Consider the following 144179-nt stretch of genomic DNA (forward strand, 5'->3'; position numbering starts at 1 on the left):
TGAAGCATGAAAATGCCATTGGGTCTGCCGTGGTGGTTTACAGTTATCAATTCTTTTCAAATTTATTTTTTAGAAAAATAAAAAGTGCATGCAAACCAGTAAACAAATTAAAAGAAACAAGTATTGTTGAGAAACTATAATACAAAAATTACAATTAAAATTCTCAACAACAAAAACAACTGGTGAATATATAACTAATATGTAAACAACTTAACAATCCCCCAAAGTCACATCACATGACAGTGTAACATCTAAACACAAGAGGGGGGAGGAGGAGCAAAGTCTGACTGCTCTTCGCTGACACGGGAGCAGCGAGTCCGCCGACCTGGCTGTTTGGTCTTTGCCGAATGCACAGCATTGCAAACAAGAGCAGAAATTAAAGTAAAGAATCGATCTCACCAGGCTAGAATCGATCCGATACCGACACCGACTTGGTATCAAATCTATACCAAGTCGGTATCGATTAATAACGCGATGAATAATGCGATATTGATTCATTAAATCCTGAATCGATTTCTAAATCTAAATGTATTTTGCCAGAAACGCAGGGAGGTCACAAAACTATTTCAATGACCACCAAACAGCTAAAACAATAAATGAGAGCAGGTGAACAGATTCCACACAAAGACGTGAACACGCGGACCCGATGCATCAGTGACATGTCGTCTTTCTCACCTGACGGCACGAACACGGACACGCCGTCGGGGCAGAAAGTCAACATCTCACTGATTCTGAGCTGCAGCTTTTGTTCCTCTCCGACCAAAAGAAAGCTTCATTTTTGCTGTTTAATAATTTTTTTTAAATTATGCCAAATTGAAAAATGCTTAGCTTGCTGTTTTTCTGTGTTTTATCCTCAGTTACTTTGACACAGTTACTGAGTCAAAATTGAATTTAATCAAATCGATTATAGAAATCAGTGACAATACCCAGCCCTAGTGAGTAGCCTAAGCCCAACAGAAGTGGATGTAGCTGTGGGTAATGAGAAAAGATGAAAATGCACTTGTATGGTGTCTCTCCTGTGTGGATTCACTTATGCTTTTTCATTGAGCTCATGTGCAGTGGTGAAGGATGACCCACACTGGTCACAGATGTGCTTTTTGACCCCACTGTGGAAGAGTTCATGTATTTTTAATGTACTTGGTGTGTGGAAGCCTCTCCCACATTCTTTGCAGTAGTTCATTTTGTCTCCAGTGTGTCGACGTTGATGTGGTTTTTTGGTCCCGTTGATGGTTAAAATTACAAGATAAAAAACTAAATACATACCTCACAGTAACTGCACTTATAGAGTTACTTTCTGGTGTGGATCTGTTGGTGTCTTTTCAGGTGATGTGGAGCTTTAAAAGTCTTCTCACACAGGTCACATTTGTAAGGTCTCTCCTCAGTGTGGCTAAACATGTGTCGTTGTAACTGTGCATCTGTTGCAAACAGTTTCCCACACTGATCACAGCAGTAAACATCATTTCCAGTGTGAATCCGTAGGTGAATATTTCGGTAGTGTTTGTTGCTGAAACTTTTTCCACAAAAGTCGCAGCTGTACGCCTTAATTCCAGAGTGGCTAACTAGATGCCCCTGTAAGTCGCTATTTAGAGCAAAAGTCTTACCACACAACTCACAGCTGTGTGCTTTAACTCCACTGTGGATGAGTTGGTGTTTTTTTAAGTGTCCAGCCAGGGTAAAAGACTTTCCACACAAGTCACAGCTGTAAGGTTTAACTCCACTGTGGATGAGTTGGTGTGTTTTTAAGTCTCCAGCCTGGGTAAAAGACTTTCCACACAAGTCACAGCTGTAAGGCTTAACTCCACTGTGGAAGAGATGGTGTCTTTTTAGGCTTTGAGCCAGGGTAAAAGACTTTCCACACAACTCACAGTTGTACGCTTTAACTCCACTGTGGATGAGTTGGTGTGTTTTTAAGTCTCCAGCCCGGGTAAAAGACTTTCCACACAAGTCACAGCTGTAAGCTTTAACTCCACTGTGGATGAGTTGGTGAGTTTTTAAGTGTCCAGCCAGGGTAAAAGACTTTCCACACAAGTCACAGCTGTAAGGTTTAACTCCACTGTGGCTGAGTTGGTGAGTTTTTAAGGTTTCAGCCCGGGTAAAAGACTTTCCACACAAGTCACAGCTGTAAGGTTTAACTCCACTGTGGATGAGTTGGTGTCTTTTTAAGTGTCCAGCCTGGGTATAATCCTTCCCACACTCATCACAGCTGTAGGTTTTCTCTCCCTTTCTTCTGTGAGGTTTGTCGGCCTCCTGAGAGCGCTGACTTCTCGCTCCATGTTGGTCCTGCAGTGACAGAGATACAAACAGAGGCAGTGAGTGAAATGCAGTCGTGGAACAAACTGAAACTCCCTCCATCAGTGGAATCAAACATGTCAACAAAAACACATTATAGGTGTGTTACCACCACCTTCTGGTGATAGTATCACATTACAATGATGTGCTACAATGAGAGTTGTAATGAAAATGACATTATTGAAGAAATATTGATCAGTAGAGAAACTCTTTTACTTCAGAAAAATCTTTGACTTCAACTGATGATATTGTTGTTTCAATGTGTGTAGAGAAAATATGATCTTTGTATTTTCTTGTAACTTCTGTGGTTTTTGGTTGTGAATGTAGATTCTGTATATATGGAGGAGCCCAGGATGGAAAAGATAAAGCTGCTGTTAACATGTTTTTAAAAACCAACCAGCTGTACACACAGTTTCAATAACAGTGTAACTGTGATGTTTTTCTCACCTTTTGTGTTGAAGTCATTGTTTCCTCTGTAGTGGCTGAGCTGAGTCCAAATGGCTGAAATTGTTCCTCTGCTGCACCACCAGACTCTTCTCCTCCTGTTACTCAGCTGGGACACAAAAAGTATATATATGTATTTTATCCCTGACAAAAAGAAGCAGAGCAAATAAACATGACTAAACTCCTCAGTGACAACAATACCTATGAAGCTTCAAGGTGAAACCCCAGAAGCAACTACAAATAGAAAGTCATCAGTTGCCTACAAGAACTTGAAAGGAAAAAACCACTGACCCCCTGCATGTCATCGCCTTTACCCAGGGGATGCTACACCCTGTATATATGGACTTCCATAGATCCACAAAGACGGAGTCCCGATCAGTCTCAATGGTAGCAGTATAAACTCAGCCACCTACAACATTTCAAACACCTCATTACCATCCTAGCTCCCCTAGGATGGTAATGAGGTTTTTAAAAAACATTTTGAAACTCACTTTGTTAATGTGGAATTCTAAAATTATTTTACAAATGGAGAATTTATTCCACAATTCATCATCTAAGCATCTAAGAATTCTGTATTTTGATGTGTGTGGCTCCATATGGTGGTACAAATAGAGGACATAGAGGAAGTGGCACACATCACGAGGGGGTACATGTTAAAGGTGTTAACAACACACAGTGTGGTTAGCTAGGTTAACTCACAAGCAGAATTTAGCTGTGCCTGACTACAATAGAGACTTTCTTCTTTAGACGTTTCTGAAACAAGAAGGTGTAGTAAACAGATTTGTTTGAGAAAAAGGGGAAAGTAGTTAAAACGACATACATAAGCACAGAATGTTTTAATCCTACTAACACATACACACACATGCAATGAAGCTCATGAATACCAGATGGTATTTTAAGCCTGTGTTTCTGATTTTATCATCTTGTTCGGTTCACTTAGTGAGATGAGAAGCGATATATGAACTAGTGGACTAATATTATATTAGGAAAGATGATTGAATGATAGCAGGGGTGAACAGAATGCAGCAGAGGGTTTAAATGAGTGAGACTAACAGATTCTTAGTTTCTTATTCCTGATGATCAGATAAATGATAAGTTTAAAATCCAGTTAAGGAACGAAGAAATAAAGAAGGTCAAAGATTTTAAGTTTTTAGGAATAATTTTTGATTTACGTCTTAAATTTGACAAGCATGTAAAGAAGATTGCTAAGACGGTCAAGGCTAATCTGAATTGTTTTGAGTTAATTCAGCACCATATACCTGCTTCAGCAGCTCAGTTATTTATGCACTTGTCACGTTCCTGGGTCTTTTGAACCAGTGTTTTGAGTTCTAGTTCATTTTTGATTTTTATGCTTTATGTTTAAGTTCTTTAGGTCAGCGAAGTTCATTTGGTTATTAGATTCCTCTTGTATTTTCTTCCCCATATTTAAGTTTCCCTCACCCTTTGTGTTTCATGCTGCGTGTCTTATGTTATCAAGTTTGTAATGTCATGTCTGCGTCTCATGTTTCCTGTTTTATTTTGAAGGTCTGTGTCCTATGTCAGTGTAGTCAGCTTTGCTTCCTTTGTCTCGTTATGTCAGACTAGTGTCAGGTGTTTCCCCATGTGTTTCCACTTCCCCTAATCACCCTTGTGTGTATTTAGTCTGTGTTTCTGGTCATTCTTTGTCAGGTCGTCTGTTGTTCACGCCATGTTTTCCATACCATGTTTCTAGAGTTCATGTCCAAGTTTTTCATGTTGTTTGTTTAGTTCTTCCAGTTTAGGTTAATGTTAGTTTTACTTCAGTTTGCCTTGCCCTTTGTTTTGCCTTTTTTTAACCAACCTCATTAAACGGCTCGCTTTTTGTTAATTCAAGTTTTGTTCCACGTTCCATATTGTCTGCATTTTGGGTCCTCTACCTCACTCCATACAGTCTGCCTCTGCCAGACTGTGACAGCATTCCATGATATTCTCATTTTTCATATTAGACAGTTTGGACCCAAGCAGCAGCACCTACAATTCAGCCTGTGGTATCCTTATATAACCAATCTTTAAAAATAATGGATAAAAAATCTGTTTGATGGCATCATTTAGGGCTGCACAATTAAACACTAGAAAATCGCGATCTCAATTCATACTTATGTGCGATCTCATTTTCAAATGACAACGATGTAAAAAAAAGAAAGAAAAAAAAGGGGAAAAAAAAGATGACGATTGTACTGCATTTTGATCCGGGACATAATCTGCATGAAAACAAGCGCTCACTCTTCCTGCTCAACAAATGACAAGGGCGGAGCCTTATACCACGTCATACAGAAGCCAGCTGGCAGGGAAAAAACAACGGCGAGCACGTGAGAGAAACTGGCGGAGGGGAGAAAACACAATGAGTGCAGAGGAAAAGCTCGCTGATGGTGGTGAGAATGACAACCCCACTGTAACATTAATTCCAAGAAAAGGTTCTCGTTCCTCTGTGTGGAAGTTTTTTGGTTTCAAAGAAGATGATGAGAGTCAAAAAGATATCATTTGCAAGCTGTGTTTTGCCATAGTAGCAGCACCGCAAGCTAACACTACGAATTTGTATAACCAGCTTAAACGTCACCATAAAGTGCAATATGACGAAGCTGTAAAGGCCAAGAAAGTGACAGGAGAAAATCAGTCCCGGTCAACCACCCAAACATCAATAACGGGAACCTTATACAGCGCTTCCCCATACACGTCAAACTCCCGCAGGCACAAAGAAATTACGGAGGCTATTACTTATCACCTGGCTTAAGATATGGCTCCCATCAACACTGTGCAAAACGAGGGATTTAGGAAAATGATCAACACCCTAGACAAACGCTACACAGTGCCGTCCTGCAACTATTTTTCAAATGTTGCACTACTTGTTCTATACACGCAGTGTCGGACAAGGGTGGAGACGGAATTACAAGCAGTACAACATTTCACGGCAATGACAGACTTATGGTCCAGCCGAACTCAGCGTTATATTTTGTAATAATTGTGGTTTACATTTTAAGAAACATACCTATTACCTACCTCTCTCATCACCTTACACACGGAAAGAATACTGTTCAAAATGGTATTGTTAGAAGTATTTTAAGGTTTTGTACGTAGGAGTAGACAAGTGAGACATTGATTGTTTTTATGTTCAGACTCAACTGTTAGGAAGTTGATGTGCAGTTAATAAGTGCAATAAATATTTATATTGGAAAAGAAAATCGTGAGAGAATCGTGATCTCAATTCTAAGTAAAGAAAATCGAGATTTTCATTTTATGCAAAATCGTGCAGCCCTGGCATCATTGTCACATTTTAGAGAAATATAATCTACTTAGTTTTAGGAGATTTAATCATTTGTGTTTTCTTAAATTAGTCTTTAAATGTATAAATAGGATGGCCCCAGAGTGTCTTAATAGATACATCCAGAGACAAGATAGTAATCGTATTACTAGAAGCATGGTGAACGGAAACTGCAAGATATCATATCGCAGATCTAAATTTGGTCAGTCGGCATTTTCCATAAAGGCTTGCAATCTGTGGAACACACGTCCAACCAAAATCAAATTGATTACAGACATCAGATCCTTTCCATTGAAGGTTAAAGTTTGGTTAAAGGGAAATCAGAGATGTAGTCATTTTAACTAATGATTTTATTTTTATTGTCTATTAATTGTAGTTGTATTTACGATGTATTTTGGCTTTATGAAAATGTATGTATGGTAAAATGTATTTATTTTGATTGTAAACCCAACAAGGGACAATTGTTGAAAATTAGCAATAGCGATAAACTTATGTGCATTAAATCAGTTTCATGTTTTGTACTTGGACTATGTCAAACTGCACTGTCCCTTTTAAATAAATTTAAATTCAAATGTGTGGGGGAGGCTTTACCATGACATACACCTGGTTACATGGGAAGAAACTTATTATCTAATAGGACATTAGGGTTGTGTGAAATGTGTGTGGCTGGTGGATGAATGTTTTGGGGATTTATTTGGCGGCTACATTTTTTTTTTACCAAGTGGAACCTGTCAATAAGTTTTGGTTTGATTTATCAGTTTAAGGAGACGAGTATGCTTTGGCAAGTCCTAAAACTAGACTTTCGTATTTTTATATTTTGTAGTATTTTCTTTTTTTCTTTTCATGTTTGAGGAGTGCACTAAGACTGGACTGATAATGGGGACAAATGGTTCACTGAATTGACACTGATACGCAGATTGCACCTACTCCAAGCAGACAAGGAAAGGGTGGATGTATGTATGTTTTTCCAGGAGCAGGAAGATGACAGCGACATCCTAGGGTCGCATGAGCTTGTGGGCCATGCAGACTTAATCTTGTAGTTGTTCATTTCTGTGTGTATTCACCAGTGCTGTGTTATTCATGTTGTAGTGCCACATTTCTTTTTTTATAAATCATAACACATTAGTAATAGTAATATTATTTCCTCACTTTAGTGTTCACCAGTTGTATACATGCATGTAGAATGTTATCACAAGTGGGCCCCATGTTATTGCACCTTCACAGTGGACCCATCGTAGACTGGAAGACATCCTGCTTTAAGGGAGGTGACAGCGAAAATCGTTTTTAAATACTGAAGCTAGCCCTCCACCTCTACCATTGGTCTGGGGAGAGCTGAAAAATGAACAATCGGGGGGAAGGAGTTCCGAGAAAGAAGAAAACTCACCGCGTCCAAGCCAAGTTTCCATCAGGAATATAAAATCCAGTCCCGACGAGATATAAAAGTTATCTAGGATGAAAGTCAGCCGAGAAGCTGATCATTGATCAGTTTCATGATTGAAGTAGCAACAGGAGATCCTCACAGATGCTGTCTTTACAAAAGATAAAAATAAAAACTAGGCCATTGTTTATTGGCAGACCAAGACTGTGATGATAAAAGGCTTGATTTTCGACTTAGTGTTTTTAGTGATGACATTTCTGGCAATATGACGTTTTTGTTTATTTGCCGAACATATCTCCAAAAATGCACGTCATTGTTGAGAAACTGCACAGCACAGCACACTGGTTTTGCATGCGTGAGGTCGGGTCCAGGATCCAAGACTACGACAGAAAAGCCAATCAGCTGATCATTGATCAGGTGATTGAGGGGGAGAGAAGAAGAGGCAGTTGCTCCATATATCGGTTGTTAAGCTTAGTGTGGGAATGCTTTCTTGATTTCTCTGGGACAGCTTTCTCGGAGATGAAATGCTGGTTTCGTAGCGATGCTCCAAATGCTCCACCAGAACACCGACAGCTCTCTTACGCCACAGCCGCTCTATCACGTGACGCATGCTGCTCCGACGTGCTATGGTTATGAGCTGGGTTACGCTATGCCGCAAGTTTTTGTGAAGTGCTTTTGTGATATTTAAAAGATCGGATTAAATTTTGAATTTCTTTTGGATAACCGATCGAGTAATTTAGGAGAGTATTGGACCAATACGTAATATCGGATCTGTCCGTCTCAAATCTCAACTGCAGGGGCAGAATAATCCCCTAGTCTGCGGAAAAACATCTCAGGGCAGTCTACCCCTGAGATTGAAGCAAGAAGAGGAGGAAGAACGCAGAGAATCACCCAACACGGAAGACACTGAGTGTTAAATTACAACAGAGGTTCTAGTTTTAGTACAGAGAGAAGAAAGAGACACAAGTGAAGATGGTTTTGTGGGAGAGCAAAACACACTTAGCCAGATTAGTGTGTTTAGTATGGGACTGACACTGTAGAGCATATTTTAATGGAATAGACGTGGACTACATTGAAGTGGAAACACCAGCTGAATAGTGTGAGTGTAGCCTGAGGCTATGTCCACACTAACGCGTTTTTGTTTGAAAATGCACCGTTTTCTCTTCATTTTGGCATCCGGTCCACACTGAGACGGCGTTTTCGCTGATGGAAAGCGCAGTGGTTTGAAAACGCTCTTGAAAACAAATACAGGGAGTGCAGAATTATTAGGCAAGTTGTATTTTTGAGGAATAATTTTATTATTGAACAACAACCATGTTCTCAATGAACCCAAAAAACTCATTAACATCAAAGCTGAATGTTTTTGGAAGTAAGTTTTAGTTTGTTTTTAGTTTTAGCTATTTTAGGGGGATATCTGTGTGTGCAGGTGACTATTACTGTGCATAATTATTAGGCAACTTAACAAAAACCAAATATATACCCATTTCAATTATTTATTTTTACCAGTGAAACCAATATAACATCTCCACATTCACAAATATACATTTCTGACATTCAAAAACAAAACAAAAACAAATCAGCGACCAATATAGCCACCTTTCTTTGCAAGGACACTCAAAAGCCTGCCATCCATGGATTCTGTCAGTGTTTTGATCTGTTCACCATCAACATTGCGTGCAGCAGCAACCACAGCCTCCCAGACACTGTTCAGAGAGGTGTACTGTTTTCCCTCCTTGTAAATCTCACATTTGATGATGGACCACAGGTTCTCAATGGGGTTCAGATCAGGTGAACAAGGAGGCCATGTCATTAGTTTTTCTTCTTTTATACCCTTTCTTGCCAGCCACGCTGTGGAGTACTTGGACGCGTGTGATGGAGCATTGTCCTGCATGAAAATCATGTTTTTCTTGAAGGATGCAGACTTCTTCCTGTACCACTGCTTGAAGAAGGTGTCTTCCAGAAACTGGCAGTAGGACTGGGAGTTGAGCTTGACTCCATCCTCAACCCGAAAAGGCCCCACAAGCTCATCTTTGATGATACCAGCCCAAACCAGTACTCCACCTCCACCTTGCTGGCGTCTGAGTCGGACTGGAGCTCTCTGGCCTTTACCAATCCAGCCACGGGCCCATCCATCTGGCCCATCAAGACTCACTCTCATTTCATCAGTCCATAAAACCTTAGAAAAATCAGTCTTGAGATATTTCTTGGCCCAGTCTTGACGTTTCAGCTTGTGTGTCTTGTTCAGTGGTGGTCGTCTTTCAGCCTTTCTTACCTTGGCCATGTCTCTGAGTATTGCACACCTTGTGCTTTTGGGCACTCCAGTGATGTTGCAGCTCTGAAATATGGCCAAACTGGTGGCAAGTGGCATCTTGGCAGCTGCACGCTTGACTTTTCTCAGTTCATGGGCAGTTATTTTGCGCCTTGGTTTTTCCACACGCTTCTTGCGACCCTGTTGACTATTTTGAATGAAACGCTTGATTGTTCGATGATCACGCTTCAGAAGCTTTGCAATTTTAAGACTGCTGCATCCCTCTGCAAGATATCTCACTATTTTTGACTTTTCTGAGCCTGTCAAGTCCTTCTTTTGACCCATTTTGCCAAAGGAAAGGAAGTTGCCTAATAATTATGCACACCTGATATAGGGTGTTGATGTCATTAGACCACACCCCTTCTCATTACAGAGATGCACATCACCTAATATGCTTAATTGGTAGTAGGCTTTCGAGCCTATACAGCAGGGGTCCCCAATCTCAGTCCACGAGGGCCGGTGTCCCTGCAGGTTTTAGATCTCACCCTGGGTCAACACACCTGAATCACATGATTAGCTCATTACCAGGCCTCTGGAGAACTTCAAGACATGTTGAGAAGGTAATTTATCCATTTAAATCAGCTGTGATGGATCAAGGACACATCTAAAACCTGCAGGGACACCGGCCCTCGTGGACTGAGATTGGGGACCCCTGCTATACAGCTTGGAGTAAGACAACATGCATGAAGAGGATGATGTGGACTAAATACTCATTTGCCTAATGATTCTGCACTCCCTGTACATCTGAAAACGGTGGATTTGCGTTGCAGTGTGGACAGCGAAAACTTTCTAAAACGATGACGCATGTTAACTTTATGAGTTAGTTGTTTTGTTTGCTCTCAATTTTGACAGTCCTATTAAAGATTAATATCAGTCTGTACATGCTCCAGATTTCTTGAAATTATTTAACTCTCAATCACTTTTGCAACTTTTTACTTTTGTGTTACTCACCGCAACAAGTCCACCTCATTGTTAGTCCATTTAAAAAACTCTGTGCTTTTCCTCAACATTTTGCTGCCACGTTTCAAAGAGCCGGTGTTCTGGGAATCCATCCTACCTGACATACCATCCTATCCGTTGTTTCTGCACATGCGCCAAACCATCCTACCTTTGTTAACCCTTTAAGACCTACCATAGAACCAAGTCCGCCAGAGCTTATATTATATTTTTACATGCTGTAGTGCCAATTTTGGGAGCATTTCAAGTTGATATACATCAATACAACCAATAAAGCCCAAATTTTAATAATATGTATGCATTAAGTGCATAGTAATTACATAAATTGCAAAAAAGTGCAATAAACTACAAAAAAAGTGAAAATCGTTTTTGTTTTTTTAACATATATTTCTAGTTAGAGAAATTTAAGAGGCTTATCCCTCAAAACTGTAAATACAAAAAAGTTGCACAAACTAGTTTCCCACCACAGGAAATTTATTTGAAGTGTCTTCATAGTTTTACTTTTGAAATACACCAATTTTTATATACTGCAGGAAAAACGAAAATAAATATTATAGTGCAAATTTGCAAAAAAGCAGCATATGCATCAAAATAAACTATTTCCAGCAGTGCAATTCGAGTTCTAAGCATCCCAGAAACGACACAGAAAGTCATAAAGTCAAAGATAACTTTTAAAAACACCAGTATAGGCTCTGAGGCCCTGATAGTAAAAAAAACTACATTTCCGCGAAAATGACGTCACTTCCGGTTTCGGGCAGGTAATGGCGGACATGCGAAAGTTTGCGCTGACGTCTATTCCAACGTAGGAAGTGTTATGAACAGCTGATCGGATCGGCAAAACGTCTTTCTGGAATATTGTTTTTGTTGCTGCAAGCGCTTTTTATGCAGTTTTTGCAAAGCTATATGTGGAAGAAAACCGTGACCTAGGACAAGCTGATGGCATAAGATGCAAGTACAACTTCTCCGGTTTCATATGTAAAAAAAATTATTGCTCTAGCTTACGTGGTTGCAGAGCTACCGGGATTTAAAAATAGTTACGCAAAACGGAGCGTGCCCGCTCCGACTGGTTTTAAATGGTTAATCTGAGCTACAAGCATACTTTAACAGCTAAAATTCAGTGGCGAACCATCCTACTTTTGTCAATAACAGCCAGAAACACACTCTGATGGGTAAAATTAAGTGCCAAACCATGATACCTTTGTGAATGTTACCTACAAGCATACTTTAACGGGTAAAATTAAGTGGCAAACTGTCCTGGCTTTTTGAACAACATTTAAGGATGCAGGGACTGACAGAGACAGGTTTACCTTGCCTGGTTGGGCAGCTCTCTGGGTGCTCAGCACCCCCAAAGCTCTGATCCTAGAATCGCCCCTGGCTGGGAGTAAATAAAATACAGACGCATCTGGAGATCATCCTATGAAGTCCTATTCTAAAGGCTGATCTGAGGAGCATTCCTCACACACACCTTTATAGCGTAAGGGGGGACGAGCGGCGGGGGTAGCCCTTTGGCACCCCTGCTCAGTAGGCTTCCACTACTCTCTCTCTCTCTCTATAGAGATTGAAAATGTGACGTCATTCAGGGGTAAAACCGCAAAGAGTTCTGGGAACTCGTGGTAAGAGGTACTAGCGCACGCAGGCTTTCAATTGAAATCAGTTACACAGCGATAAAAAGAAACACAAAAAATGGCAAGAAGCTGTTGTATTATTAACCGCAATAGCCGGTCGCATGACAGCCACGGGAAGCCGACGGGTAAAGAGATCGGTTGTTATCGGATTATGTCGTTGAAGAGAACAGGCGACAGATGGCCTGGATTGCAGCCATTCAAAGACCAAATATAACGTCCCAGAACACTCCAGCTCACATGTTAGTCTGCTCCAAGCATTCCCACAAAGGTCAGTGTTTTGTAGTAGTTAATATGTCATTTTTCATAACATAATTGGTGATATAGGTTACAAGCAAGTCTGGTGCTGAACAGAAATTGTCGCTCTATGCTCCTTTGTTTATTGTGCATAAATAGTGAATTGTCCTAACACAATATTGCATTTCGCTGCTGTTATTACCACGGTACATTGACAAAAACATATACTTTTATTCACAGGATAAAACAGTTTTTTTGTATCACTAATTGCCCAGTACGATTACAGCGTACAATATTATTGTCACTGCTACATTTCTGTAATGTGTACCAGAAATTATTTCCACTACTAATTAATTACCGTTGAGCTCAAAGGTCCTATTAATAAACGGTTAACGAATGTGTATTTATGAAGACGATTTGTGAGACCGGTAAACTTATGATATGTACGATGGTCTTTCGTTCTACACGGTGCATTTCAAGGTCCTGTACCCATCCGTCGGTAAACTGTACCTGGGCTTGTTGCAGTGACCTGAAGTTACTAAACTTCATGAGTGTATGCACTCATGAAGTTTAGTAACTTCAGGTCACATTGTTCTCCTTCGTTTTGTACATACCTTTTTTGGCGGGCAAAGAAAAAGTAAGAATTTATTGGAACCAGAGAATGAACGTTTTGCGGTGCTACAAATGCTTGCATTTGGATTGTTTTGCCACGAGTTCCCGGCATGCAATGCGCGAAAGTCACGTGGTCTGTTAATCTCTATTATTCACCCTGGGGTTGCCCTCCCCCACGCTTGTACCTGTGGCTTCCTGTCCTGGGGGTGGGGGTTGGCTGTTCTCCTGCCCTGCAGCCCATCCTTTTGTTCATATTCCAAGACTATTTTTCTATATGTATTCTTACCCCATAGCAACCGCCATTTCATAATGTTGCAAGCAATCACGAACTCTACAGTCTGTCTAACTCCAGTGTATACCAAGCAATCTATTATTCTCAACAGAGCTAAACTCAACATAAACTGAACCCACATTAAAGTTAGCTCGGTGCTTACCTTTAGATGAGCCCACAAACCGAGAGAAACTCCGCGATGAAGCTGGAAGTCTTTCCAAAAAGGAAACAGATCAGGGAGCAGAGACCCACGTGGTTCACGCTGATCTCAGCTACAATCCAGGAGACAAGGGTGTGCAGATCGATGCAGATATCGATCCAAACGTTGGTAGTGGTATTTGTTCCTGTAAGTTCACTACTTTCCTCCCGTTTCATGAAAAAGCAGCTCTCTCTGCTCGACTCCTCTCCTGCACACACACTTTGCTCCGCCCCCTTTTACCGGCTCTGCTGTGATTTGTGGCTGTGCGGTCACGTGACTCATCTACACAACGTAACCACGTGGGAGTGTTATTTCAAAATTAGCGCCAATCTCCTTTCTAATGATGGTAAATTTGATTCTTTTTACTGAATCGAGTTTTAATGAGTCACTCACCAAAGCGAATCGAATTTTTTGAGTCATTTGATTCACTTTGTCAGTTGACCAGAGAGTGCAAAAATGTACATTTTCACTCAAACATAATTTGTTTCTCTTTTCATGTAAATCCTACTGCTAAGATGAGTGATTCTAAAAGAAAGAAGCTATTTTATAGAGAAAAAACATTTCTAAAATTAAGCAATTTCCTATCAAAATTTCTTAATAAACATTTATTTTGTTTATTTTTATTTTATTAGTATTTTCCTTAAATGTGTAAAATATATATTTTCTCATCTAAATGTCCACTGAGCTGTGAGCCAGGGGGCGGTAATGCGCCTTAACATTGGTTGCCAACCAAGAAGAAGAAAAAGCTGTGACGCAGGAGGGAGGGGGTGAGTGAGTGAGTGTCCACTGTGAGCGACCATCTTTGAACAGAGGCGGCGGTTTACAACACCAACTGTCTGCCATCTATAATCCATTTTTGAGATCCCTCCCCAGGCGCCTTAACGCCCACTCACGTCCTGGGCCATCTGACCTGGCAAACACACCTTCAGACTGAGCGGGATCAACACCCAGAAGACTAAGAAGCACTAAGAGCACGGGTGTCAAACTCGAGGGCCGGTGTCCCGAAACTTTTCCATGTTTCCCTGCTGCAACACACCTGAATAAAATTAGTAGGTTATCAGTAAAACTCTAGCACTTGACTGCATGCTGAGGTGCCAAATCAGCAATTCATGTTACAGCAGCTCATGAGTGAATGAACATGCTGCAATAAAAGTATTTTAGAGGTACATTTTTTTCAAACACTTACATTTATTTAACTTGGGTAGGGTAAGGGGCTCCACCTCTGCATGCAGTCAAGTTCTGTGCATGGCCTCTGCACCTGTCCCTCCTGCACTTTCCTGCTCAGCCTGTCAGATGTTTAGTTACTCCTCAGCATCTTTAGCAATAGAGATACTTTTAATAAATCTAGCCTATTTGCAGCTCTGAACTGAGGACTTCTGATCTGCAACACGTGAAGCTAGAGACACCAGTAACCATAGTCTTCCAGGGGCCATAGTGTGGCGGGCCAGGAGTGCCAAAATCAATTGATTTATTCTGCCATTAAATAATTAATTAAATGTTTCATTTATTAATTAAAATTGGAATTAATTAATTGAATAAACATTACAATATTTAATGAAATAGCCATTCATTTTATTTGAAATGTTTGATAAATTATTCATTCATTTCCAATTTTAATAAATTATTGACACATTTACTTATTTAATCTTAGTTTTAGTTCAAAATTAATGCTTAACAAAGTCTAACACATATGAACACCAGATAATAAAGAAAAGCGAGTGGTTCAGTCTAACATGTGCTCCAGTGAGACATTAAACTTCAGTAAAACTATGCAGTTATTAAACTTGACTTTAATCTGAGCCAAACTGATTTGCTCAGTTGTAAATAAAACGGTGAAGTAAACATGACCTGACAGACAGAAGCTGAGTGAATTAAGTCCAGTGTTGGGTTCATGGTTCAAGTGCTCTGTAGTTTTCTCAGTGTCCATCTCCTCTTTTTAAATCACGTTTGTCATCTTTAACACAGGTCAGTCACTCTGAATGAAACACAAGCTCCAGCAGCTCTGCGCTCAGGAAACAAAGCAGGTTTTCTTGTGCACAATATTGCGCAGACATTACGTTATACCAAGCTGCAGCTGCCCACGTTAAACTGTGACTATCACCAGGTAACATGGGCATTTCCTGAATCAGCAGCAAATGAGAATCTGCAGATGCAACATCTTGAACACAAAAATCTAACTGGCTAACGTAAAAAACAGTTAAAAACAGCTCGGTACACTCTGTCAGCTAACTGTTAGCAGATCTAATGACATCTCCAAAAACATCGGAGCACTTTTGCAAACATGTTCTATGTTGACAACCTGACCAGACATGTAAAGATTACAGTACTACATTTGCAGCTAAAACATTATTAAAAGTATAGTTTGTGACAGAAAAACTGGGTATTTCAAAACTTTATTTACAGTTTAGAGCATCACCACCATTGCTGCTTGTGATCTGAAATGCACTCTGGGATACCTGGCTGCCTCAAGTCCACACTACCACCAGTTCATAGCAATCTAATATCTAGGATCGACTTGACAGAGACTTGACAGTCTCATGTGCTGTGTTAGTGTTTTCAGTTTTGCTTCCTCCTGTCTCCTTGTATGTGATTTCTCCCAGCTCAGCTCTCCCCCTGTGTCTCATTCCCTCGTTATCCCTCTGTGTATTTAAGCCCTTTGTCTTCTTCTTTGGTTGCTGGATTGTCTGCGTGTTATTCACTGCATTTCCTGTGTTTAGGTTTTGATGATGCATGGTCCACATCTCAGGTCTTTATTTTCTTTATTCTTGTTTTTCAGTTTTTCCCAGTTTAGGTTTTAGTTGTTTAGTCTTTCTCTCCTTTTGGTTTTGTTTGCATTTTGCTTTTCAGTTTAAATCCATCATTATCAACAGTGTGTCAAGAAGATGATTTTCTACATGCACATGTAAAAACATGCATATGTGAGTTGGAATCAGACCTGTATGAGTCTTATGTTTCTTGGCCTCTGGAGGGCGCTGACATGTCAGCTAACATAGTGGATTTTAAAAAGTGGTCATGACAGTGTAGATTTCTGGATTTTACACTTACTGGGCTACATATTTATTTATTATACAGGCTACACAATACATAGAATCAAAATTCTGTCTAACTGAAATCTTTTATTATCTGGGTTAAAGAAAATAAAGTTATAGACTATATTTATATGAAATGTGTATACTTACTGCATTTGAATCGTTTTAACCATGCATTATAATAGATATTACAGATGTAACACTTTCATATGTGTAAACAACAATGGCTTTGCCACTTAAAGAAAAATCTCACAATCCACCCCTGAACACATTTTCACTTCTCAATTGAAATTATTATAAAATATTATAAAATATTATAAAAGAGAAGTTCCAGGTATTTAACCCTAAACAGAGCTGCTTCTGTACTTTTGCTAAATCAGCAGCAGGTGTTAAACAGCAGCAGAAAGAACAGGATGTAAGCAGCTCAGCAGCTCGGTGATGTCCAAGGAAAATGTTGGGTTGTGATTTCTGTCACAGAAACTCACAGGTTTGAGTCCAGCCGGAGATTGTATGGTTATCTGTAGACAACATCTGGATCACATCTGTATGTCTAACCAGATCCAAGCAGTCCTGTAAAAAAGCAGTTACCCTGGTAACAGTAAACAGTGGTGAAAGTGTGAGTCTTTGAATGTGCGCAGCAGTGTTGTGACTCGCTGAAAAAGCCACAGACGGAGCAGTGAGCAGACTCTGTCCATGAATGTGCTGCAGCAGCTTTCAGCACAACAACAAGATGTATGTCTGTATTTCTACTGATGCATGAAAGCCTCTATAGTATACTGATGACGAGCAAACACTCCTGTTGTCAACTTTACTGCTGAAAACACACTCAACCACGGACTGACGTCAGCAGCTGATCGGAATGGTTGTTGAGTGCACCACAAACCGCAGAGTCTGTGGTTTGTCAAAGCAGAGTTTCAGCTTTATTTCAAGCTTAAATCTAATCTGATGTAGTCAGTATTTCAAGTCAGGCTCTGTTCTTGACTGAAAACAGCGACAGACTCAGACATTTAGAACAAACTAAGAGTCGGATCAGCACAAATACTGACACAGAGATGTCTGCTGGCTCTGCGCTGCTCTGCTCCACTTTGCTGTTTGTCCATGTCTTCGTCTCTGCAGGTGAGATTGAACTAAACTGAGTTTAACAACAAGTACAGGAGGATTATTTTCATCTGAAGTCAGTTTGTCTGTGTGTGTGTGAAGGAGACACGAGGCTGGGTGGAAACATCTGTAATCCAGCTGTGACAGAGACAAAGAAGTGTAATGTGTGTGTCAGTATGATGTGTTGTAGTGTCAGGAGTCAGTATACAGCTACAAAGCTTTTTGTTCAGTGTCTTATAATGAGAGGCTGCTTTCTCTCACACATTATGTTCACTTATTATCAGCACATGTTGTTGTTCTGTGGAAGCTAACATCTTGTAGTTTCTGACACTTTGCATGTTTAGCATGAGGCTAAAATTCCCCCTCAGTGGGTCACTGGTGACCTGCTGGATGTTCAGAGGTTCATTAAATCCAACATGACTAAAAACTCAAATGTCAAAGGAAATAAACAAAATATTTAAAGTCAATCATTCTGATCATAATTGTATTTTGACCTTTAACCTCTCTGCTCTGTGTTGTTTCCTCTTTCAGACCAGAAAAACATCACAGCTGAGTCTGGACAGGACGTCACTCTGACATGTCGAGCTCCAAACAACAAAATCATAGTTGTACAGTGGAGCAGAGCTGACCTGGTAGATAAACATGTGCTTTTGTACCAGGATGGTCACTTTGTTACAGACGACCAGCATCCATCTTTTAAGAACCGGGTGGATCTGCAGGACAGACAGATGAAGGATGGAGACGTGTCTTTGATTCTGAAGGATGTGACGATTAATGACACTGGAACATACGAGTGTGGTGTTTTCATGAATGAAACTCGCTCATGGAAGAACAGCATCCTCATCATGGCTTTTGTTGTCCCTCCAGGTGAGTGAGTAGAGTTGAGTGTGTGTGTGATCAGAGGTGAAGCTGCTTCCTGCTTGTTGATGTGTGTTTGTTGTATGGATGAGCTGGTGGATGTCAGAGGTAGACAGATGTTTCTCCAGCTGTTGTCTTTGTGGCTGGTAGTCTAGAGTTGTAGAGCAGCATTGTTTGGGTAAGGTTAGAGCAGAAACATTTATTAATCTTCTTGTTTCATTCTCAATCATCAAGGTAAATTAATTTCCAAAGATTGATTCTGTTATCTGTACATTTGAGCGGAGTCAAGGAGGTCATTTACATGAAAAGGGACCTTCTCTGAATTGAGGTGGGGGCCTAAGGGTACATCTTTTCACTATCTTACAATGCTGTGATTGAGGCCATTTCCAAACTCTCTGTGAATGTTACTCACTTACTAAGGAACTGACCTCACAGCCCATTGTTCCTTCAGTGGGCTGGTTTCAGTCATTATGCAAAGGTACTGTTTATAAGGTTTGGAGAAACCTGCAGTCAGCTGAGACTGAAGAAGTCACTTGGATGAGTGACGAAACGTTTCTCCCACAAAACGCTACGTCCAGATGAACAGAATCAACTTTTGGAGATATTTATGAATCAGTCTCTTCTTCTCTTGCTCTCTAACTCGTCTGTAAACATGTATGGGGAAACTCAATGTTAAAGGCTACAGCTGGAGGGGGAGGGGAGGGGTGAAGCTGGTGGTTGTGAGTCTGTGAAAGTGAATCCTGCCGGTGCCATAGCTGCTGAAAACGTACTTAGTGCAGACACAAAACGTCCATCAGCTTCAAAGTGTGTCAGAAAAATGTCCACATGATGACTGATGGATGAGAGAGGTCCCATTTTTGTTGTTGTGCACAAATCATTGAACAACACAAACACTTAGAGCTCCTTTCAGTGCTGCCTGTTTTGTTACTGCACACATTTCTGATGGTCCTACAGTCCAACGTAGCAAACATCTCCCTGAAGCCTCTTCATAGAGACCAAAGGTTGGATCAGAGCAGCTGAAAGGACACATCTATGAATGCAGGCAGAGACTTTCTCACAACCTCACACTTCATCTGATCAGGTTTAGACTCAGGGTCTCTGTTAGTCACTGAGATTACAGACTCACACATTTATAATAATGTAGATCAGCAGTAATAATAACACACAAACGTCTGCAGTAACTGTGTCAGTCTGCTCCACTTTGCTGTTTGTCTCTCCAGGTCAGATGAAGCTGTTAGAAACCAGAAGTTCAGAAGAATTATTTTCATATTGATTCAGTTTGTCTGTGTGTGTGAAGGCATCATTAGGGTAGATGGAGTCTGTGTGGGCTCAATGTCTCTCACTGTAATCTAGAGCTGGGTGATGAAATGATAAAGATCATTATTGCAAAATAACTTTTCCTCAGTAGAAACATGAAACACACTCAATAGAAAGTCAATAGAATTTATTCCCTCTTTGTTTTGACAGGTAACACAACAATGAAAATAGCATCAGGTTGAACCAATCACATGGCAGGAACAGAGTTAGTCACATCAGGTTAGAGTCTAACCTTCCCAAAGTGTGGGGCCCGCCCCCTAGGGGGGGCGCAGAGCCATTGCAGGGGGGCGCGGCATGAAAAGGGAAAAAAACAAACAAAAAACAACGCTTGGACACTGCTAGCACAGGGCGCCTACACAAACACAAAGCAGGAGATGAAGCATAGCTGAATATGTTTCCAAACCAACTTCATTCTAAGCCAAAGACTAGAAAATATGGTGAAGCATACAGTATCTTCCCTTTGGTTTCACCTGCACAAGTGCCAAGGTAGGTCTCCCCTGCAGAACTGGTTTTCCCTGCGTCGGGAGCAGCGCTGGGCTGTTCAAATCACGGACAAACAGTATCCCACATTCTTGATTTTTAGTTCACAAACACTTGTTATAATGACTAATGTTACGAAAAGCAGTTTTACCCCGGTTCTTTTATTCGTCGAGGGATCCAGAAAATGGCACCGGAACTCAGTAGTCATTTTTACAAAATCTTTATTCATCTTCATTTAAGCATGCACTTCTAGAAGGGAAGACGAGGCCGGTGTCCCTCTGAAACAATCTTCACCCCTTTGTTAGTTCCAGGCAGCTTTATAGAGGCGACCCCATCATAAATCCCCCACAGTGTGCTCCAAACTCTGTGTCTGTGTCTATGTGCACGAGCACGTGAGTGCCTGTGTGTGCGCATACCCGCGTGTCTATGTGAGTGCTCGTGAGTGACTGTGTGTGCATACCTGGTATGTGCGTGCACGTGAATGAGTGTGCATATAGGCGTGGGAGTATATCAGTTAAAACACTGTGGGTATGTGTCTCTTCCTAGGGGCCATAAATACCATCTCCCCTCCAGACCACAGTTATCCACTTACAAATCTACTTTTAACTCATGACACAATCAGGCCTTTATTTATATCCAGGGCAGTGTCAGTGTCTCTACCATAATTCTACATTCTATCTTAACACATTTCTAAACTCTAAAGCAAACTAAACATTCCTACATGTCTAAACTCTAAAATAAGCTAAACATTTCTACAAATCCCCCTTTTTATCTGCCCTATGGCAGATAAAACTACACTAAATCTTTCACCATAATGTTTTCATACTGTGACTCCCCATTTCCCAAAAGTGGTCTCCTGGTGTTGGACTTTGTAATCAGATTCTCCCACAGCACGATTTATGAGTCTTACGAACAAGGCTCTGATACAAGGCACACAACAACACCCACACGTTGCTAATATTGCAGTAAAAACAGACAAAGAAACCATAATTGACATAATGAAACCTTTCCATTGCCCAGAGACAGAGGTCATCCACGCTTCCAGCAGGTTATCCACTCCTGAATGCTCATACATCATGGTGGACAACGTCTTTAGGCCTTCCAGAGGTCGGGTCACAGAGCTATCTGGAGCTGTGTTATTTGGAATAAAAGTACAATACATATCCCCAAACATAGCGCAAACGCCCCCTTTTTCTCCCAACAACATATCTAACGCCATCCGATTTTGTACTGCCATTAAAGATGTTGGACCCAACTGTTCAGCAGGCCCTTCAACTGCGTCCCTGGTAAGGTTCGCCAGTCTCAGGACATTATAGTGCACATAATTAATACGATCCACCTTCTTATTTGGAATTACTGAAAAAAAATGCAGAAATCATTGGACAATTTTCAAATCCTCCAGCAATTTGGTCCGCTACCTTAAATTCATTTAGGCACACCCCTAGGAACCCCAGTAGCATCTATGTATGTTGGTGATCCTATTGTAAGGTCAAACGATCCTGGTGACCGTTTGGCCAACACATGGCGTCTCCGCCTGGCTGTCAATTGAGCGGTGCCGGGGTTAGCCAGCCGCACCCCCTTTTCACCTACTAAAACAAGAGGTGCACCTAAACGTACCATGGCACAGAGACCAGAAGTCCCACTAGGAATTCTAACATACAATCTGTACCCACCACAATAATAATACAAACCAGCACATGCCCACAGGCCTATTTCGGTGCCGGTGTCTCTTGATAACTTTCCTCTGGCCAGGTACGTCACAGTGCACCAATCGGCGTTAATCTCCCCGGCCTCATGCTCATGTCTGTCAGGTAAAGATACAGTAAAGTTAAAACACGTGTAGTTGGCTCTTCTTGGCGTGAAGGGACCAAGTACAGCATCATTACCTATTGGTGGAAACAAACTTGCTAATGTAGTACAATTACCTTCAGAAGCCGCTTCTCTGGTGAGTCTGAGCATGCACTCAAATCCCCACTGGTCTTCGGGATATAAAGGAGCTGAACATTCTGTTCCCTAGCATTTTGGATGAGCCAATCTAGCCATAAATTGCTCTCACGGTAGCCAGTGGCCATTGAAATGAGCTGTTTAGGTTCGAGTCTCGTATAATCTACCTCAAGTATTTGTGGGCCCGATTCTGAAAGTGACAATGGTGGGGGAGGTGTTAATACAATTATTTCAGCCACATCAGGTACAAAATCTCTAAAATTAATTTTAACCAGACCGTATGGGTCCTTCCCTGAGACGTCTACTCCTATGAATAAGTACACCACGGATCGAGCGGGCCACACAGTGTCATGCCAACAATTCAGTGAGAGGGTCAACGGGTTCTGCCCAGCTGAGAAGTCCCGCTGAAACCCAAGTTTCTGCCACGCAGTGTCCTTGTACGGGCGCCACGTGCCAGAATACTCCACTATGGTAGACCAGTACTCACACAGGCCCTTCCAATAAGTGTGATAGGGGTAGCCAAGCTTCTGATTATTACACTCTATATCTACCATTGGATTGTAACCTACCCAGACATCATATCCCCGCCATGAACGGTTTAAACCTTTACATTTAATGACAGCACAGAGGTCGAATGTATACGAGGCTGTGGACCCTTTAACGTTGTCCAACTCTATACCACCATAATAATCAAAACACTCATCTGATTTACCTGTTTCACTACGTTTGGTTCGCTTCGCCGTGACCTGTGATGGTGGAGTCGCTGGAGTGGATTCGGGTCTGTCTCTGGGCAATTCACTTATAAGAAAAATCACAGTTACAATAACAACAGTTATCACACCTAACACTACCGTTTCGCTCCAATTTCCTCCTCAACCAGTCTAAAGAAGTTGATGTCATGATACGAGTGAACAGTTGTTGTTTAAGGTGCAGTTCATGTGGAAGCCACCGGAGGGTGGTGTGGGGATATAATAAAAAGTGATGGCTAGAAGCTAAGACGGTGTCATGTCTGCTCCCTGAAGCAATATTATAACATGGTGTCAGAAGTGAACTGCTAAGGCTATACAAGAGTGTCGCACACATGGAAGGGCTTAAGCCACCGGTTGGACTTGATTTGCTGCAGGGGAACCTCTCGGAAAATTGGAGACGGTTTCGGCAACGGTTCGAGCTGTATCTCGCGGCTACAGGAGGTGCTAGCAAGCCACCCAAGGTACAGTCTTCACTATTTCTTCACGTTGCTGGAGAGGAGGCGGTTGAAGTGTACAATACCTTCACGTTTGCGGAAAATGGTGATGAGAATAAGCTGACGAAAATAATGGAGAAATTTGAGGAATACTGTAACCCAAAGAAGAACATAACCTATGAAAGGTACAAGTTTTTCACGTGTGTGCAAGGGGATATGCCAATTAGCCAGTACATCACGGAGCTAAAGCTAAGGGCCAAGTCATGTGAATTTGGACAACTGCAAGAATCCCTCATCAGAGATCGCGTAGTGTGTGGAATTACATCAGATGCAATGAGAGAAAGGCTGTTAAGAGAAGATGACATTACTCTCGAAAAAGTAGTTCAGCTTTGCATTGCAGCTGAGACCACAAAAGCTCAAATCAAGCAAATGCATGAGGAGGATCACAATGCTCAAGTCTCTGCACGTGAAAGTAAAGACGTAGATGCAGTGAGACATAAGCAGACATGCAAAAAAGACAGACAAAGTAAGATGAAACCGAACGACAAAGACCAAGCAAGCACATTTAATTGCAAACGATGTGGAACTAAGCATGCATCACGTCAATGCCCTGCTTATGGCAAACAGTGCAAGAACTGCGGGAAAATGAATCACTTTGCCAGAATGTGTAGATCGAGAAAAGTGCACACTGTCGCAGATGAAGCCACGGATCAGCAGGCAAGTCTGTTCATTGGGGCTGTAAATGCAAAAACACAGACACGAACAGATGAATGGACTGTAGAAATAAAAGTTGGCCACAAACCTGTGAAATTCAAACTTGATACTGGTGCACAAGCTAATGTGGTTCCCTACAGTCTACTACGAAGAATAGGAAATAAGCAAATGCTTAGACCCACAAATGTCAGGTTGTCAACATACACCGGAGACAAAATAGCAGTTAAAGGAAAGTGCACTTGGGCAGTGAAATACAAAAAGAAAAGTTTTGTTTTGGAGTTCATTGTCGTAAAATCAGAAACCAAGCCAATTCTGGGAATTCAAACTTGTGAAGAAATGGGACTCATCAAGAGAGTGATGGCACTGAATAAAAGTGATGAAATGGACATCTTCAAAGAATTTGCTGATGTGTTTGAGGGCCTAGGTTGCCTTGAGGGAGAACACACCATTCAAATTAATGAGAGTGTGTCACCAAAAGTTCATCCACCGAGAAAAATCCCTGTCACTTTGAGAGAAAAACTCAAAGTAGAACTGGACAGAATGGAAAAAATGGAGGTGATTACAAAAATTGAAGAGCCTACCCAGTGGGTGAATCCAATCGTCATTGTGGAAAAGGCTACTGGACGACTGAGAGTCTGCCTAGATCCACGTGATCTCAATACAGCAGTCATGAGAGAGCACTACCAGTTGCCAACAGTTGAAGAGATAACGAGCCAACTGGCAAAGGCCAAATACTTCACTGTGCTGGACGCAAGCTCAGGATTTTGGCAACTTAAATTGGATGAAGCCAGCTCTCGTCTCTGTACATTCAACACACCTTTTGGTCGTTACAGATTCCTTCGCCTGCCTTTTGGAATTAATTCAGCTCCAGAAGTATTCCACAGGACGGTGAGGCAGCTGTTTGAGGGGATTGATGGCGTCGAGACATACATAGACGACCTTTTGATCTGGGGAGAGACTAAAGTACAGCATGATGACAGACTGAGGCAAGTGCTTGAGAGAGCAAGAGCAAAAAATTTCAAGCTGAACAAGGACAAATGCAAGGTAGGCCTGGAGGAAATTAAATACCTTGGCCACATCTTCTCGGCAGATGGTTTGAAACCAGATCAGAGCAAGATAGAGGCAGTAAAGAAAATGCCTACACCAGAGTGCAAAAAAGATTGTTGGGTCTAACTCAGACCCCGCTGTATCCAGGACTTATTCCCATGAAAGAAAAACAAGGCAACAGTGTTCGATCGATTACTTGCGCAAGGGAGGCCTCTCATCTGTGTCCAGCACGACAATGAAACCCCGATGATGGCCTCCTCTCGCTGCCTTTTATTGACAAACTTCAAACAATAGTTCACAAAACACCTCCCCTTGCAACCCCCTTTGGTTACAAAGACAAGGCACTGTATGTAAATGTATACACAAGAGTATGTGTGTGTGTGTGTGTGTGTAGGTGTGTGTGTGTGTGTAGGTGCCCTCCTGCTGATCAAAGGGTCATAAACCCTAAAAGCAGGGGGAACATCCTTGGTCATAAAGAGGGTAGTCTCCCCCACACCCAATGTATGGTTTACCATAGGTAACACAGTGAAACCATACAAAGGGCAGGAAATTCTACCAAACATCAAACAGACCTTCAAAAGGATGTTCCTGTGATAAAACACTTCAACCTCGCACCCAGAACCTCGAGAATCTGGGGATGGGAGGAAAGAAAGAATTCCTTTCACAGAGCTAAAACAATGGACAAATGGTAAACATAAAAATGACAAATGTTTAACTATTCACTCTAACAAAGATGTGGAGCGATTTCTGGGTATGGTGACATACCTAGCAAAGTTCATTCCAAACATGTCACAACACACAGAGCCATTACGTGGCCTTACCAGAGATGATGTTGCATGGCAGTGGGAAGGTGAGCACCAGCACGCGTTCAACAAATTGAAAACATTTCTGACTGAAGCTCCTGTGCTCAGATACTATGATGTACAGCTTCCAGTCACACTATCTGTCGATGCTTCGAAAAGTGGACTCGGTGCTGTCTTACTGCAAGAGGGCAAGCCAGTTGCTTATGCATCACGCTCATTAACAGAGACTGAACAGCGTTATGCACAAATAGAAAAGGAGATGTTGGCGATTGTGTTTGGTGCAGAGCGTTTCCATCAGTATGTGTATGGAAGAGAAGTGAACGTGGAGTCAGATCACAAACCACTAGAAGTGATAATGAAAAAGCCGTTGAGCAGTGCTCCAGCAAGAATACAGAGACTCCTAATGAGACTGCAGAAATATCAGGTACAAGTACAGTACAAGCCAGGAAGTGAAATGTACATCGCGGACACATTATCCAGAGCATATTTGCCAGTGACCAGCTCATCTGATAATGACATAGAAGACCAGGTGCACATGGTAATTTCCAACTTGCCTGTGACAAGTGCAAAACTAGAGGAATTCAGAAAGGAAACAAGGAATGATGTGACACTGATGAAACTTACAGAGACAGTTCTGGATGGATGGCCAGAAGCAAGAAACCAGGCTGCAACAGAAATCCAAGCGTATTGGAATTACAGGGAACAAATTTCAGTAGTGGATGGAGTTCTGTTCAAAGGAGAGCAGCTTATCGTTCCTGCAGCACTGAGAGCAGAAATGCTAAAGCGCATTCACGAGGGTCACTTGGGTATTGAAAGCTGCAGACGCAGAGCGAGAGAAGTACTCTTTTGGCCTGGAATGTCACAGAGTATCACAGAGATGGTGAACTGCTGTGATGTGTGCAGTACTTACCAGAAACGACAGAACAAAGAGCCACTACATCCACATAGTGTTCCAGAAAGACCCTGGCAGAAGATAGGTGTGGACCTATTTACCTTTGACCAGCAGGAATATCTCCTCTTAGTGGATTACTATTCCAAGTTCATTGAGGTTGAGTGGCTGAAGTCAGACACGAGAAGTGCAACAGTTATCACTCATCTTAAGTCACAATTTGCCAGACACGGAATTCCTGAAACAGTGATTTCAGACAACGGACCACAGTTCAGCTCCCATGAATTCCAAGACTTTGCAAAAGAGTGGGAGTTTTGTCACAACACTACGAGCCCCCACCATGCACAGTCAAACGGAATGGCAGAGAGAGGAGTACAAACAGTGAAACTCTTGTTAAAAAAGGCAAAAGCCGAGGGGAATGACCCGTATCGATCATTAATGAATCTGAGGAGTACACCGTTGGAGGACATTGGAGCGTCACCAGCCCAGCTGCTAATGGGTCGGCGCATAAGGACAAGACTTCCAACGACATCACAAAGATTGCAACCCCAAATGGTCACTAAGACGGTGCAGCAGTTGTTAGAAACAAGACAACAGAAACAGAGAGAATACTTTAACCAAGGCACCAAAGCACTTCAGCAACTGCAGGTTGGTGACACTGTCAGAATGTGGCAACAGGGTGTATGGAATCCAGCCAAGGTGACAGGTTTATCTGAACATCCAAGATCTTATGTCGTTCAGATGCCTGATGGACAGACATATAGAAGGAACAGAAAGTTTCTAAGGCAGTCAAGGGACAATCAAAACGTGACACAGCAAAATGAGTGTGATAAAATACAGGGACAAAGCGAGATGGACATGCAAAGTAAAAATGTCACTCCCACAGAGTTTCCAAGTTCCCCACCCAAAACAGCGAGTGGACGTATTGTTTCCAAGCCCAGAAGGCTTATTGAGGAATAAAATGAACATTATGGTTTGAGTATATGCTTTGACAAAAAAAAAAAAAAACATGGGAAGAAAAACAAATATGTTCACTAAAGAGAAATGTGAGTATGCAAAGATGCATTTTTTTTTTTCTCCCTTTCTTTTTTCTACTGGTCATGGGCCTAGAGTCGTGTTGTGAGTTGCTTTGTTGTTTGCCCCTGTTGTAAAAAAAAAAAAAAAAAAAAAAGGGGGATGTCATGATACGAGTGAACAGTTGTTGTTTAAGGTGCAGTTCATGTGGAAGCCACCGGAGGGTGGTGTGGGGATATAATAAAAAGTGATGGCTAGAAGCTAAGACGGTGTCATGTCTGCTCCCTGAAGCAATATTATAACAGTTGACATGATGTAAATGCAGATGAAAGACATGTCTGTTTACATCTTTTCCCACCAGTGTTGGGTAAGTTACTTTAAATTAGTAACTTAGTTACATTACTAGTTACTTCTCTAAAAAAGTAACTCAGTTACTTCAAGTTACTCGTTACTTTCAAAGTAACTAGTTACTAGGGAAAGTAACTTTGGTTTTACTCAGAATTCTCTTGTTAATGTGTTGCTTCCGTAACTGGATACCCAGCAAGACTGCCAGTCTTCTAGCTTGCTTACTTGCCACAAGTGCACTGTGCCACCTACCAATAGAAAGGAAAAAATAATGTGCACATTTCCACGAGAGAAATCCCACGCCTGGACCGTCATTGACCGCCGCCATGATTCTAGCCTGCTTTTTACATCCAACACAAAAACTGCAGTCGTGGTGCTTTTGATTGTACTCAGAACTTGGAAATTCTGCCTTCTGAATAGGAAGATGTAGGTAACACCAGACTGCAGATGAGCTGCATACAGAGCTGGACTGGGACAAAAAAATCATCCTGGGCATTTTGACTAGAGACCGGCCCACCATTATAGGAAAAATCATAAAGCCTTTGAATGAAAATAAACACTGTTGTGACAGTGATGTACACTGTTCTGATGGTATATATGTATCAATCTATCAACTGTTTGTTGTAAGACTCAGATAATTATTTTTTTAAAAGCGAGACATTTTAAATGAGAATAATAAAGAAAACTATTTCCTTGTGCCCCCCTTTCCCTGTTAATGCCCTACATGGACCCCTGACAACACTTTGCTAGACCCGCCCCTGCACAGTTACCAGCTGTCAGCTACATAGAAAAGGATCCTGGTGTTATTTGTCTCTCAGAAACAGCTCATAACTTCCCTTCAACTCATTCATGTCACCTAAAAGGTAAACCTGTTTCTCCATCACCTGTTCAGCTCTGATGATTCAGTAAGGACATCTCCTGGTTTCATCTCCATGTTTCCCTCTCACCAGATAACCAAACCGATATCATGACCAGCAGCTTAACAGCTGTGGCTCCAGCAAACATCAGCTGATACTAGAAATTAATATTAAATAAATTCTAACAACAGCTGATCAAGCTTAAACGTGCTCCTGTTGTTTAACGCGACATCCGCTGGTTTCCTCTTTCTGGCGCAAAGTGGGCGATAAATAAACAAGAGAGAAAAGCTGATCAGCTGATCATTGATCAGTTTTGTGATTGAAGTAGAAACGGGAGAGGAGAGAATGAGAGAAGAAGAGGCAGCTGTGCAGCTTCAGCTTTGTGTCTTTTTCATTGTAGCTGAAGTCCGGGACAAACTGTGTTCCTTTTCACCTCAGTACGAAACGCGTAATATTTTCTCTGAATACGAGACGATTCTGTTTTTTAGGGGACGGTTGGCAACTCTAATAATTAACCGTATGAACAAAATAAAGTTCAACATCAGTAACATAGCACCCACCCAGCTGTATAGAAACTCCGTCATGCTAGCTAGCACGCAGTACGAAAATGTCAGCATACCGAAAATAAACTCCACCTAAACTTGGTTTGTATCTGACTCAGATAGACTGCAGGTCATAACTTCTTACCTGAAGTTCAGTTCACCTGACACTCGGACCGGCGGCCGCTTCGGGTCTCTCCTCTTGCCTCCCTTTTCCTTCATCCACCTGCTGGCTTCCACCACTTGCTAATGTTATTGAATCTGTGGAAGCTCCGCGATATCCACCACACGAAGTAACGAGTAACGAGCCTATCTAAATCCCAGTAACGAGTAACGCGTTCCTGGTTTTGGCATAATAACTAGTTACCGTGCTCATTACCACAATAATAACGTAGTTACTGTAACGCGTTACTTAATAACGCGTTAGTCCCAACACTGTTTCCCACACAGAAGGCTTCTCTGCAGAGCATCAAATCATTTGTGCTGTTCACAGAATCACAATTCCATCGCTGGACTTCCTCTGCGCTGTCACTTTTGGAGCTTGGCACGCTCTCTCCATCCCTCGATTCTCACGTTCCAACGCTGCTGAAGATTTTAAGGCAGAGCACGTCGTACATCTTAGTTGTCTTCCTCAACGTCAACGTCAACACTCTTTCATTTTATTTAAGATTTTGCTGTGCAGAGTCTCCTCATGACGATCTCCTGTGCGATGTCTGCTGTGCTGAAGGTGATCTCTGATCCTCCTGAAGACTCTTTCCTGGCCTCAGCTCCCATCTTGTAGACGATCTCCTCAGTCACTCCTTCTCGTCATGGCACCTCACGACATCTACAGATTTAAAAATAACAATCCTCTCCCCACATGGCTTTCACCATGTGTCAACTCCCCAATGAGACATAGAATGTTGCACGGTCTCCCTAAAACAATCTCCAGGGTTTCCCACTTGGAGCAGCCATACTCCAACCTGTAACCCTGTGTAAAAACATCAGTCAGCAATTAAATGTTTAGTTTGTCCAACTCCCAGCTCCACCTGGAGCCTGTATCCTGGAAGACAATGTCTGTTAAATCAAACTTCACATTTTCAACCAACTATAGATCATAAGAGTAATAAAGTATTCAGCATAAAAGACAAGCATCGTGTGCAGCTTTTCTCAAATCATCAAATCACTATTATTGCCATAATTTGTCCCAAATCATGAATCATCCCAATTTGTTCCACAATTTAATCGGTGACTTTCCTTAAGCAATGTCACTCCACTCATTTTATCACTGTGAGCTCAATAGTGGCCAGCTAATGAGCCCCATATTCAACTATTCCATAAACACTGCATCTCTTATTTGTTTTCTCATGTCACTTGTCTGTTTTCTGCTGAATCCTCTACATGCACTCTTAGAAAAAACAAACATTAACAAAACAGATGGACAATCCTGGAGGTCAGGCGCAGGTCGACAAGTTCCAGAGGTGCCGTAAAAAGACCATAAAGTTAAGCCTGCTGTAAAAGGAATGACACTGGTTTCAACACAGGATGTGTTTCACATTATTTTCACTTCTCCCCTGTAATAGTCAACATTTTCCCAAGAACACAGTGTAATAGCATAATCAACATATAGCCTGTAAACACAGTTCCCTTCACTCATAAACCCAGTAATCCTGTAGTAGAAAGAACATTAACCATTAGTGTGTCCTGCTGTAACTCACATAATCAAACACATAATTAACTCTCTGCTGTAGAAAAGAAATGTAAATGTTAACGCTGCGCACAAGCCCATGAATAACACACCCCTGATAGATTGACAAACACAGAAAATGGCATTTCAAAGGTTAAATCGTCACACAACCTAGGATGCTGCTGTCATCTTCCTGCTCCTGTAAAAAGAAACACACATAAATTCATCCACCGTTTTGTCCTGTCTAGGTGGAGGTTAACCTTGAGTAGTGGTCAAGTCTTGTCAGCTTTTACCAGTCAGTCAGTTTTTTCTCTCACTCATTCATTCATTCATTCATTCTTTCTTTGCTGATAGTGGAAATTATCGTCGCATTTTCATTTCCACCCACAGCAAAATGATGTCATTTCAAAAAAGAAAAAGAAGAACTTTAGATCGGATTATCTCGCTGAATCCTTTTTGGGCAGGGAATCTCATTTTCTAATTGTCCCAAATAAGCGGCTTTCTCCAGAGCCCATTGTAATTTTTGGAGAAACTCACTTGCAACGGTTTTCTCGACATGTTGTATAGTGCTTTTAATTCCCGTCGTGCAGATCTGCTTAAAGAAAAGAAATTCACAAACACAAGTCAGTGCACTGTTCAAAACAAAAAATAAAATAAAAATAACAAACAAAACTGTCAAACAAAACTCCCAGTGCACTGTCCAAAAACAAAATAAAAATAAAAATAAAAATAACAGATCAAAATGAAAAACAAAATTAAATAAAAATACAGAAGCCCGGTCTTAGGACTTGTCCCAGAATATTATTTTTCTAATGAGTGAAAACACACCAAATCTAAAACTTGGTGCCATGGTACAACCTTCCCCATACATTAGAAACAAAAACAAAACAAAACAAAAAACAAAAAATCTGCTAGTTTTATTCATTTAAACAATGGATTCTAGTATCATTCAATCATGTTCCCCAAAGTGATACTAATTCAGTCGTCTATGTATCACTTCTCAACCCACTCAATAAACCAGACAGGATGATGGTAACAGTATTGCCTACTTAAAATTGTGTTTGGTCCTAACGAGCTTCATTGCGTGTGTGTGTGTGTGTGTGTGTGTGTGTTAGTCGGGTTAATACATTTTCTATCTCTGTGTGTCCTTTTATGTACCTTCCCCCTTTTTTCTGAAACAAAACTCCGTTCACTCCAAATTTTGTTTCAGAAACATCTAAATGAAAATCTCTGTCACAGTCCGGCACAGCTAAACCCCAAATGCTTGCAGGTTACCATCGGCAACCACGCTGTGTGTTATTAACCCCTTCTACAATTACCGTCTTTTGATGTGTAACACTTTATGTATGATTTTGTATTCTCTGTAGTGCATATCACGTGCATGTGTGGTGTTGTCTGTCCATTTTCTCTAAGAGTACTCTTGAATACCTCAGTGCTTGTCTTCCTCCCCCTTTTGTGGTGGTCTGGACACTTTGTCAATCCTCCACTTCAAGGCAGTCGTTTGTCTCCCCAGATTCCTTAACCCAATTTGATTCCCCACACTAAAACAGCATTCCTCTGTCCTCACCTGCTCCTCTCTCTCCGTTCTCCTCTCCCACTTTGCAGTCCAATCGCAGTCAGTTCTCTTCAGTGTCTTTCATTGCCATCTTGCTCCAAACACGGCAAATGTCAAACTCCAGCAATCTTCTCAAAAGTCCTTCACACACAGTGAAGTTGCAGCTTGCTGGAAACGCATCTCCATTCATCCAATCAAGATGACGGATCTTCTCTTTCTGATGCCGTTTGCCCATAGTGCTGCTGGACCTCTCTGCTCAGGTCTCTGGTATTGTCTCTCGGACTGCTGTCCACTCTTGATGTTCATGCTTGTGCTTCTGGAACTGCACTCTGTGTCTTCAGGGAGAGATTAGCTTCTTTGGAGCTTGCTTTTTCAGGATGAGGACGGGAAGCTGCAAAACAATTCAGCCAAAAATTCTGGCTGGGGTTTCTATTTTTGTTTTTTTTTTTGTTTTTAATTTCTAATGATCTTAACCTATAATTTTCTTCCGACTGCTGCCCGTGGAGAATTGATCCAGGTCTGTTCCTCACCTGTAATCGACAGACTGAGAGACTTTCATTATTCAGTGTGACTGCAGATATTTTCATCACTCCTAAAGCAACACATCTCCGCTTATTTTGTTTTGAACTCTGACTTTAAACCCCGAAAATAAAATTTTTATTTGGTCTTAACCGCAAACACAAAAAATCTTCTTGATGTTGTTGTTAATTATTTTCACCCACAATACTCCAAATTATGTTTTCTTTTGTGTCCAGCAGGGGAAGATGATGACCTGTAGTGTCACTGCTTTCCCCAGTTGGAGACAATTTCCCATTCACACTTCCACACTTTTTATTTTTCTTTGTTGTCACTATTTTCTTTCTCTCTCTTTTTTTTTAACACCCACACATTAACCTGTAAACTCACTCCTCCAAGCTCATTTTCCTTTCACCCCAACAGCTCTCATACAGTCAGCAATCAAATTCTCCATTCATCCTTGAGTACTTGGTCACCTTTAAATGTCACTGTTAATTTTATCAATTTATTTATCATTACCTTAACGCTAATCCACTGTTTAGGTTTCTTTATTTATTTTAGTTCTCTTTTGCCTATTTGATCACTTTGATTTCTTAACTATCATTATTTCACAGGAAATCAACTAATGTACTTTTTTCTCCCTCTTTTGTCATCAAGGAATTCACACACACACAGAGCCTGGTCACTCGCCCCCACCTTTCTTTCTCTCTCTCTCTCACTCACACACACACATTTTACTCCTCCTTTGTTCCACCTGTGACCCCGCCCCTCGAGGCTGGCTCACACACACCTCATGCTTCTCGCAGTCCCATTCAAACTTTCTGCGAGACACCTTCTCTGCTGATACAGGACAACGCCCTGATCAGCATAAAGAGTGGGTGCCGTCCGCTCTTGTACACCTCAACCTAACTAGGACAATTAGGCTCACGATCTTCAGATCGCGCCACATTTGCCTCACGAATTATTCAAACTGCGCCACGGACTGGATACCGCAGTTTCTCTTTCCCATAAAAAATAAAACCAAATTAAACCCCCCAATTGACTTCACAGTTTGCAACAATTCGCGACACGGCCTCCTGCTGCGATTTCTGCACACCACAAACACACACTTTTAGACCCAAATTCTTTTTGTTACTTTGACTCCCATACTTCACACGAGACGCCGACTCTAACGGCGCTTTCCACACACACAACGTAATTTACTAACGCTGCAGTCAGTGGGGTGGGCCAAGCCGTCGTGCTTTCACTAACGAAGCAACTTGCCCCCAATCTCATGCAGGTTATCAACTATCCAACACCTAGCTTTAGTTATTTAAGGCGTCCCCGGTGCCCTAGGTAACCAGCCTGGATCTCCTGTCCCACAGGTCCTATCCCCGCGTCCGAGAATAGGTGGAGCAACCAAGCCCGGAACACACACAGCCCTGAGCTGGCGACGAGGCCTTTCAGCCCCGCTTTCTAACTAATAGTAACACATGTTTCCTGCTTTAACGCACGGAGGACGGATCACACACCGCCACCTTTTCCTAATAACTAAGACGGATCACACACCGCCACTAAAACGGATCACACACCGTTTCTTTAACATACTGAGTGAATTTACACTGAGATACGCTCAACTTAGCGAACAGATAATTTAGGCTTTAAACAATATGCACGGTTCGAAAATAAACAGGTCGTGCTTACCTTTTAATCATGTGAGCCAGCTCTCTGTTCGCCTCGTTTCACGATCTCAGCTCTGCCAATTCATCCTCTCTGGGCCTCGAGCGAATCCCAGGGTTTCGGCACCAAAACTGTTACGAAAAGCAGTTTTACCCCAGTTCTTTTATTCGTCGAGGGATCCAGAAAACGGCACCGGAACTCAGTAGTTATTTTTACAAAATCTTTATTCATCTTTATTCATCTTCATTTAAGCATGCACTTCTAGAAGGGAAGACGAGGCCGGTGTCCCTCTGAAACAATCTTCACCCCTTTGTTAGTTCCAGGCAGCTTTATCATAAATCCCCCACAATGTGCTGCAAACTCTGTGTCTGTGTCTATGTGCACGAGCACGTGAGTGCCTGTGTGTGCGCATATCCGCGTGTCTATGTGAGTGCTCGTGAGTGACTGTGTGTGCATACCTGGTATGTGCGTGCACGTGAGTGAGTGTGCATATAGGCGTGGGAGTCTACTTCTAAACTCATGACACAATCAGGCCTTTATTTATATCCAGGGCAGTGTCAGTGTCTCTACCATAATTCTACATTCTATCTTAACACATTTCTAAACTCTAAAGCAAACTAAACATTCCTACATGTCTAAACTCTAAAATAAGCTAAACATTTCTACACTAACTACTCCTGACATGTTGGAGATGTTAGCTCTTTATACAGTAAAGTTACAGCGGGATACAAATAACATCAGGCTAATCCTGCCATGATTTGTTCCCCCTGTTCAAATCACGGACAAACAGCATCCAACAGTTGTTTATGTTTTTGAACCCATTTTGCAGAGGGATTGAAAAATGTATTGATAGCAATGTTGAATATTGTAGCGGGCCAGGGCTGTTCGGGGTTTGTTTTGTTATTACAGTTTTGTTTTGTTGTCATGTTGTCATGGTGACAGGTGACGCGCTCTCTCGGCGACTGTGTTTTCCGATGAGAGAGCGCCTTTTTTGTTGTTGTTGTGCTGTTGCCGCGCTGAGCAGTTGGCTAGCGGCAGTGTTCTCGCGCAGAGATTAATAAACAGCTGTGCTCCAAAGGAACCTCTGTCTCCTCCGTGTCTGAGCTCGCCACATTGGTGTCAGAAGTGGGATTGCTCACCCTCGCCATAATGGAGAGAGACACTCAGAGACTGGAGCAAGCGAGCAGCCATGTAAGTCCCCCGACGGGTCCCGATGGCGCGAGTGCACCGCGGCGGCGGCCCATCGCGACAGACGCTGGGACAGTTCTTCATGGGCTGCCTTTGTCGACCGACACGCCGGGCCCCCGACAGCGAGCAGTGATGCCTGCAACGCCAGCTAAGGTACCGAAATACAACGGGCTAACCCCGCTAGAGCCCTACCTCTCACAAGTACGGCTAGCCGCGAGGCATAATGGCTGGAGCGACGAAGAGGCTGCTACACACCTAGCGCTAGCATTGGAAGGAGATGCACTGCAGGTACTCCATGACCTAGCCCCGTCAGAGCAGCATGAGCTCCAGGCCCTCACCATAGCACTCGAGAGGCGATTTGGGCGGCGGCACTCCACTGATCAGAGCAGGGAGCAGCTGACCAACCGGAGCCGTAGGCCGGGGGAGAGCCTGGGCACCTTTGCAGCGGATGTGTTGTTGTATGCTCGTCGTGGCTACCCAGAGTTCCCAGCAGCAGCCCGTGAGGAGCTTAGCCTGCATGCTTTCCTGCGAGGACTTTTTCCAGACCGACTACGCCAACACGTCCGCCTGGCCATGCCTCAAACTCTCCGTGAGGCACTCCTTGAGGCTGAAAGGGCCGAGCTGGTGCTCACCTCACCACCTAACCAGCAGGTGCCCCCCCCAAACTACCCTCAAATCAGAGCTGACTACGACAGGGAGGGGGAGGCCCCGGAGGTATGCCAGCTGCAGCCTTCGGTGCCCTGGAGGCGTCCCCGTCGACCGACCGACCGCTGCTACCCGTGCGATAAGCCTGGCCACGTGGCGCGTGACTGCCTGGCGCCCGCCCCAAAGGCCAGAACTATGTGGCCTCAGGGGGATGAGAGGGGGAGCGGTACAGCGAGGGGACCACTGCTCCAGCTTCCTGCCCCCCTCCAAGAACGATGCACGGTGGTGGGCCTAGTCGGGCATCTCAAGGGACTCTACCTGAGCTGCTGTGTTGAGGACCAGCCCTGCCAGGCTCTGGTGGACACGGGGTCCACCATTTCCCTAATACGACCTGGTGTGTTTTGTGGAACATCCGGGCCGCTTGTGATGGGTTGGTCACCCACCGACACCCAGCTGATGACAGTGACAGGGGAGAGAACTGACATGTGGGGGAAGAAACCATTGCGGATCCGAGTGAAGGATCTGGAGCTGGTGCACGACTTCTGGCTTGACATCCAAGCTCGCCACAATATTATTACACAGTGGAAACAAACAACTACATGTAAAACAATCACACCGTGACTCCTTTGCCTTTCTAAATGGAGGGACAGTAACTGCCAGGGTTTTAATAGTTTCGCAATTTTCATTAGTTTTTATTTTTATTTCGTTTTGACTTCAGATTTTCAATTTTATATTAGTTTTAATTAGTTTTTACCAATTGTTTGCTAGTTTAGTTTAGTTTTTATTTTTTTGAAAATCCTTAGTTTCAGTTCAGTTTTGATTAGTTTCAGTTATAGTTTTAGTTGTGTTTGCAATAAAGTGTAACAAAATCCCAGTTTCATCATATCAGTCATTCTCTTCTGCTTATCCTTGGGTATGTTGCTATTCCAGCTACCATACCCTGCACCCTGGACAGGTCGCCTGTCTGTCGCAGGGCTAACACGCAGAGACAGACAACTCACATTCCCACCTATGGGTTCTTTAAATAAATAAATAAAGGCAGATGAACAACCATTGATACCAGGCAACTATAAAATGTATATCTTGGCCCCAATGAGACTATTAACTCTTGCAGCACCGGGTGTTAAGGCAATTGACTCACACAGTTGTGTAGATATCCCAGTCCTGTTGTCTCGGGATGCATCACGCTGCCTTGCCTGGGGTTAGCTTCTGTTTCTGGGGATGAGGGTTGGGCGTGCTCCCTTACCTTCTCCAGGTAAGCTAGGTTAGCCTTCTTGTGTGAGCTTTTCAAGTGCACTTTAAGGTTTGTGGGATTTTTTTCCCTTTAGAAATGTTCCTCATAATTTGTCTCTTTCCACTAGACACTTGCTTTATCCAAAACACAGTCATATTCAAAGTAATCCCAAATTGAACTCTGGCGCTTTCTCCAGACTTTTCCTGACATGATTCTGCGCGTGGACGGAGCAGCAACACAGACGACTCGACTAACGTACTGCCACCTGCTGGCATAATGAGACACAGCAAGAAAAAAACCTGGAAACTAAACTTCATTTTCACCCTTGACTATTGTATGACACGCACACATCAACGAAAACTAAACACATTTTTGCTATAAATTCAGTTAATTTTAGTTAATTTTGTGAACACTCATTACAGTTTTAGTTAGTTTTCCTTTTTTTGTTTTTATTTTTATTTCCGTTAACAAAAATGTTTTTTCACTTCTAGTTTTCATTATTTCGTTAGTTTTCGTTAACGATAATAACCTTGGTAACTGCGTGTGTGTGTAAGCGTGTAAAACCTGAAGATAGTCAGATTAACAGTATTTTGTCTCTATCTGCTATTTTGCAATTCATCTCATGTAAACAATAACGTGGCGCACAGCGTGACGTGAAAAAAGGCACATACCTTTGACGTTGCGTGACGAACTCTGTGGGCGTTTCTCAATATGCGTACTTGTGCGTACTTGCGTTCTCGTGTACTCGTGATACGTCATCAGTCGGAGACCAAGTACTGTTCCAATTCGAAGTACGCATCAAGCCGAGAACGCGAAAAGTCCCGGATGTGTTCTCGCTCCGCCCGTTTTATCGAGCATGCATCGGTGTGGACTTGGTACAGCTAAATATCCCAGAATGCATTTCGTCCAAAACTCCCGGACTCCCGGCACATCGTTTTCAACCCCCCCCCGCACCGCTCGCGGACTTCTCACTACTCAGGTTAAAGAAACTCCAGCAGCTGTCTATAGTATTGAGTGTCCACTAAAATAGAAATAAAAGCGTTCTAACATCTCACCTGCTTGTTTTTATTAAGGTCTGTACATGTATGTACATGTACACTATTTTTATTAATAGAGGTTTCACTACTGAGGTTAAAAATGATATATAAGTCACTTAGATCACTTCTAAATGTTAATGTTTGGTTTATTTCAGTGTTGTATTTGTTCCTGAGTAAACCGGTTTGGCTGTGATTAAAGTTAAGCTTCATAACATGTTACTCACAGTTAAATTAGGAGGGGACGGCAGTAAAAACTCCGGACCTGTGACATCATCACGTACGCAGGTGTTCCAATTGTACATATCGCGAGTCCGTGCTCGCGTTCTCGGCGGGTACGTACTCCCGTGCGTTCTCGGCGAGTACGTACTCGCCGAGAACGCGAGTACGTACTCGCGTACTTGAGAATTGAGAAACGGCCTGTATTCCTCGTCCACACGTAAACGCAAAAAAGGAGTTTAAAAAATCTCCGTTCTCGGTGATTCCAAACGCCGTTTCCGTGTGGCCGAAACAGCTGCATTTTCAAAAATACCCGTGTAGGTGTGGACGTAGCGTAAAAGAGTTGGTAGTTTATTTTCTTACTACCTGTAATTTATTGCAGATTACTTGTATTTGCTTAATTGTTTACTAAATGTTTGAAGTGTGAAATAAACCGCAATGGAGCATGTTACGTCCCTCTGCAGCCCCTAATCATCTCAATGTGTTCAGCTGGTGCTAATTGGCCACACCTAGTCAGGTGTGGATAAAAGCATACCTGAGGCAAGCCTCCAAGGAGCTCACTTGTCTTTGCCTTGGTGGCATTTTAGCCATCCTGGTAGTCCATTTTAAGATAAAACCTCTTCTCACCTACACTCTGCTATTCGTCTCCTTTTTTATGTTGCGGCGTTTGAGCCGGGTCGTAACAGAGCAAAATATGGGTGTGTGTGGTTGGAGGATGAGAGGGGGGGGGGCGCGAGCATTTTTCTTGTAAAACAAGGGGGGCCCAGCAAAAAAAGTTTGGGAACCACTGGGTTAGACTGAAGCTGAGTGTAGGAGGCGCAGCCGACAGCTGCACATGTGCAGATGCTGCTGTAGTCACATACACCAGTGTGACAGGAGTGTGAGAGAGATTAAAGAGAAAGAGACAACAGAACATGTTCAACTATGAAAACTTTAAATCATTTAAAGAGCTGCTGGATGTTCAGAGGTTCATTAAATCCAACATGACTAAAAACTCAAATGTCAAAGGAAATAAACAAAATATTTAAAGTCAATCATTCTGATCATAATTGTACTTTGACCTTTAACCTCTCTGCTCTGTGTTGTTTCCTCTTTCAGACCAGAAAAACATCACAGCTGAGTCTGGACAGAACGTCACTCTGACATGTCGAGCTCCAAACAACAACATCATAGTTGCAGAGTGGAGCAGAGCTGACCTGGGGACAGATTATGTGCTTATTTACCGGGATGGTCACTTTCACTCAGACAAACAGCATCCATCTTTTAAGAACCGGGTGGATCTGCAGGACAGACAGATGAAGGATGGAGACGTGTCTTTGATTCTGAAGGATGTGACGATTAATGACACTGGAACATACGTGTGTCATATCTACATGGAAGAAATGCACTCATTGAAGATTCTCAGCATCATCTACCTGAGTGTTGTTTTTCCTCCAGGTGAGTGAGTAGAGCTGAGTGTGTGTGTGATCAGAGGTGAAGCTGCTTCCTGGTTGTTGATGTTTGTTTGTTGTATGGATGAGCTGGTGGATGTCAGAGGTAGACAGATGTTTCTCCAGCTGTTGTCTTTGTGGCTGGTAGTCTAGAGTTGCAGAGCAGCATTGTTTGGGTAAGGTTAGAGCAGAAACAAAGACATTTATGAATCAGTCTCTTCTTCTCTTGCTCTCTAACTCGTCTGTAAACATGTGTGGGGAAACTCAATGTTAAAGCCTACAGCTGGAGGGGGAGGGGAGGGGTGAAGCTGGTGGTTGTGAGTCTGTGAAAGTGAATCCTGCCGGTGCCATAGCTGCTGAAAACGTACTTAGTGCAGACACAAAACGTCCATCAGCTTCAAAGTGTGTCAGAAAAATGTCCACATGATGACTGATGGATGAGAGAGGTCCCATTTTTGTTGTTGTGCACAAATCATTGAACAACACAAACACTTAGAGCTCCTTTCAGTGCTGCCTGTTTTGTTACTGCACACATTTCTGATGGTCCTACAGTCCAACGTAGCAAACATCTCCCTGAAGCCTCTTCATAGAGACCAAAGGTTGGATCAGAGCAGCTGAAAGGACACATCTATGAATGCAGTCAGAGACTTTCTCACAACCTCACACTTCATCTGATCAGGTTTACACTCAGGTTCTCTGTTAGTCACTGAAAATAGAAACAGACTCACACCAGTTCTCAAAAGAAATCATTATTAAAATGAATATTTGATCAGATCCTCATTAGCATCAATGTGGACACCAACATGTCATCTTTGGCTCCTCCAGCTGAGACACACCCTCACAGACACACAGCCCCTCCCCTCACTAACAGCTGGATCACTGTCACAGGTGACACACTCACCTGTCTGTGTTTCTGCAGCTTTCAACATCACAATGTGATGACAACTTAATGACTGTGTTTGCTTTATTTTAGACAAACACACCACCACCACACCTCCACCTACATCCACACCTCCACCTACATCCACTCTTCCACCTACATCGAGCAGCTCACCTCCACCTACATCCACTCCTCCACCTACATCGAGCAGCTCACCTCCACCTACATCCACACCTGCTGGTTCTACCTCCATCACTCTTCCTCCTGTTCTCTTTGTGCTGTTGCCTGTTGGGTCAGTCTATGTTGTGGTTCTACTGGTGTTACTGATTCTGCTGGTGAGACGATGTGTTCACAGGAAACTTGAAGGTTTGTACATATTCGTTTTTATTCATTGTGGTATTTTGTTTCCATTCTGTGGTCATAATTTAGATTCTTAAATCATAAAAGTGTTTACTTTAACTCACTTCAGCAGATGGAGAAGATGACATCACCAGTAGCATCACATACATTGTTGTGAAAGCATCAAATCATCAACAACCTCCAGTCAAAGAAACCAGAGAGAGAGGTTTGTGTGTTCACCCAGGTGTCATCCACATACCTGAACCAATGACTTGGTGGTGTTTCAGCGTACGATAGCAAACCCCTCTTTTCCACGTCTTCCATATGCAAGTTACCCACAATGGGTGAAACTGGGGAGCCCACGGCACACCCATGTTCCTGCCTGTAGAACTGACCCTTGTATGTGAAACAGGTGGAATTAAGACACAGTTTCAAAAGCAAACACACCTGGTCCAACAGCCTTGTCTTGTTCTAACTGCTTCAGACAGTCTGTCACCCTCGTCCTGTGACCACTTCCTGGGTCTCTTTCAGTCTTCAAATCTAAAGTTTTTACAGCTTATAGATTTTAAGTTCTGCTCCAATCATTTGGGTAAACATAATAAATACACAGGTCAAAGGTCAGAGTCACAGGAAGTAGGAAACAGTTCAGTTTCTTCCATTTGAAATGTTTCAGCTTCTTTGCTTGATCAGTTCACATTTCTCTCTGTGAACGACTTCAGTGCTTCGTCCATGACCTCCTGAAGGTAAAGGGCTCAAAGAGCCAATCAGCAGCTCTGAAACAGGAAATATGACTCGTGTTGAAGTTCACAACAGTTTCAGCTGCTTATCACAGTAAAGACGCAGTAAATTGTAGTCATTGATTATTTGATTGATTTGATTTGATTCATTAGCATTCAAATATCTCAGTGAATACAGAATAAAGATTACCACAAAGCAAGAAACCATGAGACAAGGCTAATCAAAAGGTATTGGCTGAAGCATTTGCTTATTACGCCAAGCCTTTTAACACTCATCAGTCTCCATGGTGGAGGCAGAGTGACAGTATTGTAGATGCTGCATTTTGAAGCCTTAGTGTTCATATTTTTGTTCACAGCCATGTAGACAGAGAGGCAGAGAGAGACAGTGTCACTGAGCTACATATATCAGAGCTCAGACGAGGCCCACACATGTGTGTTATCTGGTGTTGGTACACACACAGTTAAGATATGGAACGTGTGAACATGAGACATATGAAGAGACTGAACAGATAAAATGTCCTTTACATCCATCAGTGACTTTTTATTCTTTTAAACTTGATCTGCATGTAAAACACAGCAGCTTCTTTTTGACTCGAGTTGGTCTGACACTGATGGAGCTTCTTGCTGCAGTGTGTTCTGATTTGGCTGATAACAGTGGTCATGCATGTTTGCTCTGTGGTAAACGTGCATCAGTGTGCAGCTCTGTGGTCGCCCTTCTTCCTTTTCTCAGAAACATCCTGAATTCTTTGTGCTCAGTCTGTTTCACAGCAGAGGTGTTAAGATTAAAAAACTGTGAAAAGCTGTTGCAGTTTATGAAAAGACAAAATTGAATGTTTTTAAAAAGCATAAAAAAACAGAATGAAATGTCTCAATGACTGTAGTGTAATAATATCACAGCACTGTTGTAGTAATTTTACTGTGTTTATTGCACAGAGACTGATTCAGCTGTGATCTACTCAGCAGTGAGAACTGAAGACGTCAGTTATGGACAAGCAACCATCAGAACAAGGAGGCCCAGGTACAGCTGTTCTTTATCTGTGACTGTGGACAGAGACAAGCTCGCTGCTCACCCTGTTTACAGACATCATGCTAAGCTAAGATAATCTGCCATGACAGTAGGAGAAAAAATGACAAACTGAGACTGAGCAGAGGCTTAAAGCTTTACTTTATCTTGAAAGAGGAGCAACAGTGTACACAGAATCTGTGAAGAGCAAAGGACAGCCTTTGCTCTTTATACATTTACCCCCCCCCCCCACACACACACACACCTCCATTACGCAACGTAAGGCATTTGGTTTTGGTTGGTTAAACCAGAGATGGTTAAACACAGTGTTGGAGAATGTGCTTGCGACAGGTGTTTGCTATGTTTAGCTTGCTCATCATGTATGCTACAGCATGACAGACTTACTGAAAATCAACTATTGCATAATTCTTCTAGCATTTTTCCATCAACCAAGGAGATCATTGTGGACTTCCGAAGGAAGGGTCACAGCAACCATCTGCCTCTTTTTATTGGCGATAGGGAGGTGGAGAGGGTGAGCAGTTTTAAATTCTTGGGGGTAACGGTGACCGAGGACCTGTCCTGGGGTAACCATACTACCTTAGCTGCACGGAAGGCCCAACAGCGCCTCTACTACCTGAGGAGACTGCGGAGTGCACACATTCCCAGACCTCTGATGCTGAACTTTTATAATTGTGCCATTAGCAGCGTTCTGATGTATGGATTGCTAGTGTGGTTCCCCTGCTGCACCAAGGCCGATCAGCAAGCACTACAGCGGGTGGTGAAAGAAGCTGGCAGAATTATTGGAACAACTCTGCCAGAGATTAGTAATATCTTCCGCACTCGCTGTTTGAGGAGGGTGCACAGTATCCTGCGGGACCAATATCATCCTGCGCGCCACCTTTTCCATCTGCTGCCCTTAGGGAGAAGGTACAGGTCCATACAGGCCAGAACATCCAGATTGGCCAACAGCCTGTATCCACAGGCTGTGAGGCTTCTGAACTCTTTGTCCCCTCTCTCTCACGGACAATAACCATATCCAACTTCTAAATATTACTTGTCATGTTGTATGTTGTTGCTAAGGACTGTTTTATTGCACTGGAGTCATATTTACACTTATTATTATTTTATTCACGGGTGTATGGAAGCTCCAAACGCAATTTCATTGTTTTTCTGAGAATGACAATAAATATTTGAATTGATTGAATTGAATTGAATTGATTGAAATACTTAAACTCAGGGCTCAGACTTGTGAAAGATATTAAACTTCTCATCCTTATATCAGGGGAAAAAAAAGTTTCTTTTACAGTTGACCTGCTCCTTTAAAGAGATATGCAACAGAAGGTCAGGTATAGCGTGGTCTTCCTACTTATCTGGACACAATGCTTAAAGTCAGCAGATTTTATTCAACTGAATTCTTTCATCTCACTTTTCCCAATTCAAGTGCACAATCTTAGATAGTTAATAAGCAGAGAAAGTTGTAAATCAGTTTCAACAGATGCACTTTAGAGACAACAGTAGGAAAACCCTTAAAACAGGAATGGTTTTACAGCTGGAGGCTACTGACATGTTTCCTTTCTTGTGTTTTCTGACTTTTATTTTTCACTAGTTTTGCATTTGGCTTTCTGATTCTGACACTACAGTTGGCAGGTCCACCTCTGTCACCCTGCTTGAGAGCAGGTTCACTCTGAGCACAGGTCTAATGAGACGTGGAGAACTTTATGCTGCCTTTAGAATAATTCAGTTTGACTAGTTTAGTGGTGGGTCAGTGATGGTAACTGACCCATAACCATGGAGGTAAGCACAGACCTCTCCAGGCTTGGCAACAACAGTGCCATTAGGATTCAGAATGAAATCCTCGACCTGTTATCAGACACTACTCTGGTGCAGTGGATCCTGGGTTCCTCCTGATGCACGACAATGCCAGGCCTCATGTGGCAACACTAAATCTAAGAGAATGAAGGAATCGACACCACTGACCGGCCCACATTGCTCAGCTGACCTAAATCCAACAGACCACCTCTGGATATTATATTTATAGAATCATTTATAGAAAACCCAGTCGATTTTCTAATTAAAGCACCAGTGCAGGCAAAACTCTGAACTCTGAATCACACCTGATGAGATTTCAACATACAGTTACAGTGTGAGCAGCGTGGAAGCTCTGTGATTTGTATCTGAGCTGGTTCCCAGTAAAGTCTGAACTGGGACTGTGTGTGATGCAGAGAGGTGGAGATTGGAGGTCTTGATTGAACTACAAAGCTTGTAATCATGTTTCCTGTTGTTTGAACTGTGTGTGTTTGTGTTCAGACTTTAAACCAGAGCCAGACTCTTCACTGAAGTAGTCCACCAGTCCAACCACTGACGTCCAGCTGCTGGTCTCTAACTGGTCCCCCCAGCACCTCAGACCAGAGGACATCCACATGTTACAGATTTATGATGACTCTGATGACCCAGAACTACTTACTGGAAGTCAGTTCATTGACTTGATGTTTGTTGGCTTTTGTTCCCACAGCAGTTTCTCTGCAGGATTAATAAACTTTTAGTCTCAGATGTTTTCCTCATGTGGTTCTGTGGGTTTCACAAAGACGTCTGATGGAGAATTTGACTTGTTCTGGTTTGGTTGTGGCGAACAGTCAGACACGTGCCTTCATAGCAGAAACAAACATTAAACCACAACCACAGACTATAAACAGCACGACCATCATTGTGTGTGTGTGTGTGTGTGTAAGACAGAGAGATGCCACAGAATAATGGGAACCTCCAGAGGGTGAGTACTAAGGAATCATCATGGAAGGACAGGTTCCTGCACGGTTTGTAACACCAGCAGATACAAGAAGTGGCTGACATCAAGCCATCCTACCAGTTGCCGGACAAAGCTGGACTGAAAGACAGCACAGAGGCGCTAATCATGGCAGCACAGGAACAATTAATCGTCACATCCTTTAGAATCAAAGACACGTCTCCATCCTTCATCTGTCTGTCCTGAAGATCCAACCCGGTGTTCTGGGAATCCATACTACCTCACAAACCATCCTACCTGTTGTTTCTGCGCATGCGCACAACACAAAACCCAAATTTACTTGGTTTTTTTAACCCACTGTCAATATTTGTTATGGTTAGGGGTAGGTTCAGTCAGAAGTCACTGTTAAATTATAATACGGGTAGGACGATTTGCCAAAGTACGACGGTTTCTCAGAACACCGCTTCTTAAAAGATGGATGCTGCCCTTCCAGATCAAAGTGCTCATCCCAGTAAACAAGAACATGTTCATCTCCCAGGTCAGCTCCGCTCCACTCTGAAATGATGATGTTGAGCAGCGAGGTTTAAGGTCAAAGTACAACTGTTCACTTCTACAGCAGCTTCATAGCGTTGTGTCCTGTAATGTTGTTACATAATTGCGAGAGTGGCGTCATAAAAAAGTGGAGAAAAATGCTGTCGAGAAAAATAGAGTGAAGATAGTTTAGTTGGCGAACCTGCTACATCCACTGTACCTTTATGTGCTGCATTCATTAAAGAGGCACTTGTTTATTACTGACCACCATTACACATAGTGAGAACACACATGCACTAAATGTGTGTGTGTGTAACAAGCACAAGCAGCCTCTCATTATAAGACACTGTGAGTCTCTGCATGCTGCCTTTATGGAGCTACAGCTGTTTGTATACACTGAACAAAAAGCTTTGTAGCTGTATACTGACTCCTGACACTACAACACATCACACTGACACACACGTTACACTTCTTTGTCTCTGTCACAGCTGGATTATAGATGTTAAGTGTCCACACAGCCTCGTGTCTCACATAAAATCCTGTTCACATTTACAGAAAATCGTTACATCTTTGTGTGCAAAGACACCAACAAACATCGAAGTTGAGCAGAGTGATGCAGTTAAAGCAGACATTTCTGTGTTGTTCTTACGGCTGATCCGACACAAACCCGACTTATTAGCCAGAGGACCTGTTTTATATACGCGCGGAATAGTTTTCTATATGAGATCGCTGCAAAGATTGCAGCCTTACCTAATGTCCACACTACTGTTACTCATTTTATATTAAGATTTAAAAATCTAGTTGGTATTGGTATGGCGAGTAGCCTTCAGTAACAGTAATAAATTACACAGCAGTAGTACATTCATGTAGTTGTAAACAGCATAATAATATATTAAGTAATCCAAAGTATTCAGAATACATTCCTCTCATTGAGTAACGTAACGGAATACGTTACAAAATACATTTAGGGGCATGTATTCTGAAATCTGTAGTGGAATACATTTTAAAAGTAACCTTCCCAACACTGTCCATTTCTATAAAACAACATTAAAGTTTTTCTTTTGTGAAATATGACACCAAATGTACAACAGGATCAAGCACAGAGATAAGACACTGCCAAGAAAGAAAGCATAAAAATAAAAATATTTCATCAACATTAGTAATCAGGATGTGTGTGTGTGTTCAACATGCAAGGATGTCCTGTTTAGCTGTATGAATATGCAAAATGTGGATGTGTGAGGGTCTTTTGAGTCCAGAAAAATTAAGAGAGGAGATATGAAACTGTCATGGTCTATAGCAGGAAGTCCAGGGTTCCCAAAAGTCCAAGGGGGAAGCTCTCTCGCACTCGTTCTCGTCTCCACATCCATACTCACACACGTCCATACAGCAGGAAGGTCACAGGTCCGGGGAGGGAAACTATCATACAGGAGAGGGAAATTACTCAAAGTCACCAAAAATACACAAGCAAAGGTTTCACAGGAGCTGAGAGAATCACTAACGTGTCTTGCATAATCATCCAGCAATGAGAAGGTCTGCGACCCGGCCTTAAGAAGTGGACAGGTAATGACAACTAATCGCGAACAGGTGTGTGGCCAAGAGCGCTCCGCCCAGGTAGAGCGGTGAAGGAGAGAGAGAGAGAACACAAAACACATGTAGCCAGCCTACCAGCTGGGTAGACACGGGGGCCAGGACAGAAACAGTATTAACATGATTCCTTCTTCCTTTGTCTCTATTGCACTCCACACGCCACACGCTGCTCTATGGACAACCCCCAATCCTTAATCCACAATCCTCAATCCTTAATCTCAGGAATTCTGCTCATGCCCATACAAGCTGCTACACTGGTCACTTTAAATCACTTCAAGGTCATTTTAAGCATCTTACTTTACATTTTTAAATTTTAATTTGTTATTGAGCCCTTTACCCCTACTCCTAAAGTGTATATTTGTTTTCCTACTCTTCTTATATTTATTGTTTGGGGTTTTTTTTGCTCTGATGTAACAGGAGCCTCTTCGTCTCATCTCCCTGTACTGTGTATATCAGAGATGACAATAAAGTTTACTTTGACTTGACTGCCACCATGTGGCGCAGGAATACTGTATATTAAACAAGTGTTTAAGGTGGAGTGATCATTGCCAGTTTTCTTGGTGATAGGCTCAGCTTAAACAGTTTTCTCTGTGTTTTATGAGCTGTTTTATACTGTTTATACTTGTAAGTTTGCATTATTTGTCATTTAGAAGTCAGAGATGGGGTACAGCTGAGCCTTTTCCCCACTTTTCTATCTGTAGTTTTGTTCTTATTATATTATTTAAATGAACTTATAAAGTTTAGAGGTTATGTTTCTGGCAGGTGTGGTTTTCATTATTTCAGCTAATCTAGAGGAAGGCAGTGGACTGTTATTATGTTGATCTTTGATCTAATTATAGACTTTAATTATTGTTGCTGGAGGAACTGTTCTTCCCCAAACTCACACTGTCCTCCTGGACTACAGGACATGACTTCATTAGTCTAGAAAAAATGATCTTGATCTGTTCCCACTGAACCCACAGGCTTATTGTACATTTTGAATTCTGGGTTATGCAAAACTGGTCATCATCATCATTTTCTTTACATGGAGATTTTTTTCCTTTGCTTTCCACCACTGACACACTGTCAGAGTTTTGCAATAGGAATGGTTTTATTTCCAAAGAAAAGAATGTCCACATTCTCACTGCTAACACAAATTCAAAGCACTTGTTAAAATGAAGAAAAAGGATTGAAGCACAAATACAAACTGGGACTTTGTATTATGGGGCTATGTGCTGATCAGAGGTGGCCCATACTAAGGTTTCAGCAGTTGTAATGAATAAGGTTTATTGACATTAGTAACATATTAGGAGAAGATAAACACAGAAAGAAAGATACCACTGTTGATCACAGTTGGATTTACTCTATTGTGTGTTTTGTCTGGGGGGTTTTCGTGAATGAACTGAATGAATTATGGAGGTGAAGAGGAAGCTCTCTGTTCAAAAAGAACAATGACAGTTTTTACAGGATGTGTTTGTTCTAAACATTTCATTTTGCTGTTTCATTGTGAAATAATTTAACTTTCATAGTTAGCAGCAGTAAATAGACTCGTGAGCTCAGCAGAGTGAGCTCAGGTTTTCAAATTAAAATATTCATATAAAAATTAGCACAAAAAAATAGAGACTTGCTCTCAGTCCAGGATGTCCTTTGTTGTCTTCATCCTTCTCTTGTCCTCCTGTCTGACCTGCAGGTGAGAAACAGGTGTGAGGTGTCAGCTGTCAGGTAGGTGATGAGTGAAGAACAGAACAGAATCCATTTCCTCTTCAAACTGCTGTCAGACATTATCTACTGCACTCTGATCACATCACTCAGACCAGCTGCTTTCTACAAAGTCTCATTGATGGGTCTGTCTAGCAGACCAGTCCAGATACTAAACCAGATAGAGAGTAGGTGTCCGCCACTCTCCTGCTTCAGTTTCCGGGCCCGCTGGTCTCTGCACCTGTATCAGCATATCAATGATGGGGAGTCCCACTGGGGGACTCTCACTGGGTTTAAATCTGGCACTCTCCACCATTTGATTCTCAGAACTGAAGAAGCTTCTCGGATGAGAGGTGAAATGTCTTCAAGCAACTCAAAGAAGTCCAGACGCTTTTCTTTCCAAGCTCCTTAAACCACAGTAACAAAAATAATGATGCAAGCTTTTCAGATGATGTTTTATTTTATTTGTTAACAGCAATGAAAGATAATGGATACTACTATGCTGGCCAGATCATGGCAATGTCAATTGCCATGATCTGGCCTTAACCTGCCACAAGAAGGAGCCATAACCTGCCACAGTGTGTGTGGCAGGTTATGGCTCTGTTGGTCAATGCCCAAGAAACTCCAAGTTTCAGTTTTCAGAATGTAATGATTGGACTTGTTTTCCAGCTTAATAACTTAATACCTCAGCCTCCTGATGGGTTATTAGGTTTCATAGGGTTGACGTACTAATTAAACACTGAAGCTACTAGTTTTGTATGTTCTACTAAATAGTAGAGTCAAATAATTCATTTTTTAATTTCCTCATATTGTTTTTAGATCGTACAGGCCGAGAATGATCTACAGCTGCAAGATGCAGTTGCACAGGCAGCCAGCTTGATCAGTCTTGCTGGTCACAATGTTTGCATAACACTTCAAAACAAACAAGAAACTGCTTTGGATCTGGCTCACTGGTATGTCCTTCAACGGACCCGTGCACCTTTTGAAAGGTATGTCTAAACACGTAATGGTAAAAAATTAAGCCTTTCAAACTAAAATCCCTGCGTATCATATTTCAACTCAGTTGTTCCAAGCTGGATTATAGTACAGTTCATAACAAAATAGATATCGTTCATTCATGAAATTAAAATTCACATAAAACGTTGTAGATTAAAATTGAGTAGCATTTGGGTTGACTGTAGACTGACAGAAAGGTTATGCCAATGGAACAAGAGACCAGATGTATTTGAAAGCAATTTGTCACTTTTACTCCAATTCATGACAGGTCCCTGTGTATCATATTTCAGCTCAGTTGTTCCATGTAGAGGCATTCTTTATCTGTATCTAAGACAGTCTGGCCCTGTCAGGGAAAACAATGTTCTTCATCCCTGCTACAGCAGTCCACAGGAAAGTCAAGTTCAGAAATGTCTCTTAATAAAACCTCAAAACCTCTTGTTATGATACAGGTTCCAAATCCCATCAAATACAAATATAATAATAATAATAATACTAATAATAATAATGATAATAATAATAATAATAATAGTATAAAATACACTTTAATTTTGTTTTATTTTGGCTAGGTTCAGAGATGGCTTGAGGTCTCTAGGTGTCCTAGATGCTCTACAGACATACCCTCTTCAGATGAAGTGCCTTTTCGAGAAAGCTGGAATGGCTCTGAGGGCAACTGATATGGAGAATCTATTCCAGATCATTCACTCTGAACGAGGGAGTAATGCATTTCAAGACGAGTGCCGGACCGTGGTTTTCTAGCAAGACTATCTTCAGGAGGCAGAATGTGAGTTCACTATTTGGCACAGTGTTTGACCATGAATTCTCACTTTTGTGCAGCAGCATCATGAAATTACAGACACAGACGCCATAACAAAAAAGATAGATAGATGCAAGTGCTGGATTTACAAAGAACATTGTATCCAAATGTGATTTCAGTTTGACTTCAGTGTATTAACAGGATAAATAAATAACAAGCTAAATAGGAGGATAACTAAATAAATTATTACCAATCCTGTATACTGAGTACAAATAATAGGCTATTTCTGCATCCACGTACGCTTAATATGTTGTGGTCTCCACTAACTTCCTTTTTTGACATTGCGGTTTCACTGTATAGCCTAAATTAGCTTCATGTGTGTCTTTCAAAGTACAGCTTAATTTTAAAAATATACGTTTCACTTTTGCTTTAATCCTTTGGTAATTTAATGTATCTGTACAACAACAGTCTTAGTCAGAATCTCATTACCATTTTGTATTTTTCTCTTATAGTTGAAAGTGATGTCTCTTTGGAAGATATTCTTGTTTTCTGCACTGGATGTGACCGCATACCAGCCCTGGGTTTTTCTCCAAAGCCAAGCCTTGAGTTTGTCACCAACTCCAGTGGCCAATACTTGTGAAAATATCCTTCGTATACCAGTTCATGCAATGTACACTACTTTCAAATCAGATATGGATTTTTCAATACGGAATTCACCAGGATTTGGAAGAGCATGATGTGTTTTCTGAAAGGATTGTTGACATGATGAGGATTTGTTTTTGTTTTTCTATTTTGCATATGCATTTTTTAAAATTTTTTTTTTGCCTCTCGCCCCACGGTAGCTGAATAGGCGCCAACCCCACAGCAACCCAGTTAAAGATAAGAAGAGAATGGATGGAATAATTTTGTTTCAGTTTATACATATGAGGCATTTTTGTTTTTTGATTGTAGTTAATTTGTTTTCCTGCTTATATGGCATGTTTTGTCTCTGATATGACAAATAGTAACATTAGATTATTTAGCACCCCTGCAGTAAGCAAAACAATATCCCACAATCTCGTTGTTATATAGAATTCTCAAATGCTTCCTGTGTTCAACCATTCCACACAATTTGAATTTTCAAATGAGATGAGTTAAGCTTTATTTCATTGTCTCATTTGAACATTTATGCTTTACACAGAACTTTGTATTAATATCATTTAACTTTTAACTTAACTCACAGGTTTAAAAAAAATGTTTTTATTAGGTTTTGAAAAGTATTACAGTAACCCTACATACTGAAAGGTGGAAAGACAGTATCTCCAACACTGCCAGCAAAGTTGTCTATAAATGTGACAGACATTGGTTTGGTCAAACCTGGTTATGTTACAGGTTGAAATATGAACATTATATCGCACTACATGACATTACAATCTTATCAACTTATTATATGTTATCAAAGTATATAAACATATAAACAATAATAATAATGATAATAAGCATAACCTGGTTTGCAGGGAGTTTTTTTAAGGATTTTGTTTGCATATTTTACTATACTACTTGATAACACAGGCTCATTGTAGATTGTTTGGGTTTTTTTCTCTTTCCTTTTTTTTGTTAAGACCAGCCCTATTACTGCAGAATATTATTTCCTTCCTCTGGGTACTGGAAATACACAAAGTGTTCTGTGTTCTTACTTTTTATGTACTTTGTGTCTTTAAAAAAGTAAAAAAGAGTTTAAAACATATTGTATTTAATGAATGTATCATAATTCTTGTTTATTAACAGATAAATTAGTACATAATACAATCATATGTAACATTTACTGTAACATTTTGTACTGTGACAAGTATGGTTTGTCATGAAAGAAAAGTGTAGTCTAAAAGCTTTATTTGTCTACTTTTATGATTTAAATGGCACAAGTGAATATGAAGATAAAACCAGTCTTTTTACCTTACCTTACTTTTACCTAAAATAATAGCCTTGGACCTTTTTCAGTATCATGATATTTCACAGTTTTTAATGTCTGGCACTCAAATACATTTTATAATTAACACAAATTTACTAATAACTTAACTGAAGCATGCGGCATGCTGTCAAAAAAACTTCTATCCCATGATTTCCATCGTCACTCAAGGGGTCGATCTGCCTCAAGTCAGCCGTCAACTGCTGGTGATGGTAAGAACGATGTCTGAAGTGCACTTGACTGAGCGGTCTGTGATGCTGAGGAAGTTGCAACATTCCAACAGTCCACAGCTGCAGCGGGGAGTTATTTTCCATTGTCCTTAAGCTGTGATGGTTCCACTGATTTACAAATTCATCCACAGATCTGTTAATTCTTGGAAGACATACATGGTGAAGAGCCCTGATATGAAATGGGTCAGTGCTATCTAAAATCCCAACATTTTCCATAAAGAGGAAAAGGTCTTTAAAGTATGCTGACACAACTCTGTTTAGTTCACCCCACAATCTTTCAATTCTTTGATTATGCACAATTCGTCCAACCATAAAGCTTCTTCTGTTTGGCCCTCGATGTTCAATCATAAACCGTGCAATATCAATATTCTCACTGCCAGCATCACCCCTGACACGTTGTGGGAGGCCAAAGAGATCAACGGCACTCTGGAAAAGTTGCATAGCAGTTGATGCTCTGTTATCTGTGCAGCATCTCATGTAGGTAATGCAGCGACTATAGCCGTCAACTCCTCCATGAAACACAAACCCCCAAGGATTTAACTTGTGGTTTGTGTCAATATGCCTGGAATAAGAAGAAATATACTATTATTATGACACTAGATGTACTTTACAATAAAGGTCTATGACTTTGACATTGTACTTCTGTCATGTAACCTATTTCTGGAGATAAACAATATTTTAAACCCAGACATTATACAACATTGTTCATTAAAACACAAACAAAATATTATATTACTGCAATGCAGGAAGTAATAATTAACTTTAATCAAATTTAAAAAGTGAAAAAAGGCATACCACACTTGATTTGGGACAGTGACATTGTAGACCCTCCGCTGAATTGCTCTCCGTCCTCTCAAAGCTCTTCCCACTGGATCAACTATTCTTAAACGTTCTCGCACTCGCCACCACTGAACTCTGATTCCTCTTCCTCTCAAACTGCCACTAATGTAGGATTCTCCTAAGCCAGGGGTATGTGTAAGAATCTCAGTAATGAGATGATCAAGATCCACATTTGAAATATTATTAAAAGTTCCATAGTCCACAAAGCCTAGTTGTATCCTGTGGTTGTACAGTGTTCGAACATTTACTGACAACATTTGAGATATGGCCATCCAACTAAACCCCAAGTCTCGCATGTCAGTCAGCTGAGTAGCTGGTATGTTGTACCTAAAAGAGTTAGAAACAAAATAACAAATATTTTAACGTCTTTCTTATTTCTTGCATTCATTATCTAGTTTGCCATCTCTTGACTCTTTCAAATGCCATACACATTATGAATAAATTTCTTCCATTTTTATCACTTACCTTGGCCTTCCTCTTTGACATATAGAATGGTATAATGAGCCCATAACATGTGCTTCAGCTTCTGCTCGAAGTGTTAGCTCAGTTGACATCTCCATCAGTGATTGATAAATTCCCTCAAGAAGCGTGCATAATCTTCTCCCAGAAACGTTTTGTTGAACATCATTCATGAGAACTAGAAATGTTGCAATAATGAAAACGTGTTCTTCAAGGTGACGTAGTATAAATTCCAAATTATTTCTACCATTTGCAGTTTGAACAGCTGTCGCAAAACAGTTGAAATAGCTCAGCTGATGCCATTTTGTAAAGGCAGAGAATTCAGAAAAACCTAATCTCTAAACATGACGTTCATAGATTCTATATATTCAAGTTTCATTCAATATATACACATATATATGTGCACTCTGGAATATATATATATATATAAACACCCAGCACGCCCCTGCGGGCGGTTTATCCTTCAAGCTCGGGTCCTCTACCAGAGGCCTGGGAGCTTGAGGGTCCTGCGCAGTATCTTAGCTGTTCCCAGGACTGCGCTCTTCTGGACAGAGATCTCCGATGTTGTTCCCGGGATCTGCTGGAGCCACTCGCCTAGCTTGGGAGTCACCGCACCTAGTGCTCCGATTACCACGGGGACCACCGTTACCTTCACCCTCCACATCCTCTCGAGCTCTTCTCTGAGCCCTTGGTATTTCTCCAGCTTCTCGTGTTCCTTCTTCCTGATATTGCTGTCATTCGGAACCGCTACATCGATCACTACAGCCGTCTTCTTCTGTTTGTCTACCACCACTATGTCCGGTTGGTTAGCCACCACCATTTTGTCCGTCTGCATCTGGAAGTCCCACAGGATCTTAGCTCGGTCATTCTCCATCACCCTTGGGGGCATCTCCCATTTTGACCTCGGGACTTCCAGGTTATACTCGGCACAGATGTTCCTGTACACTATGCCGGCCACTTGGTTATGGCGTTCCATGTATGCCTTGCCTGCTAGCATATATATATATATATAGAAGAGACAGGGAATTTCACAATATGGGAAGTTACAGCACAATTTCTCTAAATGTGTACTTCTTTTCGGTAAGGGTGCTTTACAGCATCCACATTAGCTCAGATAATAAAATACAATCATGACACAGACAGGAAGTGACTTTAACATTCAAGGTTCTGTTCCCAGCCTTCCTTAGATGATGTGAACCATGTCATGGACCTTCTTTGTTGTATTATGCATCCACCTTTTTGCAAATCACTTGTACTTTTTTTTGAACAAATGTAGGGAGAAACAGATCTTTTTTTAGCTTGTGTGATGAATTTAGTTGTTAAACTAGATGTTAGGGTTGTCAAAGGTTAACACGTCTCATGTTACCATCTTGTATTTCGAAAAACCCAACTTCAATGTTTGCCCTACAGAGTCTCACATGGAAACACCAATGAGTCTAGACATTCACAAATTTCATCAGGGCATCTTTAACGTTGTTGAGGTTTAAATTTATAATCCTAAATGCTTATATGCTGATTATATTGCTTTATAAGAAAGGCCCAACTCTGAGTACACTTTGTGCCAAAGTGACAGGAAACAACATGCTTTTGCAAAAGCGTGGTAACTGCATACTTTTGCAGATCATAGGACCAGAAAGTGAAACCAACTAGGCTGTTTGATCGAAACTTAAAGTGTGATGTGACGTAGAGAGCGAGTATATAAGTAACTAGGCTTCCGTTTGTGTTTCAGACCTGGGGTTGTGTGTGTTGTGTTCAGGTCTCCATATCCGGATGTGTAAAATTAAAGATCATTGTTTGAGTTTGACCACTTTGAGCCCTGTGTCGTTTTTGGCAGTAAAGAATCGAAAGAACTGGGATTTAATACTTGGTGCCAGTGACCAGGATTCTTGTGTGGCTGAGGGGACTAATTTGGACCTTAAGGTACGATCTGATATGAGGTGGACAACAGACCGGTCTAAAAGAGTAAAGGTAAGCGCACAACCCTGTTGAAAATTGTGCACAGTGGTTGAATTCTAAATTAGTTGTTCACCAAATTGATGATTGTTACCGTTAAATTGGCTCAGTAGTGGAAGGGTGACATGTCCATGATAATTTTGGGAAACTAGAAATAAATAAAAGGAAAGTTTGGGGATAGTTGAGAAAATGTATTGTGATTAATGGTGGAAGAAAAGAGATATTAGGTTAGGATATTTGGTTAAAGGATGTATCTCTGTATTGATAAGTGGCCGATAATTCGGCTGTGGAATCCAAGCTTTTGTTGTTTTTATGTTATAAAATAAAACTTCAACATTTGATATTTTTAAATTAAAGCACAGTGACATCAGGAGATGCACACGCCTACAGTACAGCCAGGGCTAATCTAAAGAAGGGCATCAAAAAAGCCAAACACCATTACAAAAAGAAGGTAGAAGAACACTTCTCCAACTCCAACCCCCAACGCATGTGGCAAGGACTCCAGAACATCACAGACTACAGGACCACCAAACCCTCCCCCACATCCTCTGATGCCTCCTTCCTCAACGAGCTCAACAACTTTTATGCTCGTTTTGAGCGAGGGAACCCCACAACCACAACCAAAACAGACATGACGCCAGACCACCAACCTCTGACTCTCTCCCCCACCGATGTAGGAGCGGTGCTGAGCAGGATCAGTGTCCACAAGGCTGCAGGTCCTGATGGCATCCCCGGGCGTGTTCTCAGAGCGTGTTCTGGGGAGCTTGCAGGAGTGCTCACAGACATATTCAACCTGTCCTTGGCCCACGCTGTGGTACCGGCCTGCTTCAAATCCACCTCCATCGTCCTGATACCCAAAAAGTCCAACCCATCTAGCCTCAATGACTACCGCCCAGTAGCACTCACCCCCATCATCACTAAGTGCTTAGAGCAGCTGGTCTTAGCACACTTCAAATCCTGTCTCCCCCCCACCCTGGACCCCCACCAATTCGCATACCGCCAGAACAGGAGCACAGAAGCAGTCTCCATCGCACTGCACTCTGTCCTCTCACACCTGGACAACAACAACACCTACGCCAGAATGTTGTTTATAGACTTCAGTTCAGCATTCAATACAATCCACCCCTCACAACTCATCAGGAAACTGACAGACCTGGGCATCAGTTCTCTCATCTGCAAATGGTTACTGGACTTCCTGACCAATCGCCCTCAACATGTCCGACTGGATAACCGCTGCTCATCAACAATCACAATGAACACCGGGGTACCACAAGGCTGTGTGATGAGCCCTTTCCTCTACTCCCTCTTCACCCACGACTGCAGACCTGCTGATGGTTTCAACACCATCATTAAGTTTGCAGATGACACCACGGTGATTGGCCTCATCAGTGACAACGATGAGACCGCCTACAGGGAGGAGGTGGATCGTCTGGCTGAGTGGTGCGACACAAACAACCTGCTGCTTAACACCGAGAAGACCAAGGAGCTCATCGTGGACTACAGGAGGAATGCTGACCCACATCCACCCATCCACATTAAGGGGACGGCTGTGGAGTGTGTGAGCAGCTTCAAGTTCCTGGGAGTCCACATCTCCGAGGATCTCATCTGGACGACCAACTGCTCCAAGCTGGTCAAGAAGGCTCACCAGCGCCTCTTCTTCTTGAGGACTCTGAGGAAGAACCACCTGTCCTCAGACATCCTGGTGAACTTCTATCGCTGCACCATCGAGAGCATCCTGACCAACTGAATAACAGTCTGGTACGGGAACTGCTCTGCCTCGGACCGGAAGGCGTTGCAGAGGGTCATGAAAACTGCCCAACGCATCGCTGGAGCACCACTTCCTGCCATAAAGGACATCTACAGGAAGCGGTGTCTGAAAGGGGCTGGGAAAATCATCAAAGACCCCAGTCACCCATCACATGGACTCTTCACCCTCCTGCCCTCTGGGAGGCGCTACAGGAGCCTCCGGACTAAGACCACCAGGTACCGGAACAGCTTCTTCCCCACAGCTGTCAGACTCCTGAACTCTGCCTCCTGACATCTGACCCACGTTAAACTCATGGACTGAACATACACACACCCACAACCACCTACACACACACACAAACAATGGACAACTGTACCCTCATACACACAATAATAACATAGACTGAACCACCACTCACAACCACTAGCACTTTATATAGCCTCTGTAGAAATTATCCACATATCTCACTTATCTTAACTGCACTACTGTATAGTTCTGTGTAAATAATCATTCTGTACATACAATAATTTTTAATCCTACAACTGTTTATAACTTGCATAGTTCACATTTCTGTATAACTGTATATCTCAGATTTCTGTATAGTTTTTTATTTCATATTCTGTATAGTTTTCATATTTATATCCTGTTCATAGCCTGTACATAGCTTGTACTCACTACAGCCTGTACATATTTATAGCATATTCATAACATACTTCATACCGTGTACATTATAACATACCATAATAGACCCATTTCTGTAATATACTTACATATCTATATTATTGCTAATATATATTGTAATATATCTATATCATGGCTAAAGCACTTCTGGATGGATGCAAACTGCATTTCGTTGCCCTGTACCTGTGACATGTGCAATGACAATAAAGTTGAATTCTATTCTATTCTATATTTTTCTTTAATAATGTTGCTGCAGCAGTTTCAAATACTAAGTATTAGGATGTTATGGTCAAACCACGTAAATTTTCCAAATATGTGTAGAGTAAAATGACCTTTCTCTGATGATGCAAATGCCGTGACCAATAATCAATCAAGATTTGCAACACATTTTTATGGATGAAGTGATTTTCAGTAGTACAAACATCATCTAACTTTTCTTTGCATTCCAGTATAATTGCAGGAAAATGCAGGCTTTATTAAAACTGTGACAATTTAACTTTCAAAAACAGACTTGACATGTTTCCATGAAGACTGCTTCATATATCAACAGCTCTGAAAATCCATTAAAAAAACAGTAATGTAGAACATAATTGCTCTGTTCTCACTCTCTGTGTCTCTAAAAAACCCAGCAAACTGTTAATCACTTCAACAAAATGGGCATAGTTAATGGCTCTTTATCAGCTGCAACACCATGTAGCACCTGGATCCCCAACCTGCAGGCCCTAGGTGTCTGACCTCCAAGCCTTGTTGCCATATGTCCCTCTGAGGTCCTTGTGCAGTAGCAGTACCTGTACTAGTAGTACAAGAAGTAGTGGCAGTAAGAGTACTAGTATTGTGCAACAACCAGGCTTCAAGAGCAGTCACTCTTCTGGCTTACTAATGGTGAAAACATGTCATATGCAGCTGCCACAATCTTAACTGTAAATCAGAAATTTTGATAAGTAAATTGGAAAAGCAGTTTAAAATTCTGGTTTGGCATAGAGTCAGACTTTAGTAATCCTACACTGGGGAAATTCACATGTTACAGCAGCACAAGGGTCAGCAAGAAAAAGTGAAACAGAGATATATTAGAAAAATACACAAATAAATAAGTAGTGCAAAAATTTTAAACAAGGAAAAAACCTATGCAAGAGTAATTACTACTGCAAACTGCTAACTGGTTGTTAGAGACAGTAAATTCACTCAGAGAATATTAGCATGTCAGTATAAAGATGACTGTATCTCCACTTTCAAAACCTTAGATGTCCAATCCATGACCCCAACATGGGGTCATTACACACAGGCTAGAAGTGCAAGTCACTCTTTACTGACACATTGTAAATACGTTTAATGCTGGATTGTGGAAGTTTTTGTACAATGGTTTATCCACAGGCATAATCTCCACTTCTGGATAAAGATCACTCTATCTTCATGCTTCTTAACAAATTAAGCATGTAATGTCTTTATTAAGTTGTTATTTATTAATGCATACATAATAATGTGCTCAGTGACATTAAGGTCCCCTTTCAAGAGTTTGTGTGCTACAAAGTTTTTTTTTCTTTGTTTTAGTTTTTTGGTTTTGCCATCTTCTATTCACAAACCAGTGTTTAAAATGTTAATAATCTTAGGACCAACCCTCCAGCTTGTGATGAATCGATTCAAAAGTGAACCATGTGGTGGCCTTAATACTTTATACAGGCTAAATATTTCCAGAATACTGTTTCTCAATGTAAAACTGTAAATAATCTTTACACAGGATACAACATTTTGTAAACAGCCACCTCAGAACCTGTTGAGTCTCTCCTGTACTGTTAGATGGATGTAAGTCCAGATCTTCATAAGCCGTTCCTCATTACTCCTACTTAAGTAACCAAACAAATAAATTTACTCTTGCAAATTATAAACATTCCAATTGTTCCTTCCAAAAGTAACAAAAACAAAAAACAACAAATGACTCAGCAATGATAAGCAGAGCTACACTGGTGTCCAGTTTGTTTTTATCCTTCATTAGTTGTTAGTGTCAGCAGTAGCATTTGATAAGTATGTCTAAAATATAAATATAAAATCTCTATAAAAGGATTGACTCCTTAAACCTATTCAGCAGTAATATTTAATATGCTTATTTAATAATGTTCTACAAAGAGGTCGATGTGTTTGGGATCTTATTAGATCGCTCAGAAAAGCTGTCACAGCAAAACGTTTTTTTCTTTAATGTTAAGCCACTGAGTCCATCTAAAACATGCTTGTGCATACATCAGGACCGACCTGATACACAGAGTTCTGCTGGAGGATGTTGCTTAGTGGCAAAACATTAGTCTGATTGAGCTTTTTGGTTGTTCAGAACTCACTCAGCCTTTGGAGTTAGTTTTTAGGACATCCTGATAATAATGAATTACATTAGTCCAGCCTAGAAGCAATAATAATATTACTTAAAGATAATAATAACAATAATATTTCAGGTGAATACCTCATGAAGTTCATCAAGAGAATGCAAAGCAGTAATCAAAGCAAAGGGTGATTTTGAAAAATATAACATAAACATAACAAACATATTCGAGTTATTTGATTCTTTTTTGTTTACTACAAAATTACTTATGTGTTAATTTACAGTTTTGGTGCCTTCAGTGACAATCTACAAAATAAAGAAGAACCATTAAATGAAAAGGTGTGTCCAAACTGTTTGTGTGTATTATGTAGAAACGTACCTCTCCACTAGTTTCACATAAGCATGACCTCACAAAATAATTTTTTAATCTAACACACCTAACATTATTTTGTCACTCCAAAACGTACATATCTAAAACACAACAAAATCATCCTGATTCCTGACAGGATTGTGGCATAATATCAGACAGAATCTGACACCTCAGCTCTATAGAGTGGGCAGTCACATTTAAGCAGTTCATTTCAAGTTGCAGATTCAAGCTGCTCTTCATTTCTTTGGCAACCAGATGCCACCAAAGAGGATTGTGTTTAAAAGGTTTGTTTTGCCATCACGCAAAAAAACCCCAACCTCATAACTAGAACTCACTTAAATACAAAGCAAAGCTGGGCTGGAGCCAAAAATTTTGAATTTGAATATTTGAATTCCTAGAAAAACCAAAAAAACCAACAAAAAAAAGGAGCAGCAGTTATTACTAACTTTTAAGTTAAGTCATCTTGCTTTTGAGGATTTTTCTGTCTGTGTGCATCTCTTTAATGCTTCTTTGAGAGCCTGTGGAAACTAGAGGCTGGAGCATAGTTGCCATCAACCAAGCTAGGTCAACCATAAAACTTTGCATATTTTGAATGTGGTTTGGTTAACTTGAATGGCTGAGTGCCTTGTGGATAAGTCACTAAGCAAATTTAATCCATCCATCTTCCTCTGCTCATCCAGGGACTGTCACTAACCAAATTTTTAAGCAGGAGAAAAAAAATCACTTGTAAGGACATGAAATGCTTTATTGACAAAAACAAGACACGCTGCCCCTGTAATCTTTTATTTACAATATTGTATTTGGTTAAAATGTTCTGATGGTTCAAATATTTTATTTTCTTTAGTTGTTGCAAAATAATGTGTGCGCCAGTCTCCAATGAGACATTTACAAGTGTGCAACAATATACTATGTCTACATATTTGCAGGTAAAGAGATAAAAAACAGTAAATAGTTTGACCTTGGTCTAAAGATAAGTCCACACGGTTGCAGGGAATGTGCGAAAGTTGGCTGTTAATTCCCATTATGTGTGGTTAGTGCATATTACTGGTAGTGATGTAGATTAGCCATGATGCTACCGATTAGCAGCTAGAGCTAATTTGCCAGTTCGTGTGGAAACCTCGTGGTGCTGTGGTGGATCTCTACCTGTACTGGGCTGTAATCACAGTGAATTCAGACCTGGGAATCACATCTTCTGTTTATGTTTATTTCATTTATGCTACTGTAAGAAGTATCGGTGTTTTGAGTTTGAAACAAGCCAGGCCACTCACCATAATGCAGTGCGCCTAAGAAAAGCTGTGTGAGACTGTGTACAAGTGTATAAAAATGTACTATGTTTTTATATATTCTAGAAGATACAGATACAGACTCACAAAGCTATGCTGCTTGATTCTTTTTAATCAAAGTGTGTAACATATGACAAGGATTGCATTTTAAAGAATTCTTCATGTGGACATTATCCATGTTTTATTTGTGTAACACAAAGTCACTCATAATGTGATCTCTGTGTTAAATATAGTTGTGTAGTTTGCATCTGCAAACTACACAACAAACTAAGGCTTCATGGGGTCCATACTGCAGTGCTTTCTAGGTCTCGATACTTAAATACATACTAATTGGAAATCTCCACAATTAAAGAAGAATAACAACCGTGTTGCATTATTCTTTTAATCCTGATCTTGCTGAGGGACTGTGTTAAAACTTCTTTAAAGAACTGAATTGTTGTCTTATTAATTGCGTTCATTTGATTGATATTTCAGTTTCATTAAAATTTCTCTCTTGGCTCTTGGCAGAGGTGGAAACATCTTTTTTCCCTCTCCCTTCCGTATTTTCCCTGCTTGGCTTGTACTGTACGTATAATTATGTACACATGTTGTCAGTATTGTGCAACTGGAACCAGATGATGTTTGAAGATTTGTAATTATCTTGCTGATCTTTTTCCAGAATTGAATGATTGTACAACATATATCTTTAGATTCTTAAAAGAACAAGACTTGGGTGCACAGGTACAAATTTATTTGAGATTTTCTCTAATCCACAAGGCACAAAAAATTCTTCAGGCTTAAATATCTACATAGACTCACTTAAATCTTTTAAGAAGTGATGCTAAAGCTTCTACAGAGCCAAGATCAGCTAAAACAGTTGCATGTAAGTACAGGTTATTCTGATGTGTCACCAAGACTGAAGCTGTCACATTCAAATGAACATTGACTGCCTCATCACATCATCTACATCACTACATCTACATCATCAATGTGTGTGTCATTCATAGAAGCTGCTGGGAGAGTTCAAGTAACATAATAATGAGTATACACACTTACTACTTACGTACTTTTTTTTCATTTTAACCTTCGAGTATCAGTTCAAAATGTTTCAGAAATGTTAAAGAAAACAGAAATGTATAAAGAACTTAAAAATAAATCAAAGGAGCAAATTTTAAAATATTTGAGGAAGGATAAAAAGTAAAGACTGTTATTTGTGAAACTTTATATTTTCATCAAACTCTTGGTAAATAAGTGGTTTAAAGAAAAACTGGGCTGTGCTTTTTCCCCCATCAGCTAAGAGAAAAAGACCAAAGAGATCAGCGGGGTCACAAAAAGCAGGAGGTGGGCCGTTGTACTGCTGGCACTGTTGCAGAGGTCACCCTGGCAGCAGCTGATTTCTCCTCCAATGACTGCTGAGAGCTGTGCAGTTTGTGGTTTTGAACAAATCATCTTGGAGGCACAGCCCTTTACTTTAGTAGTTGCTCCTCCTCCTGCGTTCACTGAGAAATCAAAAATTATTCTGCTACAAGTTTGAAAAAAGAATCACTGAATGTTCCTCTAAGCAGAAAAGAACAAACATGCAGAAACGTAATGCTGTAGGCCCATTACCTGCTGCTGAGATGCAGTAGTCCTCAGTTCCATTGCAGGTTAGAGTTTTGGTGCAGTCCTTTTCATCACATTGGAAGCACTTTTTCCCATTTGGAGAGGAGATGCTCCAATCTATAAAGCACAAACATATATGTCATATTTCTTTCATTGATTATTTTATCAACTGCCAAAAAACATCAGATATGCAAATACTGGATTCTTTCTCACTCATCAAGTGAACTTGGTGAGTGAAAAGATAAACAGTCTTAAACCTCATTTTGTAACTTTTTTTACATAATTAATAAAATTTATTTATTTATCACAACAGGAAATACCATTCCACAATACCAAGAATCATGGTGTAAATTACCAGGGACATCCTGAGAGTTGCAAAGATCAGAGGTGCAACACATGATGTTAATTACAGCTTGGGAAAATCCAAGGTTGACTGAGCCATTGAAGCACTGATCAGGTGGAAAACAAGTTCTCCATATACGTTTATATTCCAAACCACCTGAAACCAAAGAGGAACCACTGTAAACTCAGTAAGGTAAAAAAAGAATAGAAGAAGAACTATAAAATAAAATTTTACCCATTTTTGAATTCATTCTGGCTGAACCACACTGAGTATAGGACGAAGGACAATCTATTTTTGTCTCAATGCAGCCTCCAGATGGTCCAGGTATGCAATTATAGCATTTCAATGGGCAGGCTGATAAACCACAAAATATGTTTTTTAAAAAGAGAGTTAAATCAAGTTTTCTTGCATTAACTGTATGGACAAATTATGAAACACTCACTAAAATAAATAGATTCAAACAAAGAGGGCTAACAGTACAATAAATAGTACAATCATTTACAGGAAGTAGACACATTTTTGCTGGGTTGTACATGTTGTAAAAGCAATTTAAAAAAGTTTTATTGAATATTACAGAACTTTCTTTAAAAGCACAGATAACTGAACAAAAACTTGCCTTTAGGGAGCAGCACAATCCCAAGGATCAGCACAAGGACCTGCATCGTGTGATGGTCAGACAGACGTGAATTTTAGTTTAATTTTTGTTCAGGTTATAAGTAATTCCTATTGGAGGGAGTGGTCTCCTCTCTCTGACCACTCCTTAACTTTTCCTTTGACAGTGAAGGAGCCTGACTATCAAAAATGTTTATGTGCACAGCAAATATTAGCCTTTGTTCAATTTGTAAATTATCAATCGTATTGGTAAACATGTTATTTGAAAAGATTTTTGAACTTTTAGATATGCTTCTGAGATCCTATGAAAGCTCGTAAATAATCAGTTTCTAGTTCAAAAGGATGGCTAGTCAAACAATAACACTTTGCATAATTTGAATATGATTTGGTTAACTTCAATGACTAACTAGCTTTGGGAAAAGCCACTAATGAAATGTAATCAGTTAAAATCCAGGTACAAAACTAACTACAAAAATACTGTACAAATATTACTAGTCTACTAGTGGACTAGTTGCATTAAAGGTTGCACTTACTGCTGTCGCTCCTGCATAAAAGTAAATGGGAGGACAGAGACCCCTTCCTCTACACTGGAAATTTTGCACTTGTTCCACAGTTACGACCTGGCTCAAAAGCCACAAAATAAATATGGAAACTAACACCAGAGTTTGACAGGGAAGAGGGTGAAACACACTGGGATTAGCAATGGTTTATGTGGGAGCTCAATGTTTAAAGACGTTTATGATGTCTTTGTAAGCAAACCTATTTCAAAGGTTGATGAGATGCTGAAAGAACTTTATTTCTACATTCATGTTGGTTGTCCTGTTTTTTTTAAATTCATAGATTTTGAATGGTAGCATATGAATAAATTGGCCTAATCAGTTATTCTAAATGTGAATAGAAGTTTATAATGTTTACCAGTTTTTCTCAGTGAGAATAGTGACAGCTGACAGCGGCATGGTCAGTATTTGGCTGGAGCTTTGAAACCATGGTGGAGAGTGCAGGGTGTCCTCTATAGCCGGGGAGCAGAGAGAACAGTGGGTATGTTCCTGACCCTAAACAACATGCAAAAACAATTTACTTTTCACACAATACACGAGAACCGACTTTAGTTTTACCTTATGAGAAAAAGCATTTCTGTAACCTGCTGTGGCCAAATTATCCTCACCAACATACTGACCTCGGTTGTCAGATAGTCCTGCCTCAGGACTGGAAAAATATAGTTTTTAACATGTTTAAATTCTTTGTATCTCGCTCTTTTTAATCTGAACAGGCCCCTAAAATGAGGCAGTGATCATTGTCGGCCTCTCTTGGTCTTTGTTGCCACCGTTCATTTTGAAGCTCAGTTTTTAAAACTTTATGATGTAACTACAGCCAACACATGCAGCAGTAAATTAAAGACTAGACTCGTCGTATTGTGGCTGGATTATCTCAACTGTCCTCGTGATTTAAGTTTGGTCCATTTACAGCACCTGCCATGTGATTCCATTTGTCCCTGACCATCGGGAACCCTCACGTTAACTTACAAAGCTTCGAAGATGTTTGGAGGGTGTGAGTGCAGATCTGTGTCAGTGTACATGCGTATGTGTGTGTGTGTGTGTGTGTGTGTGTGTGTGTGTGTGTGTGTGTGTGTGTGTTCTGTGCACAATCAAGAGACAGTGTCCCTTCACCCAGTTAAGCAAAAGTCAACAATCTTTGATCAACGCGGGTGGCCTTGAATGAGGGGAAAGAGAGTCACAACAAACAGTCTTATTATCTAAAGGACGTGATAGCAGAGCTGTACTCAGAAATCCCTCAATCAGAGCATTGTATATTATTTAATCTTAAAAAAAGGTTAAAAACCCAAATATATTTGCATATATTATAGAGGCCGACAATAGTACTGAAGAGTGACCGTAGAAAACATGGACGACCTAACAGATGTAGCAGCTGCAGTCACGGAGAAACTTTCTTATCTCTAAAATGGCCAAAACAGTTCCTATTTTTATGGCCTGACAGTGTGAAGCCTCCACCTACATCACTGAACTGCTCCACCCTGTTTGACTTCTGTACTCTTCACTCTGTGGCATCTTTAAACAGCTTGGTTCATGTGTGTCCACTGTGCCTTCATCAGCACTGTTTTTGTGTGTCTGTAAATAAGAGTTTTGGGTTGTTGTTGTTGTTTTTTTAAGAAAAAAAACAATGGTAATGAGTGAATTCCTTCTGTGAATGAATGAAACATGAGCAGTATGTAAGTTTTAATAAAGATTTACATGTAAATGCTCTTTACTTCTGTGCCTGTAAACAAACAGTGAATGGATCTGATTATGAAATTATGAACCTGTATCTGCTGTGTGGACAGACTGATCACTGGAGTTGAAGTTTTGTCTCCTGAATCCTACATTTAGGCTCCGTCTCCTACCTGCCAGCCAATCTTTGACAAAAACTTGACTGGATTAGTGAGAACCAGAGAGTCACTGAATGCAACACAGCAGGTGTTCAGCAGATTCCTGTAAATCACATGAGTAGTACAGGAGAGTGACTGAGTACACTTCCTCTTTGTGATGGAGGTGATTTTCTTCTTTATATTGTGTCAGATAAAGTCTGACAGCTTTTCTTGAATTCATTTCATATGATGTCTTTTCACAGATGAAACCAGACAACAGTAAATCAGATGCTTTACACTACCTTCACATGACCTTCATCTGTAACCATTAATCACTTCCTGTTATTCCCAAAGGATCTCTGAAATCCTCAGATACTTTGAATCCATCTCCCAGTTTTCAGGTCAAAGCAGCTTTGAGCAGTAATCAGCAGGATTTTTCTGCTCTTGGCTCTTGAGAGGCTGTCACACTTTCTCCCTCTACCTTATCTTTTCTGCTTGGCTTCTCATGTCTTTGTATAGTCTCGCTTATTCTCTAACCCTAAGAGAGTCTCCCAGACTTGTTCTCTAAAAACCTGAAGAAGAATTATAGATTTGATCAACTGGTCCCTTAACGAAACCGACACCCTCCTGAGCTTGGGAGATCCCGTCCTTGTCCTGCAGAGACGTTTGCTGCCGGATACTCGTCGGTCGCATCGCATGTCTGGCAACAATCTCGATGGAGGACATTGAATGACATCTACCAATTTGGAACCACGATAACAGAGTTCTGGCTGATTGGAGGTGGCTCGGACCTGGCTTATCGAAGAACAAGAAGCAGCTACAGCTGTTCAAAATCCCACAAGGCTGGCTGACATGATAGACAATGGGCAGGGCTGTGAGCACTCAGACTGTGTTTATTGAACACTATATGGATAAGATGTTGGAGAAGAACAATGGGAATTGAGAGACCTGGTGACCAGTGACAGACATTAGACCAACTGTAAAACTGGATGCAGTTTGTTCGCACTAACCAGAACAACAACCATCTTCATCTCATGCAGCCCACCTGGTGCCAGCTGGATGCTCAAGGCAAAAGCTGATGGGAATAACAAATTCCCCCTTAGATAATAAGACTGTTTGTTGTGACTTTCTTTCCCCTCATTCAAAGGCCACCATCAGGAGCTCACAGTCAGCCATGAGTGAAGGTGTCCTCATGGTTCAGCTGTGTTCACAGTAACAGTCCATGAATCCTCTGATGATCACACTTAACCTGTCAGCCCGTCACAAATAATCTAGTTATTGTTATTCTGTGTGACTGATAACACAGATTTAATTTACAGCTCTGAACACAATAAATAAACAGATAAACCGCAACCAGCATCTGTCTCTGCAGCCTCTGCTGTGCTGCACTAAACACACTGTGGACAGGATTTTGGTGTTTTCATAGTTGAAAATGATAAAAACTGCTGACCTGTCGGACCAGCTGGAGTCTGAGCTGGAGTCAGTCACAAACAGGTTGAACAGGATGTGTTCTGTGCAGCACTTGCATGTAAAACAGAAGCAAAGCTGTTCCTGTGAAATGAAACTGAAAGCCTCTCTGAGCGTCTCCGTGTAGAAAATGGAGGCTGAGCTCAGTCAGATCACTCAGCCTGCAGACAAATGGAGGAGTGTTTGAGACGTGCAGATAAACAGTCACAGCTTTGTGTCGGCCTCTGAGGGCTCAGGGATCAAGTGCATGACGCCTCTCTGCACACACTTTGAGTCCTTATTCATATTTTCTATAAGTCCTCATCTCTGTGGACCTGAGGGATTACCCACAGTTCATAGTGCTGTGATGTTCAAAGCATTAAGAACAAGGACGGAAATAAATAAATAACCAAACTGAAGGTTCAGAGGAATGTAGCTCATCTAAAAATCTGTAAAAAGGTTTTTGTTAATGAACAGAAAATGTATTTTCTTTTATTTCTATAAACATTGAAAAACAGGAATTTTCTGTCATTTAATTGTTTTTCTGTTACTTCATTCATTTGGTTTTGTATGAGTGGTCATGGCAGAGAAGTTCCTCCTTCACATTCTGCAAAAACTTCCATTTGGCCGATGTGGATTCTTTGCTGGGCCGATTCTGGGCCCCGGGCCTTATGTTTGACACTCCTGCACTCAACCGTTTACAGGTTTGGAAACTAATTACAGAAAAGACAAAAGAATCGAACTCTGAAAATGAAGCGAATGACATCAATTTTAAATGTGAGCATAATTTCACCTAAAAGGCTTTTTATGTCTCATTTTCAGGCTCTGGTTGTTTGAGGCTGTTTGAGGCTCAGTTATAGACGATGATGCTTGAATTCAAACAGGCAGACAACATGAAAGATGAGGAAATCCCTGAGCACTGTGCAGAGGACTCTGAGGATCCTCAGCCGTCACTGTGACACGTGGCTGTATGTGCACATCTTTACTTTTAATAAGATGTTTCAACATTCAGACATGAATCTAACACAGTAACAGCTGCCTTTGTTTCAGATCCAGCAGAGAAGAAGCTCATCCCAGTTCACTGACAGAGACAAAGTTTTGGTGCTGTGATAACGACTCTGAGCCGATGACTCACTCTGATAACTCTGATAACATCTCCCTCCAAGTAATAACCTCCCAGCAGCAACTGCCACAGGCAAATGGGCATGAGGCAGGATAGTTTCACTTCCTGCAGTTACAGTGAAACAGTCTTTGTAATTCACATCTGTGTGACTCGTTTAAGTTTTTTGTCCTGACAGTGAAACTCTTACAGATACACATGTGATGCTGCTGCACATGTTAGTAAATCTGTCTCTAAATCTTCTTTAAAATTTCAGCCTTTGTAGTGAACACATGTTTCTCAAACACCAGGGTCAGAACACACTGTGGAAAAGTAAGATGCACATTTTGTAGTCCATCTTCTGGTCATTGTCGTTTTTACCCTGTGGATATCCAGCATCACGTTGTTAATGAGAGAGAGTGTAAGCTCATTCTCAGCACACGGCTCTGTTACTTTCCTAACTCCTTATCAGTTCCCCTAGCAACCTTTCCTTCACTGGACTTTCGGACTGTTTATTAAAAAAGGTTGAAGGTTTGATTATAGCTGTTCAAACTGATTTCCTGTTCCTTGTATATTTGTCACACTTACATGTTTCAGATCAGGAACATGTAGGTTTGGATTTGTTCCCTTAATAACAAACTCCTCCATTTACAAACTTCAGTTTGTATTTTCTTTGTCTAATATTTTAATGTGTTTGATCTGAAACATTTAAGTGTGACAAACATACAAAAACCAGGAAACCAGGAAGTAAACAAACACTGTTTCACCTCTGTATGTGTTTGTTTCCATCTTATGTTCTATTATGTTGTTTGTTTGAAACTTGTGATCAGTATTTTAAAGCTGTTAAACTGAAATCAAACACATAAACTACAAACTGGTCAGACATTAGAAAGGAATTGTTCCTCTGAGTATTTAAACCTGCTGTTGTGTTGCTTTTGTGCGCTGGTGTCACTGATGGCTGCTGCTGCTGTGACAACAGACACACAAATAGTTTGATGTCATCAGATATCACTCTGGATACACTGAGAGAAAAGCTGATTTACTTTAACACTCCAACACTGTTATTATGTCCTACAGTCTGAGTGTGTAACAGCACTGCCCCCGTGTGGTCAAACTGGGGCATTGCACATGATAATTCTAATCCACCAACATTTTTAGACCTCCACACACATCTGACCCTGATTCAGTGGAGACTTTAGAAACTTCCATGTTTCTATAGAAACTTCAGTGTTTCCAAAGTCTATTTCCTTTCTTATGATAATTTTAATTACTATTATTTGTTTTTGTTATTTTATGTGTCATAATCTTTTATTTTGTAGTTGTTTCAAAATGTTTTTTCTTTGTATCTGTACTTTGTAAACTAATGAGGGATCAAAAATGCTGTAAAAATGAATAAAAAGCTCAAACATAGACCCTCCTGTATGTACTCAGGTCTGTAAAGCCCAGCAATGACACCTGGTGGCAGAGAGGTTAACTGCAGTCACGTGACCGTCCTCCTTTTGCTGTTCAGTATGGTGTTATTTTTGTTCCACTATTCTGAGGGCACAGGAAAAAAAACATTTGAGTGCATGTAAAAAAAAAAAAAAATATGTGTTGCATTTTGAGGAGAGATTTATTTTGAGCGAAGAAAATTCATTGCTGCGTGCAAAAAATGTATTTCAGTGTTTGCTATTATCCATATACACACACAATAACAGCCCACATCGCTCAGTTTTTGCATTTGCTCTTGCTCAGATCTCTGCGGACCTGCTCGCAATGTGTTGCTTGCACTCTCAGCAGCTGTGTCCCAAAACGTCGGCTGCATCCACCGGAGGCTGCATTTGAAGGCCGATTAAGTTACAGTCAGGCGACGAAGGCTGTCCCAATTCATCGACTCCTTCAAATGCGTCCTTCACTTCCCTGAAATTGAAGGATGGGTCGGGTGTGTCCTTCGTGGCCCACCATATCCCAGAATTCATAGCGCGGCCCAGCCAAATTTCAGCTGCCAACACTGGCGGCCGCTACTAAGTTTTAAAATTACTCTTATTAATCTTTCTGGGTCACAAAATAAACTTCTGACATATTTTCAGGCAAGAAAGTAGCCGTGTAAATTTCAAATATCTGGTTTATCGAGACATCACATATTTACAAAAGTGCGCTGATGTTTTCGGAGACATCTGTTACCCACCAGCTCGATAGGGCTTTAGAGCGTGATGTCACAGGAGGGGGTGTGGTCACGATTTTTAGTCGAGCTGCCATGTTAGTAGGCCAAGCAAAGGGCTACAGGAGCGAAAGCAGATGGAAACATCAGCTATGGCTTGTACTTGCTGTGTTGTCGATTGCAGTGTTAGTTCGCACGATAGGGAAAGGAATAAGCTGGATAATGGGCTCTATTTTTACCACTTCCCCTCCTGGAAGCAACGTGAGGGATCTCATGTATCTGATGTTACCAAACGAAGATGTCAGGCTTGGGGAGCAGCGGTGAGACGAGCTGATATCAAGTTCTCTGTCATCATTTTTTGTTGGTGTGCTCTCCACATTTTCATTCCGATAAGTTCTAAAGAAATTCGTATTGCTCTTTAAAGGCTTTTAGTTTTATTTTCAATGCGCTGAGGTCATAGAAAATTAGAACAAACAGCCTATCGTCTCTTGGCATCCAGGCGCAATCGGTCTCGATACAGCCCTTTGTCTTTTGTGCTGATTTTAAGCGTGGTTCTGGCAGACCTGCTTCCAACACAGTGTGTTTGTTTTGATTTGTGGCTTTCTAACATGGCGTTCTCACCTGCTTGTTTTTATTAAGACATACATGTACACTATTTTTATTAATAGAGATTTCGCTACTGAGGTTAAAAATGATATATAAGTCACTTAGATCCCTTCTAAATGTTAATGTTTGGTTTATTTCAGTGTTTTATTTGTTCCTGAGTAAATCGGTTTGGCTGTGATTAAAGTTAAGCTTCATAACATATTACTCACAGTTAAATTAAGAGGGGACGGCAGTAAAACTCCGGACATGTGACATCATCAAGTACGCAGGTGTTCCAAATGTAGAAATCGTGAGTCTGTGCTTGCAGTCTCGGCAAGTCCGTACTCCCGTGCGTTCTCGGCAAGTCCGGTCTCGCCGAGAACGTGAGTACGTACTCGCGTACTTAGAATTGAGAAAGGGCCATAGTCTCCCCAGCGACTATGTCATAGGTGTCCAACACTTTTTCTATGTTTGAACTTAATGTGACCACTAGAGGGAGGTGTGTGCCTGTTAGTGTCATAAACCAGCTGTGTGCAGCAGGCAGGATTGGACCCAAAGACTGTAGACTGGCAGATGAAACTGAAGTTAAATACAGCTTTATTACTGAATCACCAAACATTTAAGATTAAGGAAATCACAGTAAGGAAATCTCTGAGAAACACAAAACTAAACACAAGGAGGAACTCACTGCCATGAGGGAGGACGCAACGCTGGGCAGAGGAAAACAGAGGGTTTAAATACATAAAGAAAGATGAGGAAAAAGGAGCTGGGACTAATGGGACCTGATGAGACAGGGAGGAAAGCAAACTGAAAACACTAACCCAGGACACAGACTGTCAAACTAAAACAGGAAACATGGTGAGATGTAGACTGTGACAACCGGACATGGAACATGTAGACATGAAACATACGAACAACTGGGGAGACTGGGTGGAACATGAGAAGAGGGACACAGGAACAGGAAAGGGGGACAGAACACAGAGACCTCTATGAGGACAAAGGAGAGCGAGAGGGGAACACAAGAGCAAGGGAAAGAACAAGGGAGCATGAGAGGGAGAGATGACGTGATGGGGGAACATAGATAAACATGATAGGTGGGGAAAACAGAATGAAACACAAGGAGGGAAACAAGAAACAAACACACATAAACAGACACACGGATCGACACAGAGACAAAGACACAAGGGAAACCTACCAAGGAGCTAAACTGATCACAAGTAAACTCAGAGAGGTAATAAGAATGAACTCAAAATTAAACAATAAACTACAATAATAATAATAATAATAATACATTAGACACCAAAACACAAGAAAGCGCTGAGTCAAAAGAACCCAGAACCATGACAGCTGTATGTAGAACAAGCGTGAGCACCTGTGTTCTCATTATGCTATAAACCAAAACCTGATACATGAATGAATAAATCATTTAATTATAAAACAAAGGTTTTATTGAAGTGACGTGTGGAGGAGCTCAGCATCTTCACTCAGCCTTCCAGATAATGTGGTGAAGTTATTTCAGTGTAAAACAGGAAGTGGTTCAAACAGAGAACAGAGTTCTTCCTCTTCAGCTGAAAGCTCTGAATAGAAACTTAAATGACAGCAAACAGCTGCTCTCTGGATTTGTATACTGTGGGTTCAGTCCCAGTGGAAACCCTGTTTGCTTAGTGTGGGCGACACACAGCCCACAATAGGGGCTCCTCACAGGGGCACATCTGGAGCCCACAGTATGAGTAACGTATGTGTCCTGCTTTTCACATCAGTACTGGGCCCACTGTGGGCTGTGTCAGTCTGCATCTGCTCACAGTGGCTCCACATGAGGCCCAAAAGCGCAGGAGGCCACACAGCAAGCTGGAACATAAACTGGTCATATCGCATAATCCAACTCAGCAGTGGAGAAATACTTTTACTTTGAAGGATTTTACACTTTTCTCTTAGATATCATCAATCCCACCTTCCAAGATTAGGTACCAAACCCCAAGAGCACCTGATGCGTTGAAGGTGTGGAAGATGAGAGCAGCTGACCTGAAAGAGAAGATAATGGCTGAGCTGGAAACCTGGACCCTCTGTATAAAACTACCCAGACTACATGAAGTACCCTCTGAAAGTCTACTAGATGATGTGAATGAAGCATCACTGACAATACATGCTGTGACCATCACTGAAACCCACCAGCTGATCTACACTATGGCAGCAGTGATCAGTGAGATGCTTGGCTACAAGATGAACAGCCACAAGGAGCAGTACCCTCCATGGAGAAGGAGACTAGAGGCCAAGATCAAGGTAGCACGGAGGGAAGGTAGACAAGTATCAGAGCTGCAGAAAGGTGTGAAGAAGTACAGCAAGTTGTCCATACCTGAGGCCTTGGAAACTGCTACTCACAGCCTTGGACAGTCACCAAGAGGTATACCACAGAGAGAGAAACCAGGAGAATAAACCAGCTGTACTCTGTCATGTAATTAATATCCTTAGTATCCTTATTTTCTTATTATATTGTTTTATGTACTTTAATAATGAAGGCTTGTAGAGCAAGGCCACTTTTGACTCACAAACTGAGCTCAGTAAGTAAGCCTGCAGTGCGAGAGTGAAGAGTGAAGATCAATTCAATTCAATCAAACCTTTATTTATCACATGCAATATTTACACCTGCAGCGAAATTGGATTTCGGACAATACAGACATGACATAGGAAGACAGGCCGGAGACGGGTAGTAATTTGGAAAAAACAATGAAATGTACAATACAATGGGCAAGTGGAGGAGGAAAAAAAAAGCGACCTCTACTCATGCTGGGCTCCTTGTGGGAGGTCAGCATGAGAAGAGAAAACAAAAAAACTCCTCTGCACAGAGAGCACACATATTTACATCACAACAGCATAAACCACATGACAAGCAACGAGGAACAAGTAACAAGGAACTGTCGAAACACAGTCTGTAATCAGGGTGAGAATTTGTTATGTTCAGCTCCAGCCTTGAGGCCACAGCTGGCGCCGAAATGATGGTGGTTTTCCTTTAGTGCGAGCAACTGCATGTCAATTTCACACTTGGTACAACAGTCTGTGACTGGTCTCTCAATTGGAGAGCTGTGAGCTTCTCCGAGTTGGTATCAATTTTGCACTCAAAGATCTTAGTCTGAGTGCTCACGACAGCCTCGAGCTTCTCCAAGATCCGTGCTGTGTTCAATGAGCCCATTTTGAGAAGTTTTAATCCCAGTGGGCAGCCTTGTGGGGGTTTGAACAGCCGACTCCACTTTCTTTAATCTTCGACAAGCCAGGGCCAAGTCAGCTCCGATCAGCAAGAACCCTGTTATCATGGTTCTGAACAGGTAGATGTCTTCAATGTCCTCGATTGACAGTCCCGCCAGGCACACGACCCTCCAGTTCCACCCATCCATCATGTACCGGCAGGGAATGTCCTTCCAGGACACTCAGGCTCACCTGAGCCCAGGCTTCTTGTTGAGAAGAGGGTGTCAATTGCATTCAGGGACAAGTTCATCAAATTCATAATTCCTCTTTAGGTTTTAGAGAACAGACTGTGAGAGAGTTCCAGGGAAAGAGTAGAAAAGTAGAAAAGTAGACGAGACTAGACAAGGACACTGAGAAGCCAAGCAGGAAACTAACTCTCTGGATCAATAATCAAGTTGATGAAGCTGTTCGCTCATTTTCTCTGACTCGCTGTTTGGAGCTCAACATGTCAGAGTGACGTCCTGTCCAGACTCTGCTGGGATGGTTTTCTGGACTGAAACAAGAAACAACACAGAGCAGAGAGGTTAAAGGTCAAAGTACAACTGTTCACTTCTACAGCAGCCAATCAGAAACACACAATAAAAGATTGTCTTCTGTTATTAGATGATGATCTTTGATTGTGTCTCTTCTTGTGTCAGCTGCTCCCTTCAGGCGTCACCACAGCGAGTCTTCTCCTCCTCCTCACCTGATCCCGAGCATCTTCATCAGGGCTGATTTGTGACAGAAGGACAGCAGCAAGAGTGAAAGGGAAGGTTTAAAGATGGCAGTGAGCTGCTGTGATGTTTGCTTTGGAGACTCTGACACAAAGACAGGAGGCCGAGCTGAACATGTTCAGATTTTCATTGAGAGCAGAAAGGACGAGATTATGAACGAGTTGATCAGAGGGAAGCTCAGGCTGAGAGGTTTGGAGACAAAGTTCATGAGAAAGACTGAGATGGATGAAAAACATCATCTGAAACCATTTTGTGAACAAACAAAAACAAATCTTTAGTTTTAGAATCTGTTAGTTTGATCAAATGTTGTTGATGGACGAGTTCATTGAGACTCTGGACGTCTGTCAGACTGAGTCACTGCTTTTATTGGAACAGCTGTACTGATGCTCCTAAATCTGGCCTCTGACACAAACCTCCAAACAGTAAGAATGAAAAAAGAATAAAACCATTAAAAACTCTTCAAGCAATAAATAATCAAACCTGAAAAAGAAGAAAATCATCTGGAAACTAAACTGAACTAAACACAAAAAGTCCAAATGGAATAAAAACTAATGAGAAAATACAAAACTACAATAACTCTGTTGCACAAACAACAACATGTGCTGATAATAAGTGAACATAATGTGTGAGAGAAAGCAGCCTCTCATTATAAGACACTGTGAGTCTCTGCATGCTGCCTTTATGGAGCTACAGCTGTTTGTATACACTGAACAAAAAGCTTTGTAGCTGTATACTGACTCCTGACACTACAACACATCACACTGACACACACATTACACTTCTTTGTGTCTGTGCTGCAAACTGCACCAACACACACAGACTCCACCCAGCTTTGTGTCGATCGCAACACTGAACGAATCAGAAACTAATTCTTAGAGAAATATTATCAGCATGTAAACCAGACTGAGACTCTTTATCTCAGAAATAAACTCAGTTTAGTTTCTAACAGTTAAATCTGACCTGCAGAGACGAACAGGACAAACATCAGCGTGGAGCAGAGCGACGCAGTTACAGCAGACATGTCCGTGTTCTCTGTTTCTGCTGATCTGACTCTTAGTTTGTTCTAAATGTCTGAGTCTGTTGGTGTTTTCACTCAATAACTGAACCTGAGTTTAAACCTGAACACATCAGATCAAATTTAAGGTTTAAATAAAGATCAAAATCTTTTTTTCGGCCGTTCGGTCAATCTCAAAATGTCCGACTCATCTGTTAAGGAAGTTGAGCCACGTTACATTGTGACGTGTTACATTGTGACGTGTTATGTTGGACTGTAGAATGATCATAAAGTGGGTCAGAAAATATACTCATATATATATGTATATACTCATTTAGTGTATATAAAGTTCTCTGTGTTTTGCACAGTCAAGGAGCGTATCAGGTCACATTCCACTGCGTGTTATATCTGTATAACCATGCATGTGACAAATAAAGAATCTTGAATCTTGAAAAAAGAGGTGAAAAAATTATTTACAAAATATAAAATATATGAAATCTAAAGCAGGTCTGAGTGTTTAACAGGTTCAGTTGTTGATGGATCTCAACAGAACAACACAAACATAACCTATCTCATCATCATAATCAGCTACACACTAAAGACCATCATCAGCCAAAGGACTTCAAAAAGAGTTCACTGTATAAAAATGTATATTGTACTATGGAGGTGGCAACATTTAGCTGTAGCCTCCATAAAACCACAGCTGTTCCTGAGAACTTTCACCACCTTTGTGAGGAACAAAGAAGCAGCAGAACGAACAGCATCAAATATTTTCAGAAGAGTAGAGGAGAGTAACTGAGTACACTTCTCCTTGTGATGGAGGTGATTTTCTTCTTTATATCGTGTCAGATAAAGTCTGACAGCTTTTGAACTGTTTTATCACAATGAAATGTAAACAGATGAATAAGAAACTAATTCTTAGAGAAATATTATCAGCATGTAAACCAGACTGAGACTCTTTATCTCAGAAATAAACTCAGTTTAGTTTCTAACAGTTAAATCTGACCTGCAGAGACGAACAGGACAAACATCAGCGTGGAGCAGAGTGACGCAGTTACAGCAGACATGTCCGTGTTCTCTGTTTCTGCTCATCTGACTCTTAGTTTGTTCTAAATGTCTGAGTCTGTTGGTGTTTTCACTCAATAACTGAACCTGAGTTTAAACCTGAACACATCAGATTAATTTAAGGTTTAAATAAAGCTAAAAGTCACTGAGTGTTAGAACAGATCTGGGAGTTGCGTTGGAGTGACGTTTGATACTTGACATTTTTGTGAGAAATTGTTAACCGAACTGTAACCATGACAACTGAAGCTTTTTACCTAAATGACTGAAAATGATTTTAGAAAAAGACAGCAAACACTTACTGTTGTTCTTAAGAGATCTGTTAAATCCTCAACACTCGTGTGATCATCAGGATGGAACAAAAATCCATATAAAGATAAAAACTGTGAGGCTGGTGTAATCCACCTGCTTTCTCTGTAGGTCAGAAGGAAACTGCTTACGGTTTATTCAACACAAGCAATATTTAAAAAGCAAACGATTCAAAGATAAAAGAAAAAATGTAACAAATCTCTGGGTGGACTCCACTCTGTACCAAAAAACTGAACAAACATACTAACAGTTCCCCTTTGACATCCTATTACAGGCACACATTTTGACATACCAATTAACACATCTCTCAGATGTGTTAAAGTACAAGGAACTGAACATGTAGAGACAACCTACACTCTGTCTCACTGAAGTGAGATAAACTTGTTCTAATGAATAAAGTCAAAGGTCATGACCTCCTGTGTGGCTGTTCTGGAGAACTTTGTCCACCTTTGATTGTGTTTAAGTTGTGTTGGAGCCACAGAGAGCAAATCTTTGTTCTTTATGAAGAAGCAGTGAGGCTGTTTGGACTTTCCTATGAAACATCAGTGCAGTAATCTCTCAGTACATCTGTTTACAGTGAGGGACAAAGAAGCAGCACAAACAGAGAAAACATGGAAAAGACGAGCAGCAGCAAATAGTCTGCAGGGAGAGAGAGCATGCAGCTGCTGCAGCACTTCCTGGAAATCACATGACTTTATAGTCTTCAGTTATTGATCTGATTATTTGTTCTTTTGTGATTTTGAGGATTTTGTGTAGGTCTGTAGGTCCAAAAGAAACTACTGAAGGTTCCTTAAGTACACAAGCATTTTTTTTTTTAAAAGTAAACAATTCAAAGATAAAAGAAAAAATGTAAGTTCATCTGTGGGAGAACTCCACTCTGTACCAAACAGCGGAACAAAGTACTAATATTTCCCCTTTTACTTCTTCTTTCAACAGACACACCTATGACATGTGTAGAGACAAATGTCCACTCTGTCTCAGTGAACTGAGGTAATCTTGGTCTAATGAATAAAGTCAAAGGTCATGACCTCCAGTACAGCTGTTCTGGAGAACTTTGTCCACCTTTGATTAACTTAACATTAATAATCTATTATTTACTGAATAATATGTAGAATATAAAGCAGAAGCTGTGGGATGACTTACTGTAGTCAGGAGTTCAGGAGAATCCTCAGAGTTTCTGCTCCTCATCATGATGGAAACATGAAAACATGTTGATGCTCTTTGAGCTGGAATCAGTCCAAAGCAGCCGTGAGTGTGAACCAACAGACATCATTATAATAACTCTGACATGAATCCTGATAGAAATCCTGCTCACTGACCTCTCTGACTGCAACTCTGTCACTGACACATCTGCCAACATCTGTTCCTGTAACAGCTCAGAGGAGTTCAGCACTTTCTCTCTGATTATTATCAGAAAAGTCAACATGACTGTGAATGTTTCTTAACAGAGCAATAAACCAATCAGTTTAAAGTGATATAATATGATATACAACTATCACTGAAACAGCAAACTTTGTAAATAAACAAACAACACTTCTCATTCTCTAAACGTTTGGCCACAGCTGTAGATTACACTATCAGTGCTTGTTCACTCTTGACAATAATTACATTTCTAAATTCTCTTTGTGCATTTACAGGTAGACAATATGTAACATTTTATCTAAATGACTGCTTTGTCTTTGAAAAGGTGAAGAGCTTGAGGCCAGTGACAGTCCAGTTCTACTCCAAGTACATCCTTACGGTGGCTCACAGGACAAGGCCACATTCCTGTCCTGCCAGAAGAGAAGAGTAACTTCATAGTCTTCAGTTCAACCACACCTGTCATATTCCATATGACAGGGACCTCAAACTCCAGTCCTCGAGTGCTGGTGTCATGCAACTTTTCCATGTGTCCCTGGTGCAACACACCTGAATACAATTAGTAGGCCATTAGCAAGAGTATAGAACTTGACTGCATGCTGAGGTGGCAACCTCTAACCCTACTCAAGTAAATTTAAGTAAATGTATGTATTTGGAAACATATACTTCTAAAATACTTTTATTGCACCATGTTCATTCACTCATGAGCTGCTGTAACATGAATATAATGGCTGAATTGCCAACTCAGCATGCAGTCAAGTTCTATAGTCTTGCTAATGACCTACTAGGTGTGTTGCAACAGGGACACATGGAAAAGTTGCAGGACAGCGGCCCTCGAGGACTGGAGTTTGAGACCCCTGCCGTATGGTGTTCATGCAGTTTTCTACCCCACAGTTACAGCATGTCTGACTGCCTGTTCAGCATATGCAAAAATATATGATGAGTTTAAGCATGTGATGACTAAGGCCTTCCATTATGGTGTTTGTCATCACATGTCACAGACATCTGGATGATCATTTGGAATAAACTAAAAACTTGTTACTTCATCTTTTATCTTTATTATTATTATTGTTCTTATTTTACATTTTTCATTGTTAGGCATTGGGTTTATTTATAGTAGTCCTTTCCAACTTCTTTCCCTCTTCCATGTTACTGTGTCAGCATCTATTTGGGGTTGGGAGTGGAACAGGAAGTAAGGAACAGAAAGTGCCATTAAAACCAGGAGAGGTTCTTATATTTCAGAAGAAGGGATTAATTCAAAAGAAATGACCTCAATGCCATATTTTATTTAGGAACCCTAGAGAGCACTTTGCAAAATAACACATTCTTATAATTTCACCCTCAGATGAGCCAAGCTACGACTGTCAGGGAAGGTGATGTAGGTACAGAGCATGTGAGAGTGGTTAAGTTAATGTCTCTTGTCTAGATGAAGGCACAAGAGGGATCAATGGCACGGCGTAGAGATTCAGTATCTTCAGTCTTCAGTGGACACTCCATTTCTGGCACAAAACACCTGTAAAAGACGGTCGATTTAGGAGGTGACCCGACAACTTCAGCCTGTCAAACATAGCAATGGAGCAGTATGTTTAAAAAACAACAACAACTAATTAAGCATGCACTCAGTACCCTAAGAATTATTATGATAGTTAAACACAGTGATAGTCACATATTATATCACTTCAAACAGAGGTGATCCAGTAATGCTGCACTAATGAATTAGACTAACTACTCACTTTAGCTAAAGTTATTAAGTTAGCTAAAGAGTTGGGATGCTGTGTAAGACATAAATAAAGCTAAAATACAAAGGTTTGGACACTGTTTTGCCTGTTTCCCTACTGTAGGGGTCTCTGCAAGCATACAGGGCTCTGACAGGGTACAAGATGACAACTTTGGAATTCTACTAGAAACAGTCGATCATATTTGTCAAAGCTGAATCCAGGGCAAACTACGCTAAATTAGCGTTTTTAGCTAACAGCTACAATAAGCATAAAGGTTACTGTACGGCTATCAATTGTTAACATGACGCTTGTTCTTATACATGTAATACATTTATTACCAACCTGAGAGTTTATCCGCTGGTCATTCGACATGACGAATGACTTCTGAAGTCTTAATTCAGCTCAAGACGCTGTAGATTCCCGTCAGTAAACACGTTCGGTCTGCTAGTAAAACGTAGTTCTATTAATCTGCGCTTGAACCGGAACCGGATGTAAGTCCCAAAAAAGTGAATTTTGGAACTGAAATTGAATTGTAGAACTGAAACTGAATGGTGAGAAGTGAATCTGAAATTATTCGAGAGCTGAATTTTTAAAGGATAAAATGCAGTTTCAAAGCAAATCAATTCATTTTCAAACCATAAATTCAATTTCAAATGAGACTAATTCAAATTCAGTTTTCAAAAGCCTTCATTCAAGTTACAATTCAGATTCAATCCGAGTAATTCAAATTCAAATTTAACTTATTCAAATTCAGTTTCTGATGGCACAGATTTCTGCCCATACACCTGTAACATTCAGTAGTCGCCTCATTGTTCTGACACACACAACAAAACTATTGACTACACACTAACTACACAAGATTTGCGCTAAACGTCGCAAATCTCTTACATCTCAAAACACCGCCATCACTCCTAAAACTTCCTTCCATTTCTTAACAACTAAATGCCACGTTGCTATATAATTTTTGATTGGTCAACATGGTACATTTTTCGACCAATAGGAAAGGGTGGAGGGTTTTTTTTGTTTTTGTTTTTGCTTAAAGGCGGAGAGTGTTTCGAGCGTTTTGGTCATATTTGGCGATGCTTCATCTCTTGTTTTGCGTTTGTTTGGGAGCCCCGTCAAAAACCTGTCCATTATGGTAGCAGTGTCCAAGCTTTCTTTTTTTTTCATACCGCGCTCCCCCTGCAATGACTCTGCACCCCCCCTAGGGGGCAGGCCCCACACTTTGGGAACCTCTGACTTAATGAATGAATGCCTAAGTTGGGCTTTAATATGCCTTAGACTTACTGACCTTCTTTGAATCAGCATCACTATAGTCCGAAGGGCAAGTTACACAAAAATAGTATTCTCTGCCAACAGGTTTAGAAGACACAAATATGTTGAAGCATAACAGAAGCAAAGAAAGCAACATGTACGAGCAGGTGGCAAACACAAGTTCATGATGTATTTGTACAACACATGTCTCCGCAAGAGCTTCAGTGTTTACTGGAATGGATTCTGAAACACTAACAGAGCTTTTATCTATCTGTTACGTCAGTCAAATTTACCCAGATAGTCTTGGTTGAGATCTGGTGACTGTGAAAGCCATGGTATATGATCACACCATTTTCATAATCAACTATTCAGTGACCCCTCTTCAAATACTTTGTCACAGGACAAACATAATCTCTCATGGCAACTTTGTAATCATTTTGCGACTCTTTTGCCTTTCACATGTGGACCCTAACATGGTAGCAAAGTGCAACAATGTCTCTCTGTAGGGGGTCAAGAGTTTAGGGTATGCCTTTAATTTTTTCCCTGTCTGTAAATGACAGTACAATGGCATTAATAATCCTTCACATTTTACCAGTATAAATGTAAAACAATTACATGGGGGCAACATAAAAGACTCCTCTTATGACTAGTCAGTCTGCCCCAGGGCAGCTATGGCTACAACTGTAGCTTGTCTCCACCAGTGTGTGATGTGAGAGTGAATGAATAGTGAAATTGAACAGCGCTTTGAGGGCCCCGAAAAGCGCTATATAAATGCAGTCCATTATAGTCATTACACATCATAATAACGCAGAAGAAAAGAAAGCAATTCATTCTCAATTGCTGTTGATTTCGGGGGATTTTCCGACCTGTTTTGGTTCAAAAGAGCCAAAGGAAAATCATCATCAATGTTGGAGTAAAAACTAGATGCTTTTATAATTCAGACTCAACAGAAATCTGCTGCGTTACCCACATGAACTCTCCAAGCCCCAGGAACCACCCCTCCTCTTTTCACACCGGATGCGATTAGTCACACATATGGAATCCATTAGACACTTCCGGAGTACCCCCCTCCCCTCACCGGATGCGATTCGTCGCGCTTATGGATCATATTACACACATCTGGATTCGATTAGACACTTCCGGAGTACTTCCGGTAGGGTCAAAAGGTCAAGGCTGGGGCCATCAATCAAATTTTGACACAAGCCGTATGGGATATCTCTCTTATGTTTATTTTAAGCAGTACTAGCATGTACCCTGAAAGTTACAGTCATTTGGATGCATTAATAGTAACTTCATTCACCAGTAGCATTTTGCATTTAGCATGAGAATGATGTTTGTTTTATAAGTGAAAAGTTAATGCTGTTATATTTTATTGCTGTTGTTGGTTAGGAAATAATCGCTCTCATCTCTTAGTTACCATAAGGAAGTAAAAAAAAATACACTGCCACTATACGATCACATTCTTGGGTTCAACCAGAACCTTTAAAGAAAGATTTTGACAATTGTAGAAATGTATGTTAGTCTTTTGTTAAGTCTTATGTTCACAAAAAAGAAAATAATCCCAAGCTGTAGAATTAAATGACGACCTTCTTCTGTTGGACATGTGCACATCAGTTATATGCATCAACCCAGGGCTGCTTCACAAGTACACACACACAACAATCAGTGCAAGAGCTCGACTACAGAAACTAGTTATGATCTATGTAGAAAAGTATAATACAGATAAAGTACATGATATATGACACAGTGATGCTATCAAACAACAACACAAAAACAATACAAAGAGCCCAGATGAGCAAACAGTCACTGCTCAGTGTGACCAGGATCGTCTGAGCTCCGTCCTGAACCTGAACAGCTGTTCACCAGAATCCTGCTGATTGCTGCTCAAAGCTGCTTTCAGAGAAAGTGAAGCTGTGATCAGTGTCAGTGTGTTACTTTGTTACAAAACACTAAAATGTTACTTTGTGTCTCTGAGGGTTTCTGTCACATGTGAGTGTGTTCTCACAGCAGATCATTGAGTCGGCCTCAGATCTTCTTGAATCTGTAAAAACTGGAATCACAGGCTGTAGAATCACAGAGCAGCTGACTGGTGTCTTCTAAAAGTTTCACCTACAACATTCAGTCAAAGAGGAAAAACTCTGATCTGTGCTGACATCACTTCCTGAGTTGAGCAATGGTTTAACCAATTTTCCATCAAAGGGATGCCGGATTTAAACCGAACCTAGGATGTAAGTTAAGGAAATATAAGTTTGACTATGGAGCACATCTCCTTCAGCGTTCACGATAATGGACTGCATTTCTCTCAGTCAACTGACTGTTTAGGGGGGGAAAAGCAGCTAATAGTTAGTGGGCTCTGTGGTTGTTGTTTTTTACATCACACTAGGAGTGAACAAAAGCAGAAAAAAAAACCCTGTAAAGATGCAGACTGTGAAAGTCTGGTTTATCCCATAAATCTTACCAGATGTAACTGGGGTTTTTTGTGTTTTCAGTCATAAGCATGTGTCAAGACTTCTGTCTCCCATTGCTGATGCGATCCTCCTTTTTTTCTTCCCTATTAATGATCTATGGTAATTTGTCCCCATAAATTACTAAGGCTTTAATGAAATCGTTGTGATACAGAGATTTGATTTCTTGTGCATGGATTGGATAAAGAGTAATTTTGTCAGGACTGAATGTAGTTTACCGACTGCTCCTCAGTCCAAACTGACTTTATGGTTCATACGTGTCAACTCAGGGAACTCCTGCCGTGACCTCCCCTCTGTGAGCACACACACACACACACACACACACACACACACACACACACACGCAGAAGGAGAGAAACAGAAAGATCATTAATGCAGAGGCTTGCAGCATCTCTTGGATTTTCACTATCTGTCGGATTTCAGAAGAACGGTCACATAAATTTCATTACAAATGTTTTGTCTTTGCTTCAATGTGTCTTTAAATCCTTTCTCGTTCAAATTGTTTATTCACATAGTAAAGCAGTAGCTCGGGAACTCAGTAAGTAGGAACAGCGATAGTTTAAAGACATTTTCTACCATAATTTCATCATCCACAGTTTGTGAAAACTGCGGTTAAAAAAAATAAATCTGTAAATTCACAAATGATGGACTCTTTTCAGAGGTACGCTTCATGTACTGATTAACATACAGTTCAAAGATGTGCATTAGGGTGCACACTGGTTATGCCATTACGGATTTTGCTCAAGAGTCTGTTTAAGCTAAAAACTTGAAATATATATATCTGTATATTTTAACATAGACAAAATGTTTTTGGAGTCACAATTTAAACACTGTTTGAATAATCAAAGAGATATTTATAAAGGGCAGGCTACAACAGACATGCTTACCGGGAGCTGTTTTGTCTCTTTTGCATGAGACACACCAGAAAAGCTCTGTGCGGATAGCAAAGTCTGCGCTGTGGGAGTGTCTGGACCCTCCACGCCACACAAACCCGCACTGGTCCCCAGGGGCACGGCAAACTTGTAAGGCCTAGTCCCGGCTCCCGAAAAAAAAAGATGCTTGAGTTGTTCTTGTGTCCAACAAAAATAAATGAGTTCTAATATGTTTTATTTTTTATGTTACTGCGTTAGCACAATTTAAAATCAAAAAATTATTAGTCTATTAAATGAATGGCATCTTGTTAGACCGGGGACTAAAAAAAACTGATACATTGTTTTACATCTTGTGCACACTTCAATGAAACTCGAAAAGTGGGACACACAATATGGAGATGATGACTCGGCAATTGTTAGGGAGGAGTGTAAGTATAGAGAGGAGGAATTCCCATTCATGTACTCTGCAATGTGCATTGTGTCCTTGTAACATGTTTACTTTTTTCAAAATAAATAGCTGTGAAAAACCCATCAAAGTTGAGGTAAGTATTCACCACAGTATCGTGTTTTTTATTACGGTCAAATTTCTTTTTGTGTAAAAATTAAGCCAACATCCAAGTGTCGAAGGTCAGTTCTAAAAAACAAGTCAGTCCCTGAAGCTTATTTGTGCCACAGATGCTAATTCAGTGACTGTGTGTAAGGAATGTTTTGGGACCTGTCTGATCTTTAAAACAAACTAACTTTGTTGTTACATTACAGCAATATTGAGGAAAGATTTATCGGCTGATCATGGAGCAGGATGAAGGTCAAAGGGAAAGTCCCTGCCACGCTTCCGGTTATGCTTCCATCCGGCGTAGTCATCCAGCCGGTCCGTGCTCTCTAAAATAATGATTTCTCTGGGGGTTTTTTCATATACGCTTATGGTTATCGACGGAGGAAGCATCCCGAGCTCTCGGAGGTAATTGACCGGGATGAACCGACGGAACTTATTCAAGTTCTCAATATGTGCGCTGTGCTTTTTTCACTAAGGGTTATTTTACACGTACAGGGAGATGTGGCCTGTATGAAATTCATTGCTTGGCTGGAGGCATTAAGAAATACTAATAACGATTAGAGGGGTTGTTGACTCCTCCTCGATGCGCGTAAAACGTTTTCTTTTAGAGTTTCTGTGTGTAGACAGTTTTCTGCTAATGAGAAAACCTGTTGTAAAAGTAGCTCAAAAAATGAAGAAAAACTCTCTACTTTGGTCTGAGAAGGAGCGGCTGCACAAAACCAAAATACCTCATATAGGTGTTTTAATAAAATTAATTAGGGCCGATTTCCAAATACGGGCACGGCGCTTTTTTTCCATGAAGGCTTACTTTACACATACGAGGTGGGCGCACTGTAGGTTATAAGCATTAAGCAATACTAATATTGATTAGATGGGGTTGTTGACTCCTTCGTGACCCGCGATGTGTGTGTAAAACAAGACCATTTTCTTTTTAGGGATTCCGTCTATTTTCTGCTAATGAGAAAACCTGATGTAAAAGGAGCTCAAACATGAAGAAAAACTCTTTACTTTGGTCTGAGAAGGAGTGGCTGCACAAAACCAAAATACCTCATCCGAGGGTGTTTTAATTGTTTAAGTAAGACCCAGTTCTGAATATGTGCGCGGCGCTTTTCTCACTAAGGGATATTTTTTAGATATGGGCAGTCTATAGGTTACAAGCGGATAGAAATTTCTTCTTTTCATTACAAACGCCTGCCTCCACCCCGCTCTATAAAAATGCAATTTGTTGCTAGGCTGATAATCTTAAAGGTTTTTCATTGCGTCTGTAATATAAGAAAATAAAATGCTATTGAAAGAAATGGTTCTCTACAGGCAATAGGAAGTCACTCTTTTTTTTTCCCATTACAAGCGTTGGTGTAACTTACCTCCACCCGGCACTATATATGTGTATGTGTGTATATATATATGTGTAATCTGTTACTAGTCAGATAATCTTAAAGTTTTTTTTATTTTATTGTGCCTGTAATATAAGAAAGTAAATTACATCCGCTATTGTAAAAAGAAATAGTTCTTTACTGAGAAAATTGTCATAATCTTTAAACAGAACTCAAACTGCTGTCTGTGGAAAACTAACTGCCGCTCTGTCTCTCTATATAGCACTGACTCAACAGAAATCTGATGCTTCACCCCCAGGAACCATACCCCTCCCTCTCTGATCCCCAGATCTCGGCCCCGTCCAAGTACAGAGGAACGCAGGGCTGCAGAATGAAGGGCTCCATGTTGTCTGTGCATAGAAATGTGTGCGCCGCCCTCTCTGTTTTTATTCTCCTCCCTCCACAGACCCCCCCTCCCTCTAAGGGAGAAAACTTTTTTTTTTTCACAACAAGTGTCGTGCTTATGGATCATATTACACACTTCCGGAGTACTTCCGGTGGAGTCAAAAGGTCAAGGCTAGGGTCATCAATCAAATTTGAGACATAAGGTGTACTGTTATTTTTTTGACCCGGAGTTAGCAACATCCCCCAAAAACCCGAAGAGGAGAGTCCTGGCCCCTAGCCCTGCCAGTGTAGCAGAAATGATGACGGATGATGATGGCAGCAGCAGCTGTTCTTCTCTGGGTGAGTAGCTTAATGTTGTTCGTGTGTAATTTACGTTGAGTAGGCTAACCACGTTATTAATGCATGTAAGGTGAACTAGCAAGCACCATCGTAGTTACATGCGGCTGTCTTCTTGTTTGACGGCAGATACTCCCTTCACCCTGGCCAAAAAGGCTAAAATGACCAAAGAAAAAGTGGAAAACATGAGAGGTTTTTGGACAAAGTTTGTGTTTTTTCCATTGTTTAAGCACTGCTTCCAGCCAAGAGTGATGCCATATATGCCCTATAGCTGCAGAAAAGGCTAACATTGTTGTCTTTTTACAGAAAAACAGCTGAACATGAGAGGTTTTAGGACAAAGTGTGTGTTCTCCATTCTTTAAGCAATGGTTTGAGCACCGTTTAAGCACTGGCACCGTTTCAAAAGTACCGGTTTGGTACTGGTATCGGATAAAACCTAAACGATACCCATCCCTACTCAAAAAAGGCACCGGTAATGATTAGTGATGTTCAGATCATTGTCAGAGTAGCTGCAATTAGATGTTATTAATTGTAGAGCTCTGTTGTGGTTGTTCTGTGTAATATAAAACTGCTTAATGTTACTCTAATCAGATGTGGTGACGTAATTATATCAATTACATATGTGCACTTTTAAGGCAGTATTGATTATTTTCAGTTGCTTAGTTTTGCATAGAAAGGGTGACAATGAGTAACAAATAGTTAATCACATGTTAGAATTGTATATACAGTTGTTTCCAGATGCCTATAGCACCTGCTACTTATTGTATTTGTGTATAATACGTAACTAAACAGTGTTTAAAAAAAAAAAAAAAAAAAAAGAAGAAGTACGCCACCTTCCTGATGTGGTTGTGATAGTTAGGACAGTTTATTGTTTTAGGGGGAGATGTTAGCAAAACAAGTTTCTGATCTGCTCAAAGATGTTATTTCAGTTCCAAAAGTTTGGCTCTGTCCTAAAACTCTCCAGTCAGTCCGGCGTTTGATACCGTGGATCATGGATTTTACTCTCTCGTTTGGAGCATTGGGTGGGCACAGCACTGGAGTGGTTTAGGTCCTACTTGGCGGGACAACTTTTTGCGTCAGTCTCTGACCATGTTTCGTCCTCCACTCCTCTCTTGTGTGGTGTCCCACAGAGCTCAGTTCTAGGCCCCCTCCTCTTTTCTTTGTATCTGCTCTCTCTTCGATCTATACTGAGAAAACACAGCATTGCATTTCACTTCTATCCTGATGACTGTCAGATCTATGTCCCTCTACAGAAAAAAGGCACATATTTCATGCAGCCATTACTTCAGTGTCTTGATGACATTAAGGCTTTGACGTCTCTTAACCTTGTAAAATTCAGTGGCAAAAAGACTGAGGTGATGGTTTTTGGCAGCCCCACTGAGACACCAAATGTATATTTAGATACCTTGGCCCAGTATGTTAAGCCAACTGTCACAAATCTGCTGGTCAAAGTGGACTGTGATCTGAAACTTGACAGTTAGATCAAAGCAGTGGTAAAATCAAGCTTCTTTCAGCTCAGGCAGCGAGCTAAAATAAAGCCAATTCTTTCACAAAGGCACTTTGACACAGTAACCCACGCCTTTGTCAGCACTCGGTTGGATTACTGTAATGCACTTTATGTAGGGGTCAGTGTTTCATACATCTACAGAGCGTCCAATATGTTCCAGCTCGAAAGTTGGAGCACATTTCCCCTTTTTTAGCTTCACTTCACCTGCTGCCCATTTCTTTTTAGGATTCCTTTTAAAATTATTTTATTTGCTTTTAAAGCCCTCCATGGCCTAGTCCAATCTTATCTCTCTGAGCTGCTACAGCTGTATACACCCACCTCTCTCAGGTCAGCTGATCAGCTGTTCCTGAATGTACCCAGGACTGAGCGTAAACTTAGAGGAGATCGTGCTTTTTCTGTAGCAGCTCCAAAACTGTGGAACAATATGCCTTTTGAGATAAGACAGGCCTCTTCTGTTTTTTGGTTTTATTTGATTCTGTGCTGTTTTATCTTATTTTAAATATAGGGCTGTTTAAATTTTGATGTATTATGTGTTATATTTTTTACTGTTTTTTTTTTAAATTCTATGTATTTTGCCAGAAACACAGGGAGCTCACAAAACTATTTCAATGACCACCAAACAGCTAAAACAATAAATGTGAGCAGGTGAACAGATTCCACACAAAGACGTGAACACAAAGCGCGGACCCGATGTATCAGTGAGATGTCGTCTTTCTCACCCGACGACATGAACACGGACACGCCGTCGGGGCAGAAAGTCAACATCTCACTGATTCTGAGCTGCAGCTTTTGTTCCTCTCCGACCAAAAGAAAGCTTCATTTTTGCTGTTTAATACATTTGTTTTTTAATTATGCCAAATTGAAAAACGCTTAGCTTGCTGTTGTTCTGTGTTTTATCCTCAGTTACTTTGAAACAGTTACTGAGTCAAAATTGAATTTAATCAAATCGATTAAATCAGTGACGATACCCAGCCCTAGTGAGTAGCCTAAGCCCAACAGAAGTGGATGTAGCTGTGGGTAATGAGAAAAGATGAAAAGCTTGATAACACATTATAAGCAGTAAATGCACTGCCCAAGTGTCCCCTCTCCCCACTGCCTGCCAATAAAGAACTTTGTGTTGACAAGATTGTTAGGTAATCATTTACAAATCTATAATATCTGCATGGACAGCGTTAACTGATGACATTTCCGGCCACATTTGGAATTGGGACCGCCTTCATCACGTCGCTGTGGTGTAATCAGCCTTCAAATGGGGTCTCAAAATTGTACCAAAAAACTCTGTACCGCCCTCCATCCAACCACACACTTCTTCGGGTTTGCCATCAGCCCTGCCTGCCTCAGGGAATCCGGGACCGTGACCAACCACTGCACATTCTCCACCGAGGTATCACTATGAATGACAACATCATCCAGGTAGGAAACAGCATATGCAGTGTGAGGACGCAGCTATCGCTACAGGAGGTGCTGAAAAATGGCCGGGGCTTCAAACAAGCCAAACGGAAGTGTGACGAATTGGTACGAACCATACAGAGTGGAGAAGGACGTTTTTGTCTTTGGACTCTGCAGACAAGGGAATCTGCCAATCAGCTGCGTTTCAAAGTGGTGCTCCATGAGAGTCGTGCACACGGGCAGGGGGGAGAACACATCTGCAAAGCGCTGTTGCAATGCAGGAAGATCTGCTTTATTGGAATGTGTGAGATGTTAACCACAATAACTCTTAAACACACGGTCTGAAAACGTCATGCCCACAGCACGTTTTTGAGAAAAATCTAATAGTTTTGTCCTTGAAGATCATTTCAGAGTTTTTCATGAGCTGCAGGAACCCTGTTCTGTGTGAGTGGAGAACAGCCAAGTCTGCTCCTCTGATAAACCTCCACATGTACCACTGAAAACAGTTAAATTAGTTTGAATCTGAAATCATGGCTCAATCTACTTGTTGTGAGACCAATTCTTCATTTTTCACACCAAACTGTTTAATAAGACAAACGTTACACAGAGTTCATCAAGTATAACTAACGCTTTAACATTATCAGGATTTCATAATACAAACTTTAAATCAACAGGAAAACAGCTGCAGAACATGTGGATCAAAATGAATTCATTAAAAAACAACATGTGGACTTCAAGGATACAGTAAATACACTAAAGTGAAAGGAGGAGCCAAAAATTGAAGGGATTTGAATTAAGTAAAAGTCACCTGTGATCTTTAAAATGGTCCTGATGTGTGCTGCTGTTTTTAACTTTCAACATTACTTTGCTGCCACTGTGAATATGAATGTGGTCTTTGCCCAATTAAATAAAGGTTACACTGACTCACTGCTTCATCTTTTGGCACAAACTGGTATTATATGGAAGTACAGCCCAAAACCAGTTTAGCTTGAGTTTCTTTTTTCTGGACATAAAGTCACAGCAGGTGTTGTTTCAAAGCTGGTGGACAGATTTAGTTCATTTTGGAAGTTTTAAGAGCAACTGCTGTGAAAACATTTGCAGTTTTGGGAGAAAATGATTTAAGAGAAGGGATTACCACAGCAAAAGATTATATATGAATGAAGGATCGAAATTTAACTTAGGTAACACATAAAATGAATACAACTACTAAACACTACTGTGTCCTAAGGGAACAAAGAATAAAATGTAACAGGGATAACATTTTAGAGAATTAAAATCCCTCAAAGGAAAAAACATAAACTTGATATGCATATCTATACATGCAGCTTCCTAAATGTAACATTCAGGATTATTCACTGCAGGTCCAGAAATCAGAGCTACCTCATCAGATCCAAGTGTGACATCAGCTGACACTCTTTACAGGAGATTCCATCTGAACTCTGTGGAGCCTGATCTCAAGGTTTTTAAGTCTGACCCTGAAACCAGAAGAGGATCTTTCTCTCTCTTCAGATTCAGTGTGATCCAGTGATTTCAGTCCTGCATGATCAGGCTGATGTTTGCACAGAGCAGATAATGAAGTGAATGTTTTTGCACATTGGTAACAGTGAAACAGTTTATTTACAGTGTGGGATCGTTAGTGTTCGGAGTATGAACTGAGATTCCTGAAGCTCTTGTCACACTGGTCACAGCTGAAGTTCACTTCCATGTGTGTACGTTCATGTTTGTTACGATGACCTGATTGTGAGAAGCTTTTGTCACAGTGTCTGAACTTGTATGGTGTCTCTCCTGTGTGGATTCCTTTATGCTTTTTCATTGAGCTCACATGCAGTGGTGAAGGATGACCCACACTTGTCACAGATGTGCTTTTTGACCCCACTGTGGAAGAGTTCATGTATTTTTAATGTACTTGGTGTGTGGAAGCCTCTCCCACATTCTTTGCAGTAGTTCATTTTGTCTCCAGTGTGTCTACGTTGATGTGTTTTTAGGTCCCGTTGATGATGGAAGGTTTTCTACAAAGGTCACAGAGAAACTCTTTCCCACCACCACAGTGACGACAGGGTTGAGAACTGGATCCATCTGTGTCAATCCACTTCTAAACAAAGACAGTGTAAGTCAGGGAATTCCTTCAACATTTTTATCCTGAACGTCGCCTGAAATAAAGAGCATCTCTGCCAACGTCCAATTACATTTTACTGTTTACATTATAACACTCAGCATTCTGAAAGAAAATGAGTCTTCATTTTTCCGAAGAGTTCATTCAGTATAACTCCATAAGTTTACTGATCAGACTTGTTCCAAACAATCAGGGTACAATTACAAGATAAAAATAAATACATACCTCACAGTAACTGCACTTGTAGAGTTACTTTCTGGTGTGGATCTGTTGGTGGATATTCAGCTGATGTGGAGTTTTAAAAGTCTTCTCACACAGGTCACATTTATAAGGTCTCTCCTCAGTGTGGCTAAACATGTGTTGTTGTAACTGTGCATCTGTTGTAAACAGTTTTCCACACTGATCACAGCAGGAAACATCATTTCCAGTGTGAATCTGGAGGTGACTATTTCGGTAGTGTTTGTTGCTGAAACTTTTTCCACAAAAGTCGCAGCTGTACGCCTTAATTCCACAGCGGGTAACTAGATGCTTCTGTAAGTGGCTATTTTGAGCAAAGGCTTTACCACACAACTCACAGCTGTAAGGTTTAAATCCACTGTGGGTGATTTGGTGTCTTGTTAAGTGTGCAGCCCGGGTAAAAGACTTACCACACAACTCACAGCTGTAAGGTTTAAATCCACTGTGGATGAGTTGGTGTTTTTTTAAGCTTCCAGCCTGGGTAAAAAACTTTCCACACAAGTCACAGCTGTAAGGTTTAACGCCACTGTGGATGAGTTGGTGTGTTTTTAAGCTTCCAGCCTGGGTAAAAGACTTTCCACACAAGTCACAGCTGTAAGGTTTAACTCCACTGTGGATGAGTTGGTGTGTTTTTAGGCTCTGAGCCAGGGTAAAAGACTTTCCACACAGGTCACAGCTGTAAGGTTTAACTCCACTGTGGATGAGTTGGTGTGTTTTTAGGCTTTGAGCCAGGGTAAAAGACTTTCCACACAAGTCACAGCTGTAAGCTTTAACTCCACTGTGGATGAGTTGGTGTGTTTTTAAGCTTCCAGCCTGGGTAAAACACTTTCCACACAGGTCACAGCTGTAAGCTTTAACTCCACTGTGGATGAGTTGATGTTTTTTTAGGCTTTGAGCCAGGGTAAAAGACTTTCCACACAAGTCACAGCTGTAAGCTTTAACTCCACTGTGGATGAGTTGGTGTTTTTTTAGGCCTTCCGCCCGGGTAAAATCCTTCCCACACAAGTCACAGCTGTAGGTTTTCTCTCCCTTTCTTCTGTGAGGTTTGTCGGCCTCCTGAGAGCGCTGACTTCTTGCTCCATGTTGGTCCTGCAGTGACAGAGATACAAACAGAGGCAGTGAGTGAAATGCAGTCGTGGAACAAACTGAAACTTCCTCCATCAGTGGAATCAAACATGTCAACAAAAACACATTGTAGCTGTGTTACCACCACCTTCTGGTGATAGTATCACATTACAATGATGTGCTACAATGAGAGTTGTAATGAAAAATACATATTGAAGAAATCTTGATCAGTAGAGAAACTCTTTTACTTCAGAAAAAATTGTGATTTCAACTGATGATATTATTGTTTCAATGTGTGTAGAGAAAATATGATCTTTGTATTTTCTTGTAACTTCTGTGGTTTTTGGTTGTGAATGTAGATTCTGTATATATGGAGGAGCCCAGGATGGAAAAGATAAAGCTGCTGTTAACATGTTTTTAAAAACCAACCAGCTGCACACACAGTTTCAATAACAGTGTAACTGTGATGTTTTTCTCACCTTTTGTGTTGAAGTCATTGTTTCCTCTGTAGTGGCTGAGCTGAGTCCAAATGGCTGAAATTGTTCCTCTGCTGCACCACCAGACTCTTCTCCTCCTGTTACTCAGCTGGGACACAAAAAGTATATATTTGTATTTTATCCCTGACAAAAAGAAGCAGAGCAAATAAACATGACTAAACTCCTCAGTGACAACAATACCTATGAAGCTTCAAGGTGAAACCCCAGAAGCAACTACAAATAGAAAGTCATCAGTTGCCTACAAGAACTTGAAAGGGAAAAACCACTGACCCCCCTCCATATCACCGCCTTTACCCAGGGGATGCTACACCCTGTATATATGGACTTCCATAGATCCACAAAGACAGAGTCCCGATCAGTCTCAATGGTAGCAGTATAATATTCCAAGATGGCGGCGCATGAACAACGCGAGGCTCAGTGTCTCTCCAGAATCTGCTATTTAGCGGTTTTTTATCTACTTTTAACCGGATTATTCGTCCAGAATTGCTGTGCGTTGCTGACCTACAGCAGACAAGAGCTTCTGGACATCTGGACTCATAACTCCAACAGTTTTATCGCCGATCTCCGACTCATCCCAGAGATCTCCAGAACACCGGAGGCTGCCCACTCTCCCCGGCCGGGCGGAAGTGCACGCAGACGGCGCCGAGATCGTAAACAAAGGCGAGGTAGGCGCGGAGGGCTACGGGCTAAGCTAAAGCTAACACCACACCGGCTGCCTTTACCCAGTATTTTCCTCGCCAATGTCCGTTCTCTGGCAAACAAAATGGATGAGATACGGCTCTCCATCACTAACAACAGACGGATTATGGACTCAAATGTCATGTTTTTCACCGAAACATGGTTGAACAACAGCTGCCCGGACAATGCTATCGAGTTAGCAGGACGCCACACACACCGAGCCGACAGGCTAGCAGATGACTCCGGCAAGACCAGAGGTGGAGGTTTGTGCATTTATATTAACAATGCTTGGTGCATGAACTCCACTACTACTGAGAGTCACTGCTCACCTAATGCGGAGTTTTTAATGGTCAAATGCAGACCTTATTATCTCCCCAGAGAACTCACTTCGATCATACTCACTGCCGTGTATATACCCCCTGACGCTAATGCTAGGTTGGCCATGAAAGAACTTTCTGCAGCCATTAACAAACACCAGAATAAACACCCCGAGGCTGCTTTTATTGTTGCTGGCGACTTCAACCACACCAACTTAAAGACAGTCCTCCCCAGATTCCACCAACATGTCTCCTGCCACACCAGAGGAGACAAGACTTTAGACCATGTGTATTCCAACCTGGCTGGAGCCTACAAAGCCACACCCCTCCCCCACATTGGACAATCGGACCATCTCTCCCTGTTCCTCACACCTAGGTATTCACCACTCATCCAACGTGTGAAACCTGCTGTGAGGACCAGGGACCATCTCTCCCTGTTCCTCACACCTAGGTATTCACCACTCATCCAACGTGTGAAACCTGCTGTGAGGACAATTAAAGTGTGGCCAGAGGGGACAGACGCAGTGCTCCAGGACAGATTTAAAAACACAGACTGGAACATGTTCACCCACACAGACCTGGACCAGTACACCTCATCTGTACTGGATTACATCTCCAAAACCACAGACAGTGTCACCACCCAGAAACGGATCACCATGTACCCCAACCAGAAGCCTTGGATGAACCGGGATGTTCGTCTCCTCCTGAAGGCCCGCAACACCGCCTTTAGGTCAGGAGATGCACACGCCTACAGTACAGCCAGGGCTAATCTAAAGAAGGGCATCAAAAAAGCCAAACACCATTACAAAAAGAAGGTAGAAGAACACTTCTCCAACTCCAACCCCCGACGCATGTGGCAAGGACTCCAGACCATCACAGACTACAGGACCACCAAACCCTCCCCTGCATCCTCTGATGTCTCCTTCCTCAACGAGCTCAACAACTTTTATGCTCGTTTTGAGCGAGGGAACCTCACAACCACAACCAAAGCAGATGTGACGCCAGACCACCAACCTCTGACTCTCTCCCCCACCGATGTAGGAGCGGTGCTGAGCAGGATCAATGTCCACAAGGCTGCAGGTCCTGATGGTATCCCCGGGCGTGTTCTCAGAGCGTGTTCTGGGGAGCTTGCAGGAGTGCTGACAGACATATTCAACCTGTCCTTGGCCCACGCTGTGGTACCGGCCTGCTTCAAATCCACCTCCATCGTCCCGAAACCCAAAAACTCCAACCCATCTTGCCTCAATGACTACCGCCCAGTAGCACTCACCCCCATCATCACTAAGTACTTAGAGCAGCTGGTCTTAGCACACTTCAAATCCTGTCTCCCCCCACCCTGGACCCCCACCAATTCGCATACCGCCAGAACAGGAGCACAGAGGATGCAGTCTCCATCGCACTGCACTCTGTCCTCTCACACCTGGACAACAACAACACCTACGCCAGAATGCTGTTTATAGACTTCAGTTCAGCGTTCAATACAATCCACCCCTCACAACTCATCAGGAAACTGACAGACCTGGGCATCAGTTCCCTCATCTGCAAATGGTTACTGGACTTCCTGACCAACCGCCCCCAACATGTCCGGCTGGATAACCACTGCTCATCTACCATCACAATGAACACCGGTGTACCACAAGGCTGTGTGATGAGCCCTTTCCTCTACTCCCTCTTCACCCACGACTGCAGACCTGCTGATGGTTCCAACACCATCATTAAGTTTGCAGATGACACCACGGTGATTGGCCTCATCAGTGACAACGATGAGGCCGCCTACAGGGAGGAGGTGGATCGTCTGGCTGAGTGGTGCGACACAAACAACCTGCTGCTTAACACCGAGAAGGAGCTCATCGTGGACTACAGGAGGAATGCTGACCCACATCCACCCATCCACATTAAGGGGACGGCTGTGGAGCGTGTGAGCAGCTTCAAGTTCCTGGGAGTCCACATCTCCGAGGATCTCACCTGGACGACCAACTGCTCCAAGCTGGTCAAGAAGGCTCACCAGTGCCTCTTCTTCTTGAGGACTCTGAGGAAGAACCACCTGTCCTCAGACATCCTGGTGAACTTCTACCGCTGCACCATCGAGAGCATCCTGACCAACTGTATAACAGTCTGGTACGGGAACTGCTCTGCCTCGGACCGGAAGGCGTTGCAGAGGGTCGTGAAAACTGCCCAGCGCATCGCCGGAGCACCACTTCCTGCCATAAAAGACATCTACAGGAAGCGGTGTCTGAAAAGGGCTGGGAAAATCATCAGAGACCCCAGTCACCCATCACATGGACTCTTCACCCTCCTGCCCTCTGGGAGGCGCTACAGGAGCCTCCGGACTAAGACCACCAGGTACCGGAACAGCTTCTTCCCCACAGCTGTCAGACTCCTGAACTCTGCCTCCTGACATCTGACCCACGTTAACACATGGATTGAACATACACACACCCACAACCACCTACACACACACACAATGGACAACTGTACCCTCAAACACACAATAATAACATGGACTGAACCACCACTCACAACCACTAGCACTTTATATAGCCTCTGTAAATAATCATTCTGTACATACAATAATTTTTAATCCTACAACTGTTTACAACTTGCATAGTTCCCATTTCTGTATAACTGTATAACTCAGATTTCTGTAAAGTTATTTATTTCATATTCTGTATAGTTTTTCATATTTATATCCTGTTCATAGCCTGTACATAGCTTGTACTCAGTACAGCCTGTACATACTTATAGTTATAGAATATTCACAACATACTTCATACCGTGTACATTATAACATACCATAATAGACCCATTTCTGTAATATACTTACATATCTATATTATTGCTAATATATATTGTAATATATCTATATCATGGCTAAAGCACTTCTGGATGGATGCAAACTGCATTTCGTTGCCCTGTACCTGTGACATGTGCAATGACAATAAAGTTGAATTCTATTCTATTCTATTCTATTCTATTCTATTCTATAAACTCAGCCACCTACAACATTTCAAGCACCTCATTACCATCCTAGCTCCCCTAGGATGGTAATGAGGTTTTAAAAAAAAACATTTTGAAACTCACTTTGTTAATGTGGAATTCTAAAATTATTTTACAACTGCAGAATTTATTCTACAATTCATCATCTAAGCATCTAAGAATTCTGTATTCGATGTGTGTGGCTATTGTGGTTCTCCATATGGTGGTACAAATAGAGGACATAGAGGAAGTGGCACACATCACGAGGCGGTACATGTTGAAGGTGTTAACAACACACAGTGTGGTTGGCTAGGTTAACTCACAAGCAGAATTTAGCTGTGCCTGACTACAACAGAGACTTTCTTCTTTAGACGTTTCTGAAACAAGAAGGTGTAGTAAACAGATTTGTTTCAGAAAAAGGGGTAAAGTAATTAAAACGACATACATAAGCACAGAATGTTTTAATCCTACTAACACATACACACACATGCAATGAAGCTCATGAATACCAGATGGTATTTTAAGCCTGTGTTTCTGATTTTATCATCTTGTTCGGTTCACTTAGTGAGATGAGAAGCGATATATGAACTAGTGGACTAATATTATATTAGGAAAGATGATTGAATGATAGCAGGGGTGAACAGAATGCAGCAGAGGGTTTAAATGAGTGAGACTAACAGATTCTTAGTTTCTTCTTCCTGATGATCAGATAAATGATAAGTTTAAAATCCAGTTAAGGAACGAAGAAATAAAGAAGGTCAAAGATTTTAAGTTTTTAGGAATAATTTTTGATTTACGTCTTAAATTTGACAAGCATGTAAAGAAGATTGCTAAGACGGTCAAGGCTAATCTGAATTGTTTTGAGTTAATTCAGCACCATATACCTGCTTCAGCAGCTCAGTTATTTATGCACTTGTCACGTTCCTGGGTCTTTTGAACCAGTGTTTTGAGTTCTAGTTCATTTTTGATTTTTATGCTTTATGTTTAAGTTCTTTAGGTCAGCGAAGTTCATTTGGTTATTAGATTCCTCTTGTATTTTCTTCCCCATATTTAAGTTTCCCTCACCCTTTGTGTTTCATGCTGCGTGTCTTATGTTATCAAGTTTGTAATGTCATGTCTGCGTCTCATGTTTCCTGTTTTATTTTGAAGGTCTGTGTCCTATGTCAGTGTAGTCAGCTTTGCTTCCTTTGTCTCGTTATGTCAGACTAGTGTCAGCTGTTTCCCCATGTGTTTCCACTTCCCCTAATCACCCTTGTGTGTATACTGGCTGTGTCTGAATTCAGGGGAAGGATGCTCATAAGGACACTACCTACCTACGTCACAAGGTAGTGTCCTTAGACGGACGGGTAGTCAGGAAGTGAGCGGCTGTGGACAGCCCCCTTTTTTTCTCCATAGAAACTTTATTGAACAAACAAAGAGTATCCAACACAACAGCTGGGCTGTGGACTGATTTCCAATGTTTCCGTGTGTAATATGTGTAATATCTTTATGTATGTTGGTAAATAGACTTTGGTGAACAGGGTTTACTAAGGGGTTTTATTACCTGTTGTTCAAGTATCTTTATAACTCTGGTTATAATGTAGGTACAGTTGATATATTTGTTGCGCTGTCTACTGTCCTCTTGACCAGATTACTCTTAAAAAATAAATTTCTAATGTCAATAAGATTTTTTTTTCTTAACTGGATAAATAAAGGATATATAAAAGTCACTGCCAAAAACTGATTGCAGCTTCTACCTTGTTACAGGAATGTTGCTGGTGGCTCAAAGTGACTTGATATCACTAATGAGGGACACATTTGACATGTTTCACATATTATAGACCAACAAGTTATTCATAGCAGGTTAAATACGAGCAATCAGTTTAGGGCAAAAACCGGAAATCAGTTTTTGGCAGACGATCATTTTTTGCCACAACATCGGTCATTCTCACACATGTACTGTATCATATAAAATATATAAACTAAATATCTTTGAAACGTATAGAATCTAATCTTTTGTTTGTTTGTTTTTTTTCATAGCACTTTATCAAACTGTTGTCTGCTACAGAGTTACAAGTATTATACTAATAATATAGCATCCACCATCTCCTGCTTGCATATTTCTGAAAACATCTTAGTGGTGTGGCAGCCACGAGTGAGCCAGCCCTGCAAACCCTGTGGATGGACGATGCAGTGGACAGTGGGAGGAAGCATCCTAAAGCTCTCTTTGCAGACCACCCTGTGTGATTCTCCACTCGCTGACCAGAAAAGACAAACCGCAGGTCTCAGTTGCAGCAGCCCATCCATGTCTGATCTTGCTCGGGCAGATTCAGCAACACTGCCAGAGACTTCCTGTAATCTATTACAGTTGTTAAAGAAACGGTCCAGGAACAGGTCACTCAGGTTAATCCTGTGTGAACAACTGTAAATATTGTTTTTCCATCTTTACATACTGTGTATTTGAAATATTCTTGTTTAACTGTTATTGTTATTTACTTTATTGCTATCAAATAAATATCCAAGTAATATTATCCAAAGTTAGCGTTATGTTTATACGTGTTACAAATGCCTGTAAATTAAATTGAGTTCAGTGACAATTACTGTTTGTTTGAATCAATTTATTAATAACATAAAACCTTTAAACTAATGCAACACATATAACAATGTAACAAATATATTCAAATAAATACATTTCTCAATACATAACTCATTTGGGAACTAATCTTTCTCGAAGTGAAAACAGTCTATCCGTCCTCTCCCTGCTCTCCTCTCCTCAGCCTCTCTTTGCTGCCTCATGTCCTCTCTGATGAGGTCTAGCAGCTCATCATCTCTTTTCCTCTTTCTCCCTGTCATAGGTGGCTGAGCCGCTTTGTCATCGCTGTCGTTTTGGTCACCCACTGCTGCGCTTGGCCCTGGAGTGTCCTCAGGGAGAGAGGAAATTAGGACAGGAGGCTTAATGGAAGGCATCTGTCCTATCACCTCATCCATGAGGGCAAACCAGGGCCAAGTAGCAGCAGTGGGCTTCCCACTGACCCCCTCTCCTGAGCCTGGATACTTGCAATCCTAAAGGCAGAGGAAATCAAAAATGACAGCAGGCAAATAAAAACACCACAACAACTCTTAGTAATTGCACATTTATTAACTTGTGTTCTTGAGAATTATCTTCTTGATAACACACATACGTACTTTGTATTCTTTAAACTTATCTCATGTCTTCTGGCCTGCAAAGGGGTGACTTTCCCCCTGCAGGCCCATCTTCTCCAGAATTGTCCTGATCTCACACAACAAATAAGAGAAGAAAGGAAACCATGGCAACTATGTTAATCCCTAAGCCCAAAGGTTTTCACAGCAGAACACCAGAGGAACACCGTCTGGACATCACAGGTTCTGTACAGCAGCGGTCTGTGAGTCGTTTGGTACCGGGCCACAGAGTTAAGGCTCCGCTGTGAAATTTATGGTTTTCAGGGGTTTTATCATTAACTTGGTTTCCCTGAGTCTTTCCCTTGTTGTAGTTGTGTGTCTTATTTTGAAAGAAATATTTACACGTTACCATAGCGACCATTAAGTGGCAGAGAGGAGGACGTTACTGTCAATATTGGCACATTTTCAGGAGGACGCTGCTAATAAAGTTACACAATTACACAGTACATTCATGTTTATTATTATATTTACGAAATACCACAGTTTTTGTCTTGGTCGGATCATTTTATGTGGTTGTATTTATCCGCGATACCTTAAAGGCCGCTCCGTGTCTGACATAAACCAGTCTGTGGCACAAAAAAGGTTGGGGACCGCTGCTGTAGAGCATGAGGGTTAATAGGACCGTACTCATATGAATATGATGTGTAAATTGATTTATTCTTGCACCTCCACGCCGTAGCGGCCCAATTCTTCACCCCAGTGAAGAGGTGATCGTTTTCTCCTCGTTTTAATAAATTAAGCCGTTTGGTCTTTGTTCCCCACAACATATTACCAATTTGAAAAAAATCAAAATTAGCTGTATGGTGGAGAGGATGTCTCACCTCACTGGAGCCAGTGCGCAGCAGTTGAGGAGCCTGGAAGAAGCATTGCAGAGATCTAGAAGGAACTGACCTAGCAGAGTCCAAAGTCCTGACTCGACTGAGACAGAAAAATCCCAGATCTCAACTAGAGATTGCATGATACCACTTTTTTTATGTCCAATACCGATCTCATAAATTTGGATATCTGCCGATAACGATATGAATCCGATATAGTTCCTTTAATAATCAACAAAACTGTTATTTTAAATATCTTGCTGTATTTTGTACAAGTTCATACTCAAGTTTAAAAACAAAACAAAACACTAAAGCTATTCTGTTATACCTGTATGCACTAGACCCAAAATATTTCATTATTCAGCAATACTGATCAATCTAATTTACTTAAACCTACACCATCCTCCCTAGTCTGGTATTCTAAACAGTACTTAGCAGAAATATTAAACTAATATGGTTGCAAACTCCTTGCAAAAATAATAGGAAACAACCCTCACCCTCCCCCTTATAATGCTTAATTGATGTAATCTACCATATTTTTTGCACTAAAAGGCACACTTAAAATCCTTCAATTTTCTCAAAAATCATCAGTGCGCCTTATAATCTGGTGCGCCTTATGTATGAATTCTGGCTGTGTTTACTGACCTTGAACCGATTTTATGTAGTACACGGTTGTTAGGTTTATATTGCCATTTATGCTTAGAAACATATACTCATATATGCTTAGGAGTATACAATCGTTTGTAGATTGGAAGAATGTCTCATCCTAGGAGGTCTGCAGTAACTCTGTGCACCGTGAAAAGAGGAGTACGTTTACTCCTCTATCTGAATGTTCTGGCATAGATCACACACCTCCTAGGGTCATGAGAGAGGTCGAGTCTTCTCTTTCTGATATATGGTATACCAAACACACCTATATTTGTTTAAGTAGAAATGCCTTTTGTTTGTCGTTCCAGCAATAGGTCTGTGCTAGACAAACCTATCAATCCATCCATTCACTTCCGCTTATCCTTTTCAGGGTCGCGGGGGGCGCTGGAGCCTATCCCAGCTGTCATAGGGCGAGAGGCGGGGTACACCCTGGACAGGTTGCCAATCTGTCACAGGGCCAACACACAGAGACAGACAAGCATTCGCACTCACATTCACTCGCACATTCACACCTAGGACTACCTAGGCAATTTGGACTATCCAATTAACCTATCCCCACAAGCTGCATGTCTTTGGACGGTGGGAGGAAGCCGGAGTACCCGGAGGGAACCCATGCAGACAAGGGGAGAACATGCAAACTCCACACAGAAAGACCCCGGCCTGATGGTGGAATTGAACTCAGGACCTTCTTGCTGTGCGGCAACAGTGCTAACCACCGTGCCACCGTGCTGCCCAAGCTATCAATGGCGCTCAAAAATCTGTCAAAAACTGTTTTAGTAGCCTTTGCTAAGCTACAAAGCCGCAACGCTTGATGGATTGTCGGAGCATTACAGCTACCGTAGTCAGGAGCCTCACGACTCATAGTAATCTGGGTCCAAAACTACGTCCCCATAACATCATTAAATCCGATCATTAAAAACTTGTAAAAGCGCAGTCTCAGTACTGTGAAGAGATTTAAAACCAGACTGGAACACTTCACAAATGCCATGAGTGTCTAAAAAGGTCTGAAGTTGCTTGAAAACAACCTTAAGAGAGTTTAGAAATTGGCCTGAAGTTTGAAAGTACATTTGGATCAAGAATTTTCTTCTTAGTAATGGGTTGCACAACAGCATGTTTGAAAACAGCTGGTACACAACCTGTTGACAATGAAGTAATTAATAAAAATAAAATACTAGGCCCAATGGCATGAACAGTTTCTTTAAGGAGGCGAGAAGGAAGAATATCTTGTGGGGAATTAGATGGTCTTAAGTGATCAATTACTTCCTTCAGTGCAGAAAAGGTCAAAGGCTCAAACTGCTGAAAAACAGCCGAGCATTTACAAGGTGGATCTCGGTCTAACACTGCCTGGGAATACAGTGTTCGTAAGGTTGAGATTTTTTTAATGAAGTGTTTAAAAGTTTTCACAAAGTGCAAAGGCAGCCTCCATAGGAACAGTGGCACAGGGGTTAATCACAGAATTAAAAATATTAAAAAGAACTCTGGGCTTATGAAAGTTGGTAGAAATTACACCGGATAGGAAAGCAGATTTTGTAGCTTTAACAGTTTTCTGATATTTTGTTAAACAGTCATGCAGGATGCCCAAAGACACCTGGAGCTTGTTTTCTTTCCATTTTCTCTCTGCACGTCGACATTCACGTCTGAGAGCGCGGGTGGTTTCATTCAGCCAAGGTTGATGTGAAGATTTGGTGGGTTTAGTCCTTAGTGGAGCAACAGAGTCAAGGATAGTGGAGCATATTGAGTTAAAAAGGTTAGCTAGGTCATCAGCTGATAGTTTCGAACCGGGGTTGGTATCACAGAGGACCGAGTTAGTAAAAGCGGAAGAAAAGCGAGCAGCAGTCACTGAATTTATCATGCGCATCTGATGCACAGGTCGCTCGCTGTCCAACTCCACGTCAGGGCTCGCAAAATTTCAAAATCCCTGGTAGCCCTTCGGGCAGGGACTCTTCAGTTTTTGGTAGCCCAAAATAAATTTAAGTAGCCCAAATAAAAAAAGAGAGCAATTTTTTGATTGATGTTTTGTTTCCTGCTTTGTTTCCGTTACAATATTATACATTAAAGTATAATATTGTAATGGAAACAAAACATTCACCAAAAAATTGTTGAAACACAAATTACAACGTATAAAAATTACAATCATCAACTCAAATACTTGGTTCTAATTGAACAGACATTTCTTTGAACTTATAAGAACTGTACAACAGGAATCAGTCTGTGTCAGATCCTGAATTTGAAATTTCCACTGAAGTCACGGGTAAGAGGCAAGTGGAACCAAGATCTAGGCCATTTGCTTTTTGAAGTTTGCAAAGACTGCTAAATTGTGCCAGTGGTAGTTCACTCTTTGCAACATAGTACGCTGTTCTAAACAGATTTTTCAGGTTTATTTTTAGTATGTTATTTGCAATTGGTGTTTGTTCTGGGAAAGATATTGCAGACTGAGCAGTAATGCATTTCTTGCATTTCTCATGGGTTCTAATGGGGGCCTTTCTTAAAATTACTGGTCCCAGTAACAAAGGCGCTTGTCGACTCAGAAATCGAGGGAAAACCAACAACGCACCCGGCAGAACATTATGTTATTTACACGGGTGCACATAAGTGGTCCGCATGTGCGCATTCGCTGTGAAAATAAAAGACGCGCACCAGATAAGAAGTTGCAACGCGCGTTTGCATCCATATAAACGTTTCAAAGCCGGTGTTCTGGGAATTCATCCTACCTGACATACCATCCTACCCATTGTTTCTGCACATGGGCCAAACCATCCTACCCGTTGTTAATCTGAGCTACAAGCATACTTTAACAGCTAAAATTAAGTGCCAAACAATGATACCTTTTGTGAATGTTACCTACAAGCATACTTTAATGGGTAAAATTAAGTGGCAAACTGTCCTGGCGTTTTGAATATGAGCTACAAGCATACTATGACGGGCAAAGTTAAGTGGCAAAGTGTCATACCTACTTAAATTTGTGCTGGAATTACTCTGTGACAGCAGAAATGTGCATAAACTACTTACGGTACGATGTTTTGCCAAAGTAGGATGGTTTGTCAGCAGACAGAAATGAGGCAGGTCGAATCTTCTTGCGTTTCACGCATGCGCAGTACTGGCACGTAAGTCTGTGAAGGTTCTCAGTCATCCAGGTCATCGTAGTCAAAGGAGTTTGCAAAGAAAAGCGTCTGGACTTCTTTAAGTTGCTTGAAGACGTTTCACCTCTCATCCGAGAAGCTTCTTCAGTTCTAAGGTCAAATGGCCGAGAGTCCCAGATTTAAACCCAGTGGGAGTATCCCCCCAAGGAGGGACAAAGGACCCCCTGATGATCCTCTAATCACATGCGCCCAGGTGTGAAAGCGGGTGTGGGACTTAATCAGCCAGGGTTTCGGGTGAGCCCATTGTGAAACCTGGCCCCACCTTGTCATGTGAATTCCTGAGGTCAGATGGCCCAGGATGTGAGTGGGCGTTAAGGCGTCTGGGGAGGGAACTCAACACTGGATTATAGATGGCAGACAGTTGGTGTCGTAAACCACCGCCTCTGTTCAAAGATGGTCGCTCACAGTGGACATAGATGGCCTCTTTCACTCCTCTTTCAAACCATCTGTCCTCTCTGTCCAAAATGTGAACATCATCAATTTTTTTCATATTAATGTAAATTTTCATCTAATTGAATACAATCTATTTGTGTATGATTGTCAGTCCAAAGAGGGAGAGAGGAAAGAGGAACGTGAGGAGAAAGTACAAGGTCAGGAAGAACCAGGTAAGAAAACAGACAACTGACATGCAAAACAGAAACTGTTAAACTGACAAAGAGAAAAAACCTAATTTTACTCACACAATCAGGAAGTTGTGTTCTCCCTATATTAAAGCTGCTATACAGAATCTGCAAAACAAACTGGGTTGAAACATTTTTGACCCTCTTTACCAACATTCCAACATAACATTATCATTGATTGGGGAGATTAAAATTAATGATATATTTTATGTGGTTCAGCCACAACTCTATTAAAACCTCAGCCAGTAATACGTAGGCCAACTTTTGGACCATCTAGTTTTCTGTATGACTGCCGCAGTACGTACATCATATTTGCACACTATCAGAAAGTGCCAAATGGAGCCCTGGTGGAGTGAGGAGCTGTAAAGAGAAGCAGAGCGCTCTGTTTATATTCTAAAAGTGTTTTAAGCTTGTTTCAAAGATTCTGTACTGCAGCTTTAAATGTTTTCCAAAAGCACACATACACTTATCAGTGTTTCTCAAACTTTTTACAGTGTGTACCACCTGATAAAAATGTCAAGCTCTCCTAAGTACCACTATGAAAGCATGAAACTCATAAATCTTACAACACAAAATTATTATTATTAAATTAGTAAAATTAGTATCTGCAGTAAAGATTTTTTCATACATTGTATACATTCTACCACAGGCAAAGTGGCCTCGATTTTAATAGTTTTTATTAATATTTTTTAATAATTTATTCTGTTTTGGGAGTGTTTTTTAATGTTTCTGTATTATACATCATACACATTAAAAGTGAATCTCTGTCCAAAAAATGCACTCAGTTTACTTTTTACTCACTATGAGCATCATTCATTATTCTCCCCCAGTAATTAAGGTTAGGATATGTATTTTTTTTTATTATTCCAATCCATTCTTCTTTTGCAGCAACAACATTTAAGGATGCAGGGACTGACAGAGACAGGTTTACCTTGCCTGGCTGGCAGCTCTCTGGGTGCTCAGCACCCCCAAAGATCTGATCCTAGAATCGCCCCTGGCTGGGAGTAAATAAAATACAGACGCATCTGGAGATCATCCTATGAAGTCCTATTCTAAAGTGTGTGAGGAGCATTCCTCACACACATCTTTATAGCATAAGGGGGGATGAGCGGCGGGGGTAGCCCTTTGGCACCCCTGCTCAGTAGGCTTCCACTACTCTCTCTCTATTATTCACCCTGGGGTTGCCCTCCCCCAGGCTTGTACCTGTGGCTTCCTGTCCTGGGGGTGGAGGTTGGCTGTTCTCCTGCCCTGCACCCTTTTGTTCATATTCAAAGACTATTTTTCTGTATGTATTCTTACCCCATAGCAACCGCCATAATATAATGTTGCAAGCAATCACAAACTCTACAGTCTGTCTAACTCCAGTGTATACCAAGCAATCCATTATTCTCAACAGAGATAAACTCAACATAAACTGAACCCACATTAAAGTTAGCTCGGTGCTTACCTTTAGATGAGCCCACAAACCGAGAGAAACTCCGTGATGAAGCTGGAAGTCTTTCCAAGCACAGGAGCAGAGACCCACGTGGTTCACGCTGATCTCAGCTACAATCCAGGAGACAAGGGTGTGCAGATCGATGCAGATATCGATCCAAACGTTGGTAGTGGTATTTGTTCCTGTAAGTTCACTACTTTACTCCCGTTTCATGAAAAAGCAGCTCTCTCTGCTCGACTCCTCTCCTGCACACACACTTTGCTCCGCCCCCTTTTACTGGCTCTGCTGTGATTGGTGGCTGTGCGGTCACGTGACTCAGCTGCACAAGGTATCCAAGTGGGGAGTTATTTCAAAATTAGCGCCTATCTCCTTTCCCTAAACTCTTTCCTTGGCCTCGTGGAAAACGTCATCGTGAGAAGGAGATTTGCTAAGGACTCAGGGAAAGAGAGGATCGGTGCTGAGAATTAGAACAGCCTTTTTTTTGTAGTGCCCAGGGTGTAGATTTGGTTGTGGCATTGGTGGGGACGGATGATTTAGCCATCGACCCCTGCCCCGATTCTTATTTTTAAAAAGGAGAAATATACTTGCCTACATATGCTATTCTGCGTGCTTTTAAACTATTTAAAATTACAATTCATTGTTTTATATGTGAATTATATAATGTCAAATTACTTAAGTATTTTAGGCTTTAGTTATATTCCATGTAAATCAGATATCATACAAAAATAGAAAAAATTGAGTCACGACAATAAAAGAATATGACTTTAAGGACTTAACAACATTACTTCAATTATAGTACACCAACATCTCTGATACATTAGTACTAAGGGAACACTGAATGACCTGCTGGTTTTTGTCCATAAAACTACTCATCTAAGATTACCACACAGTAAACGATCTCTCAGCAACATTATGGAACATTTTAGGCACTTTTGCCCCGATCAAGTCAGTGAGCTGGGATTTTTTATTCTAAACATGAACTACTGTTACAGCAGCAGACATGGACTACTGGTGCCCCACACAACAACTCAATGTCCACTATGTGAAGGAGCCAAACACATGCCTTCTCCTCTCGTTATGTCAAGAGATTTATTCTAAATAACACTTCTTCAGCTTCGAATCAGAGAGGAGAAACACACACTGCAGTTAGTTACTTGCAAGCAAGGGCAGCCACAGCACTCGCACAGAAGTGAGGACTCTGAGACTCACGCCCTGCCACTGCCCTGGTCTTTATTTATATACATCAGTGGGTGCGTTTGTTCATTACATTGGGATGTGGATTCGTATACAGGGAGTGCAGAATTATTAGGCAAGTTGTATTTTTGAGGAATAATTTTATTATTGAACAACAACCATGTTCTCAATGAACCCCAAAACCACATTAATATCAAAGCTGAATGTTTTTGGAAGTAGATTTTAGTTTGTTTTTAGTTTTAGCTATTTTAGGGGGATATCTGTGTGTGCAGGTGACTATTACTGTGCATAATTATTAGGCAACTTAACAAAAAACAAATATATACCCATTTCAATTATTTATTTTTACCAGTGAAACCAATATAACATCTCCACATTCACAAATATACATTTCTGACATTCAAAAACAAAACAAAAACAAATCAGCGACCAATATAGCCACCTTTCTTTGCAAGGACACTCAAAAGCCTGCCATCCATGGATTATGTCAGTGTTTTGATCTGTTCACCATCAACATTGCGTGCAGCAGCAACCACAGCCTCCCAGACACTGTTCAGAGAGGTGTACTGTTTTCCCTCCTTGTAAATCTCACATTTGATGATGGACCACAGGTTCTCAATGGGGTTCAGATCAGGTGAACAAGGAGGCCATGTCATTAGTTTGTCTTCTTTTATACCCTTTCTTGCCAGCCACGCTGTGGAGTACTTGGACGCGTGTGATGGAGCATTGTCCTGCATGAAAATCATGTTTTTCTTGAAGGATGCAGACTTCTTCCTGTACCACTGCTTGAAGAAGGTGTCTTCCAGAAACTGGCAGTAGGACTGGGAGTTTTGCTTGACTCCATCCTCAACCTGAAAAGGCCCCACAAGCTCATCTTTGATGATACCAGCCCAAACCAGTACTCCACCTCCACCTTGCTGGCGTCTGAGTGGGACTGGAGCTCTCTGCCCTTTACCAATCCAGCCACGGGCCCATCCATCTGGCCCATCAAGACTCACTCTCATTTCATCAGTCCATAAAACCTTAGAAAAATCAGTCTTGAGATATTTCTTGGCCCAGTCTTGACGTTTCAGCTTGTGTGTCTTGTTCAGTGGTGGTCGTCTTTCAGCCTTTCTTACCTTGGCCATGTCTCTGAGTATTGCACACCTTGTGCTTTTGGGCACTCCAGTGATGTTGCAGCTCTGAAATATGGCCAAACTGGTGGCAAGTGGCATCTTGGCAGCTGCACGCTTGACTTTTCTCAGTTCATGGGCAGTTATTTTGCGCCTTGGTTTTTCCACACGCTTCTTGCGACCCTGTTGACTATTTTGAATGAAACGCTTGATTGTTCGATGATCGCGCTTCAGAAGCTTTGCAATTTATACACTGCTGCATCCCTCTGCAAGATATCTCACTATTTTTGACTTTTCTGAGCCTGTCAAGTCCTTCTTTTGACCCATTTTGCCAAAGGAAAGGAAGTTGCCTAATAATTATGCACACCTGATATAGGGTGTTGATGTCATTAGACCACACCCCTTCTCATTACAGAGATGCACATCACCTAATATGCTTAATTGGTAGTAGGCTTTCAAGCCTATAAGACAACATGCCTGAAGAGGATGATGTGGACAAAATACTCATTTGCCTAATAATTCTGCACTCCCTGTAATAGTTAATCACATGTTAGAATTGTATATACAGTTGCTTCCAGATGCCTATAGCACCTGCTGCTTATTGCATTTGTGTATAATACATAATAAACATTAAGACTAAACAGTGTATAAAAAAAGAGAAGAAGTACGCCGCCTTCCTGCTGTGGTTGTGATAGTTAGGACAGTTTATTGTTTTAGGGGGAGATGTTATCAAAACAAGTTTCTGATCCGCTCAAAGTTGTTATTTCAGTTCCAAAAGTTTGGCTCTGTCCTAAAACTCTCCAGTCAGTCCTGTGTTTGGTACCGTGGATCATGCATTTTATTCTCTCGTTTGGAGCACTGGGTGGGCACAGCACTGGAGTGGTTCAGGTCCTACTTGGCGGGACAACTTTTTGCATCAGTCTCTGACCATGTGTCGTACTCCTCTCTTGTTTGGTGTCCCACAGAGCTCAGTTCTACGTCCCCTCCTCTTTTCTTTGTATCTGCTCTCTCTTGGATCTATACTGAAAAAACACAGCATTGCATTTCACTTCTATGCTGATGACTGTCAGATCTATGTCCCTCTAAAGAAAAAAGGCACATATTTCATGCAGCCATTACTTCAGTGTCTTGATGACATTAAGGCTTTGATGTCTCTTAACCTTGTAAAGTTCAGTGACAAAAAGACTGAGGTGATGGTTTTTGGCAGCCCCACTGAGACACCAAATGTATATTTAGATACCTTGGCCCAGTATGTTAAGCCAACTGTCACAAACCTGCTGGTCAAAGTGGACTGTGATCTGAAACTTGACAGTTAGATCAAAGCAGTGGTAAAATCAAGCTTCTTTCAGCTCAGGCAGCGAGCTAAAATAAAGCCAATTCTTTCACAAAGGCACTTTGACACAGTTATCCACGCCTTTGTTAGCACTCGGTTGGATTACTGTAATGCACTTTATATAGGGGTCAGTGCTTCATACATCTACAGAGTGTCCAATATGTTCCAGCTCGAAAGTTGGAGCACATTTCCCCTTTTTTAGCTTCACTTCACCTGGTGCCCATTTCTTTTTAGGATTCCTTTTAAAATTATTTTATTTGCTTTTAAAGCCCTCCATGGCCTAGTCCAATCTTATCTCTCTGAGCTGCTACAGCCGTATACACCCACCTGCTACAGCTGTATACACCCACCTCTCTCAGGTCAGCTGTTCAGCTGTTCCTGAATGTACCCAGGACTGAGCGTAAACTTAGAGGAGATCGTGCTTTTTCTGTAGCAGCTCCAAAACTGTGGAACAATATGCCTTTTGAGATAAGACAGGCCTCTTCTGTTTTTTGGTTTTATTTGATTCTGTGCTGTTTTATCTTATTTTAAACATAGGGCTGTTTTAATTTTGATGTATTATGTGTTTTATTTTTTACTGGGTTTTTTTTTACATTCTCTGTATTTTGCCAGAAACGCAGGGAGCTCACAAAACTATTTCAATGACCACCAAACAGCTAAAACAATAAATGAGAGCAGGTGAACAGATTCCACACAAAGCGCGGACCCGATGTATCAGTGAGATGTCGTCTTTCTCACCCGACGACATGAACACAGACACGCCGTCGGGACAGAAAGTCAACATCTCACTGATTCTGAGCTGCAGCTTTTGTTCCTCTCCGACCAAAAGAAAGCTTCATTTTTGCTGTTTAATACATTTGTTTTTTAATTATGTTAAATTGAAAAACGTTTAGCTTGCTGTTTTTCTGTGTTTTATCCTCAGTTACTTTGAAACAGTTACTGAGTCAAAATTGAATTTAATCAAATCAATTAAATCAGTGACGATACCCAGCCCTAGTGAGTAGCCTAAGCCCAACAGAAGTGGATGTAGCTGTGGGTAATGAGAAAAGATGAAAAGGTTGATAACACATTATAAGCAGTAAATGCACTGCCCAAGTGTCCCCTCTCCCCACTGCCTGTCAATAAAGAACTTTGTGTTGACAAGATTGTTAGGTAATCATTTACAAATCTATAATATCTGCATGGACAGCGTTAACTGATGACATTTCCGGCCACATTTGGAATTGGGACAGCCTTCATCACGTCGCTGTGGTGTAATCAGCCTTCAAATGGGGTCTCAAAATTGTACCAAAGAACTCTGTACCTCCCTCCATCCAACCACACACTTCTTCACGTTTGCCATCAGCCCTGCCTGCCTCAGGGAAACCGTGACCGTGACCAACCACTGCACATGCTCCACCGAGGTAACACTATGAATGATGACATCATCCAGGTAGGAAACAGCATATGCAGTGTGAGGACGCAGCTATCGCTACAGGAGGTGCTGAAAAATGGCCGGGGCTTCAAACCAGCCAAACGGAAGTGTGACGAATTGGTACGAACCATACAGAGTGGAGAAGGACGTTTTTGTCTTTGGACTCTGCAGACAAGGGAATCTGCCAATCAGCTGCGTTTCAAAGTGGTGCTCCGTGAGAGCCGTGCACACGGGCAGGGGGGAGAACACATCTGCAAAGCGCTGTTGCAATGCAGGATCATCTTGAGTAGCCGTGTTTGAGACATGGAGGATAGCCTGCATCTTTAGGAATAAGGAAGACACATTTTTTTTAAGTTGATTTCTTAGACTGTCAGTGTCACACTGATCATCATTCCCCACTTCCATGCTCTGGCCTGGGCATTCTTCATGCAAGTCACTAGCTACTTCAGAAATACTGGCTTGGAGATTATGGGGATCCTCACTGACAATATCACTTTGAAGGTCTGTTGCAAGACTTGCTTGGTGTGCTCTACTTTTATGGGATTTGAATGAAGAGTACACATTTGTGCTATACCTACAATCCTTATATGGGCATGTCACTGTTTCATGATTTTTCAAATGCTTTCTGAGATGACTGAAAAGGCCTGTTTCAGAAAAGGGTTGCTGAAATGTGCATACAGGGCATTTAAATAACGCAGGCCTCTGACTCTGCTCTGCACAACTGCTAAGTTGTGCTGTATGATATCTTGACAAATGAGTACTCAGTGCATTAAGTGTCTGAAATGTACAAATGCAATCAGTGTAGAGGCATGGAAGAGGGCTGATTTGGGAATAGTGGCTGTGCTGCAGCCTGTAGTGTCTAAATAACTGTATTCTGGAGGTGAAGGAAGCTGCGCACAACTTATACTGCCAGATCATGTTGGAAACAAAACAGAACTCCTTATACTTACAACTTAATATAACAGTTAAGTTATATTAATAAGTGATAAATAATAACAATAAGTGAATTACTATTAGCTCACAAAGACATGGTCATGGACTACAGCTAACACTGGTTTTAAATGGCAACCTGTTTTCCTCAAAACAATTTGTTTTATATAAGAATCTATAGGTGGAAAATAGCATAAGTAAAGTTGGTTTATTAGTTAGTTTAACATATTTTTAAGACAACTCGAGAGAGAGCGAGAGCGAGAGAGGTGATTGGTAGAAGAATTCACAAACAAAATGAATTACCTGGTATCTTTATCACATCCCCAGTTCTCTGCCTTGACTCTGTCTTAATTCTTGAAGCTGGAACAGAGAGATCCAAAGGCATAAACTGATGAACAATTAAAAAGCATCCAAACGGTGAAAAATTATAAATACTTCCATTTATAATTTTTCCCTGTTATTGATCTTTTCATTTAATCCCCAAAGTGTGAATGCATCTCTAGTCAAGATACTAAAGCCATCGAGTAAATATTACAATACTGAAGACAAGCAGCAGCACTTGAACTTTAACGGCATGGTTAAATAAACAACAACGCCATTTCTACAAACTAAAGCCTTACCGATGAGAGGTTCCCCCAAACATATGTTATTTGAAATTATTTAATGTGCATACACAGTTAATGTCAAAAATGTCAGGCTCCTCATCACTGCTTCTCTCTCCAAACAATTCTGGTTGTTTTGATTGACAGGTTTGTTTTTTAGGACCTTAGTGATCCAAGAGTGCCAATTGGTTGGCAGAAGTTGATTGACAAGTGATTCCACTAATTAGGCAAAGTGAGAGGAGACGATGCGTGCGCCATGCTCTTTCATTGGCCCTGTAACTCTGGCTTGTGAACAACGTGGCTCGTCAGAGCAGGTGTATTAGAAGGATGAGTTTCCCGTTTTTAAACTTTTTAAACAGCCTGCGACCCTCATTACAACAACTTAATGCTAGCTCTGAAAGCGCAAAGGTTCCTTCGGGGAGAGCAGTAAAGCACATAAAAAATGAGATTTACAGTGTAAGCCATTCAAATTGCAATGTATGAAAGCTTCTTACCGATTAGCTAAGCAACTGCCCCACGTTTAGTGTGGGGTGCCATAACACCAGACGTAGCAAGTGCCTCACCCTGCTGCTGGTTAACTACTTCTGATGTGACTGGTGAGGGGAGACTTGGTTTGCTACTGTTAAGGTTAGGTTGGGTCCCATGTGAAGTTGTTAAGAAGAGGAAAATTCAGGAGTGACGGCAGTGTTTTGAGATGTGAGAGATTTGCATCGTTTAACGCAAATCTTGTGTAGTTAGTGTGTAGTGTAGTCAATAGTTTTGTTGTGTATGTCAGAACAATGAGGCGACTGCTAAATGTTACAGGAGTGATACATCTCCTGTTGTCAGGCCTGCAGGTATCAGGCTGTTGTTCTCCTTTATCTCATAGTGGACAGAAATTGTGTTTTGGAGAGGCACAAATAATTTGTGCGGCATCAGGTTTGATGCTGAACAGCTGATTGTTCTGTAAATAGTTTGAAATGTTTGTTTAAAAAATGTCTTAGCAGCATTTTTAGGTAAACAGCTGCAAAAATCTTTGTTTTTTGCAATACTCAGTAACTTTTTTGAAGAAGTAACTATATAATTAATTGCCCAGCATTGGTCTTTATATATTGCATTTTGCAGAGAGAGTTACTAAGTTTCAAAGTGGTGCTCCATGAGAGTCCTGTAGACGAGCAGGGGAGAGAACGCAACTGCAAACCACTGTTGCAATGCAGGAACATCTGCTTTATTGGAATGTGTGAGATGTTAACCACAAAGACTCTTAAAAACACTGTCTGAAAACTTCATGCCAACAGCACGTTAAGAAAAAAAAACTTATTATCCTTGAAGATCATTTTAGAGTTTTTAATGAGCTGCAGGATCCTTGTTCAGTGTGAGTGGAGAGCAGCCAAGTCTTCTCCTCTGATAAACCTCCACATGTACCACTGAAAACAGTTAAATTAGTTTGAATCTGAAATCATGGCTCAAACTACTTGTTCTGAGACCATTTCTTTATTTTTGACACCAAACTGTTTAATAAGATAAACTCTACACAGACTTCATCAAATATAAGTAACGCTTTAACAGTATCAGAATTTCATAATACAAACTTCAAATCAACAAGAAAACAGCTGCAAACATGTGGATCAAAATTCATTAAAAAAACAACATGTGGACTTCAAGGACTAAAAACACTAAAGTGAAAGGAGGAGCAAAAAATAGAGGTTTAACAGAATTTGAATTAAGTAAAAGTCACCTGTGATCTTTAAAATGGTCCTGATGTGTGCTGCTGTTTTTAACTTTCAACATTTCTTCGCTGCCACTGTGAATAAGATTGTGGTCTTTGCCTAATTAAATAAAGGTTACACTGACTCACTGCTTCATCTTCTGGTACAAACTGGTATTATATGGAAGTACAGCCCAAAACCAGTTTAGCTTGAGTTTCTTTTTTCTGGACATAAAGTCACGGCAGGTGTTGTTTCAAAGCTGGTGGACAGATTTAGTTCATTTTGGAGGTTTTAAGAGCAAGTGCGTGAAATAATTTCCAATTTTGGGAGAAAAGGATTTAAGAGAAGATTTACAACAGCAAAAGATTAAATATGAATGAAGAATTGAAATTTAAGGTAACACATTAAATGAATACATTAAAAAATAAGTTAATTTTGGAAACACTAAGAAAGTACAAATGAAAGAAATTGAAATATATATCCATATCTGCAATTTTGATACATGATTGATTTGGTAAAAAAGACATTCCTATAACTTTAATAATACAGTAACAAGTACAACTACTAAACACTACTGTGTCCTAAGGAAACAAAGAATAAAATGTAACAGGGATAACATTTAAGAGAATTAAAATCCCTCAAAGGAAAAAACATAAACTTGATATACATATCTATACATGCAGCTTCCTAAATGTAACATTCAGGATTATTCACTGCAGCTCCAGAAATCAGAGCTACCTCATCAGATCCAAATGTGACATCAGCTGACACTCTTTACAGGAGATTCCATCTGAACTCTGTGGAGCCTGATCTCAAGGTTAACTTCGAGCAAATAATGAAGTGAATGTTTTTGCACATTGGTAACAGTGAAACAGTTTATTTTACAGTGTGGAATCGTTTGTGTTCGGAGTATGAACTGAGATTCCTGAAGCTCTTGTCACACTGGTCACATCTGAAGTTCACTTCCATGTGTGTACGTTCATGTTTGTTACGATGACCTGATTGTGAGAAGCTTTTGTCACAGTGTCTGCACTTGTATGGTGTCTCTCCTGTGTGGATTTGCTTATGCTTTTTCATTGAGCTCATGTCGAGTGGTGAAGGATGACCCACACTGGTCACAGATGTGCTTTTTGACCGCACAGTGGAAGAGGTCATGTATTTTTAATGTACTTGGTGTGTGGAAGCCTCTCCCACATTCTTTGCAGTAGTTCATTTTGTCTCCAGTGTGTCTACGTTGATGAGGTTTTAGGTCCCGTTGATGATTGGAAGCTTTTCTACAAAGATCACAGAGAAACTCTTTCCCACCACCACAGTGACGACAGGGCTGAGAACTGGATCCATCTGCGTCGCTCCACTTCTAAACAAAGACAGTGTAAGTCAGGGAATTCCTTCAACATTTTTATCCTGAACGTCGCCTGAAATAAAGAGCATCTCTGCCAACGTCCAATTACATTTTACTGTTTACATTACAACACTCAGCTTACTGAGAGAAAACGAGTCTTCGTTTTTCCGAAGAGTTCATTCAGTATAACTCCATAAGTTTACTGATCAGACTTGTTCCAAACAATCAGGGTACAATTACAAGATAAAAAACTAAATACATCCTCACAGTAACTGCACTTGTAGAGTTACTTTCTGGTGTGGATCTGTTGGTGTTTATTCAGCTGATGATGAGCTTTAAAAGTCTTCTCACACAGGTCACATTTATAAGGTCTCTCCTCAGTGTGGCTAAACATGTGTCGTTGTAACTTTGCATCTGTTGTAAACAGTTTCCCACACTGATCACAGCAGTAAACATCATTTCCAGTGTGAATCCGGAGGTGACTATTTCGGTAGTGTTTGTCGCTGAAACTTTTTCCACAAAAGTTGCAGGTGTACGCTTTAATTCCAGAGTGGGTAACTAGATGCTTCTGTAAGTATTCATTGTGAGCAAAAGCTTTACCACACAGCTCACAGCTGTGTGCTTTAAATCCACTGTGGATGAGTTGGTGTTTTTTTAAGTATGCAGCCAGGGTAAAAGACTTTCCACACAAGTCACAGCTGTATGCTTTAACTCCACTGTGGATGAGTTGGTGAGTTTTTAAGTTTCCAGCCAGGGTAAAAGACTTTCCACACAAGTCACAACTGTATGCTTTAACTCCACTGTGGAAGAGTTGGTGAGTTTTTAAGCTTCCAGCCTGGGTAAAAGACTTTCCACACAAGTCACAGCTGTGTGCTTTAAATCCACTGTGGATGAGTTGGTGAGTTTTTAAGTTTCCAGCCAGGGTAAAAGACTTTCCACACAAGTCACAACTGTATGCTTTAACTCCACTGTGGATGAGTTGGTGTGTTTTTAAGCTTCCAGCCTCGGTAAAAGACTTTCCACACAAGTCACAGCTGTATGCTTTAACTCCACTGTGGATGAGTTGGTGTATTTTTAAGCTTCCAGCCTGGGTAAAAGACTTTCCACACAAGTCACAGCTGTATGCTTTAACTCCACTGTGGATGAGTTGGTGAGTTTTTAAGTTTCCAGCCAGGGTAAAAGACTTTCCACACAAGTCACAGCTGTATGCTTTAACTCCAATGTGGATGAGTTGGTGTGTTTTTAAGCTTCCAGCCTGGGTAAAAGACTTTCCACACAAGTCACAGCTGTACGGTTTAACTCCACTGTGGATGAGTTGGTGTGTTTTTAAGTTTCCAGCCTGAGTAAAAGACTTTCCACACAAGTCACAGCTGTACGGTTTAAATCCACTGTGGATGAGTTGGTGTCTTTTTAATTCTCCAGCCTGGGTAAAAGACTTTCCACACAAGTCACAACTGTATGCTTTAACTCCACTGTGGATGAGTTGGTGTGTTTTTAAGTGTCCAGTCCGGGTAAAATTCTTTCCACACAAGTCACAGCTGTACGGTTTAACTCCACTGTGGATGAGTTGGTGTGTTTTTAAGCTTCCAGCCTCGGTAAAAGACTTTCCACACAAGTCACAGCTGTACGGTTTAACTCCACTGTGGATGAGTTGGTGTGTTTTTAAGTTTCCAGCCTGGGTAAAAGACTTTCCACACAAGTCACAGCTGTACGGTTTAACTCCACTGTGGATGACTTGGTGTGTTTTTAAGCTTCCAGCCTCGGTAAAAGACTTTCCACACAAGTCACAGCTGTACGGTTTAACTCCACTGTGGATGAGTTGGTGTCTTTTTAAGTTTCCAGCCAGGGTAAAATCCTTCCCACACTCATCACAGCTGTAGGTTTTCTCTCCCTTTCTTCTGTGAGGTTTGTCGGACTCCTGAGAGCGCTGACTTCTCGCTCCATGTTGGTCCTGCAGTGACAGAGATACAAACAGAGGCAGTGAGTGAAATAAAGTCGTGGAACAAACTGAAACTCCCTCCATTGGTGGAATCAAACATGTCAAAAAACACATTGTAGGTGTGTTACCACCACCTTCTGGTGATAGTATCACATTACAATGATGTGCTACAATGAGAGTTGTAATGAAAATGACATTATTGAAGAAATATTGATCTCAGTAGAGAAACTCTTTTATTTCAGACAAAAATTGAGTTCAACTGATGATATTGTTGTTTCAGTGTGTGTAGAGAAAATATGATCTTTGTATTTTTTTGTAACTTCTGTGGTTTTTGGTTGTGAATGTAGATTCTGTATATATGGAGGAGCCCAGGATGGAAAAGATAAAGCTGCTGTTAATGGGTTTTTAAAAACCAACCAGCTGAACACACAGTTTCAATAACAGTGTAACTGTGATGTTTTTCTCACCTTTTGTGTTGAAGTCATTGTTTCCTCTGTAGTGGCTGAGCTGAGTCCAAATGGCTGAAATTGTTCTTCTGCTGCACCACCAGACTCTTCTCCTCCTGTTACTCAGCTGGGACACAAAAAGTATATATATGTATTTTATCCCTGACAAAAAGAAGCAGAGCAAATAAACATGACTAAACTCCTCAGTGACAACAATACCTCTGAAGCTTCAAGGTGAAACCCCAGAAGCAACTACAAAAAGAAAGTCATCAGTTGCCTACAAGAACTTGAAAGGAAAAACCACTGACCCCCTGCATGTCATCGCCTTTACCCAGGGGATGCTACACCCTGTATAGATGGACTTCCATAGACCCACAAAGACGGAGTCCCGATCAGTCTCAATGGTAGCAGTATAAACTCTGCCACCTACAACATTTCAAACACCTCATTACCATCCTAGCTCCCCTAGGATGGTAATGAGGTTTTTAAAAAACATTTCGAAACTCACTTTGTTAATGTGGAATTCTAAAATTATTTTACAAATGGAGAATTTATTCTACAATTCATCATCTAAGCATCTAAGAATTCTGTATTTCGATGTGTGTCTTATTTAATGAATCACTTCAATGTAAGCAGCTATCTCTTGGTAGTTTTCAGTCTTTTGAATATGTGGCTTTACAGCTGAAGGCCCCATCCAAAGTTATGTTTCTTAATGTTTACAGGCCTCCCAAATACTGCACAGACTTTTTTAATGACCTCAGTGAACTGCTGTCTGTGATCTGTGTTGATTTTGACTGTGTAATTATTGTTGGGGATTTTAACATCCATGTGGACAGCCCTCAGGACAAAGGGACTAAAGACCTGAGTAACACTCTGGGCAACTTTGGGCTGACTCAGCATGTAACAGAGGCCACACATAATAGAGGACACACTCTTGACCTACTGATCTCCAAGGGCCTGAGCATTTCAAAGGTTGCTGTGTCTCATGTGGGCCTGTCTGATCATTACTGTGTTTTCTTTGAAAGTAAAATTTCAGCCCACATAAATATATCAACAGCAGTGATCACAAAACCGTGTATAACTGAAAACAGTAATGAGATCTTTAACCAGGTCTTCCCCTTAACACCTGACCTGTCCAGAGGTTCAGTCAATGAGCTCGTCACTAGCTTCAATGCTAAAATGTTAAATGTAATGGACACTATTGCTCCCATTAAGGTGAAGGTTATCTCTGGAAGGAAAAAGTCTCCATGGAGAAACTCCACACTGGTGAAAAATGAAAAAAGAGAGTGTAGGAAAGCTGAGCGCAGATGGAGAAAAACAAACCTGCAGGTTCATTATGACATCTATAAAGAGAAACTTCACAATTATAATTTACAACTGAGGAGTGCAAGGAGGTCCTACTTCTCTGACATCATCACCAAAAACAGTCATAATGCTCGGGTCCTATTCTCTACAGTTGACAGGCTAACAAACCCTCCTGTGTCAGTGGCAGCTGAACTTCATTCGATCATGGCCTGCAATGACTTTGCCAAATTCTTCACAGAAAAAATCCAAAAGATTATACAAGCAATTGGTACATCAACAGAAGATTCAGGATATGTACTGTGTCCACCGAAAAACTGTCTAAACACCATCGAACAGTTTCACCCTATAAACAGCAAGGACCTGGAGGACATCTTAGGTCAACTGAACTCTTGCTGTTTAGATGTCCTGCCAACAAGTTTTTTCAAAAAGGTCTCAAAGACTTTGGAGTCAGACCTGTTACAGATCGTCAACTTTTCTTTACAGTTTTCTCAGTTGCTTTGGTGCATTTCTCACAACAGAATTAAACTTTGCACAATAGTTAGTTCAACCTCCACAACATGTAGTTGTTTTGGCACAACCTTGTGGCGGTTTCATGTTCATTTCACCCAAAGGCAAATGCCTTTGGACATGAAGCAGTTGAGTAAGTACAAATATCTAAAGAATGGTCACTTTTGACTTGCTATTCATCACTATCTCCTTGCTTCTATCATGAATGTCACAATTATTTATACTTGTACCGGCTGAATAGTCATTGTCCATACAACTAATAGTCTTCATTTCATTGCTTGTGTCAGTGCACTCAAAATTGTTGAACATCTTGTCAAACAATTTGTACACCCATTTTGAAAACCCTATTTTCAAGGAGTTTCCATGAAAATCTCCATAAATTACTTTTCTCAGGTGAACCTTATCTCACACTAATGAAAATTGGTGTGTGTTACTCTTACTTGCAACCAATGAAAAGCCTCTTCTACCCAGTCATAGGTGAATCGCGTTACAGTATCCCCTACTCTACAAGTATATATATAATGTAAACCAACAGACAGGATTGGCATGAGGTGCATACTGAATCTACAAAAGCTTGTGATGACATCACAGCAGAGTCCTGCAGAGGGTGGATTCGCCACTCCAGGAGATACTTTCCTCGCTGCATTGCGAGGGATAACATCTGTTGTGATGTAGATGAAAGTATGTGGCCAGACAGACAGGAACGTCTGGATGTGCCAGAATGATTTACTGTACTGTTACATGTGCTGTTTATTGTTCACATTAGTGCACAGCTCTACCAAATGGGTGATTTTATGTTTACATGTATTCTACAGTGAACAAGTGACTGTAGCATATTTGTCTTTTGCACAATTCTGTAGGATTACAAACACTTCTACACAATGGAAATGTGAAACGTACGTATTCAGTGTCTCAGTTACTCCCAAGACTCCCATAACATCTACAGTGACTTCACTGCACATTTCAGATGGCTGTACAGGTAGGCCATAGTGCTGTCGTCAGCATTTTCAGGTGTCACCAATTGTTTTTGCAATGGGAAACACTGAAATTATAAACTGTCATAGTGGAAACATGACAATGCCATTTGACTATCTTGTTCATACAGATGGTGTCAAGACTTTTCATTTTGATGGCACTGGCAGTTTCATTGACATGGATACTTGCTTTTGCGGTATGGATAATCAATTCTGTGCATGTGACGTGCTTTTGCAGGCTATCCACTAGGTTTTGCAGTTTGCACTAATTGTTTTGGGAAATGCACTAACTGCTGTGCAAATGTTGATGGTGTTCTGAGAAACGCACCAAAGCGACTGAGAAAAACTGTAATATCAGGTGTATTTCCAGAACCACTAAAAACTGCTGTAATTAAACCTATACTGAAAAAGGACAATCTTGACAAGACACAAATGAACAACTACAGGCCGATCTCAAATTTCCCATTTTTAAGTAAGATCATTGAAAAAGCAGTTTCTCAACAGCTCAATTACTTCTTACAGTTTTTCTCTGTTGCTTTTGTGCATTTCTCACAACAGAATTGATCTCTGCACCACTACTAACAATTAGTGCAAACTGCAAAACATGGTGGATAACTTGCAAAAGTGAGTCACTTCATCAAAAAGAAAAGTCAGTTGTTCAAAAGCAAGTCAGTTGCTCAAAATAAGGAGTCAATGCTTCAAAAGCAAGTACTTATATCAATCAAAGTGTCTGGGCTGTCACAATTACAAGTCAGTACACCAGCACCTTTGGTCACAAAATCAAATGGTTTGAACATGTTCTCATTGTGACGGATTTCTTTGTAGGTTGTTCCCAATGACATGTCAAGTCTGAAAACCATAAATTGTAAAGGAAACTCAAGACACTTCATATGCACTCTTGATAATATTCAATTGAAACTGTGCACAGCATTGTGCAACTGGGGAAATACAGTAAATCAAACATTTTACAACAAACATAAACTCACTTAGACAGTAAACCTTACTGCAGTAGTTATGAAACAAAAAAAACCTGAAAAACAGACACTGCTGCATATCAATCATTGATATCTAGACGCTCCCGTCTTTCTGCCCACATATTTGCATCAACATCACAGCAAATGTCAGCTCTATCGTTGCATCGAGGAAAGTATCTTCTGGAGTGTCGAATCCACCCTCTGCAGGACTCTGCTGTGATGTCATCACAAGCTTTTGTAGATTCAGTATGCACCTCATGCCAATCCTGTCTGTTGGTTTACATTATATATATACTTGTAGAGTAGGGGATACTGTAACGCGATTCACCTATGACTGGGTAGAAGAGGCTTTTCATTGGTTGCAAGTAAGAGTAACACACACCAATTTTCATTAGTGTGAGATAAGGTTCACCTGAGAAAAGTAATTTATGGAGATTTTCATGGAAACTCCTTAAAAATAGGGTTTTCAAAATGGGTGTACAAATTGTTTGACAAGATGTTCAACAATTTTGAGTGCACTGACACAAGCAATGAAATGAAGACTATTAGTTGTATGGACAATGACTATTCAGCCGGTACAAGTATAAATAATTGTGACATTCATGATAGAAGCAAGGAGATAGTGATGAATAGCAAGTCAAAATAACCATTCTTTAGATATTTGTACTTACTCAACTGTTTCATGTCCAAAGGCATTTGCCTTTGGGTGAAATGAACATGAAACCGCCACAAGGTTGTGCCAAAACGACTACATGTTGTGGAGGTTGAACTAACTATTGTGCAAAGTTTAATTCTGTTGTGAGAAATGCACCAAAGCAACTGAGAAAAACTGTAAAACAGAATAACTGCTATGATGCCTTCCAGTCAGGTTTTAGACAAAACCACAGCACTGAAACCGCTCTGACCAAAGTGTTTAATGACATGTCTGAATACAGACAGTAGAAAAATGTCAGTCTTAGTTTTACTGGATCTCAGTGCAGCATTTGATACAGTTGACCACAACATATTACTCAAATGACTGGAGAATTGGGCAGGTCTTTCAGGAACTGTACTAAACTGGTTCAAAACATACTTAGAAAACAGGTAACTTCACATCTGAGCAGACAAGTATCACATGTGGAGTTCCCTAAGGTTCCATCTTGGGACCCCTTCTGTTTAACATTTACATGCTCCCACTGGCACAGATTATAAAGAACAACAAAATAAACTATCATAGCTATGCAGATGACACACAAACATATATCACAATGTCACCAGGAGACCGAGACCCTGTACAGGCTCTTGGTAAATGCATTGAGGAAATTAATGACTGGTTGTGCCACAATTTTCTCCAGCTGAACAAAAACAAAACTGAAGTAATAGTCTTTGGTGCCAAAGAAAAACGATTACAGGTCACCAGAGAACTTCAGTCTATACACCTAAAAACCACAAACCAGGCGAGAAATTTGGGTGTAGTGATGGACGCAGACCTAAACTTAGAAAAACACATTAAGACAATAACAAAATCAGCTTACTATCACCTCAAGAATATTTCAAGGATAAAAGATCTGATGTCTCAACAGGACCTGGAAAAACTAGTCCATGCATTCATCTTTAGCAGGCTTGATTACTGTAACAGCATCTTTACAGGTCTACCTAAAAAATCAGTCAGACAACTACAGCTCATTCAGAACTCTGCTGCTCGAGTCCTCACTAAGACCAAAAAAGTGGACCACATCAGTCCAGCTCTGAGGTCTTTACACTGGCTGCCTGTCCGTCAGAGGATAGACTTTAAAGTTCTGATGCTGGTCTATAAAGCTCTGAATATTTTTGGACCAAACTATGTCAGTGACCTCCTGACCCAGTATGAACCTTCCAGATCCCTCAGGTCATCTGGATCTGGTTTTTTATCAGTTCCCAGAGTCAGAACCAAACACGGAGAAGCTGCATTCAGCTTTTATGCTCCATATATCTGGAACAAACTCCCAGAGAGCCTCAGATCAGCTGAAACACTAAGTTTATTTAAATCCAGGTTGAAGACTCACCTATTCTCATCTGCATTTGAAAAAAACACCAAATCCACACTTAAGTTTAAATTTCTAAACTTCAATTTGAACTACTGATTTTATCTACTGTTCTGATTTTATCTACTGTTTTTTAATCAATTCTAATCATGCTTTTTATTTGTTTTTGTTTTTAATGTCCCTGTAAAGCACTTTGAATCACCTTGTTGGTGAATTGTGCTATATAAATAAACTTGCCTTGCCTTGCCCTGTGTGGCTATTGTGGTTCTCCATATGGTGGTACATATAGAGGACATAGAGGAAGTGGCACACATCACGAGGGGGTACATGTTGAAGGTGTTAACAACACACAGTGTGGTTGGCTAGGTTAACTCACAAGCAGAATTTAGCTGTGCCTGACTACAATAGAGACTTTCTTCTTTAGATGTTTCTGAAACAAGAAGGTGTAGTAAACAGATTTGTTTCAGAAAAAGGGGAAAGGAATTAAAACAACATACATAAGCACAGAGTGTTTTAATCCTACTAACACATACACACACATGCAATGAAGCTCATGAATACCAGATGGTATTTTAAGCCTGTGTTTCTGATTTTATCATCTTGTTCGGTTCACTTAGTGAGATAAGAAGCGATATATGAACTAGTGGACTAATATTATATTAGGAAAGATGATTGAATGATAGCAGGGGTGAACAGAATGCAGCAGAGGGTTTAAATGAGTGAGACTAACAGATTCTTAGTTTCTTGTTCCTGATGATCAGATAAATGATAAGTTTAAAATCCAGTTAAGGAACGAAGAAATAAAGAAGGTCAAAGATTTTAAGTTTTTAGGAATAATTTTTGATTTACGTCTTAAATTTGACAAGCATGTAAAGAAGACTGCTAAGACGGTCAAGGCTAATCTGAATTGTTTTGAGTTAATTCAGCACCATATACCTGCTTCAACTATGGGCAGAAATCTGTGCCATTAGAAACTGAATTTGAATAAGTTAATTTGAATTTGAATTGCTCAGATTGAATCTGAATTGTAACTTGAATAAATGCTTTTGAAAACTGAATTTGAATTAGTCTAATTTGAAATTGAATCTATGGTTTGAAAATGATCATCACTAAATTGAAATTGAATTTTATATATTGAAAATGAATTCATTTGCTCTGAAACTGCATTTTATCCTTTAAAAATTCAACTCTCGAATAATTTCAGTTTCACTCTCACCATTCAGTTTCAGTTCTACAATTCAATTTCAGTTCCAAAATTCAGTTTTTTGGAACTTACATCCGGTTCCGGGTCAAGCGCAGATTAATAGAACTACGTTTTACTAGCAGACCGAAAGTGTTACTGATGGGAATCTACAGCGTCTTGAGCTGAATTAAGACTTCAGAAGTCATTCGTCATGTCGAATGACCAGCGGATAAACTCTCAGGTTGGTAATAAATGTATTACATGTATAAGAACAAGCGTCATTGTTAGAGTGAATTGTTAAATGTTTGTTATTTTTATGCTTACCATCCATTTCTACATTGTTTAACTGTAGGATGAAAGGAATTCCACAGACCCCTCCCCAGATTCTCGGGGTTCTGGGTAGGGGGCTGTAAAGTTTTATTGCAGATACATCCTATCTGGAGGATCTACTTCTTTTGATGTAAGCTTCCTGCGTTTACGACCCTTTGGTCAGCAGGAGGTCTCTCTCACACACACACACACATTCCTACTTACATATAGAAGTTCACACATAAACATACAATGCCTTAGAACCATGTGGGCGTTGCTTTGCTGTGTTTTGTGTGAACTGTCTCTCAATAAAAGCCAGCGAGAGGAGGCCATCATTGGGGTCATTGTCGTGCTGGACACAGATGAGGCCTCCCTTGCGCAAGTAATCGATCGAACACTGTTGCCTTGTTTTTCTTTCATGGGAACAAGTCCTGGATACAGCGGGGTCTGGGTTAAGACCCAACAGTCATGTTAACAAATGATAGCCATACAGTAACTTTTATGCTTATTGTAGCTGTTAGCTAAAAACGCTAATTTAGCGTAGTTTGCCCTGAATTCAGCTTTGACAAACAAATATGATCGACTGTTTCTAGTAGAATTCCAAAGTTGTCATCTTGTACCCTGTCAGAGCCCTGTATGCTTGCAGAGACCCCTACAGTAGGGAAACAGGCAAAACGGTGTCCAAACCTTTGTATTTTAGCTTTATTTATGTCTTACACAGCATCCCAACTCTTTAGCTAACTTAATAACTTTAGCTAAAGTGAGTAGTTAGTCTAATTCATTAGTGCAGCATTACTGGATCACCTGTTTGAAGTGATCAACACCCTAGACAAACGCTACACAGTGCCGTCCTGCAACTATTTTTCAAATGTTGCACTACCTGTTCTATACACGCAGTGTCGGACAAGGGTGGAGACGGAATTACAAGCAGTACAAGATTTCACGGCAACGACAGACGTATGATTCAGCCAAACTCAGCGTTATATTTTGTTAATAATTGTGGTTTACATTTTAAGAAACATAGCTTTTACCTACCTCTCTCATCACCTTACACACGGAAAGAATACTGTTCAAAATGTTATTGTTAGAAGTATTTTAAGGTTTTGTATGTAAGAGTAGACAAGTGAGACATTGATTGTTTTTATGTTCAGTCTCAACTGTTAGGAAGTTGATGTGCAGTTAATAAGTGCAATAAATATTTATATTGGAAAAGAAAATCGTGAGAGAATTGTGATCTCAATTCTAAGCAAAAAAAAAAATCGAGATTCTCATTTTATGCAAAATCGTGCAGCCCTGGCATCATTGTCACATTTTAGAGAAATATAATCTACTTAGTTTTAGGAGTTTTAATCATTTGTGTTTTCTTAAATTAGTCTTTAAATGTATAAATAGGATGGCCCCAGAGTGTCTTAATAGATACATCCAGAGACAAGATAGTAATCGTATTACTAGAAGCATGGTGAACGGAAACTGCAAGATATCATATCGCAGATCTAAATTTGGTCAGTCGGCATTTTCCATAAAGGCTTGCAATCTGTGGAACACATGTCCAACCAAAATCAAATTGATTACAGACATCAGATCCTTTCCATTGAAGGTTAAAGCTTGGTTAAAGGGAAATCAGAGATGTAGTCATTTTAACTAATGATTTTATTTTTATTGTCTATTAATTGTAGTTGTATTTACGATGTATTTTGGCTTTATGAAAATGTATGTATGGTAAAATGTATTTATTTTGATTGTAAGCCCAACAAGGGACAATTGTTGAAAATTAGCAATAGCTATGAACTTATGTGTGTTACATCAGTTTCATGTTTTGTACTTGGACTATGTCAAACTGCACTGTCCCTTTTAAATAAATTTAAATTCAAATGTGTGGGGGAGGGTTTACCATGACATACACCTGGTTACATGGGAAGAAACTTATTAGCAAACTAATAGGACATTAGGGTTGTGTGAAATGTGTGTGGCTGGTGGATGAATGTTTTGGGGATTTATTTGGCGGCTACATTTTTTTTTACCAAGTGGAACCTGTCAATAAGTTTTGGTTTGATTTATCAGTTTAAGGAGACGAGTATGCTTTGGGAAGTCCTAAAACTAGATTTTCGTATTTTTATATTTTGTAGTATGTTATTTTCTTTTTTTCTTTTCATGTTTGAGGAGTGCACTGAGACTGGACTGATAATGGGGACAAATGGTTCACTGAATTGACACTGATACGCAGATTGCACCTACTCCAAGCAGAGAAGGAAAGGGTGGATGTATGTATGTTTTTCCAGGAGCAGGAAGATGACAGCGACATCCTAGGGTCGCGTGAGCTTGTGGGCCATGCAGACTTAATCTTGTAGTTGTTCATTTCTGTGTGTATTTACCAGCGCTGTGTTATTCATGTTGTAGTGCCACATTTCTTTTTTTATAAATCATAACACATTAGTAATAGTAATATCATTTCCTCACTTTAGTGTTCACCAGTTGTATACATGCATGTAGAATGTTATCACAAGTGGGCCCCATGTTATTGCACCTTCACAGTGGACCCATCGTAGACTGGAAGACATCCTGCTTTAAGGGAGGTGACAGCGAAAATCGTTTTTAAATACTGAAGCTAGCTCTCCACCTCTACCATTGGTCTGGGGAGAGCTGAAAAATGAACAATCGGGAGGAAGGAGTTCCGAGAAAGAAGAAAACTCACCGCGTCCAAGCCAAGTTTCCATCAGGAATATAAAATCCAGTCCCGACGAGATATAAAAGTCATCTAGGATGAAAGTCAGCCGATCAGCTGATCATTGATCAGTTTCATGATTGAAGTAGCAACAGGAGATCCTCACAGATGCTGTCTTTACAAAAGATAAAAATAAAAACTAGGCCATTGTTTATTGGCAGACCAAGACTGTGATGATAAAAGGCTTGATTTTCGACTTAGTGTTTTTAGTGATGACACTTCTGGCAATATGACGTTTTTGTTTATTTGCCGAACATATCTCCAAAAATGCACATCATTGTTGAGAAACTTCACAGCACAGCACACTGGTTTTGCATGCGTGAGGTCGGGTCCAGGATCCAAGACTACGACAGAATGGCCAATCAGCTGATCACTGATCAGTTTCATGATTGAAGTAGCAACAGGAGAGGGAGGGGGAGAGAAGAAGAGGCAGTCGCTCCATATATCGGTTGTGAAGCTTAGCGTGGGAATGCTTTCTTGATTTCTCTGGGACAGCTTTCTCTGAGATGAAATGCTGGTTTCGTAGCGATGCTCCAAATGCTCCACCAGACCACCGACAGCTCTCTTACGCCACAGCCGCTCTATCACGTGACACATGCTGCTCCGACGTGCTAAGGTTATGAGCTGGGTTACGCTATGCCGCAAGTTTTTGTGAAGTGCTTTTGTGATATTTAAAAGATCGGATTAAATTTTGAATTTCTTTTCGATAACCGATCGAGTAATTTAGGTGAGTATCGGACCAATACGTAATATCGGATCTGTCCGTCTCAAATCTCAACTGCAGGGGCAGAATAATCCCCTAGTCTGTGGAAAAACATATCTCAGGGCAGTCTACCCCTGAGATTGAAGCAAGAAGAGGAGGAAGAACGCAGAGAATCACCCAACACGGAAGACACTGAGTGTTAAATTACAACAGAGGTTCTAGTTTTAGTACAGAGAGAAGAAAGAGACACAGGTGAAGATGGTTTTGTGGGGGAGCAAAACACACTTAGCCAGATTAGTGTGTTTAGTATGGGACTGACACTTGTAGAGCATATTTTAATGGAATAGACGTGGACTACATTGAAGTGGAAACACCAGCTGAATAGTGTGAGTGTAGCCTGAGGCTATGTCAACACTAACGCGTTTTTGTTTGAAAATGCATCGTTTTCTCTCCATTTTGGCATCCGGTCCACACTGAGACGGCGTTTTCGCTGATGGAAAGCGCAGTGGTTTGAAAACGCTCTTGAAAACAAATACATCTGAAAACGGTGGATTTGCGAAAACTTTCTAAAACGATGACGCATGTTAACCTTATGAGTTAGTTGTTTTGTTTGCTCTCAATTTTGACAGTCCTATTAAAGATTAATATCAGTCTGTACATGCTCCAGATTTCTTGAAATTATTTAACTCTCAATCACTTTTGCAACTTTTTACTTTTGTGTTACTCACAGCAACAAGTCCACCTCATTATTAGTCCATTTAAAAAAACTGTGCTTTTCCTCAACAGTTTGCTGCCACGTTTCAAAGAGCCGGTGTTCTGGGAATTCATCCTACCTGACATACCATCCTACCCGTTGCTTCTGCACATGCACCAAACCAACCTACCTTTGTTAATCTGAGCTACAAGCATACTTTAACAGCTAAAATTCAGTGGCGAACCATCCTACCTTTGTCAATAACAGCCAGAAACATACTATGATGGGTAAAATTAAGTGCCAAACCATGATACCTTTGTGAATAATACCTACAAGCATACTTTAACGGGTAAAATTAAGTGGCAAACTGTCCTGGCGTTTTGAATATGAGCTACAAGCATACTCTGATGGGCAAAGTTAAGTGGCAAAGTGTCATACCTACTTAAATTTGTGCTGGAATTACTCTGTGACAGCAGAAATGTGCATAAACTACTTACGGTAGGATGTTTTGCCAAAGTAGGATGGTTTGTCAGAACACCAGAAAGTAAATAAGCAGCAGACAGAAATGAGGCAGGTCGAATCTTCTTGCGTTTCACACATGCGCAGTACTGGCACATAGGGGTGGGCGATATAAACGATATACAATAGAAACGATATAAATTTGCTAACATAGCTGTGTCGCTAGCAATCACGAAGCACAACATTATATACCAGGTAGTCCAACTTCAGTAACCCTGCAAACGCCACTGCTGTTTAGTTTTCTGTCTTCATTTATGTTGGAAGTGGTAGCAGAGCTTTACGTTTTAATTAGTTTCAAAAATCTCAGTCAGAACATGGTATGTCATGTTTAGGTGGAAACTAGCGAGCTAACTTCCTGTTAACTTCTAACTCCGTTAAACTTAATAAATTCTGTTTTCATGGATGTAAAACTTAATTGTTACACCCGATAAAGCAGCAACGCTGATGATTTAATTAAAGATGAAATAACTTAGACCGTTTTTAACTCTTAGTGTTCTTTTGACTTTGCGACATGAAGCGGACGGAGTTTTGGACCCAGATTACTCCGCGAAGCTCCTCACTACGGCAGCCGTAATGCTCTGACAATCCATCAAGCAGTACGGCTTACCAAAGTTGTACTAAAACATTTTTAACAGATTTCTGCACGCCAAAATCGGTTTGAGGTCAGTAAGCACAACCAGAATTCACACATAAGGCACACTCTCAATTTTTGAGAAAATTAAAGGATTTTAAGTGTGCCTTATAGTGCGGAAAATACGTTATACAGAAGAAAAGAATATATCAAGTCAAGTCAAGTTGGCTTTATTGTCACTTCAGCCATATACAGTTTGTACACAGTGAGGCGAAACAGCGTTCCTCCAGGGCCAAGGTGCTACATGCAACATAAATTTACAACATAAATTAACAGAAAATAACTAAACTAGCTAACTAGAGACAGGACAGACTGACCTAACATAAATTACAACATAAATTAACAAAAACTAACTAACTAAAACTAACTATTCTAACTAGGTAAGTAGTGCAAAGGAAACCGTAAACATACTTGGTATGTAGGTAGTGCAGGAACAGTAAACATAATGTAGTGAAGTAGATTCTGGGTTGGGATGTTACATGATGTCCATAAACGCACCACTGACATCCACACCTTCCAGCTGACAATTACCCGGCTATAAGAAACAGCTGCGCTTCACTACTGAGAGAAGGCATTTGGCAGTCTTGGCAATCTAAGGTGGCTGCAGCACTAGGCAGTTGAGCTCCACATATCTCTTAAGGAAAGCTACTCAGTTGCCCTTAGAGAGTGGTAAGTGCGACTTTTGTTTATCATACTGTGGCATAGTAGGGTGGACTCTGACTACTGTTTCCCTCTCTTGTTGCAGGTGTGCATTAGACTGCTGCTGTCTTGTCAGATGCCGTTTTGTTTGTTATGCACTACTTTTATAATGTATAGTGATTTGGGATGTGTTGGTTTTATGTTGATCTTTTATTGATTGTTTAACGTTTTATCTTTTCTTTTATTGTTTTAGTGGAGGTGCGGCCGCTTGTTCAGAGGCTAGGCACATGAGGTGGAATCCCCTCCCCGATGCATGCGAGTGTACACACCGGGCATAGGCAGATTGCACCCTTTAGAATTTAGTGTGAGTGAGGTTTGCTGTGAAATCACACGGGTGAGTAATTGGTGGCACCCTTGGGCACTCCTCCCTGTAGGTTGCCTCCTCAAGTGGCCGGTCTCCACCATTTTGTCTAGTTGCTTCTTTTTAATATATTGTGCTTGTTTTAGGGTAGCATTGTGGCAGGGAGTATGTTGTTTTAATTATCGTTTGGTAATAAAGGGTTTTAATTTATTATTTTACTCTCTCACCCCTGCTACCCTAGGTGCCTTTTAATCTTATAGTTATGTTTTAGTAGTTTCTCTTAATAAACTTTGGAATTATAAACTTCCTTTGTCTCCCCTCTGCCTTTAAATAACGAGTCTGTGGGCTTTGGTAGCCAGTGCAGTCCTCTCATTGGCTAGAGAAATCTTTCCTGGGGTTGTGGCGCTCTCCCCCAGGTGGCGTTGTCACTACTTTAGTAACCGTCCCCGGTTATCTCTCATTTTCGCGACACCACAATAAAAATATTGTGCAAAAAGAGCATTTACAGGTTGATGTGTAAGTCCAGTCTCAATGCTTTGAGGTAGTTGAGTTGAGCTGAGTGATAGAGTGTGTGTGTGTGTGTGTGTGTGTGTGTGTGTGTGTTTATCAGTCCAGTCCCTTTTTGTTGAGGAGACGGATGGCTTGTGGAAAGAAGCTGTTGCACAGTCTGGATGTGTGTGCCCTAATGCTTTGGTACCTTTTTCCAGATGGCAGGAGTGTGAAGAGTGTGTGAGAGGGGTGTGTCCAATCAGCCACAATGCTGGTGGCTTTGCGGATGCAGCGTGTGGTGTAGAGGTCCTTAATAGAGGGGAGAGAGACTCCGATGGTCTTCTCTGCTGTTCCCACTATCCGCTGTAGGGTCTTGCGGTCCGATATGGCACAGTTCCCAAACCAGGCAGTGATACAGCTGCTCAGGATGCTCTCAATAGTTCCTCTATAGAAGGTGGTCAGGATCGGTGGTGGAAGCTGGGCCTTTCTCAGTCTTCTCAGAAAGAAGAGACTCTGTTGGGCTTTCTTGTGCAGGAAGCTGGTGTTGAGGGACCATATCGTGATATATATCGTTACTGCACATGCTTCAAATGATATCGCGATATGAATTTTAGGCCATATCGCCCAGCCCTACTGGCACGTAAGGATTTTCGGTCGTTTCAATGTGAACGCGCAACACTGTGAAAACGACTGAAAATACTAGTGTGGACACGGAATGTTTTCAGAAGAGAACGCCATTTTCCAATCTATCCGGGCTAGTGTGGACGCAGCCTCACTCTTCTCTCAACATCTTCACAATAAACTGTGAACAGATACCGAGGAGAGCAGCAGAAGACCTCATCCAGGAGCTGTTGGAGTACGATTCTTTTTGATGGTAGCAATCAGGCGGAGACTTTTACTTCCAAAATCCATTTGTGCTGGGAGCAGGGGTGATATTGACCCATTTTTGGGGGTGCTTCAGCCAGAGTGATGGTGGCTGAGACGCAGAGGAGTGGAGGTTGAGTGTCTGCAGCTAACAGGACATGTTAGCTGCATTTAACCTTCAGTTACTCTTTATATAGTTAGGTAGGACTCAGACCATGTTTCTTTTTAGCAGAAAAACATCACACCCAGGTAACCTGCAGTGTTGAAAACGTCTTTTCCTACGATGTTTGCTACTCTACAATCCGTCCTACTCTGTAGTAAAATCAGCCACATCTAATCGTCCTGTTGCTCCCACTGAAATTTATATAGCCTATTTAAAATCTAAAACTTAAGATTGTCCGTAGCCTACTGTTGTTACCACTGTCCTGTTTGCAATCAATACTGAGAGGACTTTTTGTTAGTGATCTTAATAGAATTTTTTTCATATTAATGTAAATTTTCATCTAATTGAATACAATCTATTTGTGTATGATTGTCAGTTCAAAGAGGGAGAGAGGAAAGAGGGGAATGTGAGGAGAAAGTACAAGGTCAGGAAGAACCAGGTAAGAAAGCAGACAACTGACAGGCAAAACAGAAACTGTTAAACTGACAAAGAGACAAAACCTAATTTTACTCACACAATCTGGAAGTTGTGTTCTCCCTATATTACAGCTGCTATACAGAATCTGCAAAACAAACTGGGTTGAAACATTTTTGACCCTCTTTAACAACATTCCAACATAACATTATCATTGATTGGGGAGATTAAAATCAATGATATATTTTATGTGGTTCAGCCACAACTCTATTAAAACCAGTAATGCGTAGGCCAACTTTTGGACCGTCTAGTTTTCTGTATGACTGCCGCAGTACGTACATCACATTTGCACACTATCAGAAAGTGCCAAACGGAGCCCTGGTGGAGTGAGGAGCTGTAAAGAGAAGCAGATGCTCTGTTTATATTCTAAAAGTGTTTTAAGCTTGTTTCAAAGATTCTGTACTGCAGCTTTAAATGTTTTCCAAAAGCACACGTACACTTATCAGTGTTTCTCAAACTTTTTACAGTGTGTACCACCTGATAAAAGTGTCAAGCTCTCCCAAGTACCACTATGAAAGCATGAAACTCATAAATCTTACAACACAAAATTATTATTATTAAATTAGTAAAATTAGTATCTGCAGTAAAGATTTTTTCATACATTGTATACATTCTACCACAGGCAAAGTGGCCTCCATTTTTATAGTTTTTATTAATATTTTGTAATAATTTATTCTGTTTTGGAAGTGTTTTTTAATGTTTCTGTATTATACATTTTACGCATTAAAAGTGAATCTCTTTCCAGAGAATGCACTGTTTACTTTTTACTCACTATGAGCATCATTCATTATTCTCCCCCAGTAATTAAGGTTAGGATATGTATTTTTTTTTTTTTTTTATTCCAATCCATTCTTCTTTTGCAGCAACAACATTTAAGGATGCAGGGACTGACAGAGACAGGTTTACCTTGCCTGGTTGGGCAGCTCTCTGGGTGCTCAGCACCCCCAAAGCTCTGATCCTAGAATCGCCCCTGGCTGGGAGTAAATAAAATACAGACGCATCTGGAGATCATCCTATGAAGTCCTATTCTAAAGTGTGTGAGGAGCATTCCTCACACACACCTTTATAGCGTAAGGGGGACGAGCGGCGGGGGTAGCCCTTTGGCACCCCTTCTCAGTAGGCTTCCACTACTCTCTCTCTCTCTCTCTATAGAGATTGAAAATGTGATGTCATTCAGGGGTAAAACCGCAAAGAGTTCTGGGAACTCGTGGCAAGAGGTACTAGCGCACGCAGGCTTTCAATTGAAATCAGTTACACAGCGATAAAAAGAAACACAAATAATGGCAAGAAGCTGTTGTATTATTAACTGCAATAGCCGATCGCATGACAGCCACGGGAAGCCGACGGGTAAAGAGATCGGTTGTTATCGGATTATGTCGTTGAAGAGAAATTGTTCGAGCCATGTTTCCAAAGTAACAAACAGGCGATGGATGGCCTGGATTGCAGACCAAATATAACGTCCCAGAACACGCCAGCTCACAGGTTAGTCTGCTCCAAGCATTCCCACAAAGCTCAGTGTTTTGTAGTAGTTAATACGTCATTTTTCATAACATAATTGGTGATATAGGTTACAAGCAAGTCTGGTGCTGAACAGAAATTGTAGCACTATGCTCCTTTGTTTATTGTGCATAAATAGTGAATTGTCCTAACACAATATTGCATTTCGCTGCTGTTATTACCACGGTACATTGACAAAAACATATACTTTTATTCACAGGATAAAACAGTTTTTTTGTATCACTAATTGCCCAGTACAATTAGAGCGTACAATATTATTGTCACTGCTACATTTCTGTAATGTGTACCAGAAATTATTTCCACTACTAATTAATTACCGTTGCGCTCAAAGGTCCTATTAATAAACGGTTAACGAATGTGTATTTATGAAGATGATTTGTGAGACCGGTAAACTTATGATATGTACGATGGTCTTTCGTTCTACACGGTGCATTTCAAGGTCCTGTACCCATCCGTCGGTAAACTGTACCTGGGCTTGTTGCAGTGACCTGAAGTTACTAAACTTCATGAGTGTATGCACTCATGAAGTTTAATAACTTCAGGTCACATTGTTCTCCTTCGTTTTGTACATACCTTTTTTGGCGGGCAAAGAAAAAGCAAGAATTTATTGGAACCGGAGAACGTTTTGCGGTGCTACAAATGCTTGCATTTGGATTGTTTTGCCAAGAGTTCCCGGCATGCAATGCGCGAAAGTCACGTGGTCTGTTAATCGCTATTATTCACCCTGGGGTTGCCCTCCCCCACGCTTTTACCTGTGGCTTACTGTCCTGGGGGTGGGGGTTGGCTGTTCTCCTGCCCTGCAGCCCATCCTTTTGTTCATATTCCAAGACTATTTTTCTATATATATTCTTACCCCATAGCAACCGCCATTTCATAATGTTGCAAGCAATCACAAACTCTACAGTCTGACTAACTCCAGTGTATACCAAGCAATCTATTATTCTCAACAGAGATAAACTCAACATAAACTGAACCCACATTAAAGTTAGCTGGGTGCTTACCTTTAGATGAGCCCACAAACCGAGAGAAACTCCGTGATGAAGCTGGAAGTCTTTCCAAAAAGGAAACAGATCAGGGAGCAGAGACCCACGTGGTTCACGCTGATCTCAGCTACAATCCAGGAGACAAGGGTGCAGATCGATGCAGATATCGATCCAAACGTTGGTAGTGGTATATGTTCCTGTAAGTTCACTACTTTACTCCCGTTTCATGAAAAAGCAGCTCTCTCTGCTCGACTCCTCTCCTGCACACACACTTTGCTCCGCCCCCTTTTCCCGGCTCTGCTGTGATTTGTAGCTGTGCGGTCACATGACTCAGCTGCACAACGTAACCACGTGGGAGTGTTATTTCAAAATTAGCGCCAATCTCCTTTCTAGTGATGGTAAATTTGATTCTTTTTACTGAATCGAGTTTTAATGAGTCACTCACCAATGCGAATCGAATTTTTTGAGTCATTTGATTCACTTTGTCAGTTGACCAGAGAGTGCAAAAATGTACATTTTCACTCAAACTTAATTTGTTTCTCTTTTCATGTAAATCCTACTGCTAAGATGAGTGATTCTAAAAGAAAAAAACTATTTTATAGAGCAAAAACATTTCTAAAATTAAGCAATTTCCTATCAAAATTTCTTAATAAACATTTATTTTGTTTATTTTTATTTTATTAGTATTTTCCTTAAATGTGTAAAATATATATTTTCTCATCTAAATGTCCACTGAGCTGTGAGCCAGGGGGCGGTAATGCGCCTTAACATTGGTTGCCAACCAAGAAGAAGAAAAAGCTGTGACGCAGGAGGGAGGGGGTGAGTGAGTGAATGGGCGTTTATCAATATGCGTACTTGTGCGTACTTGCGTTCTCGTGTACTCGTGATACGTCATCAGTCGGAGACCAAGTACTGTTCCAATTCGAAGTACGCATCACGCCGAGAACGCGAAAAAGTCCCGGATGTGTTCTCGATCCGCCCATTTTATCGAGCATGCATCGGTGTGGACTTGGGACAGCTATATATCCCAGAATGCATTTCGTCCAAAACTCAACAGCGGACTCCCGGCACATCGTCCCCCCCCCCTCCCCTCCCCGCCTGCTCGCGGTCTTCTCACTACTCAGGTTAAAGAAACCCCAGCAGCTGTCTATAGTATTGAGTGTCCACTAGAATAGAAATAAAAGCGTTCTAACATCTCACCTGCTTGTTTTTATTAAGGTATGTACATATATGTACATGTACACTATTTTTATTAATAGAGGTTTCACTACTGAGGTTAAAAATGATATATAAGTCACTTAGATCACTTCTAAATGTTAATGTTTGGTTTATTTCAGTGTGTTATTTGTTCCTGAGTAAACCGGTTTGGCTGTGATTAAAGTTAAGCTTCATAACATGTTACTCACAGTTAAATTAGGAGGGGCCGGCAGTAAAAACTCCGGACCTGTGACATCATCATGTACGCTGGTACAAATCACGAGTCCGTGCTCGCGTACTTGAGAATTGAGAGACGGCCCACGAGTCCGTGCTCGCGTTCTCGGCGGGTACGTACTCCCGTGCCTTCTCGGCGAGTACGTACTCACCGAGAACGCGAGTACGTACTCGCGTACTTGGGCATTGATAAACGGCCAGTGATTCGTTCGCTCTATGATTCAGCACAGGAGGGAGGGGGTGAGCGAGTCCTGAGCATTGACTGTAGAAAACATGGACGACGTGACTCCGCCTCCTACCATTGTGCAAAAACGAAGCCTGTGGCTGTGTCCCAATTCAGGGTATGCACGCTTGAAGTACGCACACTACGCGTACTACGGACGGTGCGTACTACAAGTACGGGTAGTGCGGAAGTGAGAGGCTTGTGAAATGGGACGGTCTAGCCCTTGTAGCGCTGTTCAGGTTGCCTAGCAACCATGATACTAACTGCGAGAAACGTCTCATACAGCAGTGTGTGACAGAAATGAAGGAGAAAATTGTTTTGTTGGTCATTCATTTTTGTCATGACATCACTTTGATTAGGACCACAGGACTGTAAAACATGATAGTTGGGCTTCATTTCTGTACTGAACAGTCATTTCAAGATTAGTTAGTAAATAACAATTAGCTAACGTTGTTCATGAGACTAAAGTCATCTCACTGTGGTAATGTAAATATAATATGGCCAATATTATATGTATTGTCAGACTATTATGGTATACACACACACACACACACACACACACACACACACACACACACACACACACACACACACACACACACACACTCTGTTACGGGTTCGAAATTGAGGATGAGAGTAAAACAATGATGGTCCAGAAGAGGTCAATCAAACAATTGATTTTAATGAATTCACGCCGCGTGGAGAGGTGCAAACTGCAAAACAGTTGTACATCTCTACCCAAAATACACTCTAGATTGCTTTTATAACATCAGGGTATTGTAACGCCCCTTCTTGCGTTTACAAGCACATAATTTGCATGTACAGAACATTCATGTATTTTAAGAATTAACTGCAACATAGAGGTTCCTCCTTGTGGCATACTCTTAAGAATATGGTGATGATCTAAGGCCTTTGAGGTCACCATGGACTGGACATCCTTCCGTCACCTGTAACTAAGCAAACTCAAATACCACAAGAAGCTGAATACATTCAGGCCTTTGCTCAGCTACTATTTTACTGTAACAATATACTCAGCATATGAGTTATGATACATATATATTTAACTCAATCATTTTAAAGTAGTTATAACTGCACCTGTAATAAACATGTTAATATTTGATTATGATAACCCCTATAATATAAATTATAACATAATGCCAGCAGCTTCAATAAACGCTTGGATGAAATGATAATTAATGCAATGACAAAAATGATGGT

General features: G+C 40.9%; 2 protein-coding genes and 7 long non-coding RNA genes across 10 annotated transcripts; 4 read left to right on the top strand and 5 right to left on the bottom strand.

Moving 5' to 3' along the window:
- Positions 1-2799: 2799 nt before the first annotated feature.
- On the bottom strand, positions 2800-13826 carry LOC112844910 (uncharacterized). Its single transcript, XR_003217678.1, has 2 exons — positions 13559-13826; positions 2800-2842 (listed from the first exon to the last, which is right to left on the bottom strand). It is a non-coding gene; the product is annotated as an uncharacterized LOC112844910 (long non-coding RNA).
- A 3712-nt stretch (positions 13827-17538) lies between these two features.
- On the top strand, positions 17539-41337 carry LOC109199731 (selection and upkeep of intraepithelial T-cells protein 7-like). 2 transcript variants are annotated; one of them, XR_003217682.1, is made up of 3 exons: positions 17540-17739; positions 18253-18762; positions 41039-41337. XR_003217682.1 is itself a non-coding variant. In XM_019355046.2 (2 exons), exons 1-2 carry the CDS (start codon positions 17676-17678, stop codon positions 18594-18596), a joined length of 408 nt encoding a protein of 135 aa, XP_019210591.1. In that variant the 5' UTR covers positions 17539-17675; the 3' UTR covers positions 18597-18776. The 2 variants fall into 2 exon arrangements, 1 of the variants encoding a protein (XP_019210591.1); XM_019355046.2 differs by lacking the exon at positions 41039-41337 and having other exon boundaries at positions 17539-17739; positions 18253-18776.
- On the top strand, positions 23392-27964 carry LOC109199730 (uncharacterized protein K02A2.6). Its single transcript, XM_019355045.2, has 2 exons — positions 23392-25376; positions 25998-27964. Exons 1-2 carry the CDS (start codon positions 23402-23404, stop codon positions 27914-27916), a joined length of 3894 nt encoding a protein of 1297 aa, XP_019210590.1. The 5' UTR covers positions 23392-23401; the 3' UTR covers positions 27917-27964.
- Positions 41338-41887: 550 nt separating the features above from the next.
- Positions 41888-43812, top strand: LOC102075714 (uncharacterized). The gene is made up of 3 exons (XR_268398.4): positions 41888-42103; positions 42207-42302; positions 43747-43812. It is a non-coding gene; the product is annotated as an uncharacterized LOC102075714 (long non-coding RNA).
- Positions 43813-64633: 20821 nt separating this feature from the next.
- LOC102075628 (uncharacterized) lies at positions 64634-66194 on the bottom strand. Its single transcript, XR_003217680.1, has 4 exons — positions 66073-66194; positions 65851-65994; positions 65502-65612; positions 64634-65392 (listed from the first exon to the last, which is right to left on the bottom strand). It is a non-coding gene; the product is annotated as an uncharacterized LOC102075628 (long non-coding RNA).
- Positions 66195-66454: 260 nt separating this feature from the next.
- LOC112844912 (uncharacterized) lies at positions 66455-70510 on the bottom strand. The gene is made up of 3 exons (XR_003217681.1): positions 70263-70510; positions 67366-67502; positions 66455-66494 (listed from the first exon to the last, which is right to left on the bottom strand). It is a non-coding gene; the product is annotated as an uncharacterized LOC112844912 (long non-coding RNA).
- A 328-nt stretch (positions 70511-70838) lies between these two features.
- On the top strand, positions 70839-72797 carry LOC112844909 (uncharacterized). Its single transcript, XR_003217677.1, has 3 exons — positions 70839-70962; positions 71081-71226; positions 71309-72797. It is a non-coding gene; the product is annotated as an uncharacterized LOC112844909 (long non-coding RNA).
- Positions 72798-74662: 1865 nt separating this feature from the next.
- LOC112844913 (uncharacterized) lies at positions 74663-80668 on the bottom strand. Its single transcript, XR_003217683.1, has 2 exons — positions 80394-80668; positions 74663-77815 (listed from the first exon to the last, which is right to left on the bottom strand). It is a non-coding gene; the product is annotated as an uncharacterized LOC112844913 (long non-coding RNA).
- Positions 80669-122798: 42130 nt separating this feature from the next.
- LOC109199729 (uncharacterized) lies at positions 122799-141381 on the bottom strand. Its single transcript, XR_002060040.2, has 3 exons — positions 141326-141381; positions 123314-123419; positions 122799-122858 (listed from the first exon to the last, which is right to left on the bottom strand). It is a non-coding gene; the product is annotated as an uncharacterized LOC109199729 (long non-coding RNA).
- Between the last annotated feature and the right edge of the window lie 2798 nt (positions 141382-144179).

Source organism: Oreochromis niloticus, unplaced genomic scaffold (genome assembly GCF_001858045.2).
Source record: "Oreochromis niloticus isolate F11D_XX unplaced genomic scaffold, O_niloticus_UMD_NMBU tig00002136_pilon, whole genome shotgun sequence".
Lineage (NCBI taxonomy): Eukaryota > Metazoa > Chordata > Actinopteri > Cichliformes > Cichlidae > Oreochromis > Oreochromis niloticus.

Bases quoted from the DNA above. Each gene is read 5' to 3' on its own strand.
- LOC109199731 (XM_019355046.2), top strand. From the start codon at position 17,676: ATGTCTGCTGGCTCTGCGCTGCTCTGCTCCACTTTGCTGTTTGTCCAT. The intron at 17,740-18,252 runs GTGAGATTGAAC...TTCCTCTTTCAG, and splicing joins CCATGTCTTCGTCTCTGCAG to ACCAGAAAAACATCACAGCT.
- LOC109199730 (XM_019355045.2), top strand. From the start codon at position 23,402: ATGGAAGGGCTTAAGCCACCGGTTGGACTTGATTTGCTGCAGGGGAAC. The intron at 25,377-25,997 runs ATTGTTGGGTCT...ACTCTAACAAAG, and splicing joins TACACCAGAGTGCAAAAAAG to ATGTGGAGCGATTTCTGGGT.